General features: G+C 48.5%; 4 protein-coding genes across 9 annotated transcripts; 2 read left to right on the plus strand and 2 right to left on the minus strand.

Moving 5' to 3' along the window:
- The first annotated feature begins 13,780 nt into the window (after positions 1 to 13,780).
- On the plus strand, positions 13,781 to 64,963 carry LOC149361220 (uncharacterized). 2 transcript variants are annotated; one of them, XM_089572632.1, is made up of 9 exons: positions 13,781 to 16,489; positions 28,570 to 28,709; positions 36,721 to 36,813; positions 39,777 to 39,915; positions 40,902 to 40,942; positions 57,047 to 57,116; positions 57,361 to 57,397; positions 62,372 to 62,435; positions 64,682 to 64,963. In XM_089572632.1, the coding sequence occupies exons 1-9, from the start codon at positions 16,453 to 16,455 to the stop codon at positions 64,874 to 64,876; spliced, it is 816 nt and encodes a 271-aa protein (XP_089428758.1). In that variant the 5' UTR covers positions 13,781 to 16,452; the 3' UTR covers positions 64,877 to 64,963. The 2 variants fall into 2 exon arrangements, with proteins under 2 accessions (XP_089428758.1, XP_089428759.1); XM_089572633.1 differs by lacking the exon at positions 62,372 to 62,435.
- On the minus strand, positions 46,891 to 48,849 carry LOC149361221 (uncharacterized). Its single transcript, XM_089572631.1, has 2 exons — positions 47,564 to 48,849; positions 46,891 to 47,480 (listed from the first exon to the last, which is right to left on the minus strand). The coding sequence occupies exon 1, from the start codon at positions 48,814 to 48,816 to the stop codon at positions 47,584 to 47,586; it is 1,233 nt and encodes a 410-aa protein (XP_089428757.1). The 5' UTR covers positions 48,817 to 48,849; the 3' UTR covers positions 46,891 to 47,480; positions 47,564 to 47,583.
- Positions 64,964 to 71,877: 6,914 nt separating the features above from the next.
- Positions 71,878 to 95,923, minus strand: LOC149361222 (cytochrome P450 3A12-like). 5 transcript variants are annotated; one of them, XM_089572626.1, is made up of 5 exons: positions 95,040 to 95,923; positions 85,901 to 86,083; positions 79,754 to 79,943; positions 77,479 to 77,690; positions 71,878 to 74,826 (listed from the first exon to the last, which is right to left on the minus strand). In XM_089572626.1, exons 2-5 carry the CDS (start codon positions 86,081 to 86,083, stop codon positions 73,861 to 73,863), a joined length of 1,551 nt encoding a protein of 516 aa, XP_089428752.1. In that variant the 5' UTR covers positions 95,040 to 95,923; the 3' UTR covers positions 71,878 to 73,860. The 5 variants fall into 5 exon arrangements, with proteins under 5 accessions (XP_089428752.1, XP_089428753.1, XP_089428754.1 ...); XM_089572627.1 differs by having other exon boundaries at positions 85,901 to 86,086; XM_089572628.1 differs by having other exon boundaries at positions 85,901 to 86,098.
- An 18,077-nt stretch (positions 95,924 to 114,000) lies between these two features.
- On the plus strand, positions 114,001 to 115,188 carry LOC149361223 (uncharacterized). The gene has a single exon (XM_089568022.1). The coding sequence runs from the start codon at positions 114,001 to 114,003 to the stop codon at positions 115,186 to 115,188; it is 1,188 nt and encodes a 395-aa protein (XP_089424148.1).
- Positions 115,189 to 141,264: the final 26,076 nt, after the last annotated feature.

The following is a 141,264-nucleotide window of genomic DNA, read 5'->3' on the forward strand; positions in this document are numbered from 1 at the left end:
CGGCCGGGATTGAATCCGCGTCTTTCGGGTCAGCAGCCGAGCACGTAACCACTGAGCCACCGCGGCGGGGCGGCCGCTGTTTAGGTCCCGGTCGGGATCCTGGTGTAAAACCCAGCACCTCCACCAAACATTACGGGGGTTAGCTCAGGAGCAGGCACACCAAAACCAAGTCACCCAAGCGTTAGCTGTAGCTGCAGCGTCCTCACAGCGACAGAACGTCCTCTCCGCCTCGCCGCAGTGCTCCGTAACAATAGCACCGGGTTCATACTCCTCTCACCGTCATTATCACCACGAACCAAACTAAGTGCACTGGAGGCGAATGCTTTTCTCCCACTAATCTCCAATCAAATCCGTCCGGCTTCGTTCACATTATCCTAACAAACTGCCCAATTTCATACGTCCACATGACTCCTGCTACGTTTGCCTTCTCGTGGAATCCACTTCGTTGCCCTGAGGTGCCTACTTTTTCTTGGCAACCCATGCCCTTGAGATTTACATTTCCGTTTCTTGATTTCAGGTAGAAGATGGTTTCCTTGCGAAATTTTTACTTAAATGCACTCTGATGTCCTCCTGCGCTGTTTAATGCAAATGATTACATCATCCGCAGTTAGATCTAACCTTCCAACTGCGCGTCGATTAGCTTTCCCAAGAAGTAACGGGCGGTGCATCAGTTGAAGGACTTTTAGGCAGATCTATTGCAGCTTTGCCGCGACCTCGAGTACACAGTAAACAAAAATACGCCTATATAGGAGTAAAAAGGGGGGTAAGCTGCCCTCGCACTCCCTTCGATAAAAGGTAGTGCGCTAGAGGACAGCTTACGCCCTTGTGTTGAGAGTGCACGGCCAGCCGAGAATGGAGGTAAATTTCGAACATGCGCTTTAGGTGCATTGCGTAAAGTGTAGCGAACTCGGATATCTTAATTCAGTTGTGGAAGCCACACTGGCGGCGGTATACGGAGCGAACTACGCGGAGACATTTTAAGTGGCAAATGAACACCAGCTGGAAACCTCTGCTGTCTCTTCTTCTGTTGTCTCTTCTTTTGGTCTTGCTGCCCTGCTGCGCACAAATAACGGCTAGTATGTCTCGAATGCAAACTGAGCGTGTCGATCACGGTATTGAACAAGAAACGGAAGATAACGCGCCGAACAAGATAGAAAACGACAGCTGTTGCCACAGTATTATATTGAATCAACTGGATCACCTTTGTTTAAAGATGACCGTAGGTGTGACGTGGGCAGCCTTAAATAGTAGAAAGAGGTGGGGAGGGTCCTAGTGGAAACTGGAGCTGGGAGAGGAGAGGCGGACTTCGTTGTCTCCGGAGCTGTTGACCTCGGTTGATTAGTTCTGTGCGTACCACGGGTCAAGTAGAAGTCTTTCGGCGGTTGGTTTTTCCAGGCTGACAGTTTGGCGTGGTCCCAGAACCCCGGATTTAGGTTATGAATATCTTGGTTGAAGTAGCTGCCTATCTTTTGCTTTAAAGTGAAATCCCAACCAGATAGGCAATTCGGTCGAGCTGTTTATTTTTTGCCATGTCGTTCGCATTGTGTGGACGTTCATAGTGCAAATACGGCACGTGGGCGGAAAGAAGAAGAACATAGCACTTAACCACCTGCTTCCGCCGATGTTTCATTTGGTGAGCACACGCATTCGAAGCATAGTAGTAGTATTTTGATAGTTAATGACACAGTGGCAACTGAGGCAGTAATGAGCCATACACTATATAGGTGGTTAGAACAGACATGAATATGTTTGGTCTCAATCACAACCCAAAAAAAAAGGCTACAGTTTTGAGCGCATCCTCAAAGAAACAAAAAAGAAAGAACTACAGACAGCAAAAATATCTGCTCGTATTTGTAGCATCCTCGGCACTCGAACAGGGTATTTTTTATGGCACTGCAGCAGGCTTCTTGTTGCCTGTGCACACGACTTTTAAGTAACAGCACGGAGTTGGGCAGTCAGGTTCGCCTGGCGCATTTAGACAATGACTCGTTCTAGTTTTCTTGCGAAAACGGCCTGCACTGTACCTCTTGCATACCCTAGCACAGAGTAGGCTTACCCAGTGCCGTTCACGTAGCCCCGCGTGGAATTCAACGCGGTGCATGTCCAGCGCTCGCACGGGTCGCTTAGGGAGACAGACTTGTTCAGTGGCAGCCTCTCTTCTTGAAACTCGCATATTCCTATGGCAGAAAAATATAGGTACGAAAATATCAAAGGCGGTTGCTTTTCAAAGGCAACTTTTTAAAACCGAAATGCTCCGTCTAATCGCAAAGTACATCCCCACTATCACAATAACAGAGCGTGCGCAGTCGCCATGGTTCAATTCTGTACTAAACCAGTTGAATAACAAGAAAAAAAGGCTCTTTCACATTGCAAAGCATTCTAACAACGACGCTGCATGGGATAAGTATTTTCGGGCTGCCAGCGAGTACAAAAAATCTTTATATACCGCCAAACACAACTTTTTCAACAACACTCTGCCCTCTATGCTGCGTAACGACCCAAAACAGTTCTGGAAAACAATCAATCCTTCAGTTTCAACCAGTATTTCTTTGTTCCATAACGACGGCTGCAATGTTCCTGAACACGAAGTTGCTGGTGTACTAAACGATGCATTTTGCGCTGTCTTCACCAATGAGACACTTGAGCACCTCCCTTCACCCCCGAATTATGTTCATCCGCAAATGTATCCCATAACCTTCGACCCGTTCGGTATCTCTAATGTAATTGACAAACTAAAAAAAATTCATCCGCCGTGGGAACAGATGGCATTAATGCCAAAGTGCTTAAAAATACTAAATAAGTCAGTAGTTTTGTTTTGTCACTCATATTTCAGCAATCGCTAACTAGTGGTACCATTCCTGCTGACTGCAGGATTGGGAAGGTCGTTCCTGTCTTCAAAAAAGGTAACCGTTCATGCCCGACCAACTACAGACCAATATCTATCACAAGTGTTTGTTCAAAAATCATGGAGCATATTATTTATTCCGAGGTTGCATCTTTCCTTTCATCGGTCAACTTTTTCCACCCCAATCAGCATGGCTTCCGTCAAGGTCACTCTTGTGAATCACAGCTTGCTCTTTTCCTTCATGATATTGTTGCGGGAAAGAATATATTTACAGATATTTACAAATAGACAAGAACAGCTGCGAGCGGCACCGAGAACACAGTCCGAACTTCGTTGTCGTCTTTACTCTTGCCACTCGTGCCATCGCTCTTTGTCGTCGTCGTCTACCCCCATCAGGACCCCCGGCTGCTGAAACGCCGTCTCGGCGTTAGGGCGGCGACGTATGGGCGATGTGATAAGGTTTAAGGCGACAGACGTGGACGATATCGGTGGTGGCGCCAGAGGACGATGGCGAGGTTTCAAGGGGAGCAATTTCATTGTTCACGTCGGTAACACGGCGCACGACACGGTAAGGGCCACGGTAGTGCGAAAGGAGCTTCTCGGAGAGACCGACGCTGCGAGAGGGCGTCCAGAGAAGGACGAGTGATCCTGGGGTAAATTCGACGGCCTGGTGACGGCGGTCGTAGGCTGACTTCTGGGAAACTTGAGAGGCTTGGAGCCTACTACGTGCTATTTGGCGCGCCAGCGTGGCCTGGGAGATGGCGTCCCGAGCGTAAGCAGTGGTGGGGGCTGAAGAAGGCGGCATGAGTGTGTCCAAAGGCAAGGTGGGATGCCTACCAAACAAAAGGTAGAAAGGAGAATAGGAGAACAGGTATTTACAAATAGGCAAGAACAGCTGCGAGCGGCACCGAGAACACAGTGCGAACTTCGTTGTCGTCTTCTACTCTTGCCACTCGTGCAATCGCTCTTTGTCGTCGTCGTCTACCCGCATCAATATTCACACCAACCTTGACCTTAATACACCCACTGACGCATTTTTTTTTAAGATTTCGAGAAAGCTTTCGACAAAGTATCGCATCGTCACCTGCTACTCAAACTGTCATGCTTTAATTTAGACCCTTGTGTGCTCACCTGGATCAGCAGTTTTCTAACCAATCGTCTCCAGTTTGTTGTCGCCAACTCCCATTCATCCGCTCTCTCCCATGTCCGATCGGGTGTTCCTCAAGGTACTGTTTTAGGCCCCCTTCTTCCCCTTCTTTTCTTAATTTATATTGTAAGCACAACATGCGACCTTCGTCTTCATCTGTACATATCTATCATCATCGCTCAAAGCACAACATGCGACCTTCGTCTTCATCTGTACATATCCATCATCATCGATCATATTCTTCTTCGAAGGGTTGGTCGCCATATTTGCGGGCGCCATTAAAGCTCGCTCCATCCTGCGCTCTGTCTCCTGTCTCACAAGTGGTGGAGTGTGCTCTCGATCCCTGCGTCCTCTCCGCCGCCAGACTGCAGCTACGTTCCGGTCGCCACCTGCTCGTACCATCCGCACCGATGGATACCGCCAGTGACAACACCACTCGTACTCCCGGTGGGCCCCCCGTTCTTCTTCCTCTCGATTCGAACCGTCTGGAGCCAGCAATGATGAGCCAACCCGGTTCTTCCCAATCATCTGGACACCCCACTTGGACCATCACCACACTCCAGCGCGAGCCTCCCATTTTTGCTGGTCTTCGTGGGGACGATGTCGAGGACTGGCTCGACCAATATAACCAGGTCAGTGCCTATAATCGTTGGGACTCAGCGATGAAACTTGTAAACGTGTCGTTCTACCTCACTGCCGTGGCCAAGACTTGGTTCGTCAACCACAAAGATGCCATCCCGGACTGGGCTCACTTCTCGGCACAGATACGACAAATCTTTGGCACATCTGGTGCAAGCCCCGCTGTCTACAAAAAAAAGCTAGATACGCGCGTTCAGCTACCCGGTGAGTCCTACACATCCTACATTGAAGACGTGCTTGCCCTGTGTCGACGTGTCAACAGCGCTATGTCAGAGAACGATCGGGTACGTCATCTTCTGAAAGGGCTTGGGTCATTTGCCTTCAACACGCTTGCTGCTCAGAATCCAACGTCAGTCCAAGACATCCGAACAACTTGCCAACGTCTTGACGACCTTCAGTCGCTTCGGTTAAAAGACACCTGGGACACCCCACTTTCACCCGACGTGGACTTACGCTCCCTCATTCGCTCCATTATCCGGGAGGAACTGCACGGCTCCACCTTACCGCCAGTTGATTCCCACCCGCCTCCAGCCCCGTCGTCCTCGCCTTTGCGTGATCTCATCAAAGACGAGCTCGCTTCGGTCACTCGCCCCTTGGCTGCGGAACCACCTGTACCGCGTTTTGTGCCTACCTATGCCCAGGTTGCTGCGACGCCTCCTGCTGCTGTTTACCCGTCGCATCCACAGCCCGTCCAGCAAACTCCGGTCTCTGTGTCCCCGAGCCCCGCTATGTGTCCTGTTTGGAGTCCGCCTGCACGTCGGCCGGTGTGTCACTACTGCGGAATTCGCGGGCATGTTGCCCGTGTGTGCCGTCGGCGTCAACGCGACGAGCGCGAGTGGTACCCAGACTTTCGCAACGGAGCTACGTACTCGTCACCTGCTTACCGTCCGGCGTTTGCCTCCAGTCCTCCTCGTCGCCCATCGTACGGAGACTTCTCCCAAGACGCTCCGCACTCGTCGTACGCTTCCCGCCCACCGTTTGCTGACCATACCAATTATCGTCCCTCCTATCCCTCTACCTCTCCGGACCGCTCCTCGACTGACAGTCCGTCGCGCCGCCGCTCCCCATCGCCTTTCCGCCGCTCGTCGTCGCCTCTACGTCCACCATCCTCCCAGACAACTGGCCACACGGAAAACTAAATTGTGCAGTTTCCGGAGGTAAAACTGCACCGCACGCCGCCCTCTCAATTCCTCCTGCACAGCCATCGAACATGTTAACCGTTGACATTGAAGGCACTCTAGTAGAAGCATTGATCGATACGGGCGCCGCCATTTCTGTAATTAGTTCTGATTTATGTTCTCGTCTTCGCAAGGTGCGCACCCCTTACAGTGGTCCTTCTCTCCGTGCTGCCAATGATGAATCAATGCGTCCTTCCGGATTGTGTACGGCACGAGTCACTATCGACGGCATCCTGCACTACATAGTATTTGCTGTGCTTCCCTCCTGTGCTTATCCCCTCATCCTCGGCTGGGACTTCCTCCACTCTGCGCAAGCTGTAATTACCTGCTGTCCCCCTACTCTACAAGCTTCTGAATCCGACCTTTCAGCCGTTTCTGTCCTGCCTTCTCATCATCTGGTTACCACCGCTGATCATGTACTTTACCCCGGCTGCGAAGATGTCCTCTCTGTTGCTTCTGCCCACGTCAACGCTGGGGACGTTTTCGTCACACCAAGCCCCCGTCTTCTCTCAAGGGGCATCTTTCTCGTCGCGTCCCTGCTCCGCTTCACCAATGGGTCTTCACTACTGACTGCCTTCAACACTACGCCGGAACCAATTCTTCTGCGTCAAGGCACAGCCATCGCTTCTGTGGATACCACTCAACCTGTGGCCGTTCTTTCCTCTGCCCCATCAAGCTTCGCTCTTTCGACCCCTGCCTCTGCCTCTGCATCTATTTCAGCTGCTATCAGCCCCGGTCTCACCCCGACTCAAAAAGATGAATTGCTTGCCGTCTTGACCAAGCATGCCGCTTCCTTCGATACCCAGGCAACAACCTTGAGCCAAACCACCGCAGCTAAGCATCGCATCTACACAGATGGTTCGGGCATCATTCGCCGTCGCCCGTATCGTGTGTCTTCTAGTGAGCGCAAGGTTATTCAAGATAACGTAGCCGACATGCTCAAGCGCCACATCATACGCCCTTCTTCGAGTCCTTGGTCTTCGCCTGTTGTGCTGGTTCAAAAGAAGGATGGCTCAGTACGCTTTTGTGTTGACTATCGCGCCCTTAACAAGATCACTAGAAAAGATGTTTATCCGCTGCCTCGGATTGATGACGCCCTCGACTGTCTCCAAGGTGCACAATTTTTCTCTAGTCTCGACCTAAGATCCGGATACTGGCAAATACCAATGCATGAGGCCGACAAGGAAAAAACTGCTTTCGCCACTCCCGACGGATTATACGAATTCAACGTTATGCCGTTCGGCCTATGCAATGCTCCGGCCACGTTCGAGCGCATGATCGACACCGTTCTCCGAGGCCTGAAGTGGAAAACGTGCCTATGCTACCTCGACGACATAGTCATTTTTTCTTCGACTTTTTCTGAACACCTTGTTCGTCTCGATGAAGTATTAAGCGCACTTTCTGAGGCCGGCCTACAGTTAAACACCAAGAAATGTTGCTTTGCTTCCACTTCTATCAAGGTACTCGGTCACGTCGTTAGCCAGAAGGGTGTAAAGCCTGATCCCGACAAAGTGGCTGCAGTTTTGCATTTTCCTCGCCCATCGCGCGTCAAAGACCTGCGCAGTTTTCTGGGGCTAGCGTCATACTTCCGGCGCTTCATACGCAACTTTGCCTCTATTGCGGCCCCTTTGCATAAGCTCCTCTGCGCTGACCAGCCGTTTGTTTGGTCTCAGACCTGCGAGGTCGCTTTTACTACCTTAAAGAAGGCTCTCACATCTGATCCGATACTGGCACATTTCGACGACAATGCTCCAACGATTTTACACACGGACGCCAGTGGACACGGCATTGGTGCAGTTCTTCTGCAGCGGCAGCACTCTTCGTGCGAGCAAGTCATCGCCTACGCCAGTCGTACACTGACTGCAGCGGAGCAGAACTACACGATAACTGAGCAAGAGTGTCTCGCTGTTGTCTGGGCCATTCAGAAATTTCGCCCTTATTTGTACGGCCGCCAGTTCACAGTTGTCACTGACCATCATGCCCTGTGCTGGTTGTCCTCGCAGAAAAACTTGTCCGGCCGCCTCGGCCGCTGGATTCTCCGTCTCCAGGAATATGACTTTACCGTCACCTATAAATCGGGCAAGAAACACCAGGACGCCGATGCGCTATCTCGTTGTCCCCTCGCCCAAACCCAACCACCGCATCCGCAACCCGTGTCCTCCGCATCCTCAAACTGCCAAACTACCCCTTCGACGGCTATTTCAACCTTGACCGCCGCACCCATTGACTTGATGCCAGCTCCCAGTCTTGGCGATCTCGCCTCAGCGCAGCGGGCCGACCCTTACTGCCGGACTCTTATCGACCGTCTGAGCGGTGCTACGCGGCCACCAAATGCCCGCCTACGTCGCCAACTTAACTCTTTCAAGCTAGTCGACAACATCCATCTTTGGCACAATTACAGCCCCTTCGGTGACTCATGGGTGCCTGTCGTACCCCGTTCTCTTCGCCGAGAAGTTTTGCAGGCCTTTCATGATGACCCCCCGGCTGGCCACTTAGGCTTTCAGAAAACTTATGACCGCATCAAGCGCCGTTTCTTTTGGCCTGGCCTCTCAACCGCTGTTGGAAAATATATTGCGTCTTGCATCTCTTGCCAACGTCGTAAACGGAGCACGTCTGCCCCTGCGGGCCTTCTACAGCCTCTCCCCTGTCCTTTCTCCCCTTTTGAAGTCGTTGGGATTGACCTCTACGGTCCCTTACCATTAACACCAACGGGCAACCGTTGGATCGTCACTGCCATCGACCACTTAACTAGATACGCTGAAACGGCCCCTGTTCCTTCCGGCTCTGCTTCAGAGATCGCCCACTTCTTCCTGAACGCCATCCTTCTGCGCCATGGAGCTCCTCGTGTCCTTATTAGTGACCGCGGCAAGTCCTTCCTCTCCAGCATCCTTGCCGAAGTTCTTCACGCCTCCAGAACCGTGCACAAAACCTCTTCAGCTTATCACCCTCAGACCAATGGGCTCACAGAGCGCTTTCATCGCACGCTGTCCGATATGCTAGCCACCTACATCCAGCCCGACCACACCAACTGGGACACCATGCTTCCCTTCGTTACCTTTGCATACAATAGTGCCGTGCAAAGAACCACCAACTTCTCCCCATTCTTCCTTGTGTATGGACGTCAACCTACCTTCACCCTCGAAGCGTCTTTCTTCTCCGCCCCCTCAACCTCTTCCAGACTCTCTCACGAACAGTTTACTTCTCGTCTTACCTACTGCCGTGCCATTGCCCGCCTGAATACCGACGCCTCCCAAGCCTCCCGGAAAAACACCTATGATCTCTCCCACCGTGCCATATTTTTCCACCCTGGTGATGAGGTACTGCTGTGGACTCCAGTGCGTACCCCGGGATTGTGTGAAAAATTTTTGAGTCGTTATATTGGTCCGTATACTGTACTCGAACAAACGTCCCCGGTGAACTATCGCGTTGCCCCTGTCCATCCTGTTAATGATCGTCGTTGCCGAGGTGCCGAGATTGTTCATGTTTCCCGCCTCAAACCCTTTGCCCGTCGCCCTACTGTGCTCTAATCTGCGCCCGAGCCGGTCGCTTTCGTACGCGAGGGGAGAAAGTGTAAGCACAACATGCGACCTTCGTCTTCATCTGTACATATCTATCATCATCGCTCAAAGCACAACATGCGACCTTCGTCTTCATCTGTACATATCCATCATCATCGATCATATTCTTCTTCGAAGGGTTGGTCGCCATATTTGCGGGCGCCATTAAAGCTCGCTCCATCCTGCGCTCTGTCTCCCGTCTCACAATATTAATGACCTGCCAAATAACGTGTCATCGAACATACGCCTGTTTGCCGACGATTGTGTGATTTACCGCTCCATAAATAACCAATCAGATGTTGCCGTCCTACAGAACGACCTCCTTAAAGTGCAAGAGTGGTGCGATACCTGGCTCATGAAACTAAATGTCAATAAAACCTTTTTAGTGTCTTTTCACCGCCGACGGAACTACTCACCTCCCAACTACCTCCTTTACGGTTGTCCCATAACTCAAACCGACAATATTAAGTACCTAGGTGTCCATATCTCCAGTGACCTATCCTGGCACAGTCATGTTACTAATATAGCTAACTCAGCCAATCGCGTCCTTGGCTACTTACGGCGTAACTTTTCCTTAGCACCCCCTTCCGTCAAACTAATTGCCTATATATCATTTGTCCGACCTAAACTAGAGTACGCTAGTTCTATATTCGATCCTCACCAAACCAACCTGTCGAATTTACTGGAATCTATTCAAAATCGCGCTTCGCGATTCATTCTTTCAGAGTACTCATATCGCGCTAGTGTAACTGGACTAAAATCTCGACTTGAACTTCGTACCCTAGCATCCCGTCGTCAGCTAGCTCGCCTTTCTCTTTATCATACATTTTTTCACAGCTTGCCACCGAACAACGCACGCATCCGCCCAGCCCATCGTTTATCCCGTCACAGCCATCTCAGAGCAGTCTACCCCCAGGGCGCCCATACCACAACGTTCCAAAAATCATTTTTCCTCCGTACTGCCCCGGACTGAAACGACCTTCCCGGCCATATCGCTTCCCTTGAAGATCTTCAACAATTCAAGACGGCCATCGAAAATCATTTTTTTTTCTCATAACTGCAGTACTCCCCGCCCACCCCTCATGTAATACCCCTTAAATGGGGCCTTTGAGGACTTAATAAATGAATGAATGAAAAATGATGGAGGAGGTCATACTGCAGCAACTTGTGGATCATTTGATAAAATCAATCGTTGCGTGAGTAAATGACCGAGTAAGACTACACATACCTGCTTGACAAAGAGTGCAGGAATCATTATTTTATAACGCTCACACACATGCGAGTGTGTTAGATGCTCATGCGTCGCGCTCTCATGGAGGGCGGTATAGCATCCCCCCCAAAAAAGCGATAGTGCTATGCCTGAGGTACCACAACCATGGGGGCATCGTTTCGAAGTTCATGCACTCTAAACGGAAAGGAGTGAAAGGAGAGTAAGCTTTGCTCAAGCGGACTCCCTTTTATAAAAGGGAGTGCGCAAGAGGACAACTTTTTGCTCCCATATAGGCTTATTTGTGCTTAGAGTGCACGGGGCTGGGTTTTGCCCGACATGGTCGTTGTCAAGCTACTGGTGGTTCTGCTTCCTCTGGGTACCTTTTACTACAGAGGACGGAGTTCTGGACAAAAGAAAAAAAAAGATATGAGGACGCTTAAGTCACCTCAAGAGTGTAATGCAAGAGCTTTAGAGGCAACGCTGCTGCTACATGTTTATATGTCGGTGTAAGTTGTTTCACAATGTTGTAACTGCTATCGTATCTTTACTTGCACGCACATAATCGTGTGCTGAATGTGTCTGCCGAGAGCCACTTCCAAGGTCTCGCCCTTTCCCGGTTGGCAGTCCCCGCTTGTTTTTCAATTGTGACTATTCGCGCCGTGGTAACGTGCCCTTGTAACGTCATCGCCCTGTCGACCAATCAGGAACTTCTGGGACTAATGCAGGCCGCGAATTCTTATGATTTGCAGTGTCTCGTTGGGCATATTGCTCACATCCCGATTTGCGGGTTGCGACGACGTCACAACGTCACGTGACCTCTCTTGACTAACCGGTGAAGACCTGGGACGCGAAAATGCATATGTGAAGTCTACTGCTTTCCGCCGCCGCAGTGGCTCAGTGGCTACGGCGCTCGGCTGCTGGCCCGAAAGACGCAGGTTCGATTCCGGCCGCGGCGGTAGAATTTCGATGGAGGCGAAATTTTAGAGGCCCATGTACTGTGCGATGTCAGTGCACGTTAAAGAACCCCAGGTGATGGCAATTTCCGGAGCCCTTCACTACAGCGTCCCTCATAGCCTGAGTCGCTCTGCGATGTTAAACGCCCCTAAACCAAATATAATGCTTTCCACTTAAAAACGATGCTGTATCACCTCTATTCCTTTCTGCCCTTGCTAACTGATTGAAGCGCTATAACGTCATCATTTTCGCCTGAACCAGACAGTCGGCGCGGTTGGTGACAAAGTGCAATATAATCGACTGAAAAAATACGCTATAACTTAACTGGCCCAGGACGCCAGGGTACAGCATCTTCCCTCTTACTCACCGTCGACGACGGGAACGTCGGTAACCCAAGACTCGACCTCTCCGCAGATCGGGTGCAAGAGTGCGGTTAGGAAGGACGCCGCCACTACCGGGAAATGCATGGCTCACTCTTCGCTCGAATACTGTGCGCTAGGACAGAGCTTCTTTTTCCTCGTCGCTTGGTCGCACGTGCCTAACTGGTGCGGTTTGGCCAATGACCATCAGTACCACAGATCAAACAAATCAGAGAGCTTTAAGAGCACTTCTTTCGATCATAATGGCTTAACTAAAACTCCGGGGTTGGCCGAGGGGTCTAATGCGTCAAGGAAGTGCACACTGTTGGCTGCGCGCATTTCAATATAGTTTGGTGGGGTCCCGAATTAGTTTTGTTTTATCCTGCTATATGAGCGCACTTCGGAGAGAAAAAAGATTGCCGACGATTACGTTACTTCCTAATGCGAAATTTGAGCGCAGCTCATCAGCGGTTTCAGCTTTTCGACAGATTGAGGCGAAGAATTCGAGCAAGGCATGTGTGTACAATTACAGACAACTTGTCATTTTTCACGCATATTCCTTCTTCAAGAAACGCTCCACTAAGAGTTCTTGATTGTCATGAAGGAAGATTTGTGGATGGGGAAATAGATGGATATGTGCCCGACTTGCAGCACCAATGCCTGGTTCTCAAAGGCGAGGTCTGCGCAAGTATTTGGCGAGGTTGTCACAGCTGTGGGAGCCGTTACGAGCGAGAGGAACGAGATGTTCTCCCGCATAAGGGGTAAGAAATTGCTGCTTGTCTTTATATCAACATTAAAGTCCCCATCCATCCTGCCACCCTGGGAGGTGGCAGCTTTTCTGGCAGAACGTTGTGAATGCCAAAGCATGCAGTGCACATCTGTAACTACTGCCACGTAGCTTAAAGCACGATTGAGGTGTCCACTGTTTCAAGAGGGCAGTTATGCGCCTTCCCTCTGGTTCAGATGTCCACCGAGATATATGAGACAGATACTGCGCATTTCGTTTCCTCAAAAAAATACCGAAGACACTTTGGAAATTCTAAAGTGCTTGGCGACAGCCTTGTGGTCAACCCACTGCCGCTTCCCCGAACCGCTTGGCGCGGAATCACTGGGCCGCTTCGGAGCCATGCGTCTCACTCACTCGACTGCAAAGAGACGTATGGCGAAGGAGCGGCGGTGTAGCTGCCACCGCCTACGCGCACGCGCTCGTTCTACCGCTACTGTGTGACGTCACGGTGGCTATGCACGGCTGCGCCTCCCACTGGCGCGCCGGTTACTAAGGGGGGGAGGAGGTTGGGCTTAATACTGCGCTATAGGCAGTATTAAGGGGCAGAAAATGAGGGGGAAGTTTCTGGACCTTGATGTCCAGCCGTAGCTGAGAAGCTGGCCTTCGCCGCCAAGCTCGTCACCACCACTGCTCATCCGCTATCCGAACGCTGATTTCCAGGTTCATACTCGCGCTGTCAGGCAATCCATCAAAAAAGAAGTTTGGTTTAGCTTTGATTCATGGGGGTATAACGTCCCAAAGCGACTCAGGCTATGAGAGACGCCGTAGTGAAGGGCTCCGGAAATTTCGACCACCTGGGGTTGTTTGACGTGCACTGACATCGCACAGTATACGGGCCTCTATAATTTCGCCTCCATCGAAAGTCGGCCGCGTGGTCGGGATCGAACCCGCGTCTTTCGGGCCAGTAGCCGAGCGCCATAACCACTGAACCACCGCGGCGGGGATAAAAAAAAAGTCCCACAAGTTGCCAAGGGACTGTCACTAAGGCACTAAGAAGATACCAGGCCACATCACTATATAGCATTCGCAAAGGCTTTGCATGTACTCCTGCGCGGATGTATAAGACTGGTCTGGCATCGTCTCCGCTATGTTCCATATGTGGTGTGTGAGGTGGTAGAGAACATTATCTTATTTGCTGTCCAGTGAACAGCGCTGAAAGTGCGTGTTGTTCGCTTCCCTCAAGAATACAGGAGCCCTCACAGCACTCTTTGGGACATTGTCTACTTGCGCGGAAAACAGAAGTTCCTCCTCCTTTTAAAGTTCCTCCAGGACTCGTATTTGGACTCCAGATAGGTGATTGCGTTTACAGCTATGTAGATCAGTCAGGTACCAGGAATGTGCCTGATATGTGGACCTTATGTAGCATCTAAGTGTCGCTATGGTGGAGCAGTTGCCGGCAGAATCCGCAAGCTAGCCCCACAGGTAGCTTGCAGCAACCTCAACCTCGCGCGATCACAAGCGCTGGCTCCACTCCTTTGTTCTCTTCGCACAATCCACACGATCGCAGGAAAAGTAAACAAGGACGAGCTCTTCCAGGAAATGGCGATGGTGGGTAGCATGTTATCGGTGCTTGCTTGAGATGCGAATGATCCTTCATCAGGCTTCTCTTGACAAGCACGTGGGTGCTCTTGATTTCAGAGTAAAAGGTTGTGAAAGAACGACAGTTATAGTAGTAAAAAACTTTATTGTCCAAATGAGCAGGCAAATGTCTTCCGTCTAGGCAGATGGCGTCCTTAGTCTAGGAGGCCGTGAGCCCTGGCTCTTCCCCACATCATGTCCACCATTCCTCGGGGCAAAAATCGAGATAATCGTATGGTGATTAAACTTTCAACACTTTACGTTGAGGCGCCTTCTCCGTGGTTCATATTACCTCTTAGCATCCTATAACCTATACTGTGTTCGAAGCATTTGAGTGAGGTCACAGATCGGGTATGGGCTAATTGGTGATTCATGCGAAATATTCCGGATAACTTGGGATAGAGGAGACTGAAAGGCACACTGTAGACCGAACGGAACCTCTTTGGTATGGGAGGTCCCCTGTTTATCTTTCTGCGCTGCATCTCGGACCATGTGAGTAGGATTGTGAAAATATTATTTTGCATAGTCGAACCGAATACGCGTCTCTTCACTTATGAAATAGTCAAGCATCTGAATCAAATACGAACAAAGCAGCCGGATCGGATGCTGAACAGTTTCTACTCGATGTGTTCTTTCCTCATCGTTCTCGAAAAAGCGCTATCACCTAAAATACCATTGCGTGAATAACTTTTGAAAAGGTACTGGCCGTGTCCTCTCGGACTGGGTGGGAAATGTGTCGCAAGAAAATGAAAACATGTGACAGAGTTAGCTCGTTGAACCTCCTAGAACAGAAAGCTAGGTGTAGTTGGCAGAATGGTCTTAGCAGGTGTTGCTACTTTTGCACTAAGGAGAAAGTTATAAACTATAATAGCATCTTGTTGCTGCTCGAACAATTCGGTGCAGAAAAAAGCCTGGCGCGTTGCTATGAGTTGGAAAGCGTAACTTAAACTTAAAAATGACTTACCTAGAGTGCGCTTCAAGAATGAACTACCGTGCAATGTGTGAAGGCGCCGATATCGAATACGTGTACTTACGCATGTAAAAACATGCACGTTCATGTTTTTTTTCCTTTCGAATACTTAGAGGCTTGCCGGTCATGGCAATGAAGTCTTGCTTGTCAAGTGAAGGTCAAGTAAAGGGAGCGGTTCAGATTATTATCAAAGCTTGCGCGCGATTATGAGAAGCGGTAGCAGCGACGCGGCGGTCACTGTTGTCAGTAGAGGAACAGATGATGAAGCAACACATTTTCGCAATGGGGAGCATACCAGTAATGGCAGTTAGTGGAATGGTTGCAGTAGCGAATCAAACAGAGTATAAAATACTAAGCGATTTCTCTTTTAACGTAAATCGTAGTATGCAAGGAACAGGGCCGTTTTATGGGATTGCTTGACGAAGAATACTTCGTCACTGCTTATGATCCAAGTGGCGAAAAACTGTTCTGATATTATTATTTTAATACTGTTCAAAAATAACCCAAAGTTAGAACAGCTTAAATGTAAAATACTCGATTTGTTTACCGTTTCGAATGAGCCGATATTCCCTTAGATTTTTAAAAACTTCGAACAATTGCAAGCATCTACATTTGAGCTAGCGTGGTCGCATTCGAGACCTATAATTCATAGCACATAAAATATCTTGAACATTCCGTTTCACTCCTCTCTCTCTTTTTTGAGCGGCACAGGAGGACAGCTCTATGTATGTATTTGCAATCGACAGAAAGAGTAAGTAATGCAAGAAATGAACAAAATGAAATAAGACGATAACAGGGCGCTATGCTGAACACGTCGCTTGATTACAGCCTGTCTCCTTGCTGGTGATGTGAACAGCTGGCTTTTGCCATTTTTTTTTTTTCATGTGCCTTGAAGTATCCTCAAATCGTGTCTACCAAATGTCCAACCGCCGCCACCACTCGAATTGCAATGCCGTCGAATATAGCATTCGTTTATCGCAGAAGCGTAGCCACGGCGCCTCTTCAAGCGGGACGCTCGCAGTCGCACTGACGATCAAGGGTGTTGCGCAACTCCCTCCCCCTCCCCCTTGAATACTCAATTAGGCGATGGAGACGGCGAACAGCGTCGGCTTCCGGAAGTGGCTGACTGCGACGGGCGGCTTCTTTGGACTCGGCAAGGTCGCGCTGTTCGTGACTCTTCCTCGTTGCGTCCACAGTGGGCCAACGAGTCGCCTCGACTGGACGCACAATGCCGGACCTGAAAGGAAAAGTGGCCATCATCACCGGTGCGTATCGTCGGAGCTACGGGCTCCTCCTATACGAGTCTGTCGGACGCATTTGCTCGATTTTCGGACGCCGCTCGGCTTGAAGCATAGCGGCCGCGTTACTGGCGAGGTTCTACTAATGAAGTTTCTTTCAAGCAAGGGCGGTAGCATAGATATTGTTGTTGGGAAAATTATTTGATGCAATATTTTAACATTTTACTACGTGAAGTTGGATTGACTGCATCGTAGCTTATGGTAGCTTATGGTATGTACAATATATGTGTGTTTACAATTTTCTTTCTAGTAGAAGCGCTCCCTTAAAAATTCGACACTAAATTAGAGAACGCGAGAGATATGCCGTCACGTCGACGATACCAGCCTCGTTTTGCAATTTTTTTCGTGTTTCTGTGAACAAAAAATGGCTGAGGCTTAGCTAAGGTTAAGCCTAGTCAGATGCGAAGCATATTGATGGCTAGGCTTGGTAAAGTTCCTCGCTTTGTTCTTCAGTTGTTGTAGAACGTTGTCGCCGAGCCGCATATTGAGCACGCCACTTAGCCAGACGTTCATCCCGCTCTTCATCGGTCTCTGTGGCACGCTGAAGCTTTCGCTTCTCGTTCAAATCAGCCCTGCTTCTATAGCATCCCAACACCTGGCCGCCTCGTAAGTGCCCGGAGAGCGAGGCAAGCTCAGCTTTATACCGCTGCTGTAGCGTCACGTGGTCAGCTGCAGCGGCTCTGATGTGGAGCCTCCACCGCCGCGGCCGACCGAGCGAGCCGGCAGCCCATCTCTCCTCTGCTGTGACGTCATGTTGTCACGTGGTCAGCCGCCGCGCCTCTGATGTGGAGCCTCCATCGCCGCGGCCGACCGCGCGAGCCGGCAGCCCATCTCTCCTCTGCTGTGACGTCATGTTGTCACGTGGTGTCACGTGGTCACGCTAAAGGTCAATGGTAGCTCCACCGCCGCGCTCGACGGGCTGTAGTGTGTAATATGCTTCGCATAAAAAATGACCGCATAAGCAAAACAAGCGCACACCCAACGAACAGAAAGGATAGGAGCACCTATCCTCTCTTCTTTCTTCCTTCGGTCTATCTTCGTGTTACCTGTGCTGCGATTTTTCCACGCCATGCATCGCAACCAACTGGATCACACCACCGTATTATTACGCTTAGAAAGAAGCTGCTCTGAGCTCTTACTAGCGCTTACTAACGGTACAAAGGACTAGTTTTTGGTTGTCTTTGAATTACTGATGTCCTGAGTTTACGTAATAGGCAGGTGGCTTTTAATGCAAACCAATTTTCTTTTCAAAGAGCAGCTCTTAAACGCCCGTTTGTGGCTTGAGCCGCGTTGCCGCCGTCGGCGTAACGGAGCCGGGCACTGAATAAATAACTAAATAAATAAACTTTGCCATGACATTCTAACCTGGGGAGCTGCGAATAGATCAGCTTCGCCGGCCACTGCGTTAGAGCACTAGGCTATCGCCACAGCCAATCACGCCTCGTGTTGAAATGCAACAAACTCTCGCGGTATGCATTGCGCATAGTCGTCTTCTTAAACTAACTCTTCTACCGGACTATACACATTATCGCGCGCATTGCGTTGCGCATCATCGTCTTCATCAACTAATACTCATCATCATCATCAGCCTGACTATTCCCACTGCAGGGCAAATGCCTCTCACATGTTTCTCTATTAACCCTGACCTTTGCCAGCTGCGGCCACCGCATCCACGCAAACTTCTTAATCTCACCCGCCCACCTAACTTTCTGCCCCCCCAGCTACACTTGCCTTCTCTTGGAATCCACTTTGTTATCCTTCAGGACCATCGGTTATTTTTCCCTCGCATTACATGTCCTGCTCAAGCCTACTTGTTCCTCTCGATTTCGACCAGGATGTCGTTAAGCCGCGTTTATTCTGTCACCCACTCTGCCCGCTTCCGGTCCTTTAACGTTACACCTATCACTTTTCTTTCCATAGCTCAACTTAAGCTGAACCCTTTTCGTTAGCCTCCACGTTTCTGCCCCGTAGACGAGTACCGGTAAGATACAGCTGTTGTATACTTTTCTCTTGGTGGATATTGGTAAACTGCCAGTCATGATCTGAGAGAACCTGACAGATGCGCTCCACCCCATTCTTATTCTTCTGGTTATTTCCCTCTCATGATGCGGAACAGCGGCCACGACGTGCCCTAAGTAGACGTATTCCCTTACCTCTTCTAGCACCTCGCTACCAATTGTGAACTGCTGTTCCCTTGCGAGACTGTTGAACATTACTTTGGTTTCCTGCATGTTAATTTTAAGAGCTTCCGTTCTGCTCTGCCTAACTCATTGATCATGCTTTGCAGCTTGTCTCTTGAGTGACTTAGTAAGGCGATGTCATCAGCGAATCTCAGATTACTTAGGTATTCTACATTAACTCTTATCCCCGGCTGTTCCCCATCCAGGCCTTGGAACACCTGCTGTAAACAGGCAGTGAATAGCATAGGCGACATCGTGTCTCCCTGCCGTACATCGTTCCTGATTAGAATTTTATTACCGACTTTATGAAGGACTACGGTAGCTGTGAAGCCTTAATAGATATCTTTGAGTATTTTCAAAGAAAACTCTTCTACACCCGGATTCCGCAATGCCTACAGGAGGGCTGAGGTTTCCACTGAGTCAAATGCTTTCTCGCAATCAATGAAGGCTATATATAGGCGTTGGTTATATTCTGCGCATTTCTGTATCGCCTGATTGATAGTGTGATAATGGTTATTTGTGGAGTATCCTTTACGAAAGGCTGCCTGATCATTTGGTTGATAAAAGTCTAGCGTTGTCCTGCTTCCATTTGCGATTACCTTCTAGTAAATATCTTGTAGGCAACGGACAGTAAGCTGATATGTGTGTAAGTTTTCAATTTCCTGACCACTATCAAACTAATATGGTCGCCCGACGTGCCCACGACCCAGCAAAGCAAAACCGTGAGCATGCAGAGTCTGACACATGTACATAACTGCGCTCAAATTTCGCATTAGGTAGTACCGTAAACGTCCTTAGATTTATTTATTTAGGTGGGCAGTTGTATATCGAAGTTATTCCACGTGCCTTCAGCAAAGCCTTTTTTATAACGGAGAATGTGGAAACTGGCGCAGTTTTTCTACCCGTGCGCCCCGACAGTAATCCTGTTGCCATATCATTAATAAAACGTCAGCCTGCTCTTCGGCAGTGGGCGCGTGAGAGGGCACGTTGCCGGCCTAGGACGTGTCGCCACCGGTTCTTGGGACACGACCGCCAGAGGAATAAGGAATGACCCGTGCTGGCATGGACGTGGTGACTTACTGATCTGGAAATCGATGCTGTTTGTTCTTTCGCCTCAGTGCTAGCTGTGGCTTTGATTTTGGCTATCTTTGAAAGCTTTGATCCAAGCACACGTTCCACGTGAAGGCAAGTTTTGAAGAAAGAGATTAATTGCGCGCATTGATAGAGTGAACAGAGTTTATAAATATTTACCATATATAGGACATCGTAGCCTGTCTGCAAGCTGTAGGAAAACGGCAGCTTCGCGAAAGGTGGAAAGATTCCCCCTATGGTAATTATGTTGCAGAGGTGTATATAAACTAAGTCGCCCTTAATGGCGTATCTGACTGCACCCTCGATGGCGATGCAGAATATCGATGCACAAGTCCCCTGCCAGAGAGAGTCCATGTAAACGCGGCTACACAACTATTGCATCGATCCGCTGGCGTCACTTTAATATGAGCGAGAATCTTGTTGTACGTTACTGGCTTTTGTGAACAGCTTGATGTCCGTACATATCCACATTGCGAATTTAAAAGCAGCTACGGGAAGTAAAAAAAATGGAAATTTCATGAACTGCATTTATCAACGTTGCTGCGATTCAAACACTGGTTAACCGCAGCGTGTTCAAAGCCAAGTACATAGCAGCCGTATGGTATACGGTTCGCGGTGTTTCCCGCCTTTCATGATTGGCTGAAGCGACGCCACGCACTGCGTTCGCTCTTCCTATTAGTCCAGAGAAGCGAACACTTGACGTCGCTTCAGCCAATGATGAAAGGCGGGAAATACAAAAATGGAACGAAATGGCTATTTAATTTATTTTTTGATGCTGTTAACCCTTGCTTGAAGGTCGTTACAGGGAGGGAACATAACACAATGCAATCAAGTTTTGCACTTCATAGATGCCCGCGACACAAATTGTCACAAGTACATTCAAATTTCTGCACGTCTATTAAATAAGCAACGTCACCAGGCAAAGTATTGGAGCTTTCAATGACGACAGGGAAAAAAGAATAACACCTCGGACTCAATTATGAAACTCATCTAGTATATTGGAAAACGCCAGTGCTGGAAAGAAGCTTAGCGCCGTAAAAAGCTTTTTCTCGGCTTCTTTCAGGATCTGTGCTTCTGTCTAATGGCTATGGTCAAAATAATATTGTTCCCGTTCACTTCAGAAGCTCTCAAAAGGGCGGGCGTTGATGCTAGTTCATTTTACAAGGAGAGGGGGGAGGAGTAGGGCAAACGGATTCATGTGCATTCCTACAGGAATGTGGTGTCTGTTATCCGGACGGACGGAAAGGACTAGTGGAGAAGGAAGCTTGCCCTGTACTATCATCATCAGCACTTCTCTGTCTTCTCTGAACCTACGCTGTCTGCTGGAATAGTCTGCCCTGAGCTACCGTCTGCGCCTCTTCGTTTGCTCCGTCCGGATGCAGAGCATCCCAGAATGGCAACTAGGATGGCATACAACAAGGAGTTAGCCCTCTTTTAAGCACTTAATAGCACTCGTAACAGTGCGATCATAAGAACACTTTTTAGCAAAGAGGGGACTCTACTTTTCCACTGTGCTTCAGAAATGTCACATTTCTTGGCAAACAGCTGAATGTCCGAAGCGCAGCTAAAGATATTTCAGTCATGCTTTGGAATCTGAACCTGACTTACCATATCCTAGGAGTGCGCGAAAAACCGACGACGCAATTTGTCTTGCAGGCCTAAGGGGTTTATTCTATCGGCTCGGGACTGCGTTTCTGCGCGTACTGCGGATGGGTGACAAAAGTATAGCTTCAACTGTTCTCGAGAGTTCTTTTGTAAAACTTCAAGCGGGGCCTGTTGGTTCGTAGTTAGCGGGATCTTTGCAGTTGAACAGGACGACACAGAGAGAGGATGCACTGGACAACAGGCGTCTGGTTGCAGCAGGCGCTGTTGCCTTCCTCCGATAGCTATTGCCGCGAATTTCTGCTAATGCTCAACGTGCGCCAAATGTCTCACAAGTAGCCCCTTGTCATTTCGGCTCACTGTCGCAGACGACGCGGTCAAGCTGCTTAATCGTGCCATTACTGTAGCTAAATGCACTGCCGTCTTCGTCCAGTTCGCAAAACAAGGTTCCAGCGTGAGCCGCCTACTCGTTTCCCGCGGAAGAATGCGTCATATGCTTCGTTTCACCGCATCTCATCTGTCCTCGACGAAGTTCCACATTTCATGCCGAACGATTTACAGCAGTATACCACTGGCGAATGCCTCAGCGACTCGCCTAGATTACGATTCGCGGCCGATGCGCCAAGGCGACCAAGTGACGCAACAAGCAGGCAAGTGCAGTAGACCTTGCGGCGGCGAGTGCACAATGCAAATACGAGGCGTGTTGCCATGGGGTCCCGCAGCCCCAATCAGTGCGTACTTACACCACGCCGGACGCAAGGGCAAGGCGCGTACTATTTTTCTGTAAAATCGTTCACGGTCACATTTCTGAGTTAGTAGTTTTTGAGGCAAGAAAAAGGGACCGGTGACTATCTGTCTTTTCGCTGGACACCTCAACGGCGCCGTAAGGGAAGGGAGGAAGGCGGGAGTGAGGGAAACAGGTACGGTAGTGGAGGGTTGCGGGGCAATTTCGACCAGTTGGGGATATTTAACGTGCACTGGCATAGCACTGCTTCTAAATCGTGAAGAAATGGGACGTCAGGGCTCAGCTAGCTGGCTATTGCTCCTCACGAGCGCGCTTTCTGACACTTTCTGCGGCAAGAGTAACGTTTATAGATCGCCATCTTTCTTCAGGCGCTTTCAGTTCACACGTAAATGCATATCCAGAAAGCCCCGCTGCTTCCGTTCATTATCCTGTTATTGCATGCTAACGCCGACGACGCAGCAGGGCAGGTTTTCCAGCCTATGCTGTCACACGGCGTTGTTATGTGGGCTGTTCAGATTTGCCTTACCTGTTATAAATAGGGCTGCACGCTAAGGCGGTGCCTTTTACAAGAAGCACAAACTATATTGATTGTGCGGTTAACCCGAAACCATTGCTCACTGCTTTGTTAGCGCGATTCATGCACTCTTGGGACACAGTCCAGCAAACTGCAAGTGAAGGGCACTAAACTTGCTTCGCGTCAGTAGAGGAAACCTCTCTAGTGCCGTGCAGTTCTAACATCTGATTGAGTGGACAGTGTAAGCGCAGGCATGTGTTTTCGAATGGAGCTGGGAGGCTTTCTGCGCAGATATGTAGGTATTGTTGCACTGCGACTTCGCAACGTAACGTCGGGTAACGACGGTGTGCTGTTCTGGTGGTATATCCTGAAGCCAGGAAAAGCGCACGAGCGATCGGTACTCCATCACTCGTCACCGCACCGTGAAAGTTTTTCAGCGGGCTTAAATAAAACCGGAAATGTCTGTGATTAAAAACGATGCTTCTTCTCACACCCCTGAACTCATAAACGCCGACGCTCCAGAAAAAAAAAATAATATGAAGAAAACATGTCGAGACCGTACCTCTCCGCGCCCCATCTAGCCCCATCCCTTCCACGTCACATGGATACGCCCCGTGAGAAGGCTCGCCCAGACTGCTCACTGAAGTCATCGGGGTAGGGATGGCTAAGAATGCAAGGTGAGGTGTCGTCTTAATCGGTTGAGAACTGAGGAGTGATTTAAAGAAAGTAAGTATAGGGTCCACGCAGAGCTGTTAAATTTTACTAGAATCCTTACAAAGACAAGCTCCTCGGATGTAGCACCAGAAAATGATCATTAAAATGCCTTCAGGGTCCCTTTAAGAAGGCCGGGACGCCACAGTCCCGAAATGTTTTCTTGCTTGGCCAGTGGAAGCGCGCAGAGGCACTTTATGGCAGAATAGTCAAGCAACGGTCGGTTTTCGCTGTGCCGGGGCCCCAAGGCTCATCCCAGCCACTTAGTCCAGTGTCACGCGTCCGCGCGGGCTGGGCCGGACAGCAGCTCACGGCGCACTATTATGTACCGCTTGCGGCGTGGCACGCAAGTCAAGGAGTCTCGCTATAGTTGTAGTCGCAGCCCTTACTAAGGCATACCTGCTACCTGCTCTCACGTACGAAGAATGTTTTTTCGCTCCACTCGGGAGAAAACACTTGCAGTTCATTCTAGATATATTGTCATAAGGCGGGACAAATTTATCCCAAGGCTCTTAGAGCGCATCTGTTATAGCCCGCTTATTTCGAGTTTTACACTCTTACGAATCGAACCTCTCGACCGGCGCGGGCCAACGGACAACGAGGCCGTTGCGTCGGAATCCCTCGTTCTTTGATGAACAGCACGACCTATATATGTGTGTGTGTGTGTGTGTGTGGGGGGGGGGGGGGGGGCTTTGAGGGGCGAGGTACAGCGGGGCAAAGCTGTTTCCAATCCGCTCTCGTTCCTCTGCAGCTGTTATCTAACCGAAATTCCGTCCGTTTCCGCAACTTGCGAAGTGGGCAACTAACTGCGCCCTGCTGGTGACTGTCGACTGCGGAAAGCACGCGAGCTTGCAAGCAACTACGCAACGCGTTGGCTGCCAGCCAACCAGGAAAAGCCTCCCTCTCGTTGTGCGGCGTTTCCACACTTAATGATAGATGCGCACGCGCGCTCCTGGGAACGAAAAAAGCAAGGCGCAGAGATTCATCGGAGCATGCACATTGTTCGGGACAGCTCGCGGTGCGGAGAAATTTAAACTCGTTCGAAGTTATCTTGCAGATATGCGCATACGCGAAAAAAAAATCAGTTTCCCTTCAGGAAGACTCGCACCAGTTTGCCGATAACAAGAACAAATCCGGCGTGCTGATATCGAATGCTGCGTCAGCTACCCTTGTGAATCCTTAAATGGATTGAATGTTTCTTGACTAACCGCACCCAGTTTGTATCAGGTTGGTTTATTGGTTTATTGGGGTTTAACGTCCCGAAGCAACTCAGACTATGAGGGACGCCGTAGTGAAGGGCTCCGGAAATTTCGACCACCTTGGGTTCTTTAACGTGCACTGACATCGCACAGCACTCGGGCCTCTAGAATTTCGCCTTCATCGAAATTCGGCCGCCGCGGCCGGGATCGAACTCGCGTCTTTCGGGTTAGCAGCCGAGCGCCGTAACCACTGAGCCACCGCGGCGGGCAGTTTGTATCAGCCAACGACTCTCTATCATCCCCATGTGCTGTGACATCTGGTGTTCCTCAAGGCTCTGTTCTGGGTCCTTTACTTTTTTTGATATATATTAATGACCTGCCGATTGGCATTAACTCTACCCTTAAGCTTTTTGCTGATGACTGTGTTCTTTTTCGTGCAATACATAACATTAACGGCAGTTCCCTACTTCAGTCCGACCTTGATAATGTCTTAATTTGGTGTCAGAGATGGTCTATGGTTCTCAATCCATCAAAGTGCAAAATTATGTCCATCTCACGCCAATCTAACCCGTCTAAACCATTCGATTACGAGATTGGTGGAGTTTCATTAGAGAAAGTTTCAACTTATAAATATCTGGGTGTTCACATCACTAACAACCTATCCTGGCGCATGCACATAGAATATGTTATTAACAATGCTAACCGTGCCCTTGGTTACATACGCAGAAACTTCTCTCAGGCTCCATCCCATTTGAAGTTTCTTTTATATCAGAGACTAATACGGTCAAAACTAGAATGCGCATCATCAATATGGGACCCCGCACAACTCACTTTAATCGATGCTATAGAATCTGTTCAGAATCGGTCAGCTCGCTTCATCTTTCCAATCATTCTCGCACGGCTAGTGTTTCTTTAATGAAAACTAAACTTGGCCTGACTAATTTAGCAGTTCGAAGAAATATTTCACGCCTCAGTCTATTCCACAGCATTTTCTTTCATAACGAGACACTAAAGCAGGAATTTTTTTCTTCTATACCATCATACGTGTCATCACGTGTTGATCATCCGCATAAAGTTTCCATCCCAACGTGTAAAACGAATGTGCTTTTTAATTCTTTCCTACCAAAGACTAGCACTGAGTGGAACCACCTTCCACCCGATATCGCCTGCACTGAAGACGCGTCATCTTTCAAGCCACTTATCACCAAGCATATCATCGAACAAGCGTCTGTATCATGATTTTTTGCCTTTTTCCTGTAATTTTTTACTATGTATTTTTTTTCTTATTTCACCCATTCCTCTATAACGCCCTGCGGGCCCTGAGGGTATTGTAATAAATAAATAAACAAATAAATAAATAAATAAATAAATAAATAAATAAATAAATAAATAAATAAATAAATAGCGCAGTCATAAAACGCCTCTTCTTTTGCTTCTTTTGATTGCTTATTTTTCCTCGCGTACGATTGTTTTTTTACGGCGAAAGCCTTTCTTGGCTCATGAATGCCGCGGACGGAAGTTGTAGACAGAGGCTGTCCACACTAGCGTGGGCGGAAGTTGTAGACAAAAGCTGTCCTCAGAAGTTTCCGCAATTGTATGGTAAGTAAAATAACAGGAAAATAAAATTGAGGTCTAGTGGGCATCGCACCCGGGTCGCCAGCGTGCGCAATGGCGACGCTACCATTCTGTCACGGCATTTTTTTTCAACATGGTAGTTATTACAATGATGCAATGTTCTATGTAGATGAGGTATCTACAAAAACTAGGAAAACAGTGGCAAATCAGCACGCCTAAGCAACGAAGCACGAGAAAAGAGTAAATTCGGAGCCGTAAGCTAATACATCATAACACGACAGAATACATCTAAGCAACAAAGAACTAGCAAAAAAGGCAATGAACTCACGACTAAAAGTGAGTGCCACTCCGGTTCAAAGTCGGTGAGGGGATACAATCGTATGTCCGCCATGACACTTTGACGTTTGAAGCTGAATAAAGGCGCGTCTAGTGAATGCCCAGTTATTAAAAACGTATCTTGGAGATATGTACTGAGGCCTACACGAGTAGTTATGACCATGTTAATTATAGATGTCGCAATCAAGGGAGTAACAAATTTCCTATGTTTCAGGTAAATTTCATCGGTGCTCGGCGTGCCATCGTAGCGCCATTATGCGGCACACACTGAAAACTCCCCTTGTAATGTACGGCGTTGGCCCAGCAGACGGCGCAGGCGGCAGACAGCACATAGCTTTCGCAATTCCGCGCGTGAGCAAACAACTGCACCTTATAATTTTTACCCATTGTGTACTCAGAAATGTACAGGGGTGGTCGAAAGTTTTGACGAGCCTCAGCAGCGAGGGTAATCGCGTTTTCGAAATTCTAAACCCTGGTATGGTTGTTACTAATGTTAATAATGTTTCATGAGGTTCTTGCACTGTCACGCAAGAAACCATGACCGAAGTTTTGCCCACTGACCCGAGCCGCTGCCTATTCAAGATAATCGGAGTACTACGATCTTCGCGCTAAGGTTATGTCCTATGCACACGGGGTATTACCAAAGCAAAACCCCAATGAGAACTGCACTTTCTACCCTACTCGCTTTGTTTTGCTTCCGACCATTCAGGGAAAGTCAACAAGAACGATGCGCATACTCGCATAAAAGTGGAATGGAAAAGTGGAAAGTGGAATTTTTATTTAATCTTTCGTAGCTGCAGCTCCCGCAGACATACCTGTAGAGTCTAAGGGCGACATAAATGGGACTAGATGCCGGGGAAGAATATGAAACAACTCGTAAGGTTTAAGAGCACAGAGAAGGCCCACATCACACAAGTGGAGCCCGAAGCATGCAGTAACGGAACTTCATGGGTAGCATTTGCGGAATGGAGCAGCAAATCAAATTTGGCTCCCTGTTTACATTTTTGCAGTTGAGTAGCACAGCAAAACTTTTCCTACCTCTCCACACTTCTGGTGGCTCACTCACATTCTTCAATTTGAGGTCCCGCCAACTGTCCGACTTGCCACTCATGTACTGTCCTCTGCGCAACGTCGACTGTTAATGAAGCAGGGACGCTGGGACCGCTCTTTTAATGGGAGTTGAGAACCTTACCGCAGAGAGGTTACTTCGTTGGTAACATCACATATACATATACATATACATACATACATATATATATATATATATATATATATATATATATATATATATATATATATATATATATATACATATACATATACATAAACCATTTTTTCATGCGTGCTACGCGTTAAGGAATGTAGATGTACAAGAGGCCTTAAAGACACAGTTCGGCTGCATGGCATAGTGATGAGCACCATAACTTGCAAGGTTGAAGTTTCACGCCATCAGATGGGAAATTACAAGCAGTTTTTACATGTAATGGTGTTGTGCGCTCCTTTGAGAACGCCATTTGGAATATTAAAGCGTAGGCATACTTTCTACACCATTAGCTTCAATGTGGTGAGTATGTTCGCCCTCGGAGGTGAACACATGAGCTGTTGAACATTCTTGTGGCCGTCGCCTGGTAATGATATCGAGACATGACATGGCTCGCCAACATGCGACTTGGGTGCCCCACGAAGGAAATGTGCAGGGATGAGAAGACTGCTACACTGGAATGATGAGGCACTCGCAGATTAGGATGTGCATTCGGTCAGATTTCTAACACGTCAATACGCCACGGGCGATAGGTGAGCAGCGTGTATTACCTGGATTTACAGTAGCACTTCTGTTTCAGCTAAGATGGCACATATTGTTGTGACTAAAAGTAAAGGATACCCAGGCACAAAACGGAGGAGCGCCACAGGAAACTGCGCTTGTGGCTTGTTTTTCTCCGTTATTTTACTGCACTCTGTAAACTGACATAACGCACGACAGAAAACTCGCCAGGCATGTCTGTTTTCAGTAGAGAATTCGTTGCGTGTTTTCAAGCGAATGAGGCCACTGTCACTGGCACAGGAATGACAGAGCGGCCCGTTCGCCTTGACAGGTGCTTCGTCGGGCATCGGCGAAGGCACTGCCCTGCACTTCGCCTCCCTTGGCTGCTGGCTGGCGCTTACTGCCAGGAACAAGACGGCCCTCGACAGGGTGGCCCAGGCGTGCTGTGCAAAGGGACTGCCCTGCGGGAAGGTACTCGTTTAGTAATTTGCCACTCTTGTCACTTACTTATTTGCAGGCTTGGAAATTTATGTCCTATGGGAGCTTTTGCAGCCTGATGTAAGGCCCAATTATTTATTGATATTGCAACGGATAATCTCCGTGAAGACGACGCAGAGGAAGTGCCCAGTGTGTGCGCGCTTGCCGCTCGGGGCTAGCTGTGATCTGGACCCTGTGCTCCGGTCGTCCTTGTGCCGACATAGACTTCGGGCCACGTAACATCTTTGGTGGAGGTGCGGGGTAAACGATCTCCACGCCACGCAGCTCCGAAGCGGTCGTCAGGCCGGGGCTACTACCATCATGGCTCCACCCGGCGAGTCACGAACCACTCCCTCTGCTCCCTCTGCTCCCTTCGTGGTCATGGCTCCTCCCCGTGACCCTGGTACCTTTTCTGGGAACGACGGCACCGATGTCGACGACTGGCTCAGCCTATATGAGCGAGTGAGCACCTATAACCGGTGGGATCCCACCGTGATGCTAGCGAATGCGATCTTCTATCTTAGTGGCACGGCCCGGGTCTGGTACGAAACCCACGAAGAAGAACTGACGAGCTGGGAGACTTTTAAAGAAAAGCTCCGTACTTTGTTTGACAGACCCGATGACCGGAAGCTCTCCGCGAAGAAGCAGCTCGCGTCGCGCGCCCAGTCGTCAACCGAAAGCTATGTGGCATATATCCAAGATGTCTTGGCGCTTTGCCACAAGGTCGACGCCGCCATGACCGAGTCCGACAAAGTGAGCCATATTCTGAAAGGGATTGCGGATGATGCTTTTAACTTACTGGTTTGCAAAGACTGCACCACCGTGGACGCAATCATAAAAGAATGCCGTCATTTCGAACAGGTTAAAAGCCGCCGAATTCCACAGCAGTTCTCTCGGCTCCCTAATACTGCCGCTACTTCTTCCTGTGAGGAACACCGATTACCGTCCCGCGCCTCTTCCGAAGATGACCCCGTTACCGGCACTGTGACCCGCATCGTTCGCCGCGAACTGGAAGCCCTTGCGCCTGTTCTGCCCCGTCCGACCGCACCTGATAACTCTCTACCCACCGTGTCGCTGATTCAGGCCGTCGTGCGTCAGGAACTCTCTAACCTGAACCTTCCTCCGGCTGTGTGCACCATCAGAAGCCCGGACACCCCCCAGCCACCTCTCTCTGTTTATCGTCGCACCTATTATTCTCCGCAGCGTTATCGCAATCCAAATGAGTGGCGTACGGCAGACGACCGCCCCATCTGCTTCCGGTGTTCTCGCATTGGCCACATCGCCCGACATTGCCGCAGTCCATGGTCTTCACCAGCCCGCAACGTCTGCCCCTCCTTCTACAGTTCTACCTCGACCCGCACCTTCTCGCCCCGAGCCCCGTCCGAACCATCTGAAGCAGCCGTTTCCCCTCCACGCCGATTCTCCCGCTCTCCGTCGCCGCAGGGCCGCCGCTCTCGCTCCCCACAGTCGCCTTCAACCAGCCGCTCCCATTTGGAAAACTAAATGATGCAGCTCCCGGAGGTGACGCTGCATCAACTACCCGGACCACAAATCCTCTCTCGACCTCTCGACCAAATCTCCTGGACGTCTTTATCGACCGTGTTCCTGTGCGCGCCCTGATTGACACCGGTGCTCAAATATCAGTGATGAGTGCTGCCCTCCGCCGTCGCCTACGCAAAGTCCTCACGCCTGCAATGTCCCGTGTGCGTGTCGCGGATGGTGGCACGCCTGCTGTCGACGGTACGTGTACCGCGCGCGTTACCATTGGCGGCCACAGTATACCGGTTCAATTCACCGTGCTGACCACCTGTGCCCATGACCTCATTCTTGGCTTGGATTTTCTGACTGACCATTCCGCCCTCATTGACTGCTCGGATGGCGTCCTACACCTCGAACTTCCACTGCTGGATTCAGAACCCGTCGATATATCACTGCGACTGTACAGTACCGATTATGCCCGCCTGTCATCCCGAACCGCCTCTTTCGTTCCACTGACCCCTTCTCGCCCAGTTCCTGATGGCGACTATCTCGTTACGCCCAACCTTGACCTCCTGCTGACCCGTAACGTTGCCCTACCTCATACCATCGCCACCATCCAAGCTAACGCCCTTTCACTGCCTTTCCTCAACTTCGGCGTCTCTTCTCAAGTGCTCCCGTCCGGCATCTGCGTGGCTACACTATCTCCTCTCGCTCCTTGCCACGTCGCTCAGTTGTCCAACACCCCTGTTCACGACACTGCCACCCCGCGCCGGCAGTCTCCTCAGTCGCCCGACGCCTTCACGACCATGATGGCCACCGACCTCAGTCCCGACCAAACTGCCCAGCTTCGTGCCCTTCTCGAATCTTTTTCGGATATTTTTGATGTCAACAACACGACGCTGGGCCAAACTCTCGCCGTCAGGCACCGCATTGAAACCGGCGATGCCCCTCCCATCCGCCGCCGCCCGTATCGAGTCTCTCACGCCGAGCGTCAAGTTATCAATGCGGAAGTTACTAAAATGCTCGCGAAAAACATTATCGAACCCTCGCACAGTCCGTGGGCCTCACCCGTCGTACTTGTGAAGAAAAAGGATGGCTCCTGGCGTTTTTGCATTGATTATCGGCACTTGAATAAGATCACCAAAAAGGACGTGTACCCCTTGCCGCGTATCGATGACGCCCTTGACTGCCTTCATGGTGCCAAATTTTTCTCATCCATAGATCTTCGCTCCGGCTACTGGCAAATTGCTGTAGACGACCAGGACCGTGAAAAGACCGCCTTTGTGACACCTGATGGGCTTTACCAATTCAAAGTTATGCCTTTCGGATTATGCAACGCGCCAGCCACATTCGAGCGCATGATGGATGCCCTTTTGCACGGCTTTAAGTGGTCCACCTGCCTGTGCTACCTCGATGACGTCATTGTCTTTTCGCCCACGTTTTCCACTCATATCACTGACCTTTCCCAGATCCTTTCCCTCTTTCGTCATGCCGGCCTGCAGCTCAACTCGTCTAAGTGCCGTTTCGCGCGCCGCCAGCTCACCATCTTGGGTCATGTCGTCGACAATACGGGGGTCCACCCTGACCCTGAGAAGATCCGAGCCGTCAAAGACTTTCCCCAGCCACGTTCTTCTAACGACGTCCGAAGCTTCTTGGGGCTCTGCTCCTACTTTCGTCGATTCGTGCAAGGCTTTGCCGACATCGCCCGCCCCCTAACCAACCTTCTGAAGAAAGACACCACCTTCATCTGGGGACCCGACCAGGCACAAGCGTTTTCCAACCTGATATCGAAGCTTACTACCGCGCCAGTTCTCGCCCACTTCGATGTGACCGCTCCCACTGAAGTTCGCACCGACGCCAGTGGCTACGGCATCGGCGCTATCCTCTCACAGAGACAATCCGGAGAGCACCGTGTGATCGCGTACGCCAGCCGTCTCCTCTCTGCCCCGGAGCGGAATTACTCAATTACCGAACGCGAGTGCTTAGCTCTTGTCTGGGCTGTTGGGAAATTTCGCCCATATTTATACGGCCGCCCCTTTACAGTTGTCACTGACCACCATGCGTTGTGCTGGCTCTCTTCCTTGAAAGACCCTACAGGACGGCTTGGTCGTTGGGCACTGAGCCTGCAGCAGTACAATTACTCTGTACTCTACAAGTCTGGCCGCTTGCACGCTGATGCCGACTGCCTTTCCCGTTACCCCGTTGGCCCGTGTGACAATCTTGGCACTGACAGCGTGGATGCTCTGTGCTCCCTCTCTGTCCTTGCTAACATGGCCGAAGAACAGCGCCGCGATACCGAGCTGCGCTCTATTATCGACCGCCTCAACACCGCCCCATTCGACCCTCCGATGCGCCGCTTTGTGCTCCGTGATGGAGTTTTATACCGCAGGAGCCTTAGCCAGGATGGCCCAGACCTCCTTCTCGTTGTCCCCGAGCACCTTCGCACTGCTGTCCTCCAAGAGCTGCATGATCTTCCCACTGCTGGTCACTTGGGTGTCTCCCGTACTTACGACCGCGTGCGTCGTCGATTCTTTTGGCCGCGCCTCTACCGCTGTGTACGCCGCTATGTTGCTGCCTGCGATGAGTGCCAGCGCCGGAAACGCCCCACCACTCTGTCAGCCGGTCTGCTTCAGCCCATTGACGTCCCACCCGAACCTTTCCATCGCGTCGGCTTAGACCTTTTGGGACCATTTCCGGAATCCGCCTCGGGCAACAAATGGATAGCTGTTGCCACAGACTACGCTACACGTTACGCGATCACACGCGCACTGCCCACCAGTACGGCTACTGATGTTGCCGACTTTCTTTTGACCGACCTTATCCTACATCATGGAGCTCCCCGTCAACTTCTGACCGACCGAGGCCGATGCTTTCTGTCCAGAGTTGTCGCTGACATTCTTCGATCGTGCTCTACGAAACATAAGCTCACCACCGCCTACCACCCGCAGACGAACGGCCTCACAGAACGCTTCAATCGCACTCTCACCGATATGCTGGCTATGTACGTTTCTCCGGACCATCGCGACTGGGATACCGCTCTCCCCTATGTGACCTTCGCCTACAACTCCTCCCGCCATGACACTGCCGGTTACTCCCCTTTTTATCTTTTGTATGGCCGCGAGCCCCTGCTGCCTCTGGACACGCTGCTTCCCACTTCTACTGCTCCGCCGTCTGCTTACGCCCACGCCGCCATTACCCGCGCTGACCACGCTCGCCAACTCGCACGCTCCCGGCTCCTCGCTTCCCAGACCTCTCAGCAGGAATTCTACAACCGCCGTCACCGTGTGGTCTCCTTCACCCCTGGCTCCCTCGTCTTGCTTTGGTCGCCATCTCGCCGCGTGGGGCTCTCTGAAAAACTTCTGTCCCGCTACATCGGCCCGTACCGTGTCCTGCGCCAAGTCACCGCAGTCACCTACGAGATCGCTCCGGCCTTCCCCGGTGCCACGTCCTCTCAGCATCAGACCGATGTTGTGCACGTCTCTCGCCTCAAGCCCTACGTCTTGCAGTCCCCCTCACTGCCCTGATGAGCACCGAGACGGTGCTTTTCCGACCGGGGGGCCATGCAACGGATAATCTCCGTGAAGACGACGCAGAGGAAGTGCCCAGTGTGTGCGCGCTTGCCGCTCGGGGCTAGCTGTGATCTGGACCCTGTGCTCCGGTCGTCCTTGTGCCGACATAGACTTCGGGCCACGTAACAATATTCTGCGCAACTTCACGGCAAAGGTAATTACCGCGTTCTCATTAGAGAACGGAGGCGGCTTCGAGAAGAGGGCTACGTTTTCTTTCCCCGCCGGCTTGATATGGACTTGTTCTTGTTTTCTGGTCCTCCTGTTGCCTCCATATTCCAGATGCACTGAGGTGTATTGCTTGAGCGCGCGCGCACGCACGCAACCCCCCCCCCCCCCCCAAACACACACACAAAGACCCCATGTCGCCGCATGAAGATAACGCACTATGCTAGTCTCAATGACCGCAACAGCGCTAGCCGATTTCCAAAATCAAAAACACTGGTCAGAGGCAAAGCCGGTGTCTATCTCGCCACCAGTTTATACTATCATAGCTGCACTGCGCCACCGCTTCTTTCCGGTAGTCGCTTGGTCATTACGGCTTAGATTGTCGTCCACTGCACTCTTTCCGTTCCCTGCGCGAGACTAGCTTTTGACAATGCATAATACGTGTCATACTTGGAGGGAACAGAGCAAAGCATCGCCACCGCGCTCCGCGAAGGAACGGAAAGAGAAGCCGGCCGTGCTTAGTGCGCATGCGCCTTTCCCGCCGATCCTCACCGGCCCTGAGGGCGGCAGCGCTTCCTGAAGAGCGGCGGTCGCGCTCTGCCGTGTACCCTCCAAGTGTGATGTATACTGTTGGTTTGGTTGGTTTATGGGGTTTAACGTCCCAAAGCGACTAAGGCTATGAGAGACGCCGTAGTGAAGGGCTCCGGAAATTTCGACCACCTGGGGTTCTTTAACGTGCACTGACATCGCACAGTACACGGGCCTCGAATTTCTCCTCCAAAGAAATTCAACCGCCGCGGCCGGGATCGAACCCGCGTCTTTCGGGACAGCAGCCGAGCACCATAGCCACTGAGCCACCGCGGCGGCTGATGTATACTGTACTTGCCAGACATTGTAAAAGCAAAACTATAGCGCGAAATAGGGTTTGCCGATTTTAGCGTGTGCATAGACTATCGGCTGCAGTAAAGATAGCCTTTGTTTTCTTATAGCGGCCTTTTTTTATCTGGATCGCGAGTAACGCCATGGAGGTCAAAAGCGTACGTTAGGTGGGGGGCTGGTGAAGATTATCAAAAAAGGAAGATGCACTATGTGATATGAAAAAGGAGAGATTCTGGGCTTGACCTGGTCTTCACTTTCACCCTGTCCCGTTGCGCAGTTTCCTGCATTTGAATCCCTTGAAAAGTGCAGAACGTTGTGCAAGCCATGCCGCCGTGAAAGATATTTCCTTAAAGCAGTACGGCACCTGGCAAATAGAATTTAGTACATCTAGACTTTTGAGTTCTCCTCATCACGTTTTTCATCCTGTGCTCCTCCTCGACCTGCCCCTCGAGTGGCGTCGATCCACCAAAAAAAAAAAAACAAGCACGGCTAGCGCAGTCGCCCATTGCGACCCGGCTCCCAATGTATTGTCACGTGTTAGTGGCAACGCCGGGAACATCATACGAGCAACTGGGATGTTTTTTAAATGAACTCTTAATTGGGCTGTTCTGTGCCCAGAAAGAAGTGAACATCTCGGCGGCGGTGACAGCAGCAGGTGTGCTTGGTGGTCATCGAGGAAAAGAACTACGACTGGTCTCGGCGGCGCTGTTAGGAGTTGAACTTTAGAGATAAGACGCGGCAATAAACATGTGCAGTATCGAATCACGTATCAGCAGTCGCGTAGGCATTATCGTTCCATGTGAATGTCGTCGTATTTCTGTTCACGAACAAAGCCGCGTGCCTGTGGTTTTGATCATGGTCAAACAAACATATCTAAGCTTTACGTTGTTGTTTTTCGAACGGTGATATAAATCACAATAAGGCTCTTTGGCGGGCTAGTTGTTGCATGAAGTCAAATGAAGGAAACAGCGAACAGGACAGGGACGTGACACGACTACACAGTGGCTGAACCTTGGCCTGAAGTGGGCAGGATTGGAGCGGTCCGCAAGATGACATCCGGTGTAAAGAATGGGTGGTTGATCGAGAAGGTATAAAGATGGTCCATACAACTGGGCGCTACAATTAGGATAACACATAAAGAAGGGCTTCAAAGTAAACAAGTGCAAAACTGACCCGATGTAGAAGAAGCGTATTCGAATAGAGCTTTTTGGATGGCTAGTTGGTGCATGAGGTCAAGTGAAGGGAACAACGCAAATGACAGGGACGTGACTCGACTACACTGGTGCTGAACCGTGGCCTAAAGAGGGCATGACAGGAGCGAACAGCAAGACGATGTCAGGAGGAAGGTGCGAGTGGTTGATCGAGAAGGACGTCGTCTTGCTGTTCGGACCTGCCTTGCCCTCCTTAGGCCAAGGTTCAGCGCCTTTGTAGTCGCGTCACGTCCCCGTCTTTTGCGCTGTTTCCTTCATTTCATATAAATTACAGCGCGCGTTCCCCTCGCCAGCCCTACCTCAGGTGCAGTATTACGTCGTGAAGACGTTGTAGAGGCGCCGTGAGAAAGGAAGAACACTCGGCATTGTTCGCTTGGCAGTAGCGGGTAATTTGGCAGAGATGTCCACGACGGCGCAGCCTATCTTGACATGGTGACAACAGCGCAAAAGGCGACGGAGAATGAAGACGAAGAGCAGCCCTGTGTTGCCTTGCCCTTTCTTCTTAGTCTTTTGTCTTTTTAGGCGTGTTACCCTTTTAAATCAGCAACTAGCTTGCCCAACTTTCTATCTTTGAGCAGTCTATCGGCTCAATGCGTCAACCGCTTGCTAAGTCGGAGGGCCGATTCAGCCGCTACGGCCGGCATGAATAGGCCAGAGAGGTAGAAATTTATGCCTAAAGATTATTTTTTTATTCTTCCACATGTACTCGTAGTTCCTGGCGACGTGTCGGTGGAAGAGGATGTTGCAGCTGTAGTGGACAAGACGGCGAAGCACTTCGGAAAAATTGACATCCTCGTGAGTGAAGCCTTTAGCGCTGTTGCTATTATTTTGGAGGATTTTGTGTTTCGTAGCAAACAAAGTAAATAATATTTTTTAAAACAGCAATAGCAATGCACACGGGAGAGTGGCAGTTGTTTAAGTATTGTAATGGAGAAAAGAATGTACTTTTAAAACACCACACAGATTCATTCAGTTGCAAGGGTAACGTCCGTTTGGTCTTCGCCTTTTACACATGGAGCTTTAGTTTAGTTTAGTTTATGGGGTTTAACGTCCCAAAGCGACTAAGGCTATGAGAGACGCCGTAGTGGAGGGCTCGGAAATTTCGACCCCCTGGGGTTCTTTTACGTGCACTGACATCGCACAGTACACGGGCCTGTAGAATTTCTCCTCCAAAGAAATTCAACCGCCGCAACCGGGACACATGGAGCTTTAAAGTACTTTCTTTTGTAGTATATAAAACAGCGACATTGGCACCACGTTCTTCAAGTAGGCATACAGACCGGTTTTAGAAAATTTTATTCCAGTCCTGGTCCCCAGCTGTGAAAAAAAAAGAATTGTGTCTGTTTCTTTTAATCAAGGAGGATGTTAAAACTTCGCTACCGCCGTGGCTCTTTTGCAGAATTTTAGGCATATCAATAAAAAACGAACACAGAGTGAGTTGGGCGGGTTGGTAACGATGAATTGGGAAAAACCGCTCGTTCATACTCCAAAATAAATCAACTGACCACATTTCTGGCTGCATCATCTATTTATGCTGAAAAATTTTTGTTTGCAAATGGGGAGTGGCATATTGAAAGGGTTAATGATAACTTCGCGACCAATCTATTTCAGCAATAGATGACAATAGTGGCAGCTGTTCTGGCGTTCGTTCGTCTGTTGGCCCTTTATTACCCCAACTCCTGCTGAGACACGGGAGCTTTCCTTATATTCTCTCTTACACGGCCTTTGGCTGCCAACACCAGACGTTCTATAAAATTCGTATTTTCAAACTATTAATCGGTTGCTTGTGACCATAACTTATATAATGCATTTATAAATCATGAGAAAGCTCTTCTGATTTTGTAGCGAAAGCTACATTAGGCTAGCAGGAGCGCACTTTGCGCTGCCTGCCAAAGGCATGCGCCGTTACCCGGGCAACCAGTACGATGGCAATCATGGCGCCGCTGCGCTGCACTACGCATGCGCTTAGTCGAGCCGCGCAACTCGGGTATAAACTGCAAGCGATGCGCTCGCTCCTCAGACGCGCACCATGGAAGAAGGAGAGCGGCCGTGCTCGTCACGGCACCAGTACAGGCTGCGTGAAATTCAGTCTTCCGATCCATAAGTCATCGCATGGTACAAGGCCGGCCGACAGCGGGAAAACGAGGCGAGAAAGGTTAAGCGGGCGGCAGAGACGCCCGAAGAACGAGAGGAGCGTCTCACGAACAGACGCCGCCAAGCTGCTGAAAGACAACAACGGCGTATCTCAACCGAAATGTCAGTAGACGGAGCTGCTTTCGCAACGTATATCCTGGCCTAGCTGAGCTAAGCCATGGCCAATTTTTTGTTAATGTGGGGGCACAAAGTTTCGACACCGCTTCATCAGTCGTTCAAAAGTGTGCTGTTATGCCAGCACAGAACGTCGGATAAAATGGCGTACTTGAACTCAAACGTGTTATTCATTTGTGCTGGAAAGCTCGATCAATTCCTCTACCTGTTCCTAAGAAATTCTACGAATGCATTTAGGGACCCTGAGGTGTCCGTTACAACGATGACTCTGGAATGTTACGGCAGTCAGATGGGCTTCCTACTTTCCTGTCCGAATCGCTTAGCCCGACATTCTCTCTCCACGCTTCTTGATTACGATGATTTTTTATGCTGGAAGGGCGCTACAGCGTCATGGCATAAGGTGCTTCTATATACTAAAGATGGGGTCAAACACCCGTGTCCCTAGCATTTAATTCTTAATAAGCCGAGCACCTGGCCAAGGGAAAGCTTGTACCGATTGTATGACCGGCAGGTACCCCGGTGGCACTGGGGATCGAATCCCGCACCTCCCGCATGCGAGGCGGATGCTCTAACCACTCGGTCACTGCTGCGGTACCGACCTGAAGCTGCTTCTACGAAATGCAAGGGCGACTGCACGCACTTCTTAAGATTCGATCGGCTTATTGAGATTCTGTCTGTACACGGAACGAAGTGCGCAGCATCACATAATAGTGTTTTATTCTAAAAATATCATCAAACGCTCCAAACTCTCGTGCAATATCTTTCGCGATTGGTGCACGGGATGTATTTGGAGCGGACAACTTGAATGTAGTTTTCCTGCACAAAGTCACAAAGGAAGAGGGATTCGGGAAACAAGATAGTTGCAGTGGATGTTGTCACTAGGCTGCGTGTCCGGATCACGTCCAGGTCACTGGGCTCTAAGGAGAAGGAGACCGGGTCCCCTACAAGCTAAACGGGGCGCGACGCGGACGACGTTAACAGGCCGCGTACCAGGTGTCGACAACTTCTTTGTCCTGCCTGGCGCATGTCGCGAGCAAAGGCGGCGCAGCGCCGATGATGGCGATATCGCCGGTACATGGTAACAAAATGATTTAAATAGCAAGCCGAGCGTTAAATCAGCATGTTCACATTTGGAAGGAGGCGAATGAGTAGAATAATGTACACGCATGCGTCTTTCAAACCGAGCTTCTGTAAAGATGGCTTGACCTTCCTTCGACGCAGCAAAAATCCCTGTCAGCTGACTTTTCGAGCATGCATAGTGAAGCCGTATAGAGGGATTTTAAAAACGGGCACTCACAGGGAAGCATGTATTGCGCCGCATGTCCCGACCATAAAAACCACTCTCGTATATAGGGAGGTGGATGTCAGTGCTGCACCTTTCAGTTTCACACGTGTTTCAACGAAGTGTACACAAATACAGTTTATGTCCACTTACAGCGCGATTTTACTGCGAAACACCGCGGTTGTGTGAACTTGCATTCTTTGTTCAGGTGAACAATGCTGGAATGAACATGGAAGGAACCACAGAAAGCGCTTCCATGCAAGATTTCGACCGGGTGTGGGCAACCAACCTTCGTGGTCCGATTTGCATGATCAAGAACGCTCTGCCCTACCTGCGTAAAAGCAAAGGTTTGTTGTTGGCACAACAGCATGTGCCTCAGCGTCGCACGCTCCCAGGTGGTAGTCTTCATGTCATTATGAGTGAGCAGGGTAGAGGAACGAACCAGTGGCCAACATGTAATGAAGTGGGGCAGAACACCTCGTGGCATGATTTGCAGTATTTGGAAACGCTTTCTTTCGATAACCCGCTGCGTCCCAGTCCGCGATTAGTCGAAAAAGTTGAAATGTGCATTCACGTGAATGCCTGCTCATGAACGGGTTTTCTACCGCGTCACTCGAGGAAAGCTAAACTTGCTTGGTGTTGAATTGTACCGTGAGAGATGGAGGAGTACAGTAAACAAAAAAGCTCAGAGAGTGTTTCAGCTTGCACATGTCAAGTTTTGGAAGGCCGTCTTGCACAACAATTTAATTCGCTCAATGCTCAGCAATAGAGTGAACCAAGTTTTAGGCAGGCTGCCGCACTTTTTCCGATCTCGAACAAAACAGATCGTTTACCAGTTACTAAGCTGCGAACTAATGAAATAATGCATCCCTAATCAAGTTGGGAGCGCCATCTCGAGACCATTGCAAGAGCCTGTTAACTTGAGCGTGCACGCGACGAGGATCAGACACCTCGTGAGTGTCCACAAGTGCGGGAGGTGACCGCAATTCGCTCTGGCAGAGACGGCTGTGGTCGCATGCGCGCGAACGAGAGAGCGATTATATTTCGGCGGTAGTGGTACTACGACTTCGGGTTTATTCAGTTACATGCAGAATACCAAAATGCCTCTCTACTACAGAGTACACTGCAAGTCTTGAGTTATTATAGAAATGTTTTCAAAATATATGAGGTCGGCACCAAGCTAGCCGGTGATGCAGTCTTACTCGTAATATTTGCATGCAAAGTAGCGTGAGCTTTATCTATGGCAGACTTTACATGACGCTATCCTTCTGAATTTACATGTGTTGAGCGCACAGTGTGTCTAGAGCTGTCCCTTGCTGCACATATTTTGCAGGCAACATCGTGAACATTTCCAGCGTCGCATCCATGACAGTGGTGAGTACACGCGGCACTCGTATTTTTTGGATGTGAAAAATTGAGGTTCACCGGAGACGCAAACACGATGTAAGGTATTCTGCTCATAAGTGTGATCGTAATGACATGTATGAGGGTGGTCTAAATGACATATAGACGAAAGATATTGAAGGGTTAGAATAGCTGAGCGTTGCTTTTACGCTGAGCTGAACAATCGGGAAGTTTCGAAGAGAAAAAATCGTGCGGTCTTTTTTAATGGAAAGTAACCCCTATAAAATCAGGACCATACTTAATTTCGGCACTTTCTCTTACGATAATAAATCGCGCTGCCTATTTCGCAGACTAGCGCAGTGATTATTGGACTACATTCTTAATCGTTTGTGGCAGTTGTCCAGTTCCCATGAGCGTCGTCGGAGCAAGCGATTATTCACATTACAGCGGAGAGCTCGGCGCCGGTTTTCTTTCAGAAGGGAGTTAGACACCGGGGTAAGATAGTTGACCAGTGTCGAAATGTCGCGATGGGACAAAGGATACAGTCCATCAAAGTCAGCGGAATTTCAGGGTCATGTTCTAGCTGAGGACAAAGCGCACCTCTTACTGGCATTTAGTGACTACCAAAAAGGACGGAAAGGGACTGGTAAGGGGGGGGGGGGGGGGGGGCTAGTGGCTGAGAGGTGTTATTCACCCCCGGTCAAATGTGTATCTTTCATTCCATGCTATCTATGCAACGTCTCCTTGACTTTTTCAAAGCTGCAGTGTGAAGAACAGACAGTTGGGCAGGTTGGTTTGCTGCGACTGTAAAAAAAAAAGAAGCAAAAAAGTTAGGTTTGGGTTTATGGGGGTTTAACGTCCCTAGGCGACTCCGGCTATGAGGGACGCTGTAGTGAAGGGCTCCGGAAATTTCGACCACCTGGGGTTCTTTAACGTGCGCTGACATCGCACAGTACACGGGCCTCTAGAATTTCGCCTCCATCGAATTTCGACCGCCGCGGCCAGGATCGAACCCGCGTCTTTCGGGTCAGCAGCCGAGCACCATAACCACTGAGCCACCGCTGCGGGCAGCAAAACAAAAAAAGTGAGGACAACGCACGAAGTATTAGCGGAGAAGCTCATCTGCTGGTTGATAGTTAGGCAGCATTTGCACAACTTGGAATGTAGGCGACAAGCGAACGCAGGGTGCAGAGCGGGAGGTGGCAGCAGCCTATGGCATGTGAACAAGATGACGGATTGTGAATGATGTCTAGTTTATGCGGCTGCGTCTAATCTGTGCCCGCTTGCATGAGGCAAATAAGAGGATCTAGTTCTCAGTCTAGTCTTATCCTTTGTTTGGACTCAGCGCTGGATTTGAGGAAAGGAAACACGCATAACTGACTCATTTTGCATGTGGATATCAATACCACCTCAAAATGCGATGGAAATGTCCACCGACAAAGTGAGCAGTTATGCACATTTCCTTTTATCAAAAACCGGAGGGCCTATACTGCGAAAGATACTAGACTGGGAACTAGATTGTCTCATTTGCTTAATGCAAGCAGGCCGATCTTGAACATTGTCATGAATCTAATATATTCCTTCATTATTGTAATTAGGAATGTAGGTGTGCCCCGTTGTTCCCGCAAACCTCGGTCATTTACAGGCACATAGGTCAGTATGAAGGGAGCTGGTTGAAGCCAGTCACATAGGTAACGACGGTTCTGCCTGCTTGAGCAAACCGCTAATTTCGCTGAACAAGCGTGAAGCTGCATCCTAGGGCTATGTGTAGAGCAGTGCAGCCTCCTTCTGAATAAATTTTGAGGCGGGGTAGTTATTTTAGTTTTATTGGTACTTAATTTTGCAGTGTAGTTCTTCGGGAAGCAGTGGGAGTTGCTGAGCCAGAGTTCTCTCTGCATTGGCTTCTGATTGGGCACAGAAAACAGCGTCACATTTTTAAATTAAAACAGTTACTGATATTCGGTACTACCACTGGTGTCCTCTGGATCTGAAGGAAACGTTCCGGACGTTCCGTGCAGTAAAGAAATGTTATAAATTTTCATGAACAGAAACTTGATCGGTGCTTGGATTGCTAGCGACTGAAAGCAGGGACTCATCTAGGCGATCTTTTTGAGAGAATGTTTGTGTGAACTAGATAGCATCCTGCTTTCCGTTTACCATACGTGAAAACAGGCCGATAAATTCGCACCGGCAAACTTTATCGCGAAAACCGTACTGAGGTTGAAAAGTAATACTAATCAATCGGAAAAGACTAAAGGAGGATGAGGTACAACGAGCGCAATCGGCCGGTTCAGTTTGCGAGCTCGACACTTGGAAGCACCCAAGCGTGGCTTCCGGACAACTACGGAGCTCGCTGGACTTGTACCGTAGTTGGTGCAAACTGCCTTTGACTAATTTAATTTGATTTCGGTTCTATTAAGCCGTGTGGATTGAGATTTTTTAAGTTTTGGTCTCCGATGGTCGCAGTAGACGAGAAGGGCTTCAAAAATTGGAGGGAAACTGCTATCAAGCTTCATTATGTTGCTCGCCATTGGTTACGTACTGGGTCAGCCTAGTCCATTTTCCGATTTCGGCCAAAAATGAACTGAGCCGGGAGAATTTGGGCTGTGGAAAAAGGTAGAACAATGTTCTCACGTCTCCTTAAGTACCCCATTAGAGGTGAGTGCCTATAGAATTTCAACCCTGTGAATCTACCGGGTCCCGGTGCAAGAAACATTTCCTTTCTTTTTTTAAGGCGGAAGCCTTTAATGTCTCATCGTTGTAAGCAGCAGTTGTCGACAGCAAATGTCACGCTTTTCAATTGGTGGAAACGGTCGTGACGTCACAGTGCGCGAATTTCAAACGGGGCCAATTGCACTTTGGCTAGTAACCATGCAACCAATTGAAGGGATCGTATAGTGATTCTCCAAGTAAGTGGGACTGAGCTTAGTTAATTGCTTAATTACACAATTAGCCTAATTAGCTTTACTAGTCAGGCCATATAAATAAATAAAACCGATTAAGAAATTGGCCAAACTCAGGAATCGAACCCCGGTCTTCGGCGTGAGAGACGAGCATGCTATCCACTCCGCCATGCCAGATTTTTTTTTTTATTTATTGCCTGACTTCACACACACAAATACACAAATACACACATACAAATACACAAATACAAATACAGTACACAAATACACTTACAGAGCGCAATGAGCAATAATTAACAACACTATCCGCCCGGGGTTGCGTGGCTTCGTCATATTAAAACTCCTTAAGCGTCACCAAAGGCTCGACTCTTTCGAGCCACTCGGGAGCTTCAGGAGCAAGTTTCTGAACTTCAATATACTTATGCATGCACTCCCGAAAATAGATCCGTGCTGGCCGTGCATCAGGATCGCAATGATATCCTGCCATTCTGGAGCGCCAAATACAATGGAGGCCCATTAGCATAATGAGGTCGAATGGTGTCCCATCCTCACTCTCTACAGGCAAGTACCGGATACCATGAGCGTCGAGCGGAAATTCCTTTTTTAAAGTCCGTTGCAAGATGTCCCAAAAGTATACCCCCTCCCAACAGTGCAAAAAAACGTGGTCTATTGTTTCTGGTTGTTTACAAATTAAACAATGTGATCCCCAAGGTAGAAATAACTGCTTCCTTTCCAAGAATTCCTTTACTGGTAGTGTTCCGGTATGTAATTTAAAGAAAAAAGTTTTTGCACTTGGCGGCACCTGCATCGCCTTCACACGCTTAAGTACGTCGCGTCCCTGGCCTCCATTGTATAAGGCCCTGTACATAGGTTGTGGAAGAACTACATCGCACAAATCTTTATACAACTTTTTCCTGCTAACAGATGATAAATATTCATACGAAATCGAACCGACAGGAATCGAACACTCGCGACAACCTCTCTAAAGTAACCAAAAATACGTCCCGAGAAACTTTCGGTTGTGACAACAAAGTCCGGCAGTGCATTTCCGAGCCTTAATTGGCACACAGTGCGCAAAAACGGATCGCTTACATCGCGCACAAAACAAAATCTGCTTACAATCTGCCGCAGAAATAAGTGTCCCAGACTCAGGTCGCCATCCTTCACCCGCCTAAACAAATTGGTCCGGCTGCAGCGTTCCCAGTCCGCAGCCCACACAAAAACGGCAAAGATCCGGTGCAGTCTCTGTACGTTCATCCTTGCACAATGCAACACTTGCATCACATACCACAGCCTAGACATAAAAAACAGATTGCACACTGTGGCCCTTGCGAAAATTGAAAGGTGTCGCCCTTTCCACCTTTCCACCTTTTCACGCGTGGCTTGCGTCTGTGCTTTCCAGTACGAATCGCTATCGCGATAACCGTCCAGTGGGACGCCTAAGTACTTTACTGGGGTCGTCACCCAGGACACGTTTGCAAAATTACCGGGCTTCGTTGGCCATTCACCGTGCCAAAGCCCCAGGGACTTTGACCAATTCACTTTACTACCGGTGATCGTGGTGAATTCTTTTACGCATGCCACGGCCTCGGTTATACCTTCCCGGTTCACTGTGAACACCGCGACATCATCCGCATAAGCCAGCAGCTTAACTTCTGCTGCCTGTAGCTGGAATCCTCGAATTTTTTCACTTTCTATGATATTCAAACACAACGCTTCAATGTAAATGCAGAATAGAAGAGGGCTGAGGGGACAACCCTGGCGCACCGAACGCTGCAGGCTAATGGGGGCCCCCAAACTCTTATTTACAATTAATCTTGTCGTGCAGCTCCGGTACGCCAAGGCCACTCCCTCGCAAATAATGGACCCTAAATTCACATGGTCGAGTATGCAGAACAGGATATCGTGCGAAACACAATCGAATGCCTTCTCAAGATCTAGCTGAAGGATGGCTACACAGCTATTTGTGTAATCACAACATTCCAGCACACACCTCGCTTTATGAATATTGGAAACAATAGAGCGTCCCTTGATCCCACACGTCTGGTGGGGACCGACTATATCCTGAATTACTGACTGTAGTCTACGGGCTAAAATCTTCATGAAAACTTTATAATCCACGTTTGTGAGGGCGATAGGACGATATACTGTGACCTGCTTTAACTTTTCTGCGTCATCAGATTTAGGGATTAGCACTGTATGTGATTTACCATAAGACGGGGGCTTCGTTAAAAACTGCTGTCAGTACTGGCACTATTTCGTGTTTATATGCTTTGTAAAAAGCGGCGCTTAACCCATCAGGTCCAGGAGATTTTCCCAGGTTCAAATTTTCGATCGCTTGCTCGACCTCTGACGCAGTTATCGACAGCTCCAGCCTTTCTTTCTGTTCGTCATCTAGTCGCGGCAAAGCGCCAAGAAACTTTTCCTTGAATGCGCTCACATCCACTTCTTGCTTTGCAAACAGCGACTGATAATATTCAAGAAATGCCTGCTGGATATGCCCGCTTTCTCCAGATAACGCCCCGCCCCATTCAATCTGTTCAATGTGGTTTCGTTGAGCATGCGTTTTTTCCATTCCTAGCGCTCGTTTTGAAGGTGTCTCCCCATCAGCTATATCTTGCGCCCTAGCCCGCACCAGTGCGCCACGATAGCGTTCTTCTTCAAAGAGTTCAATCTTATTTTTTATTTTCCTAATGTCATCCATCCATTTTCCAGGCTCTTCGCTTTCTCTTTCGAGAAGTCTAGCTAGTAAAGATCTTAAATTGTCCTCCTCACGCTTCTCCTCTTGTCGTATGCAGCTTGACCTTTCGATTGCTGCTATTTTTATTTGTTGTTTGCAAAGTTCCCACTGCTGCCATACTTTCAGTTCCCCGCTCGGCTTTAATTTACTGGTTTCTTCGTTGACTTTCCTGCTAAACATGTCGTCTGTAATGAGCTTATTATTTAATTTCCACATCTCCCAAGAAAACTGATTTCCTCGTTTCTTTGTCCCTATCCCACACTGCACTAAACAATGATCCGAAAATGATACCGGTACTACATTGTAGCTACTGCATTTTGAAGTAACGTTCGGTGACACATAAATGCGATCTAGCCGTGCATGGCTTGACCGTTGAAAATGGGTGAGTCTCACACAACGCTCGCCCTCTAAACACTCGGCCACATCATCGAGGTTGCACGTGTCTATAATTTCTGAGAGTACTTCAGTGCTTCTGTCCCTAAATGCCGTTGCACTGGTTTTGTCACAGCCTCTCAGGACGCAATTGAAGTCGCCCATTACGATCAGGCATTTCTCACAACTGAAGTGCTTTTGTACGCGTTGAAAAAACGCTGTTCTCTCATCCACCGCATTTGGGGCGTACACACAAATGATGCGCCAATATGTTTTGTCGTACAGGAGGTCAACCAAAACAAATCGACCCGAAGGACACGCCGTATATGCCTGAACCTCAAGTCCCGGTAAATTCTTTACAAAGATGACACAACCCGCAGACGTTCCTACAGCGTGGGCAACAACTGCAAAAAACCTAGACATGAAACGTCTCACCATGTCCCCGGTCTGCTCTTCCCCGTCAATTTTCGTTTCCTGCACTGCCAGGACGTCAATGTCGTGCTCAGTTAAAAGGCGGTACACCTGGCTCTGCTTCTTCTTACTTGCCAGTCCCCTGACATTAAGTGTACCGACTTTCATGGGGAACGCATGAGCCATTTTAATGCAGAAGAAAGAGGCCGGGGATATGGTGCTTACCCTTCACGTCTAGCGCTTGGCTAGACGACATCATTGACACCGGAGCCATCCGGTGCTGGTGCCAGGCCTGGCAGCGGGGGCGGCTTGTCAAGGGCTCTCCTCTCCGTCGACACATTTGATCGTAGCCGGATGGACGACCGCCGTCCTTGGGTCGTTTTTGCCGGCGGCTCTTCGACGCTGGGGGCCTCCGCCTTGGCGTCTTCGGTTCCGGTCTGGGCGTGTGGCCGCTTCGCTGGGGCAGGGACGCCGGTCGTGCGGGCGCCGCTCTGGTCAAGGTTCTCCTCGGTCAGAGACGCTGGCTCGGTTTCTTGGAACGCTGGCACGCTTACTTCACCGCTCGACGCCTTCGACTCCTTTCTAGTAGGTTCTGTCCCTTCAGGCTTGCGTCCGGCATCGCTGCTGGAGGGTCCCGAAGAGCCCGTCAATCCTGCTTGCGTTTCGGGTTCCTCTATGCCTTTCGCTGATTCTTCAGCCTCGACTACATCCATCAGGAGTTCCGCAGAGTCGTCTTTCGACGCCCCGCCCGTAGCCACCGCGTAAGTGCGGACACACTCATTATCCGCGTGGCCGTACCGCCGGCATTTCGTACAGCGGGGAACCTTGCATTCACGCCGCACGTGGCCTGTACCATGGCAGCGCAAGCACTGCATTGGACGCCCAGGCGCTACGACAAGAGCCAACTCTCCGGCGACACGTACCTGGTGTGGCAGGTTATCCACTTTCAAGCCGGGCTTCAACTTCAGTAGGACCGTTCTTGTCGTTGAGCTCTTGTCATTGACGCCTTGTATCCGCCACCGCTCACGCGTAACGTCGGTCACTTTGCCAAACGCCGCGAATGCCGTCCTGATGTCGTCGTCGGCCACACCGTGAAGCATCCAGTGTAGCCGCAGCTTTACCTGCTGGTCTTCCGGGTCGATAATGAGGCAGCGGCGTTTCTTAACTTGCAGCTCGTTGAAGGCGAGCAACTTCTTTGCTGCCTCCGTGTTCCGCAGGGTAACCGCCCACACGTGGTTGATTTGGTACGCCCCCAACGCGACCACGTCGGGGAGCATACCGGTCTCGGCCAGGGCGCCCCGGAAATCCTCGACCCGGAACGGCCTCGCTCGCACGTCGCCGTGAAGAAAAACGGTGTTGAAAACAACACGTCCTGTTGGCAGTGTCGGCAAAATAATCTGGTAATCCTTATCACCGCAGTCATCGATCCTGTTTCCGCGGCCGTCAAAGGCCGCTATCGCTGCTCCGCTGGAGCCCATGACCCTGCGATCCGTTCAGCTCGGCTGCCGGAAGCAGAATGATCCGCCATGCCAGCTCGATGGTTTGGAATGGACAAAGGCGCGTCTAGTGAATAAGGTGTCTTCACTCACTCTCATCCTCCTCCATTCCCTTCCGGCGAGGTTTAGGTGTCCACCGACAAATGAGAGACAGATACATTTCCTTTCCTCAAAAACCAATTTACTGACGAGCGAGGCGTAGAACCGAATGGGCGATGGCGTTCTATGGACTCCTTGGCAGCGTTGCAAGACGCTGTCGCGTTCCACTCTTAGGGGCGAAGCTTAACATCTTAACCACACATCAGTGACCACACTTTAGGTCAAAAAAGTGCCCCCCTGAATTTTGAGGGGTGTCCACCGAGATGACTACAAGGTGGTAATACGTCTACGTGGAGGGGTGACGCTGCATAACAACTCCGGTAGGTCACTTCTTGCTGCTTTGCAATTCAAGCTCAGCCGCCAATTGACCCACGAGGCCAGAGTCAGGATCAAGCCAGAGCAAAACATCGCTATTCTGAGCACCCCAGATCCGGACCTCACGGAACAGATATGCAACATCCAAGCAATCAATCTAGGAGGAAAGGAATATTCAATGAGCGCTTATGCAGCCTCACCAGATAACTCATGTAAAGGCATCATTACCGGCGCCTTACCGATACCTTCAGAAGAGGAATTACTAAACTGCACGGAAACATATCCCCAACAAATCAACATCATTCAAGCGAGGCCTTTCGGCACCAAGGGGGCATGTCTATATACCTTTGAAGGCAAAGCAGTGCCACGGTTTGTCTACCTCAGCGGCATCGAATACAGTTGCAAACCATTCCGACCAGTGATGCAGGTTTGCGGATGCTGCCTGAAAATAGGGCACCGTGCTGACATTTGTCCCACTCCGCAGGAGAAAAGATGCTACAATTGCGGAGTACGCAATCCTCCACCAGGACATGTCGATTGCAAAAAGTACTGCATCGTCTGCGACACATCGGACCACTCCACCATTGACACGAACTGCCCGGCAAGACAGAACTACACCACAAGAGGGAAAAAGACAAGCAAAGCTGATGAAGGCGTAATCCGACGTCATCATTATAAAGACATTGCTGCACAGAGCCAAATGCAGAATAACCAAAAGCCTGAGCAGAAGCAAAAGAATGCGCAGAAGAACAAGACTGAACAGGAGCACGAGACTGAGCATCGGCCCAAATTTAACCAAACCCAAGCCTACCGGCCGGGAGAACTTCAAGGATATAACAACAGCACAACACTTCCCCCGAAAGGCAATCATAAAAACGGTCCAAGCAAGGCACTCGCCATCCATCCAAAGAAAGCTTGGAACAAGAGCAGAGAAGAATGGCCACCCCTCCCACCACTGAGGAAGGAAAACCCAGTGGCCACCACGGGTGTCCAGACACCTTTGGAGCAGACCATGGAGACCGAGACCTCAGAACCGTCGGACAACCAAGATAGCAAAGACCACACGGAAAAGCGCAGTGCGGACACCGTGAACGCTGGATATAAAACTTCACAACGCGATTTCGCACAACTTCAACCAATTCGGGTGCCCAGTGGTACCGAGACAGACGCCACCGAGCCACGGGCCTGTACCTCGAAAGCCAGTGATTGCGCATCCCACATCCAGGAGACCCAGGAGACGCAGTCACTCCGGAACGCTACACCCGAGAAAGAAGCCGGCTGTGCTAAAAGCGGTGAGTTGTCCGTCCAAGCAGCCTCCACTCCCACCTCTTTTCGAAACCCTGACTCCCCTATTACACCTCAAGAGGCGGTTAAACAGTACATACGTTCCGCTGAATTTCGCTCAGAAATCACTACCATAATAAATACTATAGTTGCTGAACAACTCGGAGCGATGCAGCAACAGCTCATACTAGCCCAGGCAGAGTTGATACAGTCCATGGCTGACAGGATAGAAGCTACGATTAACACACGCTTGGAAAAACATGAAGCCGGCATCAACAAGCTTTTCGAACTTGTACCGCATCAGGAATTGCCTCGCAAGCAGCGCGCAGTTGAACCCGCTGCCTGTCCTCATCCTCTCAATCCAGACCAGCAACATGGCGCAGAACAATAACACGCGAAAACGTCGGCGGCGACACCAGTCCAACACACCAGCAGAAACAATTATATGGCAATGGAACTGTCGCAGCATACGCCGAAAACAAGCACAACTAGCCGCATATATAGCAAACTCCCCTAATCCCCCCCATGTCATCGCTCTGCAAGAGACGGAAACAAATCGCATTCATATCCGCGGTTATCACACGGCAGCCCTTACACCACGTACGGCAATCTTGACACTCGCATCCATGCCGGTACTAGACCGCACACCGACAAACACGCCCGACAGCAAGGGCACTCAATATACCGCGATAGAGCTAAGCTCACCAGGACACACATATGGCCTCACTATTATTAACATATACAGCAATCCTAAAGATAAAGGCAGAGTTATTCCGGGTATCCTGGGCTCCTTCCGTTCCTCAAACCTTCTTGTGGTGGGTGATTTTAATGCACGTCACCTGCACTGGGGATACAACTCGGATACCCCCAAAGGTAATCTGATTTCTACCGCAATGGCTGATTACAACCTTAGCCTGATCACAAACCCCACCGTACCCACTCGCATTGGCACAAGCGTCACCGGCGACACCACACCCGATCTCACATGGGCCACACAGAACATAATCGTTAAATCTCACACGGTGCTCCAGGATAGCCTTGGAAGTGACCATTTTCCAGTCTCCACTATTATATCTTATGAATCCAAGATTTTCAACCCTCGTTCGCAGCTTCTCACTGACTGGGATAAATTGCGCTCATATTTGGCAACTGATTCGACAGAACCCCGTACTGTCACTGACTGGACAGACCGTCTGGTGAAAGCCATCCAGGCGAACAGCAAAAGCATTAAAAATACCCCTAAGGCACCGCAGGTTGATCCGCATCTGGCTCATCTATGGGAGGCCCGACAGGGACTTCTCAAGCGCTGGCGTCACCAGCGACACAATCGTAAATTGAGACTCCGCATAGCCGCTCTCACTCGCGAGGCAGAAGAATACGCGAACACGCTAGCCCGCGCAAACTGGGCAACCTTTTGTAACGACCTGAAGGGTACATTAAGCACTAAACGCACGTGGTCCCTCCTACGCGCTCTCTTGGATCCAACAACCACTAAATCTCAGACACAAGTAAACACACAACGTCTAATACAACTAGAGCTCCAAAAGGGCACCGACGTAATTGGCCAACTACGGGACACTTATATACCCACATCTCTTCAGTCGGCAGATCCACCCAATCTACCTCCACCTAACCCAGAACTTGATGCCGACATCACCTTAAACGAAGTCCGCCGAGCACTCTTTAGTATTCGCCGCTCTACGGCGCCGGGGCCGGATGGCATAACGTACAAGGCACTACTCAATCTGGACGATGTCTCCCTCCAGGAACTCACGGAGCTCTTTAATAACCACTGGCAAGCTGGGACGCTCCCATCAGCCTGGACCCATGCCAGCATGCGATTTATACCCAAACCGGGCAAAGCCATCACTCTTCAAAATTTGCGCCCCATCTCCTTAACGAGCTGTGTCGGCAAGCTCTTCGAGCACGTCATTCTCAATCGCCTGCAACCATTCCTAGAAACAACAGGCTTTCTCTCAAACGTTCAATTCGGCTTCCGCCCAAACATCTCGGCGCAAGACGTACTTCTCGCGCTTAAAGAGTCCCTCTTTTGCACTAAGCGTCGTACAGCCTCTACGCGAGCCATACTGGCCCTGGATATCCCTAAGGCTTTCGACACAATAAGCCATGACCATATCCTCACGACATTAGCCACCACCGGGTGTGGCACCCGCATATGGCAATATATTCGGGCCTTCCTTCAGGGGCGCACGGCAGATCTCCACCTTGGGGATATTGCCTCCCAGCCTTTCCCCCTGCCTAACCGGGGAACCCAAACAGGCGACAAGCGCGGGCTCGGGCTCTTGAGAGACAACACGGCTCCCGACCCGGTGTATATTATGTAGACGTAGCAGGCCCATCGCCCACGGAATTTTACACGGCCGCTGTCGTTCACCAGGAAATGCACGTTGATGGACTCTCTTTTCGAGCCCCGAATTCAATGCGAGCCGAGGAAGTAGCGATAGCGCTTGCTGCCGCCCACGCCAATTCGAGAATCATCATTACGGACTCCCGAAAAGCATGTGATCATTACTTGGCAGGGGAGATCTGCCCCTTAGCTGCTTGCATTCTAAGGCGGACTGCCACTGATCCAACACCCAAAAGAATCATTTGGGCTCCTGGCCACCAGGGCTTACGAGGTAATGAGGCCGCTGACGCGGCTGCCCGAGCGCTTACTCACCGGGCTCCTCATCCCAGCTCTTCTGGCTCGGAGACTAACCAGCCGCTGCTGCGATTCAAGGAAATTATAACACATTATAGCGACATCCACCGCCTTTTCCCGGCCCCTGCAAAGGGGCTGAGTAAGACGGAGGAGCGAACTTTAAGGCGCCTGCAGACAGGTACTCTACTCTGTCCTGCAATCTTAAAGCATTACGATCCTAACACGGATGGGCGATGCCCACACTGTGGGGAGACCTGTGATATCTTCCACATGGTGTGGGCATGTACTCAAAATCCCCACCTCCCCCCTTCCCCTACCCCTTCCAGAGAGGCATGGGAGACTGCCCTTCTCAACTGCTCCTCGCTTGAGTCCCAAAGGGCTCTGGTGAAACGGGCTAGAGACGGGGCATTGTCATGCGGTGTCCCGGACTAGGGACGCCGACCATGTAGCGTGGCCACTCTGTGGCTCCCAAACTCTATTTCAGAAATTAAAAGTTTTCACCACCACCACCACCACAAGGGGCGGTTCTATCACCTTTACTCTTTAACATTGCCCTAGCGCCACTGGCAAAGGCCCTTGCTGCTGTCCCAGGGCTCCACACAGCCATATACGCGGATGATATAACCCTCTGGACAACGGGAGGATCCCTTGGAACAGCCCAGGATATCCTGCAATCTGCCATAGACATCACCACCACTCATTTAGCAAACACAGGCCTCCGTTGCTCTCCAAATAAATCGGAACTCCTGCAGCTGAAACCCCTCCCCAGTGACCCCCCGATTGAACTGCACATGTACGGGAATCCAGTGCCCATTGTGCCTCAGGTGAAGATTCTCGGCCTTCTAATTAACAACACACTCGATGCAACCGCCACCCTTCAGCTCTTGCAGAGACAGACGAAACAGGTCGCTGCACTTATCAGGCGGGTGGCAGCACGCAATCATGGGCTGTCTGAACGCGAGACCCTCAATATGACAAATGCACTAATCATTAGCCGCATTACATATCGCCTTCCATACCACATACTCACTCAGCGGCAAAGACAACAGGCAGACATCCTAATACGCACGGCTGTCACCTCTGCCTTACGTCTTCCACGGACGGTTAGCACGAAACGTCTCCTGGCCACTGGTACCCACAATACAGTGATGGAATTAATAGAGGCTCAGCGTACCAACCAATTAGTCCGCCTGAGTCGCACGGAAACAGGACAATGCCTACTGCGACAGCTACGTCTCAATCCACCAATTCCCACCCCAACAAGTCCTACACCTTACATGATTTCTCTGCGCACGCAGGATCACATATATCAGAAGCCCCTACCGCGCAATATGAGTGCTAGTCTCCATCACGGTAGGCGGCAGGCACGAGCGAGCTATTACACGAAAACATACAGCAACCGCTCCGATATCCTTTATGTCGACGCGGCACAAAATTCTAAACCAGGATATTTCACGGCAGTCGCAGCCTATGAAGACGGCACAGTGGGGGCCGCTGCCACTATTCGAACTAATTCGCCTGCAGAGGCGGAAGGAGCCGCCATCGCACTTGCTCTGGCCCACTCCATCATTGACAAAAACATAACAGAAATTTGCACAGATTCACAGGCCGCGTACCGCCACTACCTACAGGGCGTGGCGACTCCGGCAACACACCGTATTCTTACCACGGCCACCTCTCTCGACCGAACGGTTACTCTGTCGTGGGTCCCTGGGCATGCCTCGATCCCCGGTAATGAGCGCGTTCATGCGCTGGCCCGAGAACTCTCCTCCCGGACCCCGGAGGATCAGGCACCCAACCCATATCACCAAATTACCACATTTTACAAATTCAGCCGCATGACACTGCCACCACCCCACAGTACCTTGTCGCCCTTATCCAGCGCCACATGGCGGCAATTACAGACAGGCTGCTTTATTTCACCCCACCGCCTCTCATGCTTTCATCCCACCTTTCCTCCTGATTGTAACACCTGTGGCGTGCCCAAATCCACACTTTTCCATTACCTTTGGGAATGTCCTTCCCCAAAGGCAGTATCCCCCATCCCCAATCCCACTCATTCTTCCTGGGAGGCTGCTTTACGGACCGCTCAGCCCGCCGGCCAGAAATGGCTAGTGGATCGGGCTTTACGTGAAGCACTAGCCCGTGGACTCCTGGACCAGTAGGGGACCACCCTGGAAGATTTTTTTTTTGTGTAATAAAGTTGTTTCCATCCATCCATCCACCGAGATATGTGAGACAGTTACTGCGTAATTTCCTTTCCTCAAATACAATTTTCATTTTCTTCATCACGGCTCCTCTTTATCTATCTTCTTTCACTCCCACCTCCCTTCCTCTACGGTGCGGTTCAGGTGTCCACCGAGATGACAGAGAATTACAGAGGAGGAGACACCAAAATCGCTGTGGCGGCGGTGGTCGATTCGTCTTTACGCGAAATGACCAGCGCGTCTCTCCGAGGCTGCACAGCTGCAGAGTCCGAGGAAGTAGCCGTTGCTCTAGCGGTGGCGGAGGGCTATAGAACCGGGCGGTCGCTAACAATACTCACCGACTCTCAAACAGCCTGCCGAAATTACATGAATGGCAGGATAGGTCGTCACGCGCTCCGTATACTCCTCGCAGCGAGCGACAGAATTAAAAACCAGGAAGAACAAAGCGACAAGATCCCACACAAAATTGTGTGGGTTCCGGGGCACACGGGGGTGGCAGGGAACCAAGAGGCCGACAGGATAGCTCGAGGATACATTACTTTCCGAGCATCCGATGAGCCCGCGGAACTCGCGCCAGCACCCAGGGATTACTCGGCCATACTACAAAACTACAGAGGCAGAAGATTGCGGTATCCCCCACCGCACAAATCTCTCAGCAGAGAGGAAGCTGTCACTTGGAGACAATTACAAACAGGCTCTTTCCCAAACCTACATATACTAAACAAAATGCACCCTACCATATACGCGGACAAATGTCCCTGGTGCGACGGAAAACCTACTCTCTATCACATCACATGGGCCCGCCAAAAGATAGACGTGGTCCCCAAAATACAAAACCCGAGTGCGGAGCAGTGGGAGACTCTGCTGTCCAGCGACCGCTGTGAAGACCAAGAAGGTCTGGTACAGCGAGCTCAACGGGCGGCAGTGGCCAGCGGAGCCCTGGACTGAGGGCAACCGACCACTGATTAGAGGCGGACGACTTCGACAGAGAAGACTCCTGGGGGTAAAATCAAGGAGAAACGTCTCTGAAGATGCTCCCAAACCGCAGGAAAAAGGACTAGAGTAAAATAAAGTTTTTCCTTCCTTTTCCTTCCTGCGCCATTTCATTTCCTCAAAAAGCGTTGCGTTCAAAGGGCAAGGCATCGCGCCGAACGGGTGGTGGCGTTCCGTGGACTCCCTGGCAGCGCTACAACGCGCTGTCGCGTTCCACTCCTAAAGGCGAAGCTTAAGCGTCATTAATTAGCAGTTAATTAGTATTCAGGCATTAATCAGTAATTAACAATTAATTAGTGATTTGCCATCACTTAGTAATTAGTACTCAATTATATGTGACGCCACCAGTGCCACAGAAACAGCGAAGGTGGTGTGGAAAACGCTTCCGCCTCTACCCACTTTAGACAGTCAAAGTGCCCCCTGAATTTTTTTGCAATGTAGGTATAAATGAGAGTGCCAGGAAAGCAGGTTATAGCGCATGTAGTGTCTATAACTTGTCTTTTCGCGTCGTTTTGTGGCGCTTTTTATTAAAATGTGAAAATGTAAGGTTATTTTACTCACTTTTTGGAAACTGTAGCATGAACTTATTATGCTGATACCCTTTTCCGCAAAAATATTTTATCTATAAATGCCTCTGATTTCTCTTTAACAGGTGACTAATTTGACGCCTTACTGCATATTCAAAGGGGCTCTGGATAACCTCACACGATGTGCCGCATACGGTGGGTCTCCAATTGCAACAGCTGAAAGAGGTCGTTTCCGAGGGATATTGGCCTGCCTGTTCTGGATGTCGGGGTGCTTTTGTGACTGGTACGGTAGCAGAGGTGCCTCCTACTGTTGCTGAACTCTCTCATTAGAACCCTGTCGGTTGGAGCATAAAGAATGCAAAGCGATTCAGTCGCTTTCTTGATCGCCATTTTGGTGGGCAGCAATTCCAACTACTTGAACATTTTTCTCTCGTTTTAGAAAATGCGCCACACGGAGTACGAGTGAATGCCATCAAGTAAGCGAACTGTATTGATCCTATTTCGTTTTTTTTTCTGCGGGGCGCTGTACAACATACTCTGCTACGTGCGTGGAAGACAGGCTGGTTATATAGAAGTATGCTTAATGGTGCGCATGTTGGCGCTAACGTGAAGAACTTTTAGCACACTTGACAAAAAACAAAAGGCTGTGTTGCTAATTTAATGTCCCTAAACTGCACTTAATCATTGCAGTTAAGATGGTGGTAACACAGCCTGTCGCCAATTTGCTTCTGTCGTGTCCGGTCGCTGTGTTGAATGCAGCGAAAGACGCACACGGTACTTTAAGACTTCGTTTATTTAAAGCCGATGAGGGTGCGACCAGCGTCGACCGAGGCAGGAGCCGAACTGGCCGCCCGAAGAAAGGAGGGAGCGGAGAAGCGTCCACGGGAGGGAGTGGCTTCCCAAAACAGGAGGAGGATGCGGGGGCGCACCATGGGGGGGCATCTGGCGACAGCGTGCGACGAGGGGCAAGTGGTCGTTAGGAGGAGGATGCGAGTGGTTGTTAGGAGGAGGATGCGAGTGGTCGTTAGGAGGAGGATGCGAGTGGTCGTTAGGAGGAGGATGCGGGGGCGCACACACACAAAAGCAATAAGGGGACACAACACTTCCTTCCCCCTTAGAAAGTTGCCTGGTATCGTGCAGGGGGTCGGCGCTCACGCGTGGAGGCGCGCTGGCTTTGTGCGCTCGGGGGAGAAACACTTGTAGGCTGGCTGTTGTTCGCTGTGTCTCCTAGGTCTGTCCTGGGCGAAGTCTCTTCTTCCGGGAAGAGGTGCCAGGCTATGTGGGAAGATGGTGCACGTGTTCTCTCCGCTGGCGGACAGCTCTCAGACGGCGTCGTAAATCTACGCAGCTGGTTGAGATGTCGGCGTGCTACTGTGCCATGTATGTTGACGAGCCAAGAGCGCAGGCCTATGCGTCTGACAATTGTAGCTTCCTCCCAGCGTGGCTTTTTCAGAAACTGTCGGGCGAGGACGCGCTGCCCCTCATTAAGCGTGCCGCAGCGCGGAATTGCTTTTTCTTCCCGGAACGTCTCTGCCTTTGGCTCGGGGAGGATGGCTGTGAGCTGGGTTCGCATTTCACGCTCGAACATCATTTTCGAGGGGGTTTCGCCTGTTGTGCTCTGAACCGTCGTGTGCTGCTTGAAGAGAAAGCGCGCAAGGCGGCGCTGCAGCGAGCCTGTCTGATCTCTTTCAAGGGCGCGTTTTAGCTCTGCTACATAGCGCTCGGCTTGTCCGTTTGTCGCTGGGTGGTAGGGGGCCGATGTAACTGATGAGATCCCGTTGTCGCGATAAAACTTGAGGATCTCCGCAGACACAAACGGTGTTCCGTTGTCCGACACTACCTTGCGCGGCAGGCCGAACGTTGCAAATAGTGATCGGAGGTTGTCAATGACTGCTGCCGAAGTCGTCTGTCCCATTTGCCTTATCTCAAGCCACTTTGTGTAGGCATCTACGACCACAAGGAAAGTGCAGCCCTCAATTGGTCCTGCAAAATCAATGTGCAGTGTGTGCCATGGTGTGTCTGGCTTTTCCCATTCTGGGACAGGAGCTTTCGGCGGGGCGCTCCGGCTGCTCTGGCAAGGCTTGCATTCTCGCACCACTGTTTCGATGTCGTTGTCAATGCCAGGCCACCACATGTAGCTTCTGGCACACTTTTTCATTGCAACGATGCCCCGATGTCCGGCGTGGATGAGAGACATAGCTTGTGCGCGTAGTTCTCTCGGCATCACAACTCGGGACCCAAATATGATGCAGCCGCGATGGGTGCTCAACTCTGTAGCTCGCCTGCGGTAAGCGTCGAAGTTGTCCCCTTTGAGTTTATGCACGTTGCCTTGTTGAACAGCTGTGTAAACTAGCCGGAGAGCTGCGCACTTCTGCGTAGATGCTGCAACTGTGCCTGCTGTAAGCGGAGGTTCTGGCAGTGCTTCGAACATCAGAACGTCTCCTGGTGGAAATGGTTCGTCAACAGTTGCGTCTAGTGGCAGACGGCTTAGCGCATCGGCGTTTTGATGTTTACTCCCATTGCGGTAGACCAGAGCGTAGTCATACGCTGAGAGTTTGATGCACCAACGTGTCATTCGCGGAGACAAAGTTGGTGGCATAGGCCTTTGTGGTCCCAGAATGCCCAATAGCGGTCGGTGATCGGTTATAAAGGTCACCTTCCGGCCGGCAATGTACTGGTGAAAATGTGTCGCCGCGTAGACGATGGCTAGCCCTTCTTTGTCAAGTTGCGCGTAGTTGCGTTCTGCTTGCGACAACGTACGTGAGGCGAAGGCGATGGGAGCTTCCCTTCCTTGCTCGTCAGTTTGCGATAGAACCGCGCCGACTCCGTACGGTGATGCGTCGCAAGCCAAAAGCAGAGGCTTCCTTTCGTCGTAGTGGCGGAGGACTGTACATCTTCGAATCAGGTCTTTCAGGGCATCGAATGACTGCTGATGGCGTGGCGACCATGTCCATGTCACATCTTTCCGAAGGAGTTGGTATAAGTCGTTGGCCACGGTAGCTCTTTTTTCCAAGAACCGGTCGTAGAACGTCAAGAGTCCGAGAAAAGCCTGTAGCTCCTGCTTGTTTGTTGGAGCTCGTGCTTCTGTGATCGCTCGCACTTTAAGTGTTGTGTCCCCTTATTGCTTTTGTGTGTGTGCGCCCCCGCATCCTCCTCCTAACGACCACTCGCATCCTCCTCCTAACGACCACTCGCATCCTCCTCCTAACGACCACTCGCATCCTCCTCCTAACGACCACTTGCCCCTCGTCGCACGCTGTCGCCAGATGCCCCCCCCATGGTGCGCCCCCGCATCCTCCTCCTGTTTTGGGAAGGCACTCCCTCCCGTGGACGCTTCTCCGCTCCCTCCTTTCTTCGGGCGGCCAGTTCGGCTCCTGCCTCGGTCGACGCTGGTCGCACCCTCATCGGCTTTAAATAAACGAAGTCTTAAAGTACCGTGTGCGTCTTTCGATATGCCCTCGCTTGTGGCAAAAATTACACGTGGCTGACTGAAATCGACATCCCTGGGGGTTGTGTTGGTCGTCACACCGCCAGCAGCGTTGTGCCTTTTTGACCGATTTTACAACAACAGAAGGCTTGCGCACCTGGTTGCTTGTCTGGTGTACCGGCTCGGTGTTCCGGCGAATCCCTCTCTGCTGGTGACCGGCGCTCTCCGCTCGAACGGCGATGTCGTAAGCTTTGCTGAATGTGAGGTCCTTCTCAGCGAACAGGCGCTGCTGCAGTGACTCGTCACTCAGTCCGCACACAAATCTGTCGCGTAACATCACGTCCAATAGAAGCATGGTGGTGTTAGCAGAAGAAGCTGCGTCTCCCTCCTGCCCGGTAGCTGTTGTCGACAGCGTTCCAAAATTGCAGTCGGCAGCGAGCTTCTTGAGCGCGGCTACGTAGGCGCTCACAGTTTCTCCTCCCAGTTGATCTCGTCGTTGGAAGCGAGCCCGGCTGTAGACCTCGGATGGCCTTGGGTCGTAGTGCTTATGCAGCGCTTTTACGATGTCGTCGTAAGACACTGCCGCTGGTGTGCTTGGCTGAATAAGGGCGCAGACAGTATCGTAGGTCTGCTCCCCGCACAGCGTCAGCAGGTTGGCCCTCTTCAAGGCTGGGTCTGTGATGTTGTTAGCTTCAAAGTAGAACTGAAGGCGTCCAACCCACGATGACCACGATGAGCCGTTGAACTCTGGTATCTGATTGGGAAACCCTCGCGTAGCCATGGCTTGTCAATAGCGTTGCGTAGCGCGGGTCGAATCCACTTTCTCGTCGCCACTGTCGTGTCCGGTCGCTGTGTTGAATGCAGCGAAAGACGCACACGGTACTTTAAGACTTCGTTTATTTAAAGCCGATGAGGGTGCGACCAGCGTCGACCGAGGCAGGAGCCGAACTGGCCGCCCGAAGAAAGGAGGGAGCGGAGAAGCGTCCACGGGAGGGAGTGGCTTCCCAAAACAGGAGGAGGATGCGGGGGCGCACCATGGGGGGGCATCTGGCGACAGCGTGCGACGAGGGGCAAGTGGTCGTTAGGAGGAGGATGCGAGTGGTCGTTAGGAGGAGGATGCGAGTGGTCGTTAGGAGGAGGATGCGAGTGGTCGTTAGGAGGAGGATGCGGGGGCGCACACACACAAAAGCAATAAGGGGACACAACAGCTTCCAAGATTTCAAGCTCCCCAACCTTTAAAAACGCCAAAGGTTAATTTGGAAACCACCCGGGCGTCGCAATGGTATTCTCGGCGCCTAATCAGTAGTTACGTGTCTACAAAAGAGTGAATGTGGACAACAAAGATTCTGAGATTCTGGGGAATGCGTGGATGGGCGGGAGGGGAGGGGGTGTAGCTGTAACTCTGTTTTGCTCAGTGGTAGGAAGAAGTCGTATGTTGTGCTCTGGTGCCGTGGGGCAGTAATTCCAAAAATTAAACAGGCGGATGTCTAGTGACAAAGTCCGCCAAATGAGTAACCTCGGGAAGTTTCGGATGCAGAGACTGGAGCTCCGCACCGTTGTAGGAAGAGTATAGTGTGATAGGCAAGAGTTGGCCCAGCTGATAAGGGAGATATTAGAACCTGATAGCGTAGACTAATTGTGGGATCACTATAATGACCCTCTATCTTCAGTGTTGTTGCTGGGAGTGTTCACGGAAAGAACTAATGGAATTAAAGTGACGAAAGATACCAGTGCTCTCCGATAGCTTAATAAAAAATAAAATACTGGCTAGCCATCCAGCAAAGATTCACTGTCAGCCTTGTATTATGCTCTTTGTTTTACTAACCTGTACTACTTTTGCGCTGTATTGCTATGGCTTTCCAGGCACAGTTCACCAAGAAGCGCTTTTACCCTTTCTACCATGTCAGCATTGCACTTGCTTGCTTAAAACGTAGTACATATGATGGAATTGTAGCGCTGACATCTAAAATTTTACTGTCACAAGAGAAAGTTAATGCAGTGCTAATTGCAATTTTTTCCCTAGCCCCGGTGTTATCAAGACTGCTTTAGCCAAACAGCCTGGCACGAACATGGAGCAACACCTGGAGGTCTGTGGTGAAATTACCGATTCTCGAGTCCGAAGTGCAAAATTAGAAACGCATATATGAAGTTCGAAAGGGAATCGTCCTGCAAATTGCACACTTTTAAAAACGTTTGCAGATTCCATCCATGTGTTTGTTTCTAGCATAGAGAGCTATTTTTTTCCTTCTTTAACCTGAGAGGAAACCCACTAGTCTTCCTCATGGCTTGCTTGAGAATTTCTTTAAAACTGCTCGCCAACTTGAATAACCACACTAATATAAACGGACGTTTTGGGATCTTTCTTTACGCAAAGCCAAATCCTTCTTTAACCTGAGAGGAAACCCACTACTCTTCCTCATGGCTTGCTTGAGAGTTGCTTTCTAAAACTGCTCTCCAACTTGAATAACCACACTTATATAAACGGGTGTTTTGGGTTCTTTCTTTATGCAAAGCCAAATTCATAACCTCACAGAATGAATCGGCTCAATTACTTGTTCTGTTTTGTGGGAATTTCCTCTCACAGATAGGGTGCAAATATTTTTCGAGTTCGCAGACGACGTAAGCCTACAGGGAATCTGCTTTGTGCCAGTAGCAGTGCTGTTGCTTTAAGTGAAATAATAGGCAGTATTTGTTGCACAAAAATTGGTGTTGCGTATTCATGCAGCGCTAACGTGATAATGCCTACAGCACACCGATGGCATAACGCTTTCCGAAGTGTAACACTTTACGATTTAGCTCATAGGCAGCGTAGAATTGTGGGAGGGCCCTTCGCTGTGGGGTTTTGGTTTTTCCATAATTGTGGCCGCTGGGGGGGGGGGGGGAGGAGTTAAAATCGGTGATACACTGTGAGCGCTAATTCCGGTGCAAATCGAATTATTCAGCAACACTTTTCCATAATTGTAGTTTTTACTGGTCATTTTTTTGCAGCAAACTATATTTACTATTAGAGCTCGTTTTTGTGCAGGACATTCCGTGCTCTCTATTTTATCATTTTCAATGAACAATATGGAAATGCCTTGTAAAAGAAAAAATCTACTTACTTCATCTGATTTAAATTTTTTATTTATTATAATGATTTCTTTTCGTAAATTAGCATCTCGAGTGCAATACGTTCTGTGGGGTTTCCCTTCTTCCCGCCCGCCTTGGTTCGTACACTGCGAAAACAGTAATTCATTGTCGGGGCGACTATTTTAAACGCACAGGAGCCTTGTGGCCGGATGTTGTTAGCGTGAATAGCGCCCTACAAAATGATGCGTATAATAAATCGGCTCAACTGCCATGCGTTTGCCTCTCGTTTCTGTACCGCGCTTTTCGACATTTTTTTTTCTCAAATTAAGCCTTGTGTGAAAGGAAGCGTTAATAGCTTGCACTGCAAACAGCCATCTGAAAGGAGCGCGAGATATCTGTTAGTCTCCGTGCGGTGTCACCAGCTCTTTGTGTGGGAGGTCTGTAGTGCACTACTTTTGGAGGGAGGTCGGGTTTCGCCCGATTTTTAAGTAATTTTGTTCTGAGTGCAGGAATCGAATAAAAACGGCGAGCTTTATAAAATATTGCTAGGTGCCTTAAAACAAGACGGAAAGGCTTGAAAGTTGCTTTCAGGTAGCAGTTAAAAATTAGGGTTTTCTCTTTGGAACCTTGCTACGAAAAAGCATTATGGTAATAGGGAATCGGAGCAGCTTCAGCAGTGGTGCTTTGGGCGAGCTTACTCTGGTACAGCATGATGCCCCGCAAACAGTACCCAAGAGGTATTTCATGAAATTCTATCTGAAAGCACATGTAAAAAATTCAGGGGGCGCTTTGGCTCTCTAAAGTGCTGCAAGGCGCAAGCGTTTCCTGGCGGTCTGTTTGGTTTTTATTTATTAATTATTTTTCTTATTTTATGTTTTCATTTAATTTTTCATTTATTTTTTATTTTTTCCTTTTCTTATTTTTATTGTTTTTTTATTTTTTCTTTCCGTATTTTCATTCTATTTATGAGACCCACGCATTCACTTGATGAGCCTTTATTCATGGTCAAACCTTGAGCCTTCATGGCGGAGTGGTAGCGTCTCCGCTTCAAATGCCAGAGGCCCTGGTTCGATTCCCAGCCTCGACGCAGTTTCCTTTAAGTAGTGGCGCCGAAACGCGGACAAATCTGCCGACACAGCTGCTAACGACAGTATGAGGCATTAAAGGCTTCCGCCTTAATATTGGTAGTTCATGGCGGAGTAAGCTACGTTACTCAGTGTTCCGTTTCTTTCTTCTGTCCATGCGTCTTAACGTACCCGTGAAGGCCCTTGAGAAATACACCGCCGACGCTCACGCCATGGGTCGAGTGGGGCAGCCGGAGGAAGTGGCCCGCTGCATCGCCTTCCTGGCCTCGGACGACGCCTCCTTTGTCACCGGAATCACGATGCCCGTGGACGGGGGCTTGCTGCTCGTGTCCAGTCTGTCCGCCAACTGGGAGAAGATGCAGAAGGCAGCCTGAGAAGGCGATACTACAGATCACCGAACCAGTTTTACCGCCACATTAGTGAATAGGAATTTAGACGGCAAAATAAAACGAAACTTGTTGCTTGACTGTCAGTGTGATTGCTGGTCTAGAAAAGGTCCGCAGCTTTTTTCATACACCAAATATATGATGATTTGGCCACTCTTTCAAGAGATGTGTGTGCGGACTGCTTTAGGCAGACAAGTGAGCCTGCACCAATGCGAACTAAAGTAATAAAGGAGAACGTGCAGAGTCATCGTCAAATTAAGCGGGAAGGTAAGAGACAAACAACAGCTCTAAGAAGGAAAGTATCGGAAACGTACGCAGTGGTACTCGTATGTTCGATTCTATTTAGTATTAGATGCTCTCGTATGGTTGTTGGCTTTGCGGATACCTCGTTCGAGTTTAATTTAACGCTAACAGTGCGTATCTACGGCAAGTAGTGATAGTTGTCCGAACTGCAAGAGGCAAATACCTAGGAGAATAAGAACTGGGAGGAGTGCACTTGGCAGGTGCTCACGCGTGGTGAATAGCAGCACGCCAGCATCTATCAAGTGTATAGCATATAGAAGTTGCACCTATCCGGCACTCACCTATTGGACAGGGATTAGAAGTAACGAAATGGTGCGTAAATAAATTGATGACACGGCGGGCAAGATGGAAAAAAATATGAATATTAAAAGGCTAACAGTTAACAGGTTTAACATTCATAGATAAGAAGAGCTGAGTGGGTAAGAGAACAAACTAGAGTTTATTCATTTATTTATTTATTTACAGAATACTGCACGCCCCCAGGCGGGCACTGGAAGGAGGGGCAAAAGTAACAGTAGTAGTACACAGAATACAATAATGAACAATAATGAATGAAGGGTAACAATAATGGACAAACATTGCAAAATAGTAAGATGGGATACATCAGTCATAACAGAAATCAAGGAAGGGGAAATTTTTATTGCAAAAACCCGAAAATACCGCTCAAAGTGGCTAAAGCATTAGGCAGTTCGTCCAGATTCAATTAAGTCAGTCAGGTTTGTTAGGTGAGATGGCAGTTGGTTCCATTCTTCTATTGTATGTGCAAAAAACACTTAAAAGCATTAGTTGTAGAATTATAAGCAGTTATTTGTTGCTCGTGCCGATGCCTCGTCTGATGGGTATCCAGTGGTTTTAGGTAGGAAACGGGGCTCATTAGCAACTTATTATGTTTTAGAAAGAACAAAAATTTAAGTCTTTGAATCTTACGTCGCAGCTGAAGCGCTGGAATATATTGTTACGTAGCCATTGGGGCTAGTAACCGAAAGGCTTTAATGGGGGTTGACCTGGACGGCATCGGAGAGCCAGCCAAGGGCACAGCACCCAGAGGAGGCCGGGGCCGAGCTTCTTCTTCTTTCACTCGCCGGTGCACGAGATGCGCAGTCGCGCGCGCTGAGTAAATTCTTCGGTACCAACTTCGGGGTCATGGCCGTGATGGGGCAACATGGCTTCTAACATGGTGGACACTTCGCGGCCCTACAACAGAGAGAAGGGCGTCATGCGCGTGGTGTCCTCTTGCGCCGTATTGTATGTACGCGAATGTGACGTACGGTAGGATGTCATCCCAAGACCGATGTTCAATATCCACGTAAATAGACAGTATGTTGGCGAGAGTTTTGTTGAAACGTTCGGTCAGACCATTCGTCTATGGATGGTAGGCGGTGGATTTACGGTGGGTAGTGCCACTCAGCTGCATGACGGATTCCAGCAGCTTGGCCGTGAAAGCTGTGCCTCGGTCTGTTATGACAATTGACAGGGCGCCGTGCCTGAAGATGATGCGCTCGACGAAATATTTCGCTGCTTCGGCTGCCGTGCCGCGTTCGAGGGCCTTTGTTTCTGCATAGCGCGTGAGGTAATCGGTCGCGACTATTATCCACCGGTTGCCCAAAAAGGAAGTTGGAAAAGGGCCCAACAAGTCCATGCCAACCTGCTGGAATGAAAGTCTGGGCACTTGGACATGCTGCACTAAACCGGCTGGCCTTACAGAGGGTATTTTCCGTCGCTGGCAATCGTGGCACGTCCGTACATAGTGGCGCACTGCCGCCGCAAGTTTGGGCCAGTAAAAAGTATTTTGAATGCGAGCCAAAGTTCGAGCATAGCCGAGGTGACCGGCGGTGGGCTCATCATGACATGCCTGCAAGACATCGTCGCGGAGAGTCTCTGGCACGACGAGGAGATAATCCCTTCCCGTTGGAGAAAAGTTGATCTTGTACAGCACGTCGTTTAAGAGACAAAACGAGGAGTGCGTTCTGGCGAAGGGACGGGGTACTTCCGTAGTACGCGCTTTCAGGAAGTCGATGAGTGGTGCGAGCCCCGGGTCCTCACGTTGGTGCTGCGAAACAGTGACTGCGTCGACAGTTGCGATGAGAGGGAAGTAGGGCTCTTCGTCGTCGTTCGCCGACTGGATAGGCGAACGGGACAAGCAGTCGGCGTCGTTGTGCTGGCGCCTGAACTTATAAACGACGGTCATGTCGAACTCCTCTTGACGTAAACTCCAACGTGCAAGGCGTCCAGAGGGATCGCGCAAGTTCGTTATCCAGCAAAGAGGATGATGGTCGCTCACGACCTGGAAGCGGCGACCATAAAGATACGGGCGAAATTTCATCACTGCCCAGACAACAGCAAGGCATTCTTTCTCGGTGATGGAACAATTGGATTCAGCACGGGACAAAGTCCGGCTAGCGTACGCGATGACTCGCTCAGCGCCATCCTGCCACTGTACGAGCACAGCGCCGAGGCATACATTGTTTGCATCCGTGTGAACCAGGGTCTAGGCATGGGCATCGAAGTGGGCAAGCACAGGCATTGTTTGCAAGCGGTGCCGTAATTCATAGAATGCCTTTTGCTGTTCGTCTGTCCAGGCGAAGGTGACATCTCGGGTAAAAGCGTCAACGGGGCAGCAATTCATGAAAAGTTTGCAATGAATCGGCGGTAATAGGCGCAGAGTCCCAAAAAACGCCGGACTGTCTTCTTGTCGGAGGGAGTAGGGAAGTTGGCGACGGCTGCAGTTTAGGCGGGATCGGGCTGAACACCTCGACGGCAGACAATGTGGCGCAGGAACAGGAGCTCTTCGTAACCAAAGTGACACTTTTCAGGTTTTGACGTGAGGCCGGCAGATCTTATAGCCCGTAGCACGGTGGAAAGACGTTGTAGGTGTTCCTCGAACGTTGGGGAAAACACAATAACGTCGTCCAGATATACTAGACAAGTTTGCCATTTAAGGCCGGATAAGACTGCGTCCATCATTCGCTGGAATGTCGCTGGAGCGGAGCACAATCCGAACGGTAGGGCCTTGAACTCGTAAAGTCCATCCGGCGTGACAAACGCTGTCTTCTCACGGTCCCGTTCGTCTACTTCGATCTGCCAATAACCGCTTTTGAGATCGAGCGAGGAGAAGTAGCGCGCATGGCGCAGCCGGTCCAAGGAGTCATCAATGCGTGGTAGCGGGTAGACGTCTTTTTTGTGACCTGGTTAGGTTTGCGGTAGACACAGAATCTCAGACTGCCATCGTTCTTCTTAACTAAGAAGACAGGTGACGCCCAGGGACTTCTCGATGGCTGTATGACACCGTCATTCAGCATTTCGTCTACCCCCCTCCACAGGGCCTCCGTGTGTGGTTTCTCTGCCCATCTTTCCCTGCTACCCCTCAGCAGCGGAAGGTATCGTTCCGGCTCCCATCTTCACCGGACTCCTTCTTTAGGAGGGGGGGGGGGGGGGGGGGGGGGGCTACTGTAGCAGTAGCAGCGGCCTCATGTGGTAGGAGCAGTACCAACCGCCGATGAAGATGACGCCGAAGTTCCGCCGAATGGAGCTCAACTCTCGTTCCAGTTGCACGCGCCTCTCGTCGGCACGCCATCTCACATTCTAACACTCCGGTCAGTAAAATCAATCACTTCTTTCATCGTGCCGGCTTCATACTTTTGGGCGCAACACATATGCCACCTGGTACTGGTACCACATCATTCACATTTTAAGTCTTTGTTGCCGCGGCGTAAGGTCATCAAGACTTTTTGACATAAAGGTAGGTATCAACGGCTTCTGCTCTGCTTTGATTGGGCATTGCTTGCCGACCAGGTTGTCATCGAATTTTCCACAAGCCCAAACCTTGGCAAGAGCTTTCTCTATTTGCGCATAGCGTTTCTCCGTGTCAGACAGAAGCCGGGAGGCATAAACGATGACCGAAAATTGCCACTGGTCTGTTTCTGTCGAATCACTGCTCCCAGTCCAAAGGAACAAGCGTCAGCACTGACCACCGTCTCCTTAGCAGGATCGTAGACCCCTAGCACTGGGCGAGATGAAAGTAGCTGCTTCCATTTGTCGAGCGCTTGCGGTTGAAGAATGTCCCAAACAAATTCTTGCTTTTTGACAGCAAATAAGTAAGCGGCTGGAGCAGGTCCGCAAGGTTGGGTACAAAGCGGGAAAGATATGTAACCATTCCGAGCAGTCTTTGCAACTCGCTTCTACTTGTGGGACTGGCCATTTTTAGATGGCTTCAACATTTTTTTCGTCGAGTTTGATTCCGTGCTGGTCAAGCTTGCGACCTAGGAATGTCAGCTGGTCGAGGTGAAACAGGCACTTGTTCTCGTTTAGCGTGACACTAGCCTCAGTTAGTCATCGAAGGTGCGAAGTGTCTCGCTGGGCTCTATTGCGTCTGAGCCCCAGATAAGGATGTCGTACATATGACACGCAAGTCTGTTGACACCTTCCAAAATTTTTGACATCTGCTTCTGGAAGTGCTCGGTAGCGGGCGCGATGAAAAATGGGAGCTTGTTGAAAGAAAACCTCCCGAATGGCATGATGAAGGTTGTAAGCTTCTTGCTGTATTAAGCCTGCGGAAGAGGAGAGAGACAACCAAGACGTCGTATACGTGTAACAAGTGAAGGCCGGCTAGTTGGTGGTTGACAATGGAATGCATATTGCAACCGCGCAAAACGACGCAGGACGAAGAGAGGAGAGCACAGGACAAGACGCGGAACTTCAACTAAAGTTTACTACTGGAAAAACACATTTATACAGGAACCGTAATCACACCTGATAAACAGCCGAAACCATCAAATAACACAGGCATAAGGGCGCGCGTGGCACAAGTTCGCATCTAGATAGTTTAACTCTTTCTTAAATAAAGATACTGAAGTTACTGAAACGGAGCATCAGCTCTACTTCAGTATCTTTATCTAAGAAAGAGTTAAACTATCTAGATGCGAACTTGTGCCACGCGCGCCCTTATGCCTGTGTTATTTGATGGTTTCGGCTGTTTATCAGGTGTGATTACGGTTCCTGTATAAATGTGGTTTTCCAGTAGTAAACTTTAGTTGAAGTTCCGCGTATTGTCCTGTGCTCTCCTCTCTTCGTCCTGCGTCGTTTTGCGCGGTTGCAATATGCATTCCATTTCCAACATCGTATACTACGAACCTCTATATGGCGACATACATGAAGACGACAAGGCACTAACACTTCCTTGGACTTCAGTTTCTCCAGAAGGTTCACAAACAACCTGTGTGCTGACGCCTCCCATCAGCACACCACGTGTGGACTTGCGTCATTCCTCCCAAGAGTTTGCTTTTTTGTCAGGGGAGATGATGTAGGCAGTAGCCACATGCAGTACTGGCTAGGCCGGCTAGCTTGGCTGCGCGCTCGCGTGAGGCTCGCTGCGGCAGGAACGTGTCTCGTGCCCATGCCGGTATTCGCCTGGCTGGAATAAACCTGTCCTGTTGGCAACTCAACATAAAGAAAAAAAGGAAGAATACTGCGTTCCTTAGCTTGCAATTCTAGAAAGCACTTATCAAATTCCTGAGGTTTTGTTTTGAAAATTTCACGAGTCGAAGCTGGTCGGAGGGGACGTTACGGTGTCGTTCCACGTCGTCTCTGTTCACCAGTGTGCCCGTCGGTCTGACGGGCAGCACATGCGAAGACGTTTTGCAAAGGGACCCTGCTTTCGCCGAACGCACGCCTTTTGACGCTCGTGACCTGCACACGTTGCTGCACTTTTGCATTAGCAACACGTATTTTTTTCTACCGTACCATCATTCACCACCAGTCAGACGGCACCGCCATCGGCGCGTCTATCTATGTCTGCTACAACCGCCAACCTGGTCGTGGAGTTTCTGGGAGCTATAGTGTTCGCCGCTTTCACACCAAGACGCTAGCTAAACTGCCGCTACGTGGATGACTTAAAGAAAGCAGATACCTCTAGGTTCCTACAAGAATTGGACTCGTTGTGCCCCAGTTTGCAGTTTCCTATGCAAATCGAGGAAGACGACTGCAAACCTTTTTTCGACATTTCTCGTGCACCGAAAAGGAGCCATCTGTCCTTCACCGTATACCAAAAGCTTGCACACACAAGCCGCTACCATGATTTTAACTCAATCATCCTTTGGCTCGCAAGAAATCGGTCACTTCGTCACTGTTAATTAACGCCTGCCGCGCGGAACTTCACAGAAAAAAACAGCCTGCAATTCGAGCTCAAGATGTTGCGGCTGGAACTTTCCGGAAATGGTTACCCGGACAATTTTGTTGCAATAATTCAAAAGAAAGTATTGGAACTAAATGCACTTGGTCCGAAGAATTTTCCCGCCAGTACAAGTATTCCATATGTTCCCAGGATAAACGAGGCTTTTTCCCGCGTGTTTTCGAAAAGTGGCTTGCGCAGTTGGCATGTAAAACATTTTATTCGCCGGGAAGAGCTTGGCGACCTCTTGCCAAGCTCTTCCCGGCGAATAAAATGTTTTACAATCAACGCACCAACCTGCTAGCTAGGGAATATGCTTGCCAGCGTCAAGGATCGCTTTCCAGATATCAACTTCCCTGGTGTCACCTAACGGATTTATTTCGGCGGCTGCAGCCAGGTTTATATCGGCGAGAGGGGCAAGGTCACACGCGCGCTCGAGGACCACCAGCGTGGCTTCAAAAACTGAGATGTCGCATGAAGTGCGTTTGCTGAGCACGCGTACAAATGATCACGCCATACATTGTCTGAGACAACGCAGCAATTTTAGTCAAATAACCACATCTGACAACTCGGCTTCTCCTTGAATGATCATGGTGAGGTAGGGATGACCTTCCTGGAGGAGGACGCCTGGGGACAGCGACCGACGACAGATAGAAGAAAGGGCGTCCGTTCGGAGCAATAAAGGGACGGAGCCGAAGTTATTACCCGTTTCCTTCAGGAGCCGGCACCACCCCATACGGAGCTCGCCGCAGTTGAGACCCGCGGCGTCGCAAGGACCACATGTGTTTTCAGGGATACGCAGCCGCTTGCACCACTTTTGCGGCACTAAAGGGATTAGCAGTGGACTTGCAATTACTCCTCTCCCGTTTCCGCGGTTTACTCTGCAAATAGTGACTCTGCCTGCTACAGTGCCGTGCAAATTTGATTGGTGCCCATCTTGGGGAAATGGGCCTCGTGTTGGACTGGCCGTCGCCTGATGGAGGGGCGGAACCTTAGCAGATTTAAAGACGGTGCTGAGTGCGTAAGGGCGCTCTGGGCCCTGTCAAAAGGCCTCATCCAGTCGCTCGACGCTATGAACTTTTAATTCTTGTTTCCTTGCTCTCCTGTGTTCAGTATGCAAAGAAGTTTCGTAAAAGTGCCATTAAACCCGCTTGTTTTCGCTTTCCCAAACTTCTAAGTTTCAGTTTTTCCTCAGCCCGAAGACTATGACACGCTGCCAACAGAGTCCGGGTTCGAGATAACCTCTGCGCCACGACAGGCCTGAAAACCGCACTAAATAGAGAAAGCTGCAGTAAAATATCTTTTTATGTTCGTCTCTTTCTTATATTTGTCAATTTTATTCAAACCGTTTTTCTTTGTGCAGCGAAGGTGTAGGTGCAGAACATGTGCCTCGCATACAAAAGAGGACCGGGGTTCGAATCCCGGTGCCGCGCAATTCTCCGCAGGATAGAAAAAAAATTGCGTGTGCATGGATTTGCATAACCACGCCTAGGTTGCCTTATCTCAGCGACCAAACCCGACAAAGCACTCCTTCACCAGAACATTATTTGGCCACCCTGGTTTAGTGCTTCGAAAAACCTAAATGATTGCACCAATTAACCCTCAGTCCCTTACGGCTGCGGAGCAACTGACCTAGGCTGTGGTCAGACCTGTGATGCTGCGGAGGGTGCTATGAACCTGGCTCTGGCCAGGCCGTCATTGGTAACTGAAGCTGGAAACGTTTAAAGCTAAATCTTTATCTGGTTAAGCTAGTCTAGCAGTGCTGCTCGAGGAACTAGCGGGTGTTAATGAGATGTCGTATGGCTTATTGAGGTTAAGAGGGCAGATTAGGCGTATGAAGTGCTGTAAAAGGCGCTCACGTACTATGCTACCGCGGATTAGCGGACAGATGAGAATTAGGCGAATAAGCGGTCACAGCGAAACTCCCAAGAAAGCAGCGAGTGCGAAGAGACGGAAAACTGCGGAAAAAAATCAGCGCGCGTCTGCGGATCGTGCCAGTGAGCACTCGACATCCGCTGACCCAAAGCGCCGTGCCAAGTAAGGTGAAATCAGTATAATGCAACCAATGCAAAAGCATCAAAAATGACTAACGAGCCATAAAGCGAGGAGAGTCATGTAAAATTAACTGCTGAAACTTTCAGGCTATTGGAAGCGTAGAAAGAGACAAGATCAAATGGAAAAGAATCAACTACTAAAACATCAAATGGAAAAGCAACAGCCTAAACACGCATTTTCCTGACGCTTTTCTTCGCATGACAGCGTTTGAGACTGTCAGTTTTATTATTGAATAACTGATGCTTCTTCAGGCACCTCATGTGTATTATTGCTTGAATTACTTGCGTAACATTATAAAGACGAAGACAAGGAATTATGTATGAGTCTCGGACACAGTGGTCAACTTACCATTCCACTACACCGTAGTTGGATTTAAAAGCAAAAAATATACATTAGGCTTCCTTTCGATGACCACAACTCTTAAGCAATGGTTAAGAAGACGTTCCGGTCATGTACAACTGGACCTGCGCTGAACCTGAAGCACAATATTCTTCACCGGATTTATGGTTATGAAAGGTACTTCGAGTTTGATATTGGGCTCGCTGTCCTTGTGCAGGCTGAATTTGTACCGGAGCACTAGTTTCGCAAGCGCCATCTTCAGTTCCAGCAAAGCGAACTTTTTGCCGATGCACTCGCGGGGTCCGAGACCGAAGGGAATGTAAGCGGCCGAGTGCCTTTCGGTTTTGCGGGCGTCACAAAATCTCTCCGGGTCGAACACCTCAGGATCCGGCCACAGTTCGGGATCGCGGTGAATGTTCCATGTAGGCACAATCAGGCGTGTACCAGCCGGCAGGACTTTCCCCGCCACTTCGACGTCGTGGTAGCACATCCTCGCTGTGAAGAGAACGAGTGGGGGGTACTTTCTCATGCCTTCAGAGATTACCATGTCCAGCCTCTTCAGCCCCTGGAGCTGATCGTGGCTGATCTCGCAGGAATTATCTCCACCGGGGAACGCAGTAGAGAGCTCTTCGAGCAGCTGCTCTTGCTCGCGCGGGTTTCTAGCAAGCTCATCCAAGAGCAGTGCCAGGGTGAGTGACGTCGTCTCGAAGCCACCGCCTAACGAAACAAAGCAGTTGGAGACCACGTGGTCGTCGGTCATAGCGAAACGATGGCTGGCGTGTATCTGCCTGCTCTTGCGCTGGGCGTCAAGCATCAGCTGTAGCATGTCCACGGTGTGGCCTTCCTCTGTTTGTTGGCGCCCTTCACGAGCCTTTCGTACTCGGATCACATGGCGCACTCTGTCGACGACGAGTGCGAAGGACCTGCCGTAGGACACGTACGGCAGCAGCCACCCGGCGATTTTTCTCGCGAAAGGAAAGGTCACGGTTGCGTTCACTATGGGGACATCTCGAGCGATCAGGGTGTTGCGAAGGCTCTTGAGAAAGGGGTCTTCCGGGTTCTGCTGGAACTCGCACTGCGTGGAAAAGAGCAGACTCATGACGCAGGCACATCAAACGATGCAGATGATCCGCGCGGGTCGTCATCGGCAACGTGTAGCTTTCTCAATTCAGCCTAATTTTGATCGGTTAGCAAGGCAAAGAGTTGGCACCAAGCCATTATATGCAGCGTCTCACGTGCACGCGTGCTAATGTGAGAGTCGGCGATCCAAACATCAAATATTTTTACTGCACATTCTCGGAAGCAAAAAGCGGTCCAGGTAGCTGCGGGACACAATGAGAATTGCGCTAGCGCATCGGCGGTGATCTCTGCGCTGTGTGCGATTGCTAGCAACGTGACACAGATGCGCCTGGAATTAGGCGGATCCATGCATGGTGGCAGTATACCACTCGCTGTCAGAATGTTTCTGTCTGCAGGTTAGCGGCAGCAGCAAACGAGGCGCCGACGCAACCCCAGAGTCTAAGATAGATGCTTAGACTAAATACCGGATGACTTATTCAGTAGAAACATATTAATGGACTCCAATACGGCCGAAGGAGCATTATCGAATACCTAAAAGAGACGCGGCTGACGTTGGTTGGACGGCATTTGGATGAACAAGGGCATCTGGAAGGTTGCCCAGGTTGTATTAGTGTGGAAGCACTTCTTTACTAGCAAAGCCGAAAAATTCGAGGTATGTGTGAAGCCTCAACCTTTGATCTTTGACGGAGTGTCAGCGGCAGCGGCCTTGCGCAGCTTCTCCGTCTGTGCATGGAATAGCGGGCGCTGCCACCTGTGTCGCTTGTGCGACCCAGGTTGCTCTTGCGGAGCACCCTCTAGCGACCTATCGTTAATTGATCGGCCACCTGCCACGGTGCGCAGTTTGCTGACAATCCGCCGCTCGATATAGAAATTACGCCGTTAACCGTACCTATGCCACCGTGACAGCCGAGACAACCACGGCAGCCGCCCTTTTCCGAGAGGCATCCAGACACACCACCGTGCGTCGCATTCGCCGCAGCTCATCCGAAATGGAAGCCCTACTTCTCACCGCTGGCTTACAGCCTCCTCCGCCTACGGGACTACATCGAGCCCGTCGCACACCCAGTACGGATCCGCAATACCAGACAGTAAACGAACCAACCGTCGTTCCCTGGGCTGCAGTACGTGCTTGGCTACTCTGTCTGCACCCATATTTCGTGGCAACCCTCCAAATCTGCGAAGTAGCCAGGCTGCCCCCTGAATTTGCTTCGCCTGCGCGATGGCCCTGGCAGAATGTGTGACCTGAACTTGACCGGCATTTAGAGACTAGTTCACGCTATCTTTTAGCATTCTTCTGTTCATATCACCTGAACCTTTCGCACGAATCCGCATTCGCGCTGGGTGAGGCTGTTGTAGTGGCACCGATTCTGGGCACGCGATGAAGAGGAAGCTACAAGAGCGCGAGCGGAAGAGAGCATTTCAGGCGCCGGGCTGGAACAGCGGCCATGTTCTTTACAAGCTTGGTGCATGGCTCACCGCCTGCGTCCACGGCTCACCGCGTCAGGAGCAATAAATGTGGCGGCATTGCATCTCGTATCACTGTGTGTCAGTGTCCGCTGAGGTGAAGCCACCGGTACAAACGAGGAGCTTTCGCCTTAGCCCTCCAAAAGCACTACCACTCCACCATAGCACCCCGCTAGTTAGGTGCGGTCACCCAGCCTCTGCTATTCTCCTGCCCCTGTTCCACCCCACCCCTGCCTGCCCACCTTCACCCTGCAGAAGCGCAGTCCACCTCTTACCACCCAACTATTCTCCCAGGAATAGCCAGAAGAAAGTGGTTGGCTGAGTGGTGGCGCTTGGGAGCACAGTGGCGGGTGTTTGAACAGCACGCCTAGCGCTCCTAGGGAATCGCACCAGATGGAGGCACCTTTCGGGACCCTAAGTGGCTGCACCGGATGGCACCAGCCACATTCCACGGACAATAGTATAATGCTTTTGAAGAAAAAATGTCGTGCGCTAAAAACACGAATACAAGAATAAACACACAGTAGAACTGAAGCGTTGCTGTGCTGTTGTGTGTTTTTTTCCTGTATTGGTCTTTTTAGCGCACGACATTTTTTTTCAAAACGATGCACCAACTAACCCGGTAAAAAGTTCTACTCCGTATAACGGCTCTCGCTATGAAAACTTGAAAGCCGCGGCCAAATCGCGTTCTAAAACAAGCGGGAAAGCCAGCTGCACTCCACCTACCTCTGCTCACCTTCACCCCACTGAAAAATGCTGTCGCGTATGTGAAGCCTCGGCTTACAGTTTTTAAAGCATTCAGTAGATCAAAAGTATCAAAGCAATTATTTGAAGGCAAATGCAACTGCTTTGCCAGAATTGTCTCATCAGATATCTGATCATCCCGTAATTAATTTCCCTTTGATGATACTTTATTTAAGTGTCAATAAGAAACGAATCATTAGCGTACACTACTATGTCGCACACAGGGTGCCTAGATGACGGCATTGTAGCCTTAGAGCCGTTAGCTAGCATCTGAACTCTCGACTGCACAAAGGTTTTCTATCTTGCAGCATGTGGTCTTGCGAGGGGCCTTCATTTTTTCGTTCACTGTTGCCTCTTTTATTTTGTTTTCATCATACAGCAATCGTCTCCGAAGTCAATAAAATAGGCAGTCCAGTTCAGAGAACGCGTATACCCTTACCTCCCAAGCGAGCACGGCCTTGGCGATGCAGTCCATCGTCAGTCCTTGCGCCATGGCTGAGATGTCTACGGAGCCCGGGGTCCCGCCGAGCTTTTTGTCGAGTATGTCCACTGTTGTGTCGGTGCAATCCTCTATGATGCGCGATATCATTTTAATTTTAGCGCTTGAAAATGTAGGGTTCAGAATGGTCCGCACCGCCTTCCATTCGTCACCTGCGAGCAACAATGAGCAACGAGCTACAGTGCTGCCGTGCCAACAATGAGCTGAATCAGCTTTAGCGTATTGAAGAAAACAGTACTCGCTGAGGTCACAGAGGAAAAGAAAAACATAGAACATGTTTTTCTGAATTTCCCTCGCCGGACGGATTTCCGTCGAATCAGCTTAGTGATGGGCTTATTTCGTTGTACTGGCACGATTTATTCGCTACAGGCGAGCAAAGAAAAATTTATTACTGAGTGTTTAGGACATTTGCAAAAATTAGGTACCCAGCTGTGTGACGGCAGCTTTTCTTTGCATGAGGTGAATTCAGAATGATACCTATTACTAGTTTATTTTCATTCGATTTGGTTGATTTTCGTTTCAGTGTTATCTGTAATCAGGTTCTGTCATGAGGTTTCATGCGTATTTTAGTAGAATAATTAATGATGTAGGATTACTTTGCTGCAAACGCGTACATCCTTAGAAATAATTCCAGATTTCTGGTTTTCGTTAAACTGCTATTCATTAACTGCCGTGACTAATTTATTAACAGCCCCAAAATGCGAGCCAGAACTAAGGAAGGATGACTAACAAGGCCTTATCACCCATTGGAACCGTTCTGGGAAGATAACTATATAAGCAATGTATAAAAAATTGTGATATACAAGTACGTATTATATTCAGCTGTTTTTTTCTTCGAGCATGTGAAACTAGCGAACGTCTGCATAATATTATTCTACATTCTGTCGTAGAACTGGAAAGCACTGCAAACATTTGGGCTCACTTCCGTTTCGTAACACTGCGCCTTCGTCATTTACTCAAAAGAAGCGTTTATTCTGACGGAAAATAGGTGGTTGATGACCCGTTTGGAAACATGAATTTTTGTTCCTGGGCAGCGCGTGAAAGTAGCAAAAGCCTAAAAGTGAACATCGGTGGCTGAAAAAATGCCTTCAATGATCTCATGACTAAGCCTCGACGAGTCCTACGCCGGCAGTATGCATTAGTCTCTAATCCCACGCTCAGTTCATCCGTTCACAAAGAGAATCGAAGCATTTACATCGTTTCGCTTTCATCGCCGCCGCATAGGCGAAAGTGGTCAAAATGAACCAAATTATCGCAGATATATTATAGAGAACTAGCCACCGACACGAGAGAGAATTCTGAATTGCAGAGTGTGTTCAGAACGGGAAGGTAGGAGGCTGACAAAGCTTCTTGGAGATCAGACCTTACACGCGGATCACACCTTGCACACGATGGAAAACAGGAAACGCGACGTACCTTCAAACCAGCAAAATGTCTAGAACACTGTCTACGACACCTGTGCCAAGTTTAGCGCCACATATCGCACTAGATGCACCGTGCTTCGTTTACGTTATTTCGTCTACACCACAATACAGAAATTATGTTGCCGGCCAGAATACGGTAGAAGAACCTGATCTCGAACCGTGCTGCGACTGCGGTCACTTCTGTGCTTCTCTCGCCGTTCTCAGTAACATTCGCCTATTCCGATTTTGGATCAGAAAGTAATTATAGCTTGTGTTTAATACATGAATTTTTGCTTCTTTCAATGTTCCCTCTCAGCTAGTTATTCCTCTGAGTGGGGCCCTATAATTCTGTTTCTTTGGATTTTGTGCTTTACATTTCACATTAAGTAGTGCTTCTTGCCGTTTCACAGTGTATTTTTTGGGCCTATTGGATGGCTAGGATTGCTTCCACTAGTTGTTTGGTTGTTTTCTTTCTCCTACTTTTGTTTCCATTGTATTTTTCAAAGGCATGCAAGTAAATAAAGCACTGTCGAAGCAAATTCATGCACGGGCAGCACGTCTCACTGCTTCTCCTTAGATTGAAATGGTTCAGTGACATTTATATAGCGCGCATTTTTTCTAACTTCTTTTCGTAGCTTGCTGTCATCACATCTGTGTTTTCGCGCTGCAGCAGCTAATTTACTCGCTAGCAATAGCTAAGCTGTCGTGTTCAAGGAGTTTTGCGCTTCAGGTGTCAGAACGCGGTTGCGCTTGTGCTCAGTGTAATGCGAATCTCAATGACGAGCCAAACAGGTGTACAGACACGCGTGCACCTTTCAGTCCGAGCAAACTGCTTCTGAGCGGCTCCACGTTCAAATGGAGAGGCACCCGGTCTCGGAAACTGTGTGCCTCCCTGACGAAGCACTGCTTGATGGCATCCAGGTCGGTGAGGAGAGCGCATGGCGCATCGCCACAGTAGAAGCCGACGAGCTTGCCATACGTCCGGGTCCACTTTTCCATTACCTGCAGCAAAAACCGCGAACCAATTACGCACCGTTCAAACACTCGATTAACCTCAATAATTCGTCATTCGATTAGATGGAACGAGCTTTTGAATTCTACACTTGCTCCGACTATTCGACAACTTCATGAAAAGGCCTCCCACCGGGTGTCAGCTCCCTTCCTTTGTCAGAGGCAAGGGAGAGGGGAACCGCAGCAGCAGCCCCATGACGAGGTCGTGCTGCTGCTGAGCACAAGGTCACGGGGTCGAATACTGGACGCGCTGTTTTAATGCGGGAATGCATTTAAAGGCTACATTTTCACCTCTATTGTCCGCATATTTGAGTTCGTCCGTCCGTGCACACCATTACAAACTTTCTTAACATAAAATAACCGCTAAAATATATAGAGTTCAGTGAGATTCGAACCCATGCCTTTAAAGCGCAAAATCGGTGGTTTGAACCATTTGGCTAGTATTTTTTTCTTAAGCGTGGTCTTTATTAGGGTGAAATATGTTCTCTGTACATAAACTATTTAAAGCGTCTTGATAAAGCAGCATGAAATCTAGTTCAAAGCAAGAAAAGTAGTGTTGAGAAAGCACTAGATCGCAGGCAACGCTGTGATCTCCACCAAGAAGGAGTGTCAATTCGGTTTGAGGTCAATCGGGGCGCGCAGTTCCCCGAGACGGACAACAATTTGGTTGTAATAGAGTTTTTCGTGTATAACAGAATCACAATGCCGGTCCGTGTTGCGAATTTTTCAATGGTTGTGCAGGACAATAAGGAAAAAAAAATGGGAGAGGACACTTAAGATCCACCTTAAGGGTCTAACGCGATAGCGCAGGGGGTTAAGATTTCCATTCTTAGTAGTTTTGCACCTTTGAACGCAGTTTTTATTTTTTTTCAATTGTTTTAATTAATTGATTGACCAATTACGCACTGTAAATTTTCTTAATTTGCATCATCAAGCATTGGATTTTGATTGTGAATATTTTGACACCTTTGAACCCCCTTTTTCATTTTTTCATTTTTTTATTTCTTTAATTAATCAATTAATTACAATAATTTTATTAACTCATCATCGCCTATCCCAAAAACGAATCACTACTCAAGAGAACTACAAATTACCATGATACAATTTTATTTACGCAGCCCTCGGTTATATGTCGCCGATTCAAATCCCTGCCGCGAACTAGGCCCCAACATAGCTAGTAAGTTTATGCTGCACGAAGCGCTGGCTTATATGACACCATCGAGAACATTGTGCGTCAAACGGTTTGGATGACGCGATTTTTTTTTTTTTTTGCGCAGCCCCCGATTATTTCCGACACGGGGTGCTGTCTACACCGAAGGCTTTTGGACTGAACGAGCCGTGTACGTTGTCGCGTAAAGATGTCCAGGCGCTCATCAACATACTGCAGAGCAACTAGGTATTCCACACAATGAGCAGTCCAATTAATCCGCTTTTCCAATGTCCACTGTAGACCACCACACATCAGTACTGCGTCTTTAAGTCATGAATCAGTGCTCTATTGCTTTTGGCGCATCACAGATGGGGCGCTTAACAGAAGACACAAAAACATTCTTTCTTTTTCTAACCATCTGAAAACCGACAATGACTGTTTGTTGCTTAGAAAAGAAAGTGCTTCTACACCGAGACAGAGGCATTTTACGTATTATTGAAAGTACGCTTGTCCAGTCACTCAAAAGTATACAGAACGGTACATGGGCGGAGGAAAGATAATATAAATAAGATCTTTTTACAACTATGTCCGTTACACTGAAAACACTAACTCAGCCAAATACGCGTCATGCATCAACCTCCATAATTGTGAACGACCACCAATATAAACAGTAAGAGTAGGCAGTGCATTCAATAAGTTGACCTGCAAGGATGAGCACATTGTCGGCTGGGAAGCGTCTCTGAAAAATATGAAACGCGAAACACTCTGTCACGAATAAGGATTGAAAATAGCGAAGCACGCGCGTAGGCAAAAATCATAAGACAAAAAGGGAAATGGCATGAGCAATACAGATACGGCATTTAAAGTAGCCGGATAGTTCTACACAAATCCGTGCACTAGTCACCGTAATCAGGAGGTTAATGACCGAGAAAGAAGAGCAGAGCAATGGAACATCCCGTCAGTAACGAAAGAGGAAGTAAAGAAAGCCTCAGGAGCAGTTAAAAAGGGGAAAGCAGGTGGTGAGGATCAGGTAACAGCAGCTCTGTTGAAGGACGGAGAGGGAATTGTGCTAGAAACACTTGCCATCCTGTATAAGCAATGCCTTACGATCTGACATTGAACGTGTTACGCCACCCGGATGGAGAAAAGGCTGAACGGGAGAGAACTGGCAGATTCTGCATAGACATGGCGCAGACGCTGCGTCATTGTTGTTGGCAAGTGACTGCTTGCTACTCACGTAAAGAAACCGGCGCAGCAAGGTTTGCTTAGTGACAATGCTGGCTGTGTATGCACGCCAACAATAGAAGGCACAGGAGGATTGCATTCTTTCATTTTATGGCAATCCACGCGTAGCATGGATTAAACTGCACATTTTTAATTTATGTTAATGCGAACTATAACAGAGGAGGACTGCCACTAAGGCAGGCGGTGGTTCATAGGGCAGTTAGGCATCCGTTGCTGCAATCGCGGATCGCATCCAAAGATGGACAGCAGCAACTTACTGCTACTCGGGAGACACGACAGGCACAAGCATTAAATAATAGAAGGGAGCAAAATATGCAAGAAAGAAGAACACCCCGCATCATATTATTGTAATTGCTAAGATGCTGATTGGAAATTCCTAGCATTGATGTATGGAGACCAAAGGCATGCCATCTTGTGAGGGAGCGCTAACGGTCTTTCTTGAGTGCCCAGCGGCGTTGATCTTGTTACTATTGTTACAGTTACTATGTTAGTGGATTTTCTGTTGGTTCCTTCTTTCGCGCTGGTTGAAAGTAGTAAAACAGTAATAAAAAACGAGCTGCTAGCCTCCGTCTTGCTTTTGTGCTGTCTCTTTTTTCCTTCTTCGTCTCTAATGTTGGTCTAAAACCGCAGATGGCTGACCTGGAATATTTGGTTAGCACTTTCAATGCATAGCTTGATTGCGTATTTTCGTGGTGTAACTTTGAGGGTAATTGTATTGAAAACTTTGAAATTACCACACTTAGACCTTTCCTGCTTGGCTGGATTTACACACACACACACACACACACACACACACACACACACACACACACACACACACACACACACACGCACACGCACACGCACACGCACGCACGCACGCACACACACACAGACACACACACACACACACACGCACACACGCACACACGCACACACGCACACACGCACGCACACACACACACACACACACACACACCAAGCCTCAGTAACTTCCGTCATTCTTGCCCCAGAAAATCTTACACAGTTTACAAAGAAAATATGGCGTCGGCGTTGTGAGCGAAATATAGGGTGGCATAGGGTGGCCGAGGTGGCCACCCGCCGCAGATGAAACCTAGGTGCAACACCTAGGTCACGTAACCCTGTAGCATCATCACAACCTACCCACCGGATTGGCAGCAAACTGACCACCCTGGCAGGTGGCAGTTAAATTAATGATTGATCGCGAGAGGTGGTTCGGGAAGAACAACTTGGGCCGCCCAATCTCCATGGGCAGCAGCGCCTGCCATCGCAGGGCAGTGGCGCACCCGTTAACCATACCATCGCGGAAGCAGTGGTATGAGGACTCCCAGGGACATATGACTGTAACGTTGAGAATGAACAATGAACGAATGAACGCTACCGCGTCACATCCATAAGGTGGAGCTTAGGCGTCCCCTCTGATTTCTTGATAGCTTCTGTTGGTATAGAGGGGGAGAGATTCGTTTTGAGTGGCTTGATGCATTCATCGCCGCCGTCACTTGGGCACGCATGGCAGCTGCTGCCACACGTCTACGCTGTTGTCCTCCTTACTTTGCCCCTTTTTACCCGAGCGCGGTAGTAATAGTAGCCCAGTCGGTTTCAGCTGGCCTCCTCGCTCAGTGGTTATATACGATTGATGTAAGAAGAACTGTTCTTTTCTTTCAGACGTCAATAATGCAGGCCATATTACAATCGCTGTAGTATTTGCTTGCTGACTTGAACGCGACATGCCGTCACACATGCTGGAGTTTAAATGGCACTTCAGTTGCAAATGAGAGCTGGCGCTAAGTTACTGCCTGCATGAGCCCGACATGAACTCGGGCTGAAAAATAAAGCAACCACAATATTTCCGCGAATCTTTGTAGTGTTTGTTCATTCTTAAAAGCTGGCGGCATGCCGCTTTATCGCTTTGTTTGGAATGCAAGACGCGAACAGATTTATCTCAATTGATCGCATCCAGGCGGAGCCGATTCTACACTGCTCAAGAATGTTACAGGAACTTTGCACGATTTGTTCGCCATCAGCTTTAAAATGAGCACGGCCGAGAACGGCGGGCATTCGGTTCGACGACCGCCGAGCACACTTGTTGCTGCGCCGCCGCCGATTCATTCAGTCCTTTACGGTCGAAAGTCAGACCAAACAAAGAGTTTTGTTTAAAAGCCCTTTCCGATGTCTTCCTGCCTCCAGACTGCAGTCCCCACTACGTGACAACTGGTCAAAGCCCCTACCGAGTGTCGCCCCGAGGCTGACAAGCCATCCGGGACCAAGTGGAAGAAGAAATGCTTCGCGACGACGTCATCCAGCCTTCAAAGAGCCCCTGGGCGGCACCGGTTGCCCTAGTGAGAAAGAAAGACGGCGCACTTCGATTCTGCGTTAATTACCTCCGCTTGAAGAAAAACTACAAAGATTCGCGGCAAGATCCCTTCAATCCCTTCGAGCTGTTTCTTACAGGTGGACAAGTTTTACCTAGCTCTGCCAAATGAGCAGGGAACTAGGACCCATAAGCCCGCAGAGTTGCGCACATACTATCAATAACTGCTACATTGCAATGTCCATATGATTGAAATGCATCGGTGTGTATGAAATTGGACATGCTTGCGTAAACCACCTAATAAATTCTTACAACGGACCTCTTGGTCGTACAGGATGTAATTTCGCCCTAGGTCCTGCCGGCTTCAAGCAGCTCGGTTGTACTTACGCTCTTTTAGCGCGACAGAATTAAGGAGCCCGTGTCGCATAAACGCGGGTGTCCATGTCACTAATCGTAAGCGAAAAATCCCCATAAAGACGCCCTAGGCGGGCCACCTAGGTCACGTGACTTAGTGGCGTCGTCGCAAGCTGCCATTTTTGGACATTTTTGGCTCTAATTAATTACCTAATCATTCTATCGACAATTATTTTCCTACATCAACCTCAAATTGCCCTCTTTCGATTACAGCCACTCGGTTTGACGCTACCTCTTCTGAGAACCTCATCACTGCGGCGGACATCTTTTGGTGACACGAACCGCGCCGACATAGCCTAGCAATGCGTTCGCGTTAATAAAGCTGCAGACCGCATCACCCGCACCAGCTACCCTATTGCAGTCACTCCCAAAAGGCCAAAGTATCCCCATTCAACAGTCATTTTCCTGTGCACAGCCGGGTACTGGAATTACTTGCCCACTGAAGTTTCCTCCGTCATTGACACACCAACATTCATGCGCGTCATTAAAAGCCTTTCATAAATTTTTATTATATTTTTTGCCATTCAATTCCATCCCCTCATATACTCGTAATGTCTCAATTTCAGAGCTGTAAGGTTATAAATGAAGTAATTAATAAAATTAGCAAGATTTTTTGCAATACGTGTCCAAACCGTCTGCTGCCGGCATCACAAAGGTTCAATACTGTAGTCTTCGGCCGGCTGCAAAAAGGTGGACAAGACATAATTCGCCAAAAGCCTCTGGTCCAGGGCAGGGAAGCAGAGGCTTAGGGCGGGATTACGTTGGCCGAGGGAACGAGCTCTGAACTGCAAGGGGCCGAGTCCTGTTCGATGGTGGGAATTTGCTCACCCCAATCGTGTCCTTTCGGAGCTCCCTCCAATGTCCAAAGACGAGGCTGCTTGGTTCAGGTCCGGGTATACCGTACCGCTTGAAGAGGCCGTACTGCCGGCGCCTTTCCAGGACCCAGGCTACGACGATGGCTACCGCCACAAGCAGCACAGCTCCCACGACGTTCCACGCTTCACGCCCCATCTGCTGGACAGTACACTTCATATACTATATGACTCCGTATATTCGCAGCTCATGTGCGGAGGGGGCGGGGAATGTTTGCAACTCACTGAAAGCCGAGGGAACGTTTGACGAGGAATGCGCCATTTAGGAAAGTTGTAAGGGTCTTTTGAAGGCGGTGCACAAAAATAAAATGCCAATTTCTGAAGCCAACTTGAATTTTTTAAAAATGGCGTATGTTTTAAGTGTACAATTATTACCGTAGCACTCAGCATTAACGCTACTTTGCGGATAGCGAGATATAGCACGGAAATGTGTCCTTGCCAGTAAATGTTCTCTGAAACCTTATTATACACCACAGCTTGCCATTCAGTATTTTGTGCAGCCCTTGCTTTCGGAGTAATATAAAAAATAAACAAATAACCACAACTTGTAGCTGGAAATCGAACGCATATTTAGCATAAAATATGTCATTTCTAGGCATTTAAAACCGCGTCCATTTGTTCACTGAGGCGCCCTCGCTGTAGATACCGTGACTAGCTCTAGTGACCAAGAGTGAAACATTGCTCTACGGGTTCTCGAAATTCTGATGAAACAGAGATAGTTGCTCACTATTAATTCTCTTCTACACCGGGAACCGTTGTCGCTAACCAAAGGCGAACTTTGCTCTGGTCTTAACACCGACGCAATGCGTCTTTTCTGCTAACTACTTCAACAAAATTTAGTGCGACAAGCGGGGGATCGTATTACGCTGGTCAACAGTGAAATGCGGGTATAAACTTTTGTGCTGCCCTCGTAGAACCATTCCTGAAATCGCTGTCCTGCCACTTTAGGTCTACTTACGTCGGCTAGCAGAACCTCATTATGATTCAACAATTAAGTGCGCACCTAGCGCCGCGGGCGTAAACAGCGCGCCAAAGCTGCCGAAGGTAAGATTGCCGGAAAGGTGATCTAGATTCTCTGTCACATTGACGATTAGCCTGAGTATGTAAGCAACGCTTACGAGGTTCACAGTTATCATAGATGTAGAGTTTGTTAGGGCGCTTGATCTAAGACCTCCACTCAGCCGAAAAGCCGTTGTGTGTTAGTTTGTCCAGTCTCTTTGTGTGCCGATCGGGTTGTAGGTAACCTTAGGTGGGTCAACTTGGTTAGGCGACCTTGTGGCACCTTGACAACCTACCCACTGGATTGTGAGCGAACTGCCCACCATGACAAGTGGAAGTTCATTAATGACTGGCCGCGAAAGGTTGCTCGGGGAGCAGAACCTGGGCCTTTACAAGCCTAACAGGAGGCACTACCTGCCACCGCAAGGCAGTGGCACATCGCTGAACCGCTGCGCCAGGAGTGGTACGAGGATTCCAATCTGTCTATGGATGTAGGGAACCTTGAAAACCGACGCTCGAACCGAAATCAAACCCAAGTGAAAACCGAAATGCTAGCGCACATAAGGCCCATTTGGCTTAACTATGGGAGCAATATGAAGACGGCGCGTCCAACAGGGAAAGAAGAGACAAACAAATGACAGGACCAGCGTCGTTTGTGTTTCTTTTTGTCTCCGTTGGTCGCGTCATATTCATATTAATTTCATGATGAATCAACTAGCCCAAGCAGAAATTTTCTTAACTGCCCAAATCGACCGCCATTTTTGTTTCCGACGACATAGTACTTTGGTTCAAGTCCAGTTAATTTCCCTCTGTAAAGAAAAGAAATAGTCATGCCTGAGAGCAGTCAATAAAGGCTTTACGGGATCCTGGCCTTGTTCCATAATTCTTACGGCAGCAATACGGAGAAAATTATTTTACATATTTACAGCAAAACACAATACATCACACGAGGAAAATGTTTGTAGAATTAATTCGGTACATAGGAAAAAAATTCATGCAATGCAGAAAAGAGAATACATCTGACTGGGCCAGAACTCCTGAAACTTGAAATAATAAACGAAGATGCAAAGAGGAAGCGCATACAATAAAACTGTTTTAAATTCATCGCAAGTTTTCTCGACAGAAAAGGTTGATTTTGGTGTTTGGTGCAAAAACTAGATTGAAACCGGGAGCACGCAACATGTTTGATAATTTGGGTACGGTGTAGTGTAATGACGGCGTATATGAATACCTGTTAAATATTATAACAAACCATTTTTCTGCATGTCGCCTTTGTCTGTTTCCAATATATTGTTTCAGAACTGCAAGACAACTGAAAATAACACTCTCCTTGTATTTGACTCAGGATTTATAAGTTATTAAGGCGTCGCGGTAGCTGAGTGGTATAGCGCTCGGCTGCTGACGCGAAAGACGCAGGTTGGATCCCAAACGCGTCGTTCGCTCTTCGACAGAGGCGACATGCTATAGATGCTCGTGTACTGTGCGACGTCAGTGCACGTTAAAGATCCCGGGTGTCATAAAATTCGGTGAATTTTTGAAAAGAAACAAAAACAGCGAAGCGCGGACACTCGCCAGCGAGCGTCGTTAGGAAAAGGGGAGAAGGAAACACCGGAGAGCGCCTAGCCTTGTGTGTGCTGCTGCCCTTTCCATCATCGCTCGCCAACACGGCGCCAAGGAATTGCGTGAGCCCATGACGTCGAACCTTCTGGAAAGTCGGAGTCGTTTCTACTCGATGTTGGCGAAGAGGTTGTAGCCTTGAGTGTGTTAAGTGATGCCCTCTCATTCTTTCACTCGCACGTCGGAGGCGGCGCCAGACCAGAAAGGTCTGGAAGCAACTCGAAGCCCGTCTCAGCGCCTGACCAACGGGGACGCGCGCCCGGCGCGAGAAGAAGAAGAAGATTGCACAGCTGACAATGTGTGCATGTGCGCGCCCTCCTTGACGAGAAGAACTAACAGACGCAGAGCTGACGCATATATGAAGGGCGTTGACCGCTGTCGGTCAGCCCAAGCCGCCGTTTAAACTTCAGAGATGCGCGCCCGCTTGACTCCCGGGACAACACCACTCGGCCAGCCATGGACCAACGAGGCAACGTCTGCGGGACGGCTTCATTGTGGACCAGGGTTCTAAGTCCGAGGAAACATCTAGCGGTAAACCCTCTGCGCAGCGAGGTACGGAAAGCAAAACGACTGCTGTAATGTTAAGAGATAAAGAAAACAGATTGGGTGAGGGAAGACTTGGGTATTGTGTGGGTCTGATCATGTGTCAGTTGCGAAGACTTGGATATGTGTTTGATTGTGCATTCCTCCAGTCAACGGCATCCGAGGAGGACAGTCGTTTGCGTACGAATTGCACCAGAACTCCACATGAAGCGTACATGCATCGTTTTAACGCCGACAGCTTTAGTAAACGTTCTCCAGAGTTATCGACACGGTTGTTCGTTCGCGGCGAAATATGCAGGAAATGAAATCTCTCGTGTGCACATTGAGCACCGATTAAAATATTTACGACCCCTACTGATAGTTCCCATATGACGATTTCTGTAATTCCATACGTCTCCATAAAAACTTCATGAAGTTAGTATGGAGCATATGGAGCCGATATAGACTATATGGAAGCACGTATGGAAAAATGCGGACTCTATATAGCGCCTCGTACATTGTATGAAAGTCGTATAGAAATTATATGCAATGCCTATGGACACCGTACTGACGACATATGAATACCGATATATTTTTTCATGTCTTGTGGATTTATTATTCCCATAAATCCGTACGAGCGGCTCATATGGAACGTTCCAGTAGGGCTGTCCAATCTTGCTGCACGCTAGACGCGGTACGAGCTTCGTAAACGCACGCACGCAGATACCAGCCCTCAAATACGTCACCTCTTCCGGTCGCTCCACTCGACTGATGTGCCCGCCGGTCGGCTTAGTATACACTACCTCCTGCTCGTGAGCTGTGCGACCAAACTAGCAGATCCCGGCGCCGTTAATGTCATTTCGGCGACCGCACGTTACTTGGCTTCCCGGTGGCGTGAGGACTGGCATTCAATAACTTTCCTTCAAAATGACATCTAGCTGCATTAATCCTCCACACATGTGGACAGCGAAATTACGGAAAACCTGCCCTATCATTTTGGAAGACTGTATTCAGGGAGATTAGCAATAGCACAACTATTTTGCACTTCCTTGAGCGGCTCCGTCTTCTTATTTCACCGACCGCTGCATGCGCCCCAGCTCTGGATCCACCAGGCAACACTCGACGCATTTTTATTCGGTTGAAACACTGGTGCGCTCCTTCAATGCTGTACGGCGTTCACCATTGTCCGTCCGGCTCAGAGCACGTAAACGCCTTAATTTACTGTCCTGAAGCGTTATGTGCACTTATGGGACTTACCCCCTGCAAACTGGTGTTATCGTCGGCGTAGCGTGTCGCGACCAAAAACACAGGTATTCGGCTGCTGTTCGTTAGAGGGTTATTTTTTTCTTTATTCAGATTAACGTGGGAATACTTAACGGCCTGTATACCCGATGAAGGCGTGTATTGTTTCAGTTAGAAGCGTGAATGCGAAAACTAAAGGTCATGAACATTGCTTTTTTTATTGCTAAAGTGTTATTAATGAGACTCCAGTGGCAACTGCATTAAATTGAGGGAGTCGCTGTAATCGCGACAAAATTTCTCCGCTACTACCATTTCCATATATGTGCGAAATCTCCGCAAAGAAGGCAGCACAAAAGTACAAGGACAGACCGGATGTGTTCGCACAGTTCCGGTATTTCAGCCAAGCGCGACAGACAACACAAACAGGAAGGCAACTATGCTCTGTGCCTTCATCTTCTCGTTTCTTTTCTTGCGTGCTGTTAGAATTGAAGGAAAGCTTTGAATTGAAGGAAGGAAGGTGTTAACTAAATGCCTGAATGCATTCCTAATACGCTATTACTTGGCGATCACTTGGCGTACAGTGTGTCGTATCTGGTACAAGTAGCGAGCAGTCGCGGCTGCGGCCTAAGCGGGCTCGCAGCTCGGCGGCCGCACTGTGGTAACCGGCGCTGGCCCCTGCTCCCTGGCTGTGATTGTAAACTGGCTGACGTCAGCCTGCACCTTACCTCAGTACGAGAGCCCCCCGAAGGCGTGAAAGTGTTTAGCGCACGTGCTGCGAGTTCACTCCTTATCATCCAAGGAACGAGAGCAAGGTCGAAGCAAGGTCAGCCGGATTACACCGCTAAGCCGGGGAGCAGGGGCCGGCGCTGGCGACCACAGAGCCGCCGTGAGGCCGCTCCCGCCGCAGTCGCAGCTGCTCGGCAAAGACGGTTCTTGTTATAATAAAAGTTTCAGTCAGAAAAGAAAACTGGAGGGGGCACTAAGATCTGTTTTAGTCTTAAGATCTCATCATCATCATCATTTATTGCACCCATAAAGGTCCCGTCTGGGACATTACATAAGAGGGATGGGGGGGGGGGGGGGACAGTTGTGTGAAGCGGTCATAGAAAGGCATGTGAACGTAAAAAACATAACAAAAATAACAAGTTTGACGTGAAATTAACGTCAAGTAATCCAAATAATTCAGAAAATATATGACAAAGCAGTAGTATATAAAATTAAACATTAAAATGTGAGGAAATTAAATAAGTGGGAAAACACTTGTGGGGGGTGACGCAATGACACAAGCAGTCTTAAGATAGCGTTAATGGGTTGACACGCATAGCGTATATGCGGAAATGGTTATCCTCTTTTCACGTTCTTAGATAGCGGAGAAGGTTTATGGGGGTTTAACGTCCCAAAACCGACTCAAGCTATGAGGGACGCCGTAGTGGAGGGCTCCGGAAATTTCGACTACCTGGAGTTCTTTAACGTGCACTGACTTCGCACAGTACACCTGACACTAGATTCTAATTTTAATTTGTGCTGCATCTTGAGCCGTCCGATTCGCAGTCTGCCACAGGTGACACTTTCCGATGCTAAACAGACGCTTAACCGCGTACGATGCAGCTTTCAAGCTTCGAGTTGTCGCATTCGTCGAACTACACGGAAAGCGGGTAGCCGGCCGCAATTTCGGCGTCGACGACGAGTGCGTGCACCGGTAGTGTGACCAGAAAAAAAAAAGGCCTCTCCGCGAGAAACAAAAGCAAGAAGGCACTCGGCGGAATGAAGTACTGGGCGCTCGATACAGATAGAAGTATGCGCCAGATACAGCTTCGAACTGTAATGGACAGTACCGTTATTTCCCCACAATGCAGCTTGAAAAAAGAACTGAAAAATGCCGATTTCGGCTTAGGGCCGCCCCCACGCTTGGAGTAGCACAGAGGAGGAGGTTTTTCTACACACGCGCGTGGCGTCAGTAGATGCCAGCTGCAGGATGTTTATTTATTATTTATCCATTTGCACTGCAGGCCAGAAACTGGTCTTAGCAGGAGGGGCGATACTCTACAGGACATGACAATGCAAAAAAAAAAAACTTAAGAATACGATGAGGGCTCTAGCAGTGTTACTCAAACAAGTAAATTCTGGAACTAGGACAATAACCAACAGAAGAAAAAAAAAGAACCTCACAGATTAAATTACAAACAGGTGGGAAAATTGCTATTCCAGAAAGTGGCAAGAAGGAATAATTTCAGATGTATACAAGAAAGTGGACTGCAAACACTGTATAGGTTTGAGCTGGTTTACGGGATAAAAAAATTTTCTCCCTTCTAAAATGTTCACTGATTGTAACACCTCTCCAGGGATGGAATCCCATTCATTTATAATACGCGAAAAAAAATATTACTTTGGAATTTTGCTTTAGAAAATATTGGCGTAAGGAAATGTTATATCTGTGTCTTGTGTTGCGTGTCCTTGGAGGCTTTGCGTAATGAGGCAGCTGAAGTCTGATTTTTCCAATCAGAATACTACGCAAAACCAGGAGACGACTGAGCTTACACCTGTGCTCTAATGTGCTGATTTTATTCGTAAGCATCGGTAAAGACGGGGAGCTCTCTCTTATATTTTCCAAACATAAATCTGAGGGCCTTATTTTGGACACCCTCTAGTTTCGTAATAACCTTTATACAATGAGCGTCCCGTGCAAGTGTCGCACATTCCAATTTTGATCCGATAAACACGTAGTCTGTTGAAGTGTTGGTGTTTGTAGGTGCGTTTAATTGCAAAAGCGTTTCTTGCCTCATGAGTGGCGTGCACAGGACCTGTCAGCAGAGCGTTTCGGCAGAGCTTGTCATGAGAGAGAGGCAGCACGAAAATTACAGTTCTTAAGGAGAAATTGGCCGGCATTGCTGTTCGAATTCAGGTCATCTGTGTGCCAGGCGGGCACGCAACGCATACTGCGCTACGAAGGGTCGTTGCTTCAAGCGTGTTAGAACGGCACAAAGTGAATGCATTGTGGTGTGCACGACGGCAAAGCTCGTTGGGGAAGTGCGCTAGTGTTAGACAACCATGACTCGCAAAAAAATGTTGCTGACATTAAAACGCAAATGCTTATGCATTTCTGCAATACAGCAGATTGCAGCGCTCTATAATATTTTAGGGTTTCTTTTCAGCAACCACAACTTGCGCAACCCTGTTAAACACGTCGGGGAAATATAGTTTGATCAAGAGCGTTTTTTATTTAATGTGACATCCAAATACTTCTATTTTTGAACCTCAGATAATTTGTGTCGTTATGTACATAAGAAAATACACTAAGTTCTTTTTTTCCTCGTGACTCGCAGCAAAACGTTTTGTGTACCTTGATGTCCACGCTCCAAAGTTTACACCAATCGCGGAGAGCAATAACTGATTGCTGTAAACATTCGTGATCGTTTCAGGAAACTAGTTTCCTAAAAATGACACAGTCGTCCTCAAATAAATACAACATGGACATCGTTGGATATTTTGTACTCTATGTTATTAATATAGAGCAAAATTAACCGTGGTCCTGATACACTGCCTTGCAGTGCACCTGATGTTACCTGATGGACATTCGAAGAACATTTCCTCATTTTTACGGACTGGTATCTATGACGGAGATAGCCCTGAATCCATCATATAATATAAATAGGAACACCAATTCGCTCCAGCTTATCAAGTGATTTTTCATGGCGAACCTTATCGAACGCTTTACTAAAATAAAAACGAGCATCATACTCAACACTTCTGGGCAAAAGCATTTTTGAACGGGAAAGAACTTATGAACGCAATTTTTTCATATATTCCAGGATTTCACAGTAACTATCAACAGATAAGCAGATCTCCGATAGGCAGGCTTGAGTTTTTCTGTTATTAAGGTTTTTATTATTTTCAAAAGCGTTCCCTATTGGTTTTCTACTTCAGTCGTAACTGCTCCATGCGAGCGATGGAATCACTATAAAAGAAAGATATTGCTATATATCGGAAGAATAGACTATTACCTTCAATATTTTTATACCAGTACGTTACCGTTTTCGGCGATTTAAAAATTTTGTCCCCAAATGTTGTACACGATTGATCTGTTCGGACGAGTCAAGCACCTCAGAGATTTCATGAACAACTGACGCAAGCTGAGGTAAAGTAGACAGTCCCTTTCTAAACACATGCGCTAAGAAGAGAGGAAATCATCATCTGTGAAAAACTGACGAATACAACCTGCGACAACATGCTCTAATAATTTACTGAAAGCCCTTGCAATAGAAATAGGACAATAATTGATACTGTGAGACGACCACTGTTTTTATGAATAGGGACAACTCTTGTCTCACGCCAGTCGGATGCTATTTGCTCTAATGGTAATCATAACTGGAAAATAAAAGTCAGTTAAGAATACACGTATCTCTGCCGAACACCTTCGCAAAAAGCATTTGCTAGCTTAATCGGCTCTGCAGACTTCGTAACAGCGACTTTTAAAAGCATACCCAAAACGCTCTATCTGGAAATCATATTATCGTGTACGTAAGACCTATCATTATTACAGTGTTCCAATTCATCCATGTCAGAAAACACGCCCCGAAAATAATCTACGAGGTTCTCGGGAATAATTTCATCTTTAACGTGCGTCCGTTCTATCTACCGTTACTAGATCTAGTCACGCTGGTTCTATTCTTAGGGGGCGAGAGTACCGGTGTTCTCAAGTAGGAAGTAAATATTACCTCTCGGCGGTGGCAGAGTCCTTGGCGTTCGAACGTCCTTGGTCACTTTCCTTGGTTGCGCGCCTAGCGAAGGCTGTGATGGGGGGTTCGTTCGCTGGAACTTGTTTATATCCGGAGCAGACAAGTTTTCCGTACCTGAAGGAAGGATGTCGGCATTCATCGGCGGATGGAATGCCGACAACGCTGCGCATCGGCAGTTGCGATCCCGACTGACCGGCCAATAGCAGGTTCAATGCGTGCAGCTGAGAGAGAAAGAAGTGCGTCGTAGTAAATTTAGTTTTTCTCTCCTGCACTACTTGCCGCTAGGGGGGATCCTTCCACTCTGGCTCGTCTGCTTGTTTCACAATAAGAGGCGATGCATAAACAACACTATTTCCGCATAGCATGCGTTAAAGGAAAAGGAAAAACAACTCCAAAAAGAATGTCTTGAAGTAGTTTAACTCTGAGTTGGCCGTTCAGGCTATTAGTACGTGAATATTTCTTCAACTATAAAAAATAGAAACGTTGATGTATTCTGTTCGCAATATTTAATTGGTTTGGTTTGGTTTATTGGGGTTTAACGTCCCAGAGCAACTAAGGCTATGAGAGACGCAGTAGTGAAGGGCTCCGGAAATTTTGACCACCTGGGTTTCTTTAACGTGCACTGACATCGCACAGCACAGGGGCCTCTAGAATTTCACCTTCATCGAAATTCAGCCGCCGCGGCCGGGATCGAACCCGCGTCTTTCGACAGCAGCCGAGCGATGTACCCACTGAGCCACCGCGGCGGGGCACAATATTTCATTTTCAGCTGCGCAGTATCACAGTCAAACTGAGTGTTATTCCATTCGGATGATTATCTTTTTTTCTGGGGCGTATCTGGATTCTGAAATAGAACCTAAAAAAATTTGCTAGTGCTGATTCAGAAAATTTTGGAAAATTGAAAACACCCCACGAAATAGCACGGAAATAAAAATATTCTCGGTTTTTAAATATACGTCGGAAGTACCGAGATATATGGCATGCTAGTATACACAGGCATAGGTTCACGTGGAGGTCTAGCATAAGAATGGGCTTTCTAGAACTCAGTGAGAAAGGGCATTGCTTGGCAGTTGTGATAATTGATTGATGAAAATGAAGAATGCGAAATACGCAGTAGACATGGGGCCGTTACTGCCAAAGCATAAACCGGGCCGTAGTCAGGGTTCCTCTGGATTGCCATCAATTGCGAATCCTTCAGAGCTTCGCTACAACACATCTCCGAACCTTCAAATCGATTCTGTTTGTATGTCTGTCTATCGACGTTGATTTTGCGCGTGTTTGATTTGTTATAGCGGCGTACGAGATACGATACAGTTTGTCCTAGAGATTTACGCGCTTGTTTTTTGACCTTCAATTATAAAGCGCTTGGTGATTAGCTTGCTGACGGATTTGCACATTTGGATGTGGGCAGTGGCTAGCGTTTATTATGGGTGGTCGTTGCTAAAGCTGTACGCCGGAACGCGGAAAATAAAACGCGAAAAACAAGCGCCTCTAGGCATACCGGCCACATCTCCTTCAATTGGCCGTACGAACAGATAAGATTCAGTAAAAAAAAAAGCGGTACAAATAATTGGGAGCCTTCCTCTTTAAAGGGATCCACGAGCCATGGTGTCGCCCGACGAGTAACACAACGCGGTTAACCGACAGCGCACTGCTGATCACGGGCCAACAGAGCTACGATGAACCGTACAAGCGGTACTGAGGTTCAAAACAATACAGCGCTAAAACGAACGCAACACCGCGCTGACGCTCGAGCTCATCAACGGCACAACAGCTGAACTATCATGGCGGTTCTAACAACGCTACGGAATTCTCCGCAGGCCGCGGTACAAGAGACATCACTGCTGGCATGACTGGGACATCACTGATAGACACGCGCGCGCTTCAGAACGCACTATGAACACGAGGCGGCTCTTCCAATGAAAGAACACAATGCTAGCATGGTCAGACATTACACTCTATATTATGGGGCTCAATAAAAAAAAATAAAATAGTGCCTATGCCTCCACGTCAGATAAAACTACGGGACTCTGTCTTAGCTGAACGCTGTAAAAATGACGACGGGGTCGCGATCGCTGGCGTCAAAGCAACACCACGCTGGGTACAAGTATTGAGCTGCGGTTTTTGGGCTGACAGCTGTCGCGGAGCCGGGAAGCACGCCGATCCCGCAGGACAGCGATCATCGGAATCGCGCAGCTGGCCCGCAACGCAAGTCCGGCGATATGAACGGGGGAGTGCATCCCGCTCTGAACGGTACAGCCGGTCAAATCTATAGCTGGCGTGCGTGACGGCCGCGTTTTCTGCGCTCCTGCAGCTTATGACGGAGCAAACGCGAAAATATCAAATCTAAGCTGAGGCTGACCAAGCCCGTGCTCAGTATTGAGCTTTCCGCAAGATTGCTTCGTCGCAGAGAGCAGGAGCGCAGAAAAAGCTGCCGCCGCGCAAGCTATAGCTGAAGATTTCGCCGGCTGTACTTGCGGTCGCGGCGAACCGCTATGCAGCCGCGGAGAGATCGCTCGCATGATCTCACAGCGCGTCCCGGCGAAGTTGCCGGTCACGTACTGTAGTATCGCAATCGGGTGTACGTACATTCTTGCTCGCAAAAGATGTTGATGACGAATGCTGTCCGCCTGCAGCCGTTTACGCCGCGGGCACTAAAAAAAAAGGAAGGGAGGAGAAAATGCGTGCCTATTTATTAGTGGTGCAGGAAAGCAGAGCTTAAAATGGAAGCTGTAGCGCGGCTCAAGTAAGGACGATTGAAACTGCGCTGTGGAACATTTCTGCTCGGATTATTCAAAAGAGATGCATCTTAAAATGGCGGAAGGAGATGAAGTAGAGGAGAAAACAGAGAAAGGATGATTCCTTTTTATGTTGTGGTTAGCGGGTTGCGCCTTTTTTAAATGACAGGTACCCATCTGTCCAGTTTCCTGGCTTTAATTGTTAGTTCGGTCGTGCTACAAGGTACTCACGTAAGATTTTACATTATTTTAAAAAGCGGCCTTTTTGTGTTAGAAGAGCGCTTTTTTCGCCATAGCGTTCTCAGCGGTGATGTACACGCGGCTAAATCTTTAACTGGATTGGGTGTTGCATCGCTAAATGCACTTTGGAAAAGGTTCTTTTCAGCTACACAGCTGGCATATTCAAGCTGTAATTTGACGCGTGAGATGGAATTTCGTGGTTCCTTTTTTTCATATAATGTTTGAGTGGAGTGCATGCGCGTTTGGATCAACGTTATCAGAAATATTCATCGTCTGCCACTACGAAGAGCAGAAACAAGATGAATACGCAGCCCTGGTTCTGATGGCGCATTTGCGCTTACTCTGGGTAAACGACTTGTCCGCCATGAAAGTAGGGGTAGTTTACCCAGAGGAGGAGGCCATATGGACCAGAACCATTGCTACGTATGCCGCTTGTTTTGGCTCTTCGTAGATACGGACGATTACGATTTATAACTTTATCCAAACAGGCAAGTACTCCACTCGAATATCACGTGAAACAAAAGACTTCCAAATGCCACCTCAAGCGTCAAGTTACACCATGAATATGCTAGCGGTGTAGCCGAAAAGAACCTTTTACAAGGTGCATTTAGCGATGCAGCACCCGAGCCAGTCAAAGATTAGGCCGGGTGTATATCAGAAACAATTAAGACGTACTATAACTAGCAGGCTGGTTAACTAATATTGATTAGTTAATTTTTAGCTATTACTGTTAGGCTCCTTAATTGTTTGGAGGCTTGAGCCCACCGTAAGTAATATCAGTATGAATTTTCAGAGTTTCGAAACAGCGGTTATCCTCGCGCTATAGCCCAACAAATTGTTGGCTATTCGTAAGAGTTAGTGCACTGTACAGGCTGCTTTGCCTGCAAGGTTCTGGAAAGCGCAATGTATTTTGGTGCGGTGCCGCCAATTTTTTTTTAGGCCACAGTGTCGAGAGTAACCCAGTTTTCGAAATTCTAAAAACTGATATAGGTATTACTTACGATAGGCAACATGCCTCTAAATCGTTAACTAGCGTACAGTAATAGTTAAAAAGTTAATTATTCAATATCATTTTAACAGGCTCCTAGTTAGCACGACTTAGCTGTATTTTGACGTAGTGCGTCGCTGGCAATATTATGCTGAAAAAAGCTCATTTCTAACACATAAAGCCTAGTTCTAAAAGTTGTGTAAAGTCTTAAGTGAAACACCCTGAATAAAGAATACAATCATTGTCGCATTATAGTAGTCTTAAAAACTTCAGTGGATGCCACAAACAGGCGACACGCGTATTGTCTTCATTTTCGTTTTCTTCATGCGCATGATTTCATCAACGAAGTATGGAAAGGGAAATGACATCGAGTATAATGCCAAATACAAGTATCCACAAAAAATATAGGTATGTACCAACGCTTACGTACTTTTTCGCATTACGATCGACAATAGACGATCGCGGCAGTTAATGGTTACGGACGGTCGTATCTGTGTCGTGCGGATCTTTTTTTGAGCTCAGTTTATAAAAAATTGTTACAAACTAGCCGAAACCAAGCTACTGTTGTAAGGGTTGGTGATCCTTGTCGGAAATGCCACGATATACATGTATGTCGTACTTAGAGGGAATAACAGAAATTGTTAAAAACGGCTGTTAACTGGGAGTGAAAAGCACGTCTTGAAGCGAAACAGGAGCGCGGCTTCACACTCTTGCTCTAGAGCTCTTTCTGCCTTTTTTTCCTCCTTGCGCCGTAAGCTGCTTTTTAAGAGTTAGGAGCTGGTTTCAGCATTTCTTTTGTTCCCTCTAAATACGCCGCATAGTGCACGTAGGATGCAGAACAAAAAGTTAAAAGGCCCCTAGTACAAGAAATGAAATCCACCGGTGCATGGGTAGCGGCTAGTTGGTGATCCATGAGTAACGTACTACGCGGTGGCTGAGCGGTTATGGTGCTCGGCTGCTGACCCCAAAGACGCGGGTTCGACCCCGGCCGCGGCGGACGAATTTCGGTGGAGACAAAATTCTAGAGGCCCGTGTACTGTGCGATGTCAGTGCACGTTAAAGAACCCCAGGTGGTCGAAATTTCCGGAGCCCTCCACTACGGCGTCTCTCATAGCCTTAGTCGCTTTGGGACGTTAAACACCATAAACCAAACCAACTAGCCAGCACCCTTACCGAACTGAATTTAATTTCTTGCACTTTGGACCCTTTTAACTGTTTTTCTCTGTATCCTACGTACGTGGTGATCGCTTCTCTGTCTTGCCTTGAATTAGAGATGAAATAGCGCCCAACCATGCACACCACGAGAAAGGAACGAGGACGAGACACAAGCGCGAACTCACAACTGAAATTTTATTGAAGCCAGGAAGCACCTTATATGTGGTGAAGTTTCAAGGGGAAAGAAGGGTGACAAGGATGAGAAGGCGAACAGATGCAACCATCTCGGAACGCAGAAACAGGCAGGCAGCCCAACATCCCTCTTCTCGCCTAACCGACCTTTTATTGACGTACAGTACGGTCCATTGTTAAAGGGAACATGCGATTGTGTGCCCTCTGCGCTTCACGAAGCCCTGCCGCCTAGACGCTGCGAGAATAGGCGGCATCAGGCGCATGCTCGGAATGACCAGCTGCCGTGCTCACTGCGCATGAGTCTTGTGCCGTCAATTCCCACAAGTTCTCGGCAGCAGCGCCCCGCGAAGCGCGGAGGCCACGCGATCGCATGTTCCCTTTAACAGTGGACCGTACTGTACATCCTGGACGCAACATGGCGGGCAAGACGGTACGCTTTGTGCATCAGTGATGCTGGGCTGCTTGCCTGTTTCTGCGTTCCGAGATGGTTGCATCTGTTCGCCTTCTCATCCTTGTTACCCTTCATTCCCTCTGAAACTTCACCTTATATAAGGTGCTTCCTGGCTTCAATAAAATTTCACTTGTGAGTTAGCGCTTGTGTCTCCTCCTCGTTCCTTTCTCGTGGTGTGCATGGTTTGGCGCTACTTTTTCTCTAATTCAATTAAGTATGCACCAACTAGCCCAAAAAGAGGTGGTAATGATCTGTCTGGGCTCTGTGTCGTATTTTGTTGTTTTTTTTAATGTAGTCTGCTGTGCGTTACTCCACCAACGGCTTCCAAGAGAGCCAGGGCTACTCCCAACGCGGAGTGGATACGAAAAATGTAGACTGCATGCAAAGCAGGCTCCACGAAATTAGGCCATGGAGCTTAACAAGAGGAACTCGTCTTCTCTACGTTCTTTAATTACTTCCTTCATGCGACGCTGCCCTGACTACATGTGTTACTCAGTAGCCTCACGTCGTGAGTAGCCTCACAAGTCAGGCGTGCGTCGACGTTGACAACGTGCCAGCACCCACGGACATCTATCACGAACAGCAATCGCTGCTAGGTTGAGTGCTTTGCGACGCGGGTAAGCTGCAGCAGTAGTTAGAGATCGCCTCTGAAAGAAGCGTAAACAAGAAAAGGACGCTGCTGTCCTCGAGAGCGCAGGCAATTCCAGATGTGCCTGCACGTGCAGGTTCTCTAAAAACAGCAAGGGGCCCACGTGTGCAGATATGCAGCAGCTTCGCACGGGCAGCTAAAAAGGCACACTTGGAGGAGAAATTCTAGACGCCCGTGTACTGTGCGATGTCAGTGCACGTTAAAGAACCCCAGGTGGTCGAAATTTCCGGAGCCCTTCACTACGGCGTCTCTCATAGCCTTAGTCGCTTTGGGACGTTAAACCCCATAAACCAAAACCAAAAAGGCACACGTCAAAAGTATACCACTGCTGAGGTAGAAATCGCATGTGCACCCATGGTGTACACATCCTCTTCCGCCGCTGGAGCATGCTGCAACTACTGTACGGCCCCCACGCCACTCGCAGGCACACTTGGATTAATTTTTATTTTTTTTTGAAGGGGGAGATGCACATCACCAAGGGATGATTCTACGCAGATGACTACTGCAAATGAAATTTCAAACGCTCACAACATGAGAAGCGGACCTGACAGCTTCATTCACTGAAATTATCTTCTGCATTGATTGCACTCCAACTGCACATTATCCCCGAGTCTGAATCATCTGTCGTTGCGTTTTACGAGGCCTAATTTTTTGCATCCTTACTTGGATTTCCAACAGGTGAAAACCTTTTGGTACTGATGTGCTTGCTCGAAACAGCTTATTAGTGTAGTAGTGCTATTAATCCTCACTGAGGTTCCGTCTTACTTTTACGTTTTATTGTGCACATGTGTGTGAGTGAGTTCTCTAACTGCCTCGGGGTGCGCATCTGGCTATCAATGGTTTTATTTTGTGGAGAGAATTGATTATCAGTAATTTCGTGATCTGTGCCTTTTCTTTATTAAGTAGTGTACTATGACATGCGCTCTTCACTTTAGTGGTCGTTTATGTACTGCCTGCCAGTTTTTAAAACCTCACGTTGTGTTTGATGCGTGATTAGTGATCAAGAGTATTTTTAGCATGTTTCCTTGCATTACCCGAAACCTTGGCCAAGCCACATGAGCCTTTGATGACTTAGACTAGCGCGTTTTGTACTGACGTTTAATGTTCAGTGCGCAATAAAATGAACTGTTGTTATTATGATCAGCTTCCGTACTACGTCCGCGTCTAAGAAATTTAATTTAGTCAAAGCTTCAGCTATTCTGCCAGAATAATAGAACTCTCTACTCTTAAAACATTCACCCGGGCGATGTAAAGATTCAGCATATTTATAAACGCTGTTTACTGGAGTATCTATATACCTCCCATAAATATATGATTAACAAGGCGTGCGTTTGGTGGTCGCCGCGCACACATTTCATAATTTTCGCTTTATAATTTTGGAGCAGCGCATTGATATTACACTTCGAAGGCACAAATAAAACGGTGCTTACGAGTGTACTGCTGCGTGCATGTTTTCACTCTGAAAGGGACACTGAGGACAAAGTCATGCTGAACTTTATCGATTGATTGGCGCATTCTTAAGACAATACATAGCCGATATTGTTACTAAGAACGGTGGTTTATAAAGTAGAAGAGGCTGAGGAAAAAAAAAGAGGGGTCGTCATCATCGGCTGAGCTCGGAAGTAAACTGAGCGCGGTCACGCGTTATTTATTTTTTTGGTCCGTATCCGAGAGGATAGGTTACGCCTCCATTAATCTATAAAGTGTGTTCACGAAGTTGCTTTCGATGTAGAGGTCACAAACTTGAATGGAAAGGCGGGAAACTTTTAAACGCAATTTTCTCGACAATATACTGTTACGAAGAAGACGAAGCTGGCAGTGGCGCGGGACGGAGCGCTCGCGCTAGGCCAGCGGCTATGAAATCATCCATCGTTCATCACGCCTCTTCGGCTGGCCTCCACGTGACATTTGGTGGCAACAGCAGAGCACCGATGCGCGCCGTTATAACCTTCGCCACCGACAGGTTGACTACAAACCCGGTGACCAAGTCTGGGTATGGACTCCTCTCCGTCGCCAAAGCTTGTGTGAGAAACTGCTCTGCCGCTATTTTGGCCCTTACAGAGTGGTAGGATGGATGGATGGAAAAAAGCTTTATTGTAAACAAACTGGTGTTCGTGACCCTTACGGTTCACTGGGCGCCGTGGTCGATCCTTGGTCCAGGATGCCTCACTTGACTGCTGCCATCGTGGCTCGGCGCACAAGGAATCGTTGCGCTTCCTCGTCCTCGCTGGCCAACAAGTGCTCCCATTGCATCACACTCGGGTTGTTTATTCTTGGCTCTAAGTCTGCCTTAGGGCAGGTCCATGTGATATGTTCTAGTGTAGGTTTACCCTGACACGACGGAAATTCGTCTGCATATTGTGTAGGGAAAATCTTGTGTAGTTTGTGCTGGTGTGGGTAGGTATACCGGTTTGTAGTCTGCGCCAGTCTACCGCCTCCTCTTTGATGAGCCTTTTCGTGTGGGGCAGGGTAGCGTTTCAGCTGACCCCTGTAATGATCAAGTATATCTGAGTACGTGGGGGTAACTGGGTCAAAGGTGCCTGTGGTGTAAAGTGCTGAGTCTACTCGGCTGACGTACCCTCGAGCTAACTCGTCTGCTGCCACGTTGCCCCTCATCCCCTCATGTCCGGGAACCCACACTATACTATGTTTAGTGTTTTTAAGGCGGAAGCCTTTAATGTCTCATCGTTGTAAGCAGCAGTTGTCGACAGAAAATGCCACGCTTTTCAATTGGTGGAAACGGTCTTGACGTCACAGTGCGCGAATTTCAAACGGGGCCAATTGTACTTTGGCTAGTAACCATGCAACCAATTGAAGGGATCGTATAGTGATGCTCCAAGTGGGACTGAGCTTAGTTAATTGCTTAATTACCCAATTGGCCTAATTAGCTTTACTAGTCAGGCCATATAACTAAATAAAACCGATTAAGAAATCGGTCGAGCTCAGGATTCGAACCCCGGTCTTCGGGGTGAGAGACGAGCATGCTATCCACTCCGCCATGCCAGCTCGATGGTTTGGAATGAACAAAGGCGCGTCTAGTGAATACGGTGTCTTCACTCACTCTCATCCTCCTCCATTCCCTTCCGGCGAGGTTTAGGTGTCCACCGACAAATGAGAGACAGATACATTTCCTTTCCTCAAAAACCAATTTACCGACGAGCGAGGCGTACAACCGAATGGGCGATGGCGTTCTATGGACTCCTTGGCAGCGTTGCAAGACGCTGTCGCGTTCCACTCTTAGCGGCGAAGCTCAACTTCTTAACCACACATCAGTGACCACACTTTAGGTAAAAAAAAGTGCCCCCCTGAATTTTGTGAGACAGTTACTGCGTAATTTCCTTTCCTCAAATACAATTTTCATTTTCTTCATTACGGCTGTTCTTTATCTATCTTCTTTCACTCCCACTTCCTCCCTTACTCTACGGTGCGGTTCAGGTGTCCACCGAGATGACAGAGAATTACTGCATCATTTCCTTTCCTCAAAAAGCGTTGCGTTCAAAGAGCGAAGGCATCGCGCCGAACGGGTGGTGGCGTTCCGTGGACTCCCTGGCAGCGCTACAACGCACTGTCGCGTTCCACTCCTAAAGGCGAAGCTTAAGCGTCATTAATTAGCAGTTAATTAGTATGCAGGCATTAATCAGTAATTAACCATTAATTAGTGATATGTCATCACTTAGTAATTAGTACTCAATGATATGTGACGCCACCAGTGCCACACAAACAGCGAAGGTGGTGCGGAAAACGCTTCCGCCTCTACCCACTTTAGACAATCAAAGTGCCCCCTGAATTTTTGTGTCTTCTCGTCGTGTGTAGAATATGATTGGCGATGCTGTCGATCCTGCCTCTTGTGTAGTTTCTACATACATGCTTGTTTGGAGTCCGTCACTATAGTGAGGTTGTGTCCTTTTGCGTTGTCGTACGATATTGCCAGAGCAATGGCGCCTTCTTCAGCTGTTTCTATGTTTGGGTTGTTTTTCGTTGCGCTGGTTATTTCTTGCCCTCCTTCGTCTGTTACAATGGCGATCGTTTTGCGTTGGTATCGGTACTTTGCTGCGTCCGTGTAGACTTTGTTGGGATTGTCGCTTAGTTCCCTGGTGAGTGCTCGGACTCTGGCTTGTCGTCTTTCATGATGTAAATTCGGATCCATGTGTCTGGGTATTGGTCTTACCGGGATGTTGTTTCTGTCTTCATTATTAATCTGTTCCTTGTCTCTTTGTGTACCAAGAGGTAGCCGTAATTTCTCCAGTCGGTGTCTTCTCGTTCTGGTTTGAGTGAGTCTGTCTAATTGCGCACTACGTTGCGCTTCTCGTAGTTCGTCGAAAGTGTTCGATACTCCCAGGGCCATTAGTTTTTCGGTTGGCGTGGACATTGGAAGTTTGAGCGCCGTTTTGTATGCTTTGCGTAGTATGGTGTCGATTTGTAGAGTCTCTTACTTGTTTAGTTCGTGGTAGGGGAGGCTGTACGTTACTCTGCTCGTGACGAGGCTGTCTATGAGTCTTAGGGTGTCCTGTTCTCTCATCCCCTTCTTTTTACTGCGGGTTCTTCGCACGATTCTGGCGACTTGCTCTGTTGTATTCTTAATAGAGGCAATGGTTTTGCTACATCTTCCTTTGTTTTGCAGCCACATTCCAAGTACCCTGACTTCAGTTTTCTCAGGTATTGTGTCGTTTCCGAGTTTCAGGGTGATTTGGGAGTCGTATTTTCGTGTACCTTTTTTGATTCTTACGTATTCTGATTTTTCTGCTGAGCACGATAATCCTCTGGCCCTGGCGTATTGTTCAGTATGGTCGATCGCTCTTTGTAGCCGCTCTTGTTTAGCTGCTAGGGAGCCTGTGGTTGTCCATATTGTTATGTCATCTGCATACATTGCGTGCCTGATGTTTTCTATTTCGTCGAGTACTTTCGTGAGTCCTATCATCGCTATGTTGAATAGTGTACGGCGTGCGAGTGACGTCATCTATGAAGTGGTTCCGGACGGTGTTGCGCAATCCCGACGCCGACAGCCCAGCTCTGACATTGTGCATGTTGTACGGCTTAAGCCGTACTATACTCGGTGACGCAGACGCGTTGATGTCTTGGAACGCTTCAGTTGCGGAACTTTGCTCGTTTTTTGTTTATTTTTTGTTACGTCGACAGCGATCTTCTTTTTCATAAGGGGGGAATAATGCCACCTAGCATTGCCAAGTGGCGCATAGCTGACGACGACGAAGTAGGGCTGGCGCCGTGTGGAGTCTGTCGCCCTTGCTGCCCCAGCTTGCCTGGCCTTATCTGTCTTCGTGCCTGGTATTAACGCCCCCTTCGTCAACAAGTACGTTACAATATGCGTCTGTGGCCGCCGAACAAACATCAGCATACCAGGGAAGACCCAAAGAATAATTTTTACTAAGAACAAAACTTAGATGAAATTGTCTTCGGAACCCCTTTAAAAGGTGACGCCCTCGCCATAGCTAACGTGTTAAAATTTTGTCGTACGGTAAACATCACTCAGCCTGACTGACAGGCTTTCTTGCTTTACCAATGTGGTCAGGCTGGCTTTGTAACGGAGGAAAAATTTTTCGAAAGCGTTTTATTTTGCGGAGAAGGCGAATCATTGCGATCATGTCTGTTCAGATGGCGTGTACGTAGAACTGAAAATATGCGTAGCATCCTATCGAAACTGAGCTCTTCCAAAGATCCAGCAAGCACTCTCGAGTACTGCATCTCGAGTGAGCTCTGCGCTCGACATCACATGGAGGGGTGTAAATAGAAACGAGTAACAGGCCGTCATGCCACTGCAGCATGCTCGACGTGTCGCTTGCGCACAAATTTAATAAAATGTGCGCTGGGCCCTTGGTGTGAATCTTTTTGATATTTGCCGTTCGCAGACGACGAAATTTTACTTCTTGCGCTAGTTCCGTTCTAAGAATTGATGCGTGGTGTGTACTGCCGGCAATGGCTAAAAAGAGGTACTGGATTATGCCTTGTTACATGAACCCTTGTTTCGTTCGCAAACTACATAGCATTTTAGTGTTTAGTTTTTAGTTTTTAAGCCAGCCGTTGTACTCGTTCTGTGGCGTCCCCTTTCATGCTCTGTAGTTTATTTCATTAAAAGAGAAAAGTCATTATCAAATTTAAAGCCACTAGCTTGCTCTGTAAAATCTTTGCACCTTTTTTGCTGAATCCGACCCTCTCAGTGCGCAATGGAAAACTTCTGCAGATACAGTCAATAACCAATAGGAGGTATTGGCACCTTTTCTGCCAGCCTTTTTGATTGGTGTTCTCTACTACTGCTGTGGGTGCGATGGCTGCTGGGGGGGGGGGGGGGTACTTCAAGTACCGTCTCACGTTTCTCTAAGAGATAGTAGCAGTTACGTAAGAGATAGTTACTGTGGGCATTGGTTATACAACGGTTACAGCACACCAATGCCGAAAATATTGTCGTATAAATATGCATACCTCTCTATAATCTGCTTGATATCGTTGATATGGTCTGTAATCAAGCATCACCTGAAATCAGCTTGCTGATTTGGATGACTTATGTGTAGCATTGCTCCGGTTTCAGTTGCAACCAGAGGGAGTGTTCCGTACCAGGAGTATATTAGGCAGACCGAAAAAGTAAACTCAACATTTGAACATTTGAAAAAGCCTCCGCTCGGAGCAAAGCAGTTTCTCCGTGACCACAAGGGAAGTGAAAGTTATCCGTTATAGTGAGGTATGCAGCACCGCGGAACAGATTATATAGGTGCGTTGGATAGGTTATGCTGTTTCGTTGTCTGGTGATGCGATTTATTTGCGGCCCTAGGGTGCTGTTCAAATTAATAGTTCAAGGGGCCATGAAACTTTTGTTCGGCGTATTGCGGTTTTGTGCTTCAATCAACAAAACAAGAGCCTGTGATTCTGTTTCGAAAGTTTCAGCGCCCTGGACAAGCTAGATATATATAAAAATGCGATTGAAATCGGGAGTTATAGATTCCTCCCGCCTATAGCAACCGCCGTATTAAAATTCTCGCGTCACGTCACAAGGGCATCCATGCGAGAGCGTCGTTTGCAACGTGGGCTTCGAAGTCAAAGGACTTGTATCCTGTCCTTTTGTGGTTGATTTAAGTAGCAGTCGTCCCTCATATTAGTTTTACTGATGATTATGTTACAGCGCAAAAAATTCATAACAGTATGTTTTCTTTATAGTTAAGACCCGATCACATTAGGCAGCTGCAACGCCGACGGTCGGCGGGCGGTCGGCAGTTGCCGTAGCCGACATGCTGGTCGGTCACCCGCCAGCACAATCAATGACCGCTCATAGTCGTAGTGTGACAGGTTTTCAGGCCAGTTGCTCGGTCTGTCTTGGGCAAATCGGTAGGCAAGCAATAACTCCGGTGGGGCGGTGACCTGAATACTTGGGTTTGTCTCTACTTCATTCATTTCACAGAAATTCATTTCATACTGTAATTAGCGATGAACTTCTGCTGTATTCTTAAATTTTGCTTGACACCGGCCCTTTGCTTCATACTGCGGTGAGTATAGGCTTACGTTGAGCCCGCAGTGAACGTGTGCGTGATTTCCGCGATTGCGGGGAGGGAATTCACAAGTTTTATCGAATGCAAGGGGCCATCGAGTGTAGTTCAGGTAACTGTGGTCTGAAATCGACGACTGCTTACGTAGCAGAACGCGGAGGGGCCGGTGTGACCCGGTCCTCCGAACAATGGAAAAAACCGGCAGAATCTGTCAGTGTCGCTTGTGAACAAAATTCTGGCTATTAGAATTAACGCAAATGTCCGACTGACACTTCGGATAAAGCGATTTCAAATCGAACATTAGCGACTTCGGCAAAAACGAATACTGTAAGCAGGAAGCCCCACTCCTGCTCGATATGACAAACCCGGCTATCAAGCGTTTGGCGGACGTCAGCATCATTGGCGCTTCTTGCAGTTAGGGTATGTCTATTGTCCGCAAACACTGAAATCTTTTGCGCTAGAGAAGAGCAGATTTAAGAGAAGGAAAGCTCAGCTTGTGTTTTATGCCATGCACACGAGCAGTGGCTGTTTCTATACATCTACCTAAATAGGAGTAGGGCTGGGGCGCATTTGCCGTAATCATCGCATTCATGGGGGATTCCGTGGTCTTTAAAAAATGGCTGTAGGTCAAAGGCCTTTATGGTAAACGTCTATAGGCCAAAGAATGCTTTCGAATTCTCAGCTCGTAAGGACTTTAAGTGCACACCGTAAATTTTCTTTTTCTCTCGGCGCGGCGGGAAAAGAAGTGGCGCATGCGCCGCAGGCTGCGCACGAGATGAACAATGTTTCACTATTGTCATTATCGCAAATGATTTCGGGTGCTTAACGCAGGATAATAAAAGGCGTTGTTTACGTTCAACACCTACTTTGCATATTACGACTCACGTGTATGCGCCATTTTCTCCCTCGCTTTACGCAGCAACACTAGCCACATTATTTATTTTTGTCCATTTTTTTTGTGTCCGTGTTCTTTGTTGCCTTCTCCTTAGCACCTACCCTTTGTGGTGCATTTGCTTTTTGCCCGGTTTCATTCGCCAAATACGGTGGCGCCGTCTACTATGAAGGTGGCGCCGCTGGTAACAACTCTATGCTTAAGCAAAAAAAATAAAATAAGTTCCTGAAGGGTGGCCTCCTACTCCTTAAGCAGTCCAGTTGCCTGGGTTTCACGAAAAGCTCTCTCCACTAGCCATATTTGGCCATCTTCTTGAGCAACTCGCATACTGGATTCCCACTGTGGGGTTACTGCCATGGTGGGGCGGGGGGACATTCCCTCCGGCAGTGTATGAGGGTGGCCTTGTCTGCCCCATATGTTGACGGTCAAGGTAGGCTGGTAGCACCTAAAGCCCCTCAATGAAACAAAAGTAGCGAAAAGCTTTGAACTTTCCGACACTCCTCCTCTCCTGGCGCGCCGCCGGAGAATCGAGCCTCCCATTGGCCGAGGTGCCGTAGTCACGTGTTAGCGCGCGCTTTTTGGCTCCGCAGCAGACGCCGGCGCCATTGCCGGGGCTGGGAGTCGCGCTTCATTTCCTTTCTGAGCAACAGTTTTGGCGGGAAGCGTTTTTTTTTTTCATCTTTGACGGCGTCTACGTGTTGTGGCGATGCCGAGCTTCTGTTGCGCGTATGGATGCAACAACCGAGGTGGCAGTGGCAAAAGATTTTTTGTAATTCCTTCCAGGAAAAGCAACGCGGCTCGCCGAAAGGTTTTGCAGCACAGGATCGGCCGGGCAAACTTCGATAATGTTGTGGATCCGCGTCTTTGGGAGATAAGTGGTCGTTTTTCAGTTGTCAGTCGTCTTTATTCGGATGATGTGGTGTGAAGCGCCAGCGGCTGCAGTCTTTCTTCGCACTAAATGCCGTTTGGCATGATTTTAAATAGACTCGTTCGCTAGCGGGTACGAAAGCCGTGCTGAAGTGCAGGTTTAATGTTGCTCGCATTGCGAGGCGTGTCGGCTTGGTTTCAGTCGGGCTCGTTCGCATGTTGTTTGAGCTCCGCCGTTTACGTTGCTCACTATGCAGATCTAGGCTTGATGTTGCGCGCATTGCTTGCCGTATTTGTGTTGCTGCAGCTGGACTCCTGGGCTCACGAACTCGATACTAAAAGGGCGGTACTCGCTGTTTGAGCCTCCGCTGCTCATGCTGCTCGCGGTGCACGTCTAGCTTTCATGTTGAACGCATCGCTAGACGTTTTTGTTTTGTTACAGTTGCACTCCTTCGCTCACGAACTCGACACCAAAGGTGTGGTACTTGCTGTTGAAGCTCCTGCTGCTCATGCTGCTTGCGATTAAAGTCTAGCTTTCATGTTGCGCGCATTGCTGAACGTATTTTTCAAGCAGGGTTCTAAACCGAAATCGGGCGTTACTGTGCCTAGGCACATTAACGCACTTGTCGCTTGAATACTCGATATCTCTGTGGATAATACTTGAGAATGCAAGCAAGGACCTCTGCAAAACATAGTTTCAGACATTTTGGGTTGAGACCGTCGTCGCTGCCGCGAATTCCTGCGTAAATCACGCTGCGTGGAGCTATGTAACGTGGATAGGTGGTGTCAAATGAATCACTAACGCAGGGGCGCGCGCAATGATCCAGACAATTTCTAAAGTTCGACATTGGAAAAGCTCCTCATTGCTTTTAATGCGGAGTGGTGACGTGTGAACACTTCTGTATTCTTTTTTCAGTTATGAAAGGTCACGCTCTCTATTTTTGTTTCGTGCCTTGTATCTCCCACGCTACAATATCAATGCGGCCGAATCGGAGGCAGAAAATGCAACAAAAATCATGCGGGCACGCGGTCCGCTGCGCGCCAACGCGGGAGCGACGAAAAAGCCACTCGTTGAGCGATGGTAGTCACTCTAGTGCCGCGAACTCGCTCGCGCGCGCCACTTCCAACGTGTGCTCCGCAGTCCTAGCGATCGAAGAACAAGAAGCTTCTATTAAGCAATCCAACGTTGGTCTGGGCAGTTATTACAGTAACTGATTTTTCAATCTCTCATTTCATGATGTCATTTTGACCGAAGCCAAGTCACAAAACGCAACACAAAGTTCATTTGGGCGCGCGGTCTGCCGGGCGCCAAAAGGCGACGGTTGGGAGCGTCTGCTAGCTGCTCCCGGCCTAGGTGCCGCCACCGTCGGCGCCCGGACAAGCCCAGAGAAGGAGCGCCGGCATAGGAGGAGGAGGGAGGAGATGTCACTACTTTTAGTTTATTTAGGGGCTTTAGTAGCACCCCCTTGACCAGTTCCTTGTCCCTTTTCAACAGCCGTCCACATCGTTCAGAAGAGAACAATTTGCGTGCAAGCATCGAGGCAGGGATGCGACGCCAAAGCCTCGCTGATGCAGGTACTCTAAGAAGAACAGAGATCAAAGTAAGCGGGAGATCTTTTGATTATCGAATTTTTACGAGGAACGTATTTACTACGTTCCTACGAGGACTATTTACTAGCAGCTATGTGGCCAGGGCATCAGCAAACTGTACTGAATGCAATAAAAACGCTGTCGCTTAAAAACAATCTCTCGATACAATTTCATTCCATCCTTTGATTGTTACTGCCCAACGCGCCTAACTCAGAAACTTTCATCAGTGACTCGACATCTCTTCTGAAAATAAAGGGGCAAAGACGGTTGCGACTATATAGAGACGTGCCCATCTCTGAAAAAAAAATGTTACAAGATGTGTCAGAGCATTGTCATGTGCGCGATTAACATCTACCGTTCCTACCTTTGCGTTCGCATTGAGATGTAAAAGTCACTGCGACGAAACAATCATACAGCCATTATTTTTTCGTTCCTTCCGTTATACGTGCTGCTTCGGAGCCGTTTACTTGATGACGACGCCCATAAGCTTCCAAACGCAAATGCGAAAAAAGTTTATGGTATCCCTATCGAAAAATCTCATATGAATTCATATGCGTCTCGTATCATTCCATATGTGTTGCATACCAGCTATGTGTCAGATATGTGTCTCGTATGAACTCGTATGCAGCCCATATGAGTTATATGTGTCAGTATATGTGCTTCATATGAACTCGTATGCAGCCCATATGAGTTATATGTGTCAGTATATGTGCCTCATATGAACACATATAGGCTTCATACGAGTTCATATGTGCCACATATGTGCCTCGTATCATATGAGCCATATGTGTCGACAAATGCGCCTCGTATCACCACATATGCTTCATACGAGTTAATATGTGTCACAAATGTGTCTCGCATGAACGCGCATAGGCTGCGTACCAGGTCATACGCGTCACAAATGTCACGGATGAACACATGTGCTGCATATATAGTAGTTCACGTGCTACGGAAATGTTACATGTATAGACTTATTACATATGTGGCATACCTCAACTGACACGCGACACTCGTGCGTACACAAGAGCACCGATATGCATCGTATCAGCTTACATCAATCTCGTGCGAAACACATAGCCGCTGATGAGTGCCTCTTATAGAGTGGGCCTTGCTGTTTGAAACACGCGGAAAAGAAGGGATGAACAAGCGATTAGCAAGTGCCCAACCAACGCATAAAAAAAAACTCTTGGCCTGTTTTAAATAATTTTCTCCTTGATTCTCTGCTTGTGCCCTCTTGTTGTAAACAGCGCCAATCCAAACAGTATGACGTTAGGCGTTTCCAATGTGCTTGGACAAACGTTCAGCTAGAAGGCAAATATTGCCTTTTGAGCTTAGTTGAGCTGTTGCGCGAATAACGCCAGGTATTTTCATGCAAGAGCTCCGACTGTAGTTAACAATAGGTGCGCAATGAGAGTACTACCATGAATGGTGCAGGCGCTGTGAAAATTAAAATACATACAAATATCAGATCTTTCGGTGCTTATCACAGAGCACATCAAGATTTACAATATCAGTGGAAGTGCAATCGGCTGTAGTTCAGCTCCTTAAACCTGACAAATAAACATTTGACCTCGCACCAAACCGTCGAATTCTTAAGTAGCGAGAAGCATAGCGCAAGTCTTGTCATCCAAATATAACGCAATCGTTCTCCGTGACTTCCGGCCACCGCAGTGTTCGGACGTGCGATCATGGGCTCCGCAGGAGCGGCTTCAGCGGCCTTGTCTGGCCGCGGAAACAGGGTTACTGAGCAGGAAAGTTCCTACCAGGTTGTTCTGCCAGGTCTGCCTACAGGGCGTTTTGTTTTAAATACCGTTTTTTTGCACGCCGACATCACGGCCCGCCCTTACCGGGTGGAAGATTTCCGAGACGCGTTAGCCCAGCATGCGCTGCTCCCTGACGTTATCGCCCTGGGGGCGTATCGCATGAGCCACGTCTGGGCTATCACAATGAAGGATGCCGATGCAGCGCGGAAGATTGCTGGCGTCGGTGAGCTGCTCGTGAAGGAACGCCGCTGCTTAGTGATCGACCCGACGAACCAGGACGTCCGCCTCAAGCTCCATTGGCTGCTCCATAACGTGTCCGACGAGGACGTGCGTGTCGTCCTTGCGCCGTACGGGAAGGTCGCAGAAGTGGCCCTGGAACGCTGGCGAGTGAAAGGCGTCTCAGAGAAGGGGTCGACCACAAGGCTCGTCACCATGAAGTTGAAGGCCGGTGTTAAACTTGACGATTTGCCTCATCAGCTGAACGTTGGCGTTGAGTTGGCACTCGTTGTGGTACCCGGAAGACCCCCTTTGTGTCTTCGCTGCCGAAGTACGGGCCATATTCGTCGGGAGTGCCGAGTCCCGCGTTGCGGAACCTGTCGGCGTTTTGGCCATGAAGAAGGCCAGTGTTCTCGCACTTACGCGAACATCGCAGGACCTGGGACCAGTGAAGATGCGTCCGAACATCTGATGGATGAAGCGGATGCGGAAGAGGCAGCCAAAACAACTGGGCAACCAGTTGTGCAAGATGGACCTACGTTGACGACTCTTCAAAAAAAGGTGACGACGACGACCAGTCAAGTAGCAGCTGCAGCATCAGTGGAGCATGGCTCTCAACAAGACGACAATGGTAAGGTGACGGACGCGACGGAAGTCGCGTTGGACACCCCGAGCAGCGTGGAGAGTGATGACAACGTCGCCATGGACACAAGCAAGGAAGAGGCCGCTATGACAGCTGCGAAGCGGTCGCATGACGAGAGCGTAGGTGAGAAGATGCCGCCTGATGGGGGCAATGATGAACCGCCGCCGAAGACATCGGGAGTCAGACGCTCGACGCTAAGGCCACGGCCGAACTTTTCGGCCGACACGCGGCAGGCGGGTAAAGCGCCTCCGTAGCTCTAGTGAGACCGTGTTAGTGTGAATGTCAACTCTTCGTCGATCATCTTCAAGATCCGGCAGCGGCGATGCGTCTGTGTTCAAAAAAAAAAAAATCGGGGTTGCTCCTCTGACGTGCTTCCAATCGCCACCGGACGTTTCTTTGGTAAGCCGCATGGTCATGCAGACGATGCGAACCGTCCACCGACGTAAGCCACACCGACCACGGAGGTAGGAACGCGACGGCCAGAAGCGTGTTTTCTCTCTCTATAACACATGGTATTTAAGCTGGACACACCACTTGGTGTAGCCGCACTGAATGTCAGAGGGCTTGGAGCAAGAAGGCGGCAGTACCAGCTTCACCGCCTCCTTTTAGACAATGATCTAGACCTGATAGCAGTCCAAGAGTCCAATATAGAGTCAGAGGAACATGCCGGCCGCATGGTGGTTCCTTTTCAGGCAAATTTTCATGTGTGCGTTTGCCATTCTGTAGGTGCATCTGGTGGATGCCTCTTATTTATTTGCAACACTTTGGGTATAGGCGTGGAGTCGGTTTTTTTCTTGTGAAAGTGGCCGTCTTTTGGTTGTTGATTTCACCTTTTCGAAATTATGTTGGCGTGTTATTTGTGTATATGCTCTGAATGTGGAAAGCGTCAGAATTTTTTTGAATCCTTGGAGTCATGGTTCAAGTGCGACAAAATTTTGGTTGTTCTTGGGGACTTCAATTGCGTGTTCATGGCTGTTGACAGAGCTAGGTGCAGAAAATTTAGAGATAAGAGTGCTGAAATGCTGAACGCATTTGTTAGGGACTACAGCTTAGAGGATATTGGCAGTGTGTTCTCCACTGGGAGCTGTCCGGAATACACGCACTTTCAGCGCGATAGTCGTGCGCGATTGGGCAGAGTATATGTGTCAGTTGATCTTGTTCCCTTATGCTCTAGTTATCATGTACAACCAGTTACTTTCAGTGATCATTGTCTTGTGAGTGCCACTTTTGGAAAAAAGAGCAGGAAAACACGCTTTAACTGGCACCTGTGGAAACTGAATGCTAAACTTTTGGAGGCTGAAGAATTCGTGATGAAAATTAAGACTGATTTTGAGAACATTCTTATTGCCCAACCAGTTTCTTTTGCAATGGAATGGGAAAGATTCAAAGAGCAGGTGAAGCTTAAAGCAATGGAAAGGAGCAGTGTGATTAGGTATAAAGAGAAAGAAAAAGAAAGAACCCTGCACGCTGAACTGGAATGCTTGCTGAACACGGAAGCACAGCTCCTGGAATGTTCACAAAAGAAATCAGAGATGTGAAATGCGAACTGGAACGCAATGACACAGAAAAATATAAAGCTGCTGTCGTACGTGCAAGGTCCGAAAAATTGTGGGCAGGCGAAACGCCTACAAAGCGAGCGCTCGCGGACGAAAAACGGTACGCTTGCCAGAAAGAAATCAGGAAGATAAGATACGGAGACGCAATTACCAGCGATCCAGGAGATATTCAGAACGCCTTTGTGGACCACTTCACAGAACTTTTTAGTAACAAGTGCCAGACTGTAGAAGGTTTTCATGTAAACTTCTTACAATTGATGCCAACACTTGACGATGAAATCAAGCAGCGCCTAGAGCTGCCAATTACTTTGCAGGAGATAGAAAAAACAATAGACGATCTACCATCTGGGAACGCCACTGGGCCAGATGGGTTGAGTGCTATATTCTTCAAAACATTCAAAAACTACGTCGCTCAACTGATGCTCACGGCCATAAATAATCAGATTGTATAAAGCCTAGTCTCTATACGATCTGTGTTTGCAAAAGCAGACTTCAATAACAAAATCCTAAGGAGAGCCTATGGGCTATCTGAAAAAAATTTTTGTACCGGTAGATATGTTGATCTACAGTTGAAAAATCTTGGTTGTATGATTTCACGACAAGCGCAAGCATGCTTTGAGCACCCAGTCGAAAGAAAAAACGACAATCCTGTCAAAAATACGATAGAGTGTTTTGTAGGTTCGTCGTAACGACAGAATTTTGTGTCGTTTTAGAGCATTTTCCTGTGGTCCCGCAGTTTTTCTGTAGTACTTTTCTGTAGTCTGAAGTTCTGTAGTACATTTCTATAGTAAGTACCAAAATTATGTTGCTACTACAAAAACTTTTTCTTGCTACAACTTTTTTCTGAAATACATTACAGAAAATCTGTTGTGACAACAGAAACTTTTCGGTTGCGTTTTTCGAGTGAGTTAATTTAGTGTTGAAAAGCACATTTTTGGTAATGTTGGTTTTCTGACACATGAATTATTAACCGACGCCAGACGCACCGATAGCTGGGTGTATATTGAAGGGAAATACTTGGTGCGGTATAACTGGAAAACAGACAGCTTAATGCCAGTAAAGTTTAAGAAAACTTTTATAGAAGGTAGTTGCACAAAATATGTGCGATATTAGGCTTATTGGGCTACGAGAACAGTCTTGTATTGTTATTGATTGTTCATATTGCAATTGATAATACGAATGGAGGCGACTTGCACGAAGTGTCCCGGTGGCCTCGTGTTCTGGGCTTTTGTGCTCCGTGCTTTTTGCTCTGTGTCCTGTGCGGGTTCGGCACTCTCGGTCTGTGCGCTGTGTCCTCGGCCAGTCGCTCTTGCGTCGTTCATGCCTTGGACCACGTAACAATATTCTTGTTGTTTAAAGCACGAGAAGACTTAACGCTATTCTTTAAATAGCTAGTGATGAGGATGAAAAGAAGAAATTATCTGTGAGTAAGTGCTGTTTGCTGCCCGTGACATACGCTATCTTGAACGTTGCTTACCACTCATCACAAGGTGGCACACACGAGATGTGGAAACAGCGTTTTCTTCCCTCTCATATTATGGCTAGATGTCAAAGGTGTACCAAGACGATTGTGGCTTATTTGTAACAATGTGCAAGTCCCTTAAACCAACAGAAAAATACCAATGGTGTGTTTATTCGAGCTTTCTTTTTATGAAAATCTGATGCCGGCAAAAAATATTTCCAGTGCGTTGCGCGTGACTTACGCTCTGTGGTACCTGCGGCATGAAAAATTCTGAGGTCTTTCTATAGGCATGATTTTCAAGATCTACCAGGTCGCCATTAACAAATGCAGATTCTTCGTTATGGCGGCATATTTATCGTGTTTGTTGCTTAAGAATAGTTATTTTATTTTATTATCTCAGAGATGTGGTGTGAGTCCAGCGTAGAAGGTTCTTCGCCGTCACCGCCCGTGCTCAACTGAGAAGTAAGAGTACCTTTTCTTTATTCATGCTTGGCACCGGGTTACATATTCCCTTCAGGGCCAACAAAGGCGCAACCTAGCTTACTAGCTCGCTATCTCCTCGTGTCGATTGCAAGCAGTGCACTTAAAAAAGTTTCGTAAAGAAAGTTTTACAAGTCATGTCACCTGTTCACGCCCCGGGATGGCACCAACAGTTCCCAACCAATGATCTTTCTTGCCCCGAGCGTTGGCTACAGATCGTAGCGTCAGCTCGCTCCCTTACTGGATACACTCTGCATCGGACACTATGAGGTCAGGCGGGCATTGTCTCGTGAGCCGCATTTTTAAACAGAGTCGTTGGAAGCTATTCTCGCTCCCACATTGCTGCCACTGCGCAACGGGATGGGATGGGTCAACTTTTTCCGACGGCGAAGCGCGCGCTGAAGGATAAATCAGTAGCAGCGCATTTGCTGGTTTTGTCGCATCCGTCGGTGCAGCGGCAATAAATTCCTGCGGCGTTAATGGCTGCCGCCGACAGCGGATAGCGAATTGAGCTTCGCGGCACTGTGCCCGCCATCTTCGGAGGAATAGGGCATCGCCGAGTACCCGGAAGTTCCATTCTGCAAATAAATTTGCATGCACTTCTGACGACTACGCCACTAGGCTGCGCCAGACAAGAGTTGCTACAGGGTTCGAGGGCCGGACGAAGTATAATTTTTCTTAAACTGTGATGTTGACATGATGTGATGTGATGTTTGCGTGATGGTTACATGGTGCTTGACATGGCAAATGAAAATAAACACAAAGAAAACAGTAGCAATGACAGTCACTAGAACACGGCAACCATTACACTTTAAATACTGCATCGGTGGACAAGTTCTCTCTTCTGTAAGAAGTTACAAATATTTAGGCGCAGTTTTAACATCCGACCTGAGATGGAATGAACACACAATCTACATAACAAAAAAGGCAATGCAGAAACTGGGATATCTGGGGAGATGTTTTCAACAGTGAACACAAGAAATAAAACTTCTAGCGTATAAAAACTCTATTAGACCAATCCTTGAATATTGCTCTATTGTACGGGATAGATGGACCCAGCAAAACATCAATAAGTTGGAGAGCATCCAAAGAAAATCGCCAAGATTTATATTCAGCTCCTACAGCTGCCGCACTTCACCAAGCATACTTGCTAAACAGGCTGGCTTTGACCCACCATGAATCAGACGCTATAGAAAAAGGTTGAATTTCATGTATTTACTGTACGATGATAAGCTAGGGAGTAGACAAGAAAAGATAGATTGAATCAGTCAATAGACGTCCAACGCGATCGCATCACTCAAAATAAAAAAATTAAAGGAATATTCTATTAAAACTGTTGGTTTAAAAAAGTCGTATTTCCTACGAACGGTCCAACTTGGAACTTGCTTATCTCCAGACAGAGTGGAAAGTCGGTCGGCTGAGTCATTCTGCGGCGCGCTAATGAAAAACATGGATATGTAAATCTTTTACTGGAAAGAGATAAAGTGTAACGTGTTCTGCTTATTTATTTGTGGTCATTATCCCTGTCACAGCGATGGTCTACAAGTAACACTCATGTGCCTTCATTTTCCATTTTTGCGTGCGCAAACTATGTTGAAAAATGTCTTGCAATGCTTTGGGGATGGTAGTATCTTGCATGCTTGCAATGCTTGCAAGGATGGTAGTATCTTCAAAATAAATAAATAAATAAATAAGGTGTGCCCTTATTTGTAGACATAGCAACACTCCGGTGAATGCTAGCAAGTCATAACTCTGTTGATATACATTTGTGTCGCGTTTGATTATGCTGTTTACTTTATTGACTCAACATGCCTTTTGTTTCGTAGTTCGTATCCGTTTTAAACTCGTTCTCTTATAATTTCTATTCATACGGGTGCGTTAATATTATAGCTTTTTTTTTCTCCTGTATTGGTCACGAGATAATTCATGGTTTCAACTTGAGAGGCATCGAGTACGACGAAAACAATTCATCAGTTCTTTGTGGAACTACGGAAACAAAGAAACGTATATGAACGAAGGACTCGGGCTGCGGAAACCGCACGAACGTCGAAATATGCGGCTCCGGAATTGCTGAGACGTGCCTTCAGTCCTTTGAGTAGCCGAAGCCACTGAAAGACTAGCCGGTTGTCTGCTGTGCGTCCATGAGGGCCGCCAGCGCCCACAGGTGTCTGGCCAGTTCGTATAACGCATTATCGCCTGAGAACGTGCCAAAAGTTAATGGAGTGTGCGAATAGAGCCTTTGGCAGACATTAGGCAGCACCTATAATTAGTTTCTACCAGAACTGTCTCACCAGCGTTCCGCATTCAGCCTTCGCTTTAGTGATGACCTGCCGCCATTTCGAACCTCGTTAGGTGGGCTTTAGCGGCGGATATTCCTAGGTGGTGTGTTACAAGAGAATAGTGGCATCCGGTATTGTGCTTCCCAATTTTATAATGGGAAGCAGAGGCTGTATTCGTCAATGCGAACAACGAGCACGTGGATTTAAAATTCATGCACAGATGACATTCGTCCAATTTATGCGTTGATAAATTACCGTTGTTGGATAAAAGTAACCTATCTGAAATTTTGCGAGCTCGGAAAGTGTTTTTCAAATTTAATTTCTGGCGAAAAGATGCTAGCGTAAGAGGGGTATTTAGGAGACGATTCACTACGCCTTTTGAATTCCCGAAAAGTGTTTTCGACACTATAAAAAGCAAGAGGGATTTGGACAAATTGCACTATACCTGTTGTCTGCGCAGTGCGGCGGAACGTGCACCGTCACGAGGTATTATTTCGCGAACTGTAGAGGCCGAAAAGCAGTGGGAGAATGTTTTTGAAATGTTCGATAGAAGTGCATCTGCAGAAAACAAAAAAAGCTACCAAAGAGTACACAGTTTAATGCACTTCAAAAAGCACTGCTTGCCGCGTTTTTTACTTAGCTATTTCATCTAACCTCGATATTTCGAAACGAAATGGATGCTATCCACCCACCACGTAGTCCACGCCTTCAGCTTGCCGTGCCTCGTATGTTCCTTTTTTTTTTGTGCAGCTTGCTTTGAACTAAACGCGCAGAAACAAGCCACAGAAACTAGCGAACATGCATGTTCGCAAACTCGCCTTACATTTGCCTAACTCGACAGGCAACTTTAAGATAGGTTACTGGAAGTGACAGGTAAGGGAAAGGTCAAGCCGTTTTTCAGAAATCCACCTTTCGGCAGCTTTACGGAAAGCGCCCTTGTCCGCAGAAGGGGTATGGTATCGAGGCTAAAGAAACGTAAATGCTTCCCCCATCAGCGCATGTAGTGATAACGTCTTTCTGTACTATAGAAACAATTTTAACATATACTGGAGCTGTCATGACCATTCAACAGACAAAATTAACCAGCCTGACTGTTATTTTGCTGCACGTTTCCTCTAACCACAGTTATAGGCAGTCGTCGCTACAAAAAGCTTTGTTGAGTCGGCGTCGCTTTTTGTTTATTTTCATGTGATTCGTGGCGTGTTGTGCATATGTGCGTTTTTAGAGCGAAAAGTTCTATTCGTCCCATGCTGAACCTGAAGGTGAACTGGTTCTTGTCTTTGACCTCTAAAGAGAGGCGAGTCGCATGTGCAAAATCGTGCTCGGCAGGTGCCTCGGTCTTCTTCATCGACGCCATAGCTGCGCACTTGGCAGTCACGTGGGCCGCTGCGCTAGCTGCTGCTCGACCGCTCCCCCTGGCCAGTTGCGGCATGTGATGTGTCACGTGATACGCCGCAAGCTGCGGCTCCGATGCGAACGACCAGGGCAGCCAGGCACAATTCGTCACCCGCCGTGCCCGCGGGCGCTGTTGTAGCCTAAAGCTCGCAACTAGCATAGCATGCCTTGTAGCTGCTCGAGTATAGGAGGCATTATTTCTGATACAATGGCCGTTTTGTGTTCTCTAGTGCGAACTTCAAGTACACCAAACCAAACAGTGGTCAGACACTGCGGCGCGATGGCAAAGCTTGACATCGGCTGTGGACGGAGCTTTAGCCAAGCGGCGCATCGATGCTTGCCGCTCGATGTGTCATTGCTTGCAGTGGTGCGGTAGTTCACAAGCGGCGACCCGTGCAGAGCGCCGGCTGAGTTCTCGCATGTGCGCCTCCTGCTTTAATTTGTGCATATTTCCGGCTTAGAAAAACTTGGCCAGTGCCGGAAACAATGTTGCTGCGATGAAGGCGCGTGCAGTAGATAGCACGCGGGAAGCCGTCGTACACTAACAAGTGGCCGGTGATGGCTTGGAGGGTTCCCGGAGCGTAAAAGCAAAGGGCTGTAAGCAGTCTCAGAAGCGGCGGTACGGTCGTCCGGGTAGCGGTGCAACGGCAGCATAGGCAAGAGTTCCAGCACGACAGGCTTCGAAAATTCGTGCCTCGCTAGAAACTCGTCGTCGAACAGCTCCATCGACTACTGGCGATCCCTCAGCACTCTCCGCGCCGACTTCGCACAATGAGGCACTTGGCCCTCATCGATTTATTTCATGAATTCCGTGAACTTGACAAATCGGAAAAGCAACCATCGGAAAAGAAGACTGACATCTAACTTTGAGCACTGACATCTATGGGATGTACTACAGAGGGATCAATGTTCGTAAACGCGAAGGCGCAAATGAAGGCTGTGCCGTATGCGCGGCAGGCCATGCTGTACCATGCCATCGACTCTGAGAAGATCGGTGACCTGGGCAGCATCTTGATGCTTTACGGAGAAAGCCGCCGCGTTGGCTCAGTGGTTATGGTGTTCGGCCACTGACCCGAAAGACGCTGGTTCGATCCCGGCCGCGGCGGTCGAATTTAAATGGAGGCGGAATTCTAGAGGCCCCTGTACCGTGAGATGCGAGTGCAGGTTAAAGAACCACAGGTGGTCGAAATTTCCGGAGCCCTTCACTACGACGTCTCTCATATCCTGAGTCGCTTTGGGACGTTAAACCCCATAAAACCAACCAACCAGCTTTACGGGGCCACCACGTCGCCGAGACGCCATTCTTCCGCATGTGGCGATGTACGCGCGGCAGCTCTTCGTACTGCAGTGCACCAAGTGTTGCCAGCAGAGAGCCTCCGGGGATATGCGCTACGCCGCTAGAACGTGTCGGTTCTTCGTGCAGGCTATGAATATGCGTCAGTTCTCCGATGCCTACCGGGGCCAGCGCGGAGTGCGGATGGATCCAGACATGAAGTGCCCTCTCCGTTGACGGCTCTGTTGTTGTCTCTGAATCAATAGCACGTACACACGGTGGAGGATTGGCCAGAGTTTGGTGCAGGACCAAAGCGGAAAAAAGTAATCCAGACTTACCTCAAACGGTTCATAAATAAAAATGGAGGAATCTGGAAAAGCAAATAACGAATTGTGACAAATTTTGAACAGAGAGCAACTAAATTCGAGGAAACAAAAAGGTGAGGGTGGAGAATAACTGTTTAAAAACTACTACTACTGCTAATAAAAATAATAAATAAAAAGTTTGAGAGAAAAGTGAAGGAAAAGAAGTTTTAGCGTGAAAATCCTCTGGCCTAGATAACATACTTCTGAAGAAGCTCACACACCAGCTTAAGGGAATGCCTACAGAACACTGTAGGAATGCCCTTCGACGGTTTCACCGAAGAAGACGACGACAGCAATATTAAACGGCAGCCCTAACCGAGCGAAAGGAATTTGCAAATACTTCGAGCGGGGGGAGGCTTTGAAAATGAGTCTCAAAGGTTAGCTGCACAGCTGTTGTAATAAAAGTTATGGCTATAAAATTTGCAAGGAATGTTAAATATAGACACAACTTGCATTAGAACTCAAATCTAGTTTTAAATTTTGTTTGCTATGTTTCAATATTAGTTTTATTTTTCTATTAAAGTAGCTCTTTCTCAAAATCTGCTATTCGTAGAGTGTTGCAATTTCGTACGAAAGTACAAAATTGCCACTTGTACGAAAGTACAAAATTGCAAAGTTGCAGTTCATTGTTGCGCCACCATTCAGTGTTGCACAAATGCGTGTTTAGCTTTCCCGTAAATTAAAGCGCAAAATATGAGCGTAATTGCGTACACAAAGTAATTTTAGTGAACTTGCAACCTCGATGAGTGGACTACTTCCTTTCTGTAACGGCGCGACTGTGCAACTCTGATTTGGGAGTTAAGCGCATTTACGTGTCTTTTTTTGCCCTTCGCCATCGGTGTGCACTGGTTTCTTTTTAGAACATGATGACTGCCACTTGTAGAATGCATCAGTCAGAGAAAGGGAGCCTTAGGATGCCCTTTCAGCGTTAATGACTTGTGATTAAAACGGGCCTTATTCGAGTTGCTCTTGTCTGATCATCGTCATCATGTGTTTCCAACATGATGACACTGAGCCCTATCACAGACACGGGGCAGCGTTCACTCATATGTTGCATATACAGAGTGGTGACCGTAGACACCGAGAGGTTTAGCTTAGCGGAGCCGTACGCACGTCAGTGTACAAACCTATGTAATACGCGTTTCCTGGGCGCCATTCTATTGCTTGCTCGAGTTCTGTGTGCACCTGGCACAAGCGCAGTGGAAGCGGTAGGGCAAAGTTTCAGCACCATCCAGGAGCAGGTGATTTGACGTTTGCATTTGCCCGTTTGAAAAACAAAAAAAAAGCTTGAGCGGACGCTTAAGCTCCGCCTGAAGGGTGTGACTCGATAGCGTTAATGGGCAAGCTGTTCCTCAGCGCAAGCTGTTCAAATTTACTTTCATCTCTAAAACATAGATGGCGCTGCGTTGCCACAGCTCATGGGAGTAAATTGAAATGCTTTATTTTTTTTTTATTCATACTGTTAACCCTCTGCATGAGGGTCATTACAGGGAGAGAAACATATACAGACGCAAGTGCAATTCTCTTCGCTAAAAAAAGAAACACTCAAATGCACAGAATTACAGATTTGCACAGTAATCTTCCAGGAACGCGTTCACACCTATCACAAATTTGTCTACATCTGTTTGGTCCACAACGTCACTTGGTAGTTGATTCCAAATTTCTACAGCATCGGGAAAAAAGGAGTAGCGATAGACATCAGTACGTGTAATAATAGGTTGTAATACCTTACTGTGATTTTTCCGAGGGCAACGCTTCAGGGGAGGTGCAACATAGTGATGTTTATTAACTTTGACTTTATCATTCATTATCAGAAAAAAAAGTTTCAATTTCTGCTTTAGTCTTCTTACTTCTAGTGATTCTAGCTGACACTATAGAGTAGAACGCGATTTTCATCGGCTCCCGTTCTAAAATTTGCATACTCGTAATTACTCACGTACGCATCAGTACACAAACACACTTCACGAAGTCAAAGACCGCATCTTATTCACTAAGCCCACTTTTTTTCTTTTGAGTCCGAACGAAGTTTTCGAAGCGTGCTGTGCGCCTGCTCGCCTCGAAACCTGCAATACTTTGGTTCAATTCCCTGTATCTCCACGAGGTTTTTGTTTAAAGATTCTCGTGTTACAACGCCAACGGCCAACAACGCCGACACCGGCTTTTCTGGGACACCAGCTTCTTAACGCTATCGCGTTAAACTCAGTTAGCAAAAGCGTTCGTTTGGCAGTCATGTTCGCACGCCTTTTTCGGAGTGGTATCGTGCCTCGTCGAGGTGTACGTTGGTTCCTACAGGTAGCTGCGCTAATGAATGCCGGTTCGATCATAGAAGATACTGTGCAAGAATTTGAGCCTTAAATCTTTTCTTCTGCCGCTTAACGATTCACAGCCCAGCACGGCCTTCATCTCAATGATACTTTGAAAAGGCTTAGAGTAATTGGCGACAAAGCGAGCAACCTTCTTTTGCAGTTTTTGTGTTGAATGTATCAAGCAGTCCTGATACAGGGTCTGAAATAATGGATACGCGTATTCTAGGATAGATCTGATGTGCGAAAAATCATGTGTTTTGTTAACATACTTTGACGCTGAATTGAAATTTCTACGAATTAAAAACAACGTCTTAATTCCCTTAGATATTGGTTGCTAGATGTGTGCGTTGCATTTAAGTCTCTGCGTGAATTAAACACCAAAGTACTTGCATTCTGACACGTTTTTTATTATAATGCCTTCATCTTTGTACTGCGTTTCAGGTTCGAGCTTCTGATTTGAAAAATGACCTGATTACATTTATTACTGTTAAGACTCATATTCCAGCGCAGACACCAATTTCCTATTTTGTAAAGGTCGTTCTGCAGGATTGCTACGTCTGATAGAGAATTTATTTTTCTGCATACAACACAGTCATATGAAATAGCTTTATGGGGGTCTGTAGGTCGTCTACAATGTCATTAATAAAAATCAGAAATACCAGTGACCCCAGAACACTGCCCTTGGACTCTCCTGAAGGTAAAGTTCTGTTAGATGAAGTAATTACATACCCAGTTTTGGGTTTTATAATGTATTTTAAGAGATGCTAGCGTAATAGTTAATAAGCAATGATATACTGCGCCAAACGCTGTCCTGAAATTGTAGAATACTGCATTTACGCGTTTAATCTAGTGATGCAGTAAAAAAGTTTAATGGATATCCTCAAAAATTTTGCAGGGATTTGAAGTTAAAGATATAGGCCTGTAATTTTCTAACATTTTCTTGTCCCCGGATTTAAATTAGATCGGATTAATAACGGCGACCTTCCAGTCGTGTGAAACCAACCCAGTCTCGAACGAGGCTTTAATTATAATAGAGATATTGTGACTTTTCTTCAGAATACATGACATGCACTCAGGAGCCATAGATTACGAGGTGTCGAGGTGCCTGGCCTGCGACCGGCCGCAATCGAAGAGTTCTTGCGTCGGGAAGAATACTCATAGCAGAGCCGCCCATCTCGTTCTCCGTCGCCATCGTCACCGCGCTATGTATCTCCTAGCCGAGGCTACGCAGTGCGCGGACGCTCCCCCGGCCCCCGAAGGTTAAACTGAATAAAGCAGCCTCTGGAGGTGAGGTTGCTTCTGAGCACAAGAACTAAGACCGTCCATCGACGAAAACACAAGACTATGCCTCAACTACGACGACGACCCCTACGACGACGACACCTACGACGACGACAACTACGACGCCGACAACTACGACGAAAACGACACAGCCAGACTTGAAGCTTTTACCGCTGCCCTTAAACCTTATTACGAACGCTAAAGGACTCGAAGTTCGCATTCTCCGCGTTTATTTTCATTTTAAAGCATCGAGACGATGCTTCTTTGCGAGGGGGGTAATGCCACGTATCATTGTAGCGTCCGTTCGTTCGCGCAAGGCCGCAGAAAAGGGGTGTTATCATTTTTGTTCGTGACGAGAGAAGCGACCGGACTTATCTCGATTGTTCACAGCCATGAACAGCTGCATTACGTGTTTCTAGATTACTCTAGATGATCTCGACCTGTTATCTCGAAGTTTCCTTGCCGGCTTTAAATTGAACGATGCCGCGAGCAGCGGGCATTCGTAGATCGACGATTGACGAGCACGCTTGTTGCTTACGCCGCCACCGAATGATTCAGTTCTTTTGCGAGCGCAAGTCAGCCCTAATAAACAGCTTCGTTTGCAAGTCCTTCTGGTGTCTTCCTGACCGCTGGACTGCCGTCACTACAACGTGACAATATTCATGAAATCCAGGCTTCTGTTGTGCAAGCACAGCACCAAATCCGATGCCACTATATAGCATCCGTGTGGATCTCGGTTGGAGCGCGTCCGGGTGTAATGGCGAAGTATTGGTGGTGAAGTAAGGAGCCCGCGTATTGTAACGAAAGCATCATCAAATTTGGAGCACCATGACGGCAAGGAATTTTGAGCTTGAAGTCGCGTCAAAGGTGAAATGATGGTGGCGAAATTTCGGATGAATCGTTGAAAATATAAGCATAGACCTATGAAAATTCGCAGTTCTTTGGGCGTGGAAGGCTTCGGGAACTCGGCAACCGCACGAAGTTTTGTGGGATCCGGAAGGATGCCGTGTTTAGAGACAATGTGACCAAGGATGGTCAGTTGGCGAGCTCCGAAATGGCATTTTTTCAAACTGAATTGCAGCCCTGCGGTGGTGAGGCATGTCAGCACTTAACGCAGACGAGTCAGATGTGTCGAGAAGTCGGCCGAAAACACGACGACGTCGTCAAGGTAGCAGAGGCACGTCTTCCGGCTTAGGCCACGCAAAACATTATCCATCATTCTTTCGAATGTAGCAGGGCTTGCAAAGCCCAAATGGCATTACGTGAAACTCATACAACCCACCAGTCGTGGCGAATGCTGTTTTTTCGCGGTCATCTTCGGCCATGGGTATTTGCCAATAACGAGATCTCAGATTGAGTGACGAAAAAAATTCTGCTCCTTGTAAGCAATCTAGGGCTTCATTTATGCGTGGAAGAGGATAATCGTCTTTCCGGGTTGCAGTGTTCAGCCGTCGATAATCCACGCAAAATCGGATAGAGCCGTCCTTCTTTCGAACGAGAACGACCGGGGGAAACCATGGGCTCTTCGAGGGCTGTATAATGCGGCGCTCTAACATGTCTTCCACTTTCTCGGTGATGACGCGACGCTCCGGGGCTGAAACGTGACATGATCGCTGGCGCAGAGGAGGATGGGTGCCAGTATCGAAAGTATGTGCGACAGCGGAAACACGGCCGAGTGGAGTATCGCACGCATCAAAAGACGAAAGAAATTCGCACAAAAGGGTGAACAGCTGGTCACGGCACGTCGAATGAAGGTCTCGATCGATAGCACTGTACAGGACATCAGAGGGTGGTCGGTGTGACAGGGGAGCCGGGGTGAGAGCATCGAGCTACGGTGTAGAAGCGGCCTCGATGTCGTCGACGACTTGTAGAAGTTCAACCGATGCTACGTAGCCAATGCATTCACCACGCAGCAGAGTCAAAGGAGAGGGTAGATGATTGCTGATGAGCATGGTTGCTGCTCCGGAGGTCAGCGTGAGAACAGCGAAGAGAAGCGGTAGGTTTCTGCGGCGAACGAACAATGCCGAGTGAGTAAAGAGAACAGGTGAGTCGGGTGTGTCGGCTGGAGAGACACGCGACAGGGAGACTACTACGGACGAGGAAGCAGGAAGTTCGACATCATGGGAACGAAGAAGCTTGTCCGGATACTCAGGGGTTTCGGCTCGTGAGTCGTCGGGTAGGACACAGAGACTGACTTCAGCACGGGCGCAGTCGACGACACCAGAGTGTCCCGACAGAAAGTAGCACCCAAGAATGACGTTATGCGAGCAGGAGGAGAGTACCACGAACTCAATTGCGTAGATGACTTCTTGGATAACAACTTGTGCAGTGCAAGCGGCGAGCGGCTGAATTTGCTGGGCGTCAGCAGTACGGAGTAAAGTTCGAGAAAATGGCGTCAGAACTTTCTTGATGCGGCGGTAAAATTTCGCGCCCATAACTGATAGGGCTGCTCCGGTGTAAGTCAGGGCACACGTCGCAACACCGTCTACGACCACAGCAACAACGTTGGCGGTGCACGTATGAGGCCTTGTAAAGTTCACCGAAGGCGCAGCTCTTGCCTCGGTAACTGCGCTCACTAGTTTTCCGCTTCTTTAGGGCTGACGCGGCGGCGCATCGGGGAGAGGGAAAGGCACCGGTGAGAAGGAGAGCGGCGCGGCGTTGCGGACTGGCTGTCAGTGGTGAACGAAGACAGTGGCGGACTTTGTTGCATGCGGCAGTGCTGTGTGTAAGTTCGGTATGTTGAGGGCGTCATGACGTCAGTAGGCGGATAATAGGGCTGATTGCGGCAGTAGCGAGCGACATGTCTGGCAATGCCAGAGGCAAAACAAATGGGCCTGCTGTCGCGAGTGCGCCTTGGGCGACGGTAGGGAAGGGGCGCCGGCGCCATGTACGGCAACGATGGTGGCGCGGGAGCATGATACGACCGAACAGGTCGCGGTGACAAAGGCGGCGGAGCTGCTGTGGTGTCGGAGAAATCGCTCGAGGGATGATAAGCCAGGCGGTACAGGACGGCAGCGTAGGTAAGCGAGGCAGCCACTGCCTGCTGAGGGATGGGTGGCACGGCATCCGCGATCTGCAGGGCATCCGCGACCTTTGCCTGGATGGTCTGCCAAAAGGCCGGAGGAAGTGCTGGTGACGGAGCTGGAGCCCCATGCAAGAACGCGAGTTGACGTGCGACTTCTCCACGGATAAACCGTTTCACCTCCTGCATGAACTGGGGCTCTCCAGCGACCACGGCATCCGCGGATTGTACCTCGGCCTGTCGTATAGGGCGACGAGCGAGGACGCGTTGCTTGCGGATCTCCTCGTAGCTCTGGCACAAGCTGATGACGGAGGCAACGGTGTCCAGCTACCTGGCAAGAAGCATTTGAAATGCGTCCTCGTCGATGCCTTTCATAATGTGCATGATTTTGTCGGCCTCAGACATCTCAGAATTGACGCGCTTGCACAGGTCTACGACGTCTTCCACGTAGCTGGTGAACGTCTCACCCGGCTGCTGCGTCCGCTCACGCAAGCGCTGTCGAGCGCGGAGCTTGCGCACACCAGGACAGCCAAATACCTCCGCGAAGTTCGTTTTGAAAGCCGACCAGGTGGTTACGTCCGCTTCATGTTTGCGGAGCCAGAGGTTGGCGACGTCAGGAAGGTAGAAGAGTACGTTGTTAGGCTTCATTGTATCGTCCCAGCGGATGTGCGTGCGTACCCGCTCGAAGGACGCCAGCCAGTCCTCGACATCATTGTCGGCGGTGCCGCTGAAGACAGCCTGGTTCCGCTGCCGAGAAATACCAGCGCAGATAACAGGTGCTGGCGGCACCGATGGCGGCGGCGGTGGCGGCGGTGCTGTGTCTCTCGGCATTTGGGTGGTAACGGTGCCGTTTGTCAGCTCCAGTACGGGATCAGAGTCCACCTCCACCATTTGAAGTGGGTTTTCGGGCACAAAGCACAGCACGGCACAAAGCAGAAAGCGCAGAACGGCGTTCACCAACACTCAGCGGTTTTAGTACCACGAACGCGAAGCACGCGCTCGCCGAGAGCAATCCCGCTGCCGGGCGGGCACTTTATTTATTCAAGTTACCCCTAAAGGCCCTCCAGAAGAGGGTATTACATAGGGGGGGGGGGGGGGGGGGTACAATCATAAATAATCGCGATACATTTTAATAAGTAAGTGTAACAAAAAAACGTTAATTAAAACGTAAGGCATAACACAAAGAAAAATAGAACACTAACAAAACAGCAAACATTTACACATTTCCGTCACAGCGAAGAAGCTCTTGGAATTGTTTATTGTCAGTTTCTGTGGCGATGACTGATGGCAAACTATTCCATTCAGTGATAGTACGGGGAATAAATGAATTGGCATAAGACGATGAATGACAGTTTACGCGTTTAACTTTGAAAGAATGATCACGGCGTGGAAAGAGAGCATCAGGTGACTGAAACAAATCACGGCGAAGGGATGGGTGGTGATAAAGCTTATGGAAAAGGGTTAAGCGAGCAAGTTTACGCCTATATGACAAATCTTCCAGTTCGGCACGTTTTTTTAATGCTGAAACGCTTGTGAAGGGTGAGTAGTCTGAAAATATGAAACGAACAGCACGGTTTTGCAAGAATTCAATGTTAGTGATAACGTAGGCTTGAATAGGGTCCCAAATGGCTGCAGCATATTCGATTTTGGGGCGCATTAGAGTTATATAAGCAAGCTTTTTAACGTGTATAGGGGCGTATCTGAGGTTACGTTTAAGAAAACCAAGTGAGCGGTTAGCAGATGCTAGGGTGAGGTCGATATGGTGATGCCATGTTAGGTCAAACTGAAGGTGCACCCCAAGGTACTTGTATGTTGATGTTAGTTCCACAGTATTGTCGTTTAGAATATAAGTGGTTGGAATGCGAGCTCTACGGCGAGTGAAAGATATTAGTTTATTTTTAGAAACGTTTAATGTCATTAACCATGATGAGCACCAAGAGCTTACTGCGTTCAGGTAAGATTGTAGGGATTGGCGGTCACTGTCTGTAGTAATGTTACGGTAAATTACGCAGTCATCAGCGAAAAGGCGAAGTCTAGATGTTACACAGGCAGGTAAATCATTAATATAGATTAGAAAAAGCAAAGGCCCTAGCACGCTTCCTTGTGGTACCCCAGATGTCACATTAGCAGAGGAAGAGTTAGAATTATTAACGGAGGTAAACTGAGTTCTAGATGATAGAAAGTCCTTAATCCAAGCGAGCACGTTAGGGTGTATATTAAGCTGTGCTAGTTTCAGTAGAAGTCTTTGAGGAGGAACCCGATCGAAAGCTTTTGAGTTCTTCCTCATAACAAAATAAATCCGTTTTGCTAAATGAGCTCTTGCCCCAGAAGGACTGTGGTCGCCACCCCGTTTCCTCTAATTTTCCACTGGCTGTGGTTGATAATACAACTTCATAACAATCTTCATAGTTATTCTAGTACAGCCACTCGCAGATATGAGCCGCCACGGTGGCTCAGTGGCTATGGTGCTCGGCTGCTGACCTGAAAGACGCGGGTTTGATCCCGGCCGCGGCGGTTGGATTTCGATAGGGGCCAAATTCTAGAGGCCCGTGTACTGTTCGGTGTCAGTGCACGTTAAAGAACCCCGGGTGGTCGAAATTTCTGGAGCCGTTGACCACGCTGTCTCTCATAGGCTGAGTCGCTTTGGGACGTTAAACCCATAAACCAAATCAAACTCCTAACGATAACAACGCAAAAAAAAACATTTTTTCCCTCCGCCCCTCGTTCTGTGAGCTTGCAAAAAGTGGACGGCTTTTGTGTTGCTGGGGCAATTCTTCTCATTGGATTAGATTGGCGGTCGTAACACTCTACCAAACGCTTCGAAAAGCCTGTCGTCGGCTTTGTTCGCATCTGTGCAGTGGTAATGACTTGACATCGGGTGGAACACGCGGTTGTAGGACGCTTCTAAATGGCCCTCGGACTCCGTGCACATTTAGTTGTTTAGGGGTTATAGGGAGCCTTGCACACGTTACAGAAAATAAGTAACCGAATACAATTACTCAATCTGGAATGTAACTTATAATGGTTAATGGCAGCCACAAAAAAGAAGCTGAAACATTACAGAATTGTAACGAATTAGTACTGCGCTATTTCTTTCCCACTTTTATGGCCATAACACCAATTTATTCACATTACAATGAACTACTGCGGCTTTCTTGACAATTTCTTAGACGCTTTTAATTTTCAAGAAGACTTGGGTTTCGAAGTTGTCCTCCCTAATTTTCTTGCATGTTCACGCGAATGGATCACTAGGTAAACTGAATACTCACTTAGTGCATGAGCTTAAGAAAAGGACGCGCTTCCTATGTTGCTCAGTGGGAGCTTTTTCCTGTGTGCAGTGCTAGTCACACGCAGACCTGAGGCAAGTCGCAAATCAAGCAAGTTTTCGATTTGTTGAAACAGATAAACACCTTGCGCACTGGCTCGTTGTTATGCACACATGCGGCCTACCGTGGCTTGCATGCGCAGTAGCTTGTACCACAACAGAGAGCGACCTGCGCATAATGAGCTGCGATAGTGTGCCTGGCATATCTTTACTTGTTTTTGTTAGTTTAACTACCACTGACGCTGCAGGATACCCCATGCAAGTGACTCCACCTCACACACCCGTGATGTTTCCCACTAACATTCCTGAATGCCTGTCTTCCCCTGCCGGCTCCGGCCTTCGTGCTCCGCACTTGTGCAGGAGGTTACAATATTGTAAGACAATGTAGTCGCATGGAACGCGAATTTTTGTCGCTGAGTTCCAATCTGCAAGCCGAACTCCCGTATAGTAATGCCAACTTTTTCACGAGTCTCCTCTTACTGTCGCGCCCAACCAGCGGCTTAATAGGATATCTTGAGAAACATGCAGTGAGCCATTAACTGAAATATCCAAGAGACACGAGGCTCACATGAAGAAAGCCGAGCACCAGGCCGGACGATGGCTTGTATCCATTTGAAAAACCTGGTGGAGCCTGGATCACTGGAATGCCGAAGCGGTGCACTAGCGGATACAGCGTACGCCTCGCATTCGGGAGGTCGTGGAATCGATCGGAAGTGCCGGTTTTCTAACGCGTACAAGGCTTCTGCGGCGTGGTGCTCGGATCATCTGCGGTGAAATGAATCAAAGAAGAGCCCTACGCCAACCCACACTCAATCGAAATATCTAATAATATTGCCTCTCTTCATAGATCAGAGGCCCGCCCACTAGCACGCAGCCCCTAAATGGTTTTAAAAGATATTCTAGAGTTACTACCATTAACTTTCGTTCCTCGTATATATGGGTACTAGCGACAAACAAAGCAGATTCACCGCGGAAGCATTTTAAACTTTTCTTCTTTCGAACTTGATATCGCAAGGCTAGTTCACTCTGTCGGCAGACGAACGCTTGTTTGGCGGCCCGCCATTTCTGTGCTTCTGATTTTTGGTTGTATTGTTAGGCGTTTATTTAGCATAATCTTAAAGGCGCCGAACGTCGAACTTAATTCATCTCCATCATCACCAGACGGAATACGCCCACTGCAGAAGAAAGGCAGCTCCGATATCCCTCGAAGTAACCTTGTTCTGTGCCAGCGCAGCCACCTTATTCCGAGAAACTTTGAAATCCCGAACTTAGTACGTTAGTTGCAAATTCTGCCAAAGCGCTACGTCTGTGTCTGGGCCTTCGTGCTTTGTGTGTAGGCCGCCAAGTTACATATAGTGGAAGGTAAGAAGGTAAGTGGAAGGTAGGTGTAGTGGAAGATAAGACCATCTGCGCGCCTCTAAGAGCGAGGACGACATATTTCTCCGGACGGGAGCTTGCGTAGAAGACGGCGGTGACCCGGTTGTGGCCCAGACATGACCGAGCGCGCTGCGTCTCCGCAGCCGGTTCGTTCTAGGTTCACGAAGAAAACTTCCCCGCCAGCATCAGCGTTTCCGGTCAGGTTGAGGTTCTCAAAGGTGCACCGTAAGTTCCAACTTGCTTTGGGGAAAAAGAACTAAATGATTACTAGAGATCAATTATATAAAAGAAGCAGTTGAATTAACCGAATTATTACCGTTTGCTAAGAGTAATTAGAAGGCCACAAGAAAATTTAATGGATTCCATGTAATGAATTGCCTGTAGCGCGTACCAGATGCTTGGAAGAACGCCAACATAATTTTAATCTATCAGGAAATAGCCGTCAGGGCTTGAAAAACTACAAACCGATCAGCTTATTGTCCGTTGCCCGCAAGGCAGGTGTTCATTCGTAAACATCAATTGCCTTATGCGTGGCGTGTTCAGACACATAGTAACTAGGAAAGCCCGGGCAAGTTCGAAGGACCGCTACGCAAGGTGAAGCCAGGGAGGAAGCTTGGGTAGTAACTCGGGTAAGTTCGGATAACTTTCGGAGGAGCGCCGCGCAAGCTCCAGCCAATGGAAAATAGGTCGGGTAAGTTCGGAGGACGTCACACCAGCTGTGCTGGAAGTTGCTCGGGAAGAGCAACATGGGTTGCGCAATCTGTACGGTTGGCTGTGACAGGAACAGCCACCTGCCAGTGCAGTGGCGCATCGCTTAACCACTGCGCCATTGCGTTGATAGTAGAATAAGCACCCGCCACCATCTCTGAATGTTAAGAAAGATCGGTATTGCATATGTGGGCATTCACCCACGGAGGTGCGAATGGTGTGCGGTTTAGATGCCAACGCGAACTAAGTTACACAAATGCACAGAATACTACAGACAATAAAACAAACGCACCAACGGAAACAGCAGTAGGGCACAATCCTTTCGCACTCGTGGCACGCAAGGAGACATAGCTTCCGCCGGTAGTTTTTTATTAAGGTAATCGCTAATACAATTTACAATTCGTAGCGAGGTGCTGTAAGTGCTAAGAGAATACGTGTACTCAGGGCAGGCAATGACCGCATGTAAAAATCACGAGAGGGAAATAACTGGAGGAATAAGAATGACCTGGAGGGCATTCGGTAAGTTCTCTCAGATAATGAATGCCTTAAGAGAAAAGTACATGAGAGATGTGTCTTGCTCACCGATACTAACTTATTGGGCAGAAACATGGAGGCTGACGAAAAAGGCTCAACCTAGGGACAACGCAGCCATCTATGGAACGGAAGATTGTAGGTGTTATGCTAAGTAGAAGAAGGAGGGCAGAGCGGGTTAGGGCACAAACTCGTGTTAATGACATCCTAGTTGAAATCAAGAGCAAGAACTGGGCTTCGGCAGGGCATGTATTGTGAAAAAAAGGTAACCGATGATCTTTTAGACTAACGGAATTGATTCCAGGGCAAGGCAAGCGTAGCGGGGGACCGCAGAATGTTTGGTGGGCAGATGAGTTAAGAATTAAGAAGTCTGCAACTTTTTTTGTAACCGAGGTTGATTGCCTCAGGACATAAAGCGGTATGTATTTATAGATGAGCAGTGAACGATGATGACGTCCTTGTATGCAAGCCGTGTATGAAGCACTATTGTTGGTCGAAAGACCCGCTGCCGCCAGGTGCAGAATTCTTGTCAGCTTCAAGTTTGCGAGTTTCACAGCGGGCACTGGACAGGGTTAATTGGAGAGATATGGAAGGCCCTTTGCCCTATAGTGGGCATAGTCAGCTTGTTGATGGTGATGTAGCGCACTGCGTACAACTCTTGTTATACGTTGTTACATAGACAGGCACTACATGAATACTTTTTTATAGTATGCGGAAACCTGAGTCACACCGGGAAGGACGCCGAGTTTCGCAACTTACTCAGCATAGCGTAAGCGCACTCAGTGATTCCTTGAGTTTGTCAACAACCTTGCGCAAATTGTTCCCGCACTGCATTTCTTTAATCGTACACTTAAGCGAACTCAGGAAGGTCTGCTAAGTGTTCTGACGACAACAGTCTGCCCAGCTTTGGGAAATCCAGACAGACACCGACCTGACGCCTTTCCCGCTAAACCGCTTTCAGCGAGGCGGCACGAGACCATGCGAACCTGGCTCCTGCTGCATGTGCCACGGCAGCGATGATCTAGACCGCCTGCTTCGGAGGTGAGCTGTGTGCATCGCATATATAGGCTTCATTCCCTCGCCAACATTTAGCGGGAGCCCTGGCCTTCCTGTCTGTTAATTCTGCTGGGTGCGCCAGGATCCCGCCTCTCCGAAGGGTGCCACCACGTTCTGCATGGACAATCTTCTACCTCAAGGACCCAGTGGGGCCGCTCGTCGTCGTCGACTCTGCGACCGCCAAGAAACGCGCGTGTCCCCCATTTAGGTGCATAGAGGACTTCCGCTTGGTATAGGCGCAGCAGTGCTCTCCCTTTGACATACCAGATGCTTCAGGGAAGACTCCGTTTTTTTTCAAAGATAGGCTTTTTGGGCAAAAGTATGGCTCTTGCGGCACAGTTTAACTAGTGTTGGGGTACACCAGAAAACCGGTGAATCGTTTTAAGTAGTAAGGTGGTTAACTAATTTTAATAACTAACTTTTTAACTATTAAAGTTCGACGTCTAGTTGCAATCAGAGGTTTGTAGCTTGTTTTTAGCAATAGCATATCAGTTTCTAAAATTTCGGAACGCCATTATCATCGGCGTTGTGGCTCGACAAAATCTGACTACATCGTTCCAAACTACGCGTGCTTTCTAAATCATGCAACAAAGCAACTTTTCCAGTCCACGCAACTAGTCAAAAAATCCAAATTTTCGGGAGCCACAGAGCCGAGGGTAATTGTATTCTGCAAATTAGAAAAAAGTGATGTGGCTATTAATAACAACCGGGTAAAAATTACTGCTTTCAACTACGCACCTAACTCTAATAGTTACAAGTTAATTGTTAAAAATTGCTTAGCCTCCTTACTACTTAAAATGACTCGCCGCTTTTCTGGTGTCCGCCAACAGTGGTCATACTAGGCCGCAAAGCCATATTTTTACCCCAAAAAGCCGATTTATGAAAAAAAAACGTAAGTATACTATGAAACATCTGGTATAACGAATCCTCCTCAGCACCGCAACGCTAGAAACGCATTCGAATGCGAAGGAAGAATACTTTAGTAGTTCCAAAAAGAAAAGAAAGTGGGCTCTAGGTCGACGGCAGGTGACCAGAGGACATTGCGATGACCTCGGTGGGTCGCTCCCGCGCTTGGGGACGGACCGCCATTTTGAGCTGAGCAGCGCTGCCTCTCACTGCCCTAAGTGCGGAATAAATATGTAGTCATTAATTCATGCCAGCATAGAGAGCCAGATGAATATACATTTATTCTTTGTGAAATGCATCACGTAATGCTTTTTATTAGCCGTTAGTTGGGGACTCATAGGATTGCATATCCGTATTCATTTAAATCTTCTCTTCAGATTGGGTTCAAATGTGGTGCGTGCATTATTCTTCAAAGCAAACAAACTCGTGGAGCCGTTTAAGGTAAGCTTCTGTTCGGCGATGTATTCGAGTTTGTGGGTACAGACATCGCGATGGTCACGTTAGGAGCCTCTAACTTCGTTTCCATAGACTCCGAAAGTGTTGACTCGACATCAGAAGGCACCATCGTAGTCGTCAAAGCGGCAGACACTGCAGCCTTCCGTCTCCGGGATTCTTTCGGTGCGCCGTGGGACCACCAGTCCAGACCGGGCGGAACGACATCCTCTGCGCCTCTGGTCACTGCTGTCGTCTGAGTTTCGCCGTGTCGGGACCTCTTAGGATGCGAGCCACTCAGCTTGAAAAAGGCCTCCTCCCTGAAAAAGTTCGTGCAAGCTCATGCTTCGGAGTAATAACAGGACGTGGAAGTAGCCTAAATATTAACGCGAAAACATTAAGGACCCCGTTCTGTTGAAAAGCGGGCCTTGTCGTCATTGGCACTGGCAGCAAACCACCCCTAAAATCCCTAGAGAAGTAACCTATAGGGGGCAGGTAGGCCACTTGCCCAACGGACTTTGAGTAACTCGAACTGCCCACTGTGTTGTTACGCAAGTTATATAAAAAAGCACTTCGTATCTCTGTCAACGCAGACACAGAAAGACACAGAAAGGCATTCACAATACTGGAGACGAAATTATTGAACACCAATCGATATCGCAGAGGATGGGGCTCTCAGGAAGAAGGACAGGAAGGGACATGCTGCATAGATTAGGGCTCTTATGCATTTGGTATACGGAGGACAGAGAGGACTTGGAAGACAAGCTTAGAAGCAGGATCGAGAAGGGGCCGCTTCGCTGAAATATGCACCCCCAAATTCCAAAATTCCATAAGAAAAGAAGAAAGGCTAGCGCAAACGCTAACAGGAGGACATGGGGCGGGTTGGTAGAGGCAATATGCGTGGACGTGGCAGGACCTGTAATCAGGATATGAATCGTAGCATGCACGGATGAGCAAGGAAAATTAGTTAATGGGGCATAGATTCGATGCCAGGGAATCACAAAGGCGGGAGAGGCGGCGATTGCTTTGGCAATGGCTTCCCGGAAGGTGTCGTCGTGTGTCTGTTATGCTTTAGGGATTTACTTCAACATCTGGGATTTAATGAAGGAAGTATACGTCGAGCCACACAAAAATCTAAAGAGGGAGCAAGGAGCCATTTTAAGGAAATTGCAATTGAATACTTATACAAATCCCGGCAAATTCAGCTATATGCCAGAACAACGCAGCTATTCCAAGGATCAATAACCCGATAACTGAGGAAGGGTAGAGGTGCTGTCCACGGCACATTCGGAAGATCAGATTCAGCTGGTTAACCAGGAAAGAGCGGGGGCAAAAGTCAATGGGCTCCTGGAATGAGGGCCCACCCAACCACTCTGTGCTTTAAACGTTTTCATTTCTCTCTCGTAGCAGGTAGAAGTTAAATACTGATTGGTCGTGAGAAGGTGTTCGGGAAAATCAACCTGCGTTTTACAAGCCTCACCGGTGGCAGCACCTGTCTTCGCAGGGCAGAGACGCATCGCTTACCCGCTGAACCACTGCGCCAAGTGTAAAATGGGGTCTCCAAGGGATCAATGAATGTCAAGCAGAGAATGACCTTCTGCATATATGGACAATAACTCACTAACGCTATCACGTCATGCCCTTAAGGCGGAGCTTAAGTTCCTCCTTCAGTTTTTCTGTCAACGGCTTGAAATAATTCGTTACGCCATTGACGGGTAAATACTTTTTGCCTTGAGGTTTACGACCTACAAGTGTGATCAAGAGCGCAAGCTCTACTGAGAGTTTTCGGTAATGTGAAGGGTGTTTTTATTGGCTTTGCGTTCTTTTAGGGCGAAGATCTGGCTGGTTCAGCTGTAGCCAAGAGACAACGTTGCTAGAGCGAGGAGCACAGCTGTTGCGGCTGTGCTGCGTCCGATAATTGTCGGCGAAGGACAAGGAGCAGGTGAATTTGTCGGAAGCCTATTGAAGTTATCAGCAGCTCTCGCCCCTGCTGATCCTGCCGGAATGAGGGCGATAGGTGCGAAAGGTTTTGCTGACTGCACTTTGAAATGCATGCATCAAGATTATTCTGATACAACAGCAGCCCGATATTCATGCACGCTTCCTAATTACTTTTTTGTGCCACTTTGTGAAATCATAGACGGCAGGAAAACATTGAGGTACGATAAAACGCATATCATAATTATGCGATATTACATTTAAACATCTATGGTACAAAGGGGATTGATTCGTCTACGGACTATGGCTGCATTATCAATAAATCTGGTATCTAACTGAGGCTTATGCTCGCCGAATGCGTGAATGATTCGCTAAAAGCTGCCTTGTTAATTCCAGTCTGGTATTGACTAACACTGATGGCATGTTTTGTTATGTGAGCAGGTTAATGCCTTTTCCTAACTCTAGTCTCACCGAACGCTGACTTTTTAGAGGAACTTCAATTTTTTGTTACTCCCTTTTCTCTTTCATTTTTTTTATACCTCACCCTCTTCCCCCCGTGTAGGGTAGCAAACCGGTTATTATTCAGGTTAATCTCCCTGCCTTTCCTCTTCTACCTCCTCCTCCTCCTAGTCTCATAA

This window comes from Amblyomma mixtum, chromosome 2 (genome assembly GCF_055824585.1).
Source record: "Amblyomma mixtum isolate Tamu chromosome 2, ASM5582458v1, whole genome shotgun sequence".
Taxonomy (NCBI): Eukaryota; Metazoa; Arthropoda; class Arachnida; order Ixodida; family Ixodidae; genus Amblyomma; species Amblyomma mixtum.

Bases quoted from the DNA above. Each gene is read 5' to 3' on its own strand.
- LOC149361220 (XM_089572632.1), top strand. From the start codon at position 16,453: ATGCCGGACCTGAAAGGAAAAGTGGCCATCATCACCG. The intron at 16,490-28,569 runs GTGCGTATCGTC...TCGCCTTGACAG, and splicing joins AAAAGTGGCCATCATCACCG to GTGCTTCGTCGGGCATCGGC. The intron at 39,916-40,901 runs GTTTGTTGTTGG...CATATTTTGCAG, and splicing joins CTACCTGCGTAAAAGCAAAG to GCAACATCGTGAACATTTCC.
- LOC149361221 (XM_089572631.1), bottom strand. From the start codon at position 48,816: ATGGGCTCCAGCGGAGCAGCGATAGCGGCCTTTGACGGCCGCGGAAAC.
- LOC149361222 (XM_089572626.1), bottom strand. From the start codon at position 86,083: ATGGGGCGTGAAGCGTGGAACGTCGTGGGAGCTGTGCTGCTTGTGGCG. The intron at 77,691-79,753 runs GTGCACGCGTGT...TGTTGCTCGCAG, and splicing joins CAGTTTGCTCGGACTGAAAG to GTGACGAATGGAAGGCGGTG. The intron at 74,827-77,478 runs GTAAGGGTATAC...TTTTCCACGCAG, and splicing joins AGGCCGTGCTCGCTTGGGAG to TGCGAGTTCCAGCAGAACCC.
- LOC149361223 (XM_089568022.1), top strand. From the start codon at position 114,001: ATGGGCTCCGCAGGAGCGGCTTCAGCGGCCTTGTCTGGCCGCGGAAAC.